Genomic DNA, 144179 nt, shown 5'->3' with positions numbered 1-144179 from the left:
ATCTCCCCCAACAGTACCCAAAACGGTAAACCTGTTTTGGAGGGAGATGACCGCAGGTGACTCCTGCACTACCTTCCTGCCTTTACCCTGCCTTTTGGTCACCCATTTACTGTCTGAGCTAGCCTTTACCTGCGGTGTGACCAACTCACTGAATGTGCTATCCACAACATCCTCAGCATCGCGTATGCTCCAGAGCTGCCCTTCCATGACTTAACCCTTACAATACCCTTTTATTTACTACGATTTAGCTTAATTATTGAATTCTACTTAGAATAATTTGTGAAAGTACTCACCAACCAGTCACCTACCTGTTTTCTGGTGTTGTATTTTCACTGCCGCCTCCTGTCCTGGAACCTTTTCCACCTAGGTTAGGCTCCTGAAATAAAATAAATTGAACCTACCTTTTCAACTTCCCCTAACCCCTAAAAGGTTAGAGGAGGTGGAAGGGTGGGAGACACTACACTGTAGTGTTTTGGGTTTAGCAACAGCTCCACCTATATAAGAGTTACTGGCCTCCTGCTCTCCCGACTGCCCCAGCTGTGAAAGAAAAAGCCCCCGAAAGGTGAGCTTTTAAACTCACCAGTTACTGGCCTCCTGCTCTCCCGACTGCCCCAGCTGTGAAAGAAAAAGCCCGCGAAAGGTGAGCTTTTAAACTCACCAGTTACTGGCCTCCTGCTCTCCCGATGGAGAAGCATCACAAGCTAAACGAATAGGCAGCGTTGGGTTAAAGTGAGCCAACACTTCCTTAGAGGTGATCAGTGCCTTGCTTTTTTGAAAAGCCCGCTTACAGTCCTCGCTCCACTTCCATGGTACTCCCATTTGCAAAAGAGTGTTCAGCGGGTGTAACACCGTGGATAAATTGGGAAGAAACTTGTGGTAATAGTTAATCAACCCAAGGAACGACCTCAACTGGGATACATTTTCCGGAGCGGGAGCTTTCACAACAGCTTCGATCTTGTCAGGTGACTTATGAAGCCCCTCCTGGTCAATGACGTGACCGCAGTACGAGATTCGCTTCTGAAAGAACTCACATTTCTGGTGATTAACTCTGAGTCCATATTCTTTCAATCTGGTGAGCACCTGCTCCAAATTCACGAGGTGTTCCTTATCATCATCTCCTGTAATCAGAATATCACCCAGGTAGCATTGTGTGCCTGGAATTCCCTGTAATACCTGCTCCATGGCCCTTTGCCAAATCGCTGGAGCCGATGCCACTCCAAAAACCAGTCTATTATACCGATATAAGCCCTTATATGTGTTGATCGTGAGATACTGGCGTGACGCTCCATCAACTTCCATCTGTAAGTATGCCTGCGCCAGGTCTATCTTGGTGAAGTGTTTCCCGCCAGACAGCGAAGCGAAGATATCCTCAATCCGCGGAAGCGGATATTGCACCGTGTGAAGAACCGGATTAACAGTGATCTTGAAATCGCCACAGATGCGAACCTTCCCAGGTTCCCCCGGCTTGTTGCTCAACGAACGCTTCATGACGGGAACAATGGGTGTGGCCCATTCGCTCCAGTCCACCTTTGACAGTACTCCTGAACGTTCTAGCCCTTCCAGCTCTGCTTCCACAGCAGGTCGTATCGCATAAGGTACCGGTCTGGCTTTAAAAATTTTTGGGTTTGCATGTTCTTCAACCTTGATGTTTGCCGTAATTCCTTTCAGTGTTCCCAGTCCCTGTTGGAACACCTCCTTAGCATCGTCCAATATTTTGGACAGTCGTTTAGGTTTGACGTCGTCCTCTTTACAGGAATCTACAGTTAGTGCTTGTAAGGAATGCCAGTCCATATTTATTCTCCGGATCCATTCCTGTTCCAGTAGTGGTGGACCTCCCTCAGGTAACACATACAAGTCCATTCCCTGACTTTCTTTACCATTGTAGACCACCTTTACCTTTATCTTTCCGATGGGGTATACTCTTTGCCCCGTGTATGTTTTCAATACAATCTCCGTATCCCTCAGGGGAATGTGTGAGAATAACCTTTTGTACTCTTGCTTATTCATGACCGTCAATGCCGATCCAGTGTCCAATTCCATCTTCACTTGGACTCCTGCTATCCGAAGCATGACCCAGATAGTTTGGTGGTCTGCTGTGTTACCCACATTATGTATTTTTAGACAACCCAGTTCCTTACTGCTGGAGTCTGAATCCGTCTTCTGTTCATCCGAACTGTTCTCTGTCACCTTGTGTACTTTTTTGTACTTCTCCTGCGGCGACTTTTTGTTGCTGGTCTTCTTTCCTGACCAGCATACTTTCGCTATGTGACCAAGTCTGCCACATTTCCTGCATTCTTTATCTTTGAACCAGCACTGGTTCTGATCATGCGTTGTCCTTCCGCAACGATAGCACTTTACTGCACCCAATGCCATTTCATTGGTGCTGAATTCCGATGGCCTTTGCTGCATTTCCGCAGTGCCTCGTGCTGCTGCCTCGTGCGATGCTGCAATGCTGAAAGCTTTGTCCAGCGTAAGATCCTTTTCCTCTAGCAGTCGCTTCTGGGTTCCTTCCTTTAGTAGCCCACACACGAACTTATCTCTCAGAGCGTCTGCTAGTCCTGTACCGAACTGACAGTACTTTGATAACTTGCGCAGTTCGATTAAGAATTCAGCGTTGCTTTCCTCTTTAAGCTGAATTCTTTTGTAAAATTTAAATCGTTCCGCTATCAGCAGCAGCGTGGGGTTTAAATGCTCTTGCAGGATAGTAACAATCTCCGCGAAACTCTTTCCTACCGGTTTATCTGGTGTTACAAGGTGCCTTAATAACCCGTACGTCTTCGCACCCATCGAGTTTAATATGGTTAGTGCTTTCTTATCTGCCGGTACCTCATTCGCTGTACAGTAAACTTCAACGCATTCCACATAAGTGGCCCAATTTTCTACATCGCTATCAAAAGCAGTGATGTTACCCGTTTTTGGCATCTTGTTGAGTTTCCTTTACTTAATTTATTTTCCAAAATGGCGGCTTCCCACGCTTGGCGGCTTTTCCCGCACTTGTCTTCTTCCCCCGCCGACTAAAATGGCGATTACCGCGCTGTTGCCGTTCTCGCCTCCCAGCGGTCCTTTATTTCCCCCGACGCTGCTGCTCTTGTTCCCCGCCGCTCCCGCGTTCCTCGTGGACATTAACGCTGTTCTGGCTGCTGCGCGTCTCTGCCCCGATTGCAGTCCGGCCCCTTACACCGGCTGCGGTCATGTTCTCCGCCCTTTTCTTCAGTTTCCCTCCCCTTCTCCCACTGACAACTCGGCCGACTTTCTCCCCGTGTCGCTAGATCGGGCTTACCCACCACTGTCGTAGAAGGGATGATCACTGCCTGTTGCTGATGGTGGACTTCGTGGCCAGCAAATCGAAACCGGGTTCTCGATGCCTCCCGTGCGATGCGGTGCTCAGCAGGATGATGAGGGCGGATGCCCCTTTTCGACGCCCGTTCTGAGGACGAAGCTTCCTTGGATGCAAAACTGCCGCTAGGTACGATCAGACTCGTCGCCACTGTTGAGTCTGTGTTTTCCCAAATGTAGTTATGCTGAATAACTGGACACAGACAACAGAATACTTAAACAGGTCTTTAGTAGTTGAGGGTCAGGGCTGAACTGAAATACAAACTGCTCCACAGTGTTTATATACCGGTGTGGTCACCACCGGTACTACAATATACAGGAGCCATCAGAAAGTAGTTCATCACCTTAGGGTAGTCTCTTAAGGTGGTACAGGTTACATACACTACAAGTGGGGTCATGAGGACCCATTTCTGTGCTGACATTCCTCATAACAAGGACGTCCATGAGCCTCTGGTTTCTCTCCTCAATAGATGTCCATCCATCCTCCATAGATGACCATCTATATAGAAGTGTTACCATGTTCTCCTGAGTCTGGTGATTTAGGTCCTCCATGGAGGTTGCCATCCTTTCCATGGTGGTACCTATATTCATAATCATAATCATAATCAACTTTATTGTCATTGTTAGTGCACAAGTGCAGTACAACGAAATGTAGGCTTGCGGCTCCCGAGAGTGTACATTTAGATTAAGACATTTAAACATTCAACATACATTTGGCTTGTGATACATTAACATAAACATAACCATAATAAAGTGCATTGGCAGCTGTGCAGGCTTTAGAGTTTATTTGTGGAGTTCAGTTGGATGACAGCCCTGGGAAAGAAGCTGTTCCTAAATCTGGTCGTACGGGTCACCAATGCATGTGCTACGGCATTGCTCATGTTTGATATGGACTCCTCTATTCTCTGCACACTCGCAGTTACCGTGGATGCAAACCTAGTCAGAGCCCCCTGCACTTGTTCCTGAAGCTCCAGCACTGCTCTCTTTCTGAATGGCCCCACAGGCTCAGTGTCTACATGCAGCTGAGCAGAGCTAGGAGCATCCTGCGCCCTCCGACGAGGACTCTCCACTTCTGTCCCTGTCTCCACCATCTGCTGATGCTCACTTGTGAGCTGTGATACACCAGGTGACAACATAACTCTAGCTCGCAAAGGACCCACCGAGATGTGCGTCTCTACACTGGTGCTGGGTGTGCTCATTTCTGCTGACGCTGCTCCCTCAGAGGCTGCAGGTTCCTCTGAGGAGTCCTCCGGCTCTTCTTCATGGACAGTGGGGAGGGGGGCTCTCAATGGTCCTGTGGGAGAGTAAAGGCATGAGTTGGACATGTGATATTTAGGTAGCAGACATATTCCATTGTGCAGATGATCAGAACTCAATTTCTATGAGCATCAGATGCCATATCAGTCACGCCTGAAAGCAAAATCACAGAGTTGCAAATCAATTCTGTCACCAGCTTGCTGTACTGTGCCCGTCTCTACGTCCCCCACTTCCAGCTCCTCTGCGCCTCTGATGATCTCCAGAGCTGCCTCCTCAGCATTCGTTAGATGAGCCATGGATCATGGACCTCCTCCTGTCCTCCCCCTCTCCCTCTTATTGAGGGCTCTCTTTTCCTGCAATGAGGGACACAAGTGGAGTTTCAGTGAGATTGATGGAGTGAGTGTAAAGAATGTTTAGAGGGAGACAAAGATGTAGTGAGGTGCCAATACCAAGGTCCCTCCCTGTGCGTTGTTAGTTGTTGTCATTGCATAACAGTGATAGTGAGTGTGAGGGGTGCGTAGTAGGATGGTGAAGTGATTCTGTACATAGAGAGAGAGGGATGGCTGAGTGTGCAAGGGATGTTAGGGTAAAGTGGGATGTGCAGGAATAGGTTGACAATGCAGAGTGATGGGGATGAGAAGAGATGGGATGCAGATTGAAGGAAAGTGTAATGTTATACTCACTTTTGCTGAGCGCATCAGATCATTAACCTTTTTCTACACTGCACCCAGGTGCGTGTACACACCAACCTTGCTCTGACCTCCTCAGCAATTTGCAGCCAGGCTGCCTTTGAGTGCTGAGGAGGCTTCCTCCGTCCATCAGAAGGGAAGAGGATCTCTTTTCATCCTCCTACTCCCTCCACAAGAGCATGGAGGGAGTCATCATCAAAATGGGGAGCAGCCTTGGACCGTTGAGCTGCCATGCCTGCAGCAACCAGCATTCGGAAGCAGAAGAAAGCAAGTGAAAATCAAAGGGGACCTGGCCCCCTTAAACATCCAGGCTCCTAGCGCATCATCAAGCGCGGGCAGCCGACCCGCATCCACCGATTGGGTCGGCCTTAATGAGGCCAATCTAGGGAAAAACATTAATAGAGGACGGCTGCAACCGGGAGCGGGGCCGGAACCTGCTGAACAGCGAACCCGCCATCATCCCGTCTCCGGGCGGAAAATCTAGCCCATGGTGTTTGGATCATTTGAGAGGGGGGAGAAATTACAGGAGTTCAGAGAAATTTGGATAAACCTGGAGAAAAGTTCACAAGGTTAAATAAAGGATAAGCATGTGATACGGAAGTCTAAGCTGAGAAAGTTAAGATTGAGAGTTTAAGTTTAGTAAGTCTAGCAAGATACAGATCATCATTTAAAGTGTGTCACCTGTTATATACTTCAGTTTAGCTTCCTTGAGCACAAGGAAACAGTAATTGGAACTAGCTATAGTCAAGATATAATAACAGGTGTGCAAAGTTGGATTTGCCCAGAAAAGAAACAACTGACCCAGGAGAGATCAGATACCACATGTACAGACGGAGATTCATCACACTGATGTCCCCAGAGTGAATACGAGTGAACAGTGAGAGGCCAGACAGCCAACTCTACCAAGCCAACTTGGATCATATCTTTACAGCCAAGAGCTTATCAGCAATGTGCTGAACTGGATATTAAACAAATACGGTACACTTATTGTTCAAGTCTGTTAACGTTAGCTAAACAAGGAGTTTAACCTTCCCAACAATGGCCCAGAAATTCGTGTCGGGGGCTTCCCGCGGGTGCAAGCCCCCGACCTACACTTACCTAGCGCGCCAGCAGTTGAGGCCTGGGCCTGCGTGCATTTCCTCTTTGTGGCCCGGTCCAGCTCCCGGCGCGCTGTGCTTGCGTGATCCAGCGGCGTACTTAGTGCGATGCGTCCGCTGGGATCACGTGAGCACTGGGCAACCAATCGGAGGAGGGAAAAGCCCATTCATGAGATTGACAGAAAGAACTGTCAAAACTAATGAAAACTCCAGCCCCCGAAACAGTACTTACCCTTCAAATAAATATTTTTTAAAAATCACACTTTTTAAATAAACTGTAAATAATATTAAATAACTATTTTAAACAATAATTTAAATTTTTGAAAAAAATAATTTTATAAAAAAAAGGACTAAAAATACACTTACCTTACTGTAAAGTATTTAAAAATAATAAACCTGTGGAAAAAAAATTCTAATTTTAATTAATTGACCACTTACCTTTTAAAATGAAGTCCTTACGCCTGGTTTTTAAATGTGTAAAATGTAGAGGCCTTCACGCACGAAAAAACCTGTAAAAAAAAAAGGAAGTTCAACGCGCACGCGCAGACTCCCGCGCGCACGTGTTCGACCTCTGAACCCCTTCGTTCAGAGGATCGGAAATGCCGGTTTCCCGCGCATGCGTAGTGCATGCAAGAAACCGGCACTTCCATCGGGTCCACGCGTGAGTACTCCGTGCTTACTCACGCGTTGGGACCCGAATTTCTGGGCCATTATATCAAACTTGGACATTGAGCAGAACTTTATTTTCTTCGAAGGAAAGCCCAGATGATGCTGAGTTATTGTGATACACTTAAACTGCCGTTGTTCTCAAAAAAAATACTAGTTAACAACAGATGCTCAAATACCTGGTGCATTTTTTAATGTTTATTTTTCTGATGCTGTTACTTGTGCTATCCTAAGTGTGTTAATAAAGAAACGTTAGTTCATGATTTCGATACCTGACTTCTTCTTTGATGACTTTGGCAAGGAACGGTTGGCTCATTCAGTCACTAAAAGGGGTATTTGGTCTGTGTAATCTATCTTCTATCTATATAAAAGGATCGATCTGTCTGTCTGTCTGTCTGTCCGGCTATACACTCTCAAGTTTTAGAGCGTACCTACACGTGCGTTACATCAAAAGAAAGCTTACGATTCCAGAATGGTCATAAGCGTATTTACGTTTTGGTGAGACAAAAATTGTGCCCACGGTATCCAAAAAACGTTCAAAATTCCGCTCATTATCCGCTCATTAGCATCGAGTGACATCAAGGTTGACCAATCGGACAGCCGAGCGACCCGACGGTCGACCAATCGCTGCGTCGCAGGGGCGGGTTCGTAGCGTGTGCGGGCGGGCCATCCTAGAGTCGAGTGACAGGACGATTGACCAATCCTACACTTCAGTGACCTGACGGTTGACCAATCGGTGCGTGTGTGGGAGGGCCTTATTGTTCTGAAATGAGGTGAGTGTCAGCCATCTTGATTCCTAACTACCAACTATTGATTTATTTTTCCCACTTTCTGTGTGTGTGTGGAGGGGATTTTATCCAGCACAAATTTGTTACTTAGGACCCCAACTAGCTCATTATATAATTTGCATGTAATAAATGAGTCCAGTATGTGATTTATTTCTCTGGGCCATGTCAGTGCGGGGGCCCGGGGCCTAGGCTTCTCCAACCGCCAGCAGCGCAACTCCAGTCCCAGGCTCCCGGCCTAGACAGGGACCAACACTGGCAGTGGGGAGAGGGTCTGCTGCCTTGGCTCCATTCCTGGGGTCGGTAGGTGGGGAGGTTTCATAAGCAACTGGGGTAGGTCGCAAGCCCTGAATAATTATCTGAAGGTCCCGTGTTTGCAACTGAGGGGATTTCTTCTGCTGACAGTCCTAGGTTAATGGCAGCCATCTTTGTCAAAGAGGGCGAAAAGTTTCAGTGCGACGCCATTTTGATTCAGTGTGTAACAGAGTGCATGTGCGGCCATCTTAGTACAGGAACATAGAGTGGGTGGGGCTTCAGTGCTCCCAATCGGGTCCTGGTGACCGGGACAGACAATCCACTGTGTGGGCGGGGCCTAATCTTTCCAACTGAAAAGCAAGCAGCGGCCATTGTTTGTGATACAACACACTGACAGGTGAGGACCCCTTTTTTAATAAAAAGATTGGTGAGGTTGTAAAGTGTATGTTATAGAAAGATTTACCAAAAATGTTTTATAAGTACTTTAAGTTTCATGTTTCAAGGTATTAAAAGGTAGGCTGGGCCATGTCAGTGCAGGGGCCCGAGGCCGAGACCGAGGCCTAGGCTTCTCCAACGGCCAGCAGCGCAACTCCAGTCCCAGGCTTCCGGCCCAGACAGGGACCAACACTGGCAGAGGGGAGAGGGTCTGCTGGCTCCCCCCTCCCTTTCCCCCCCTCCCTTTTCCCCCCTCCTTCCCCCCCAACCCCCCCTCCCTTTCCCCACACCCCCTTCCCCCCACACCGCCCCACCACCTCCCCCTTCTCCCCCCACCCCTTCACTTACCCCCCACCCCCCTTCCCCCACCCCTTCACTTCACCCCACCCCCTTCCCCCACCACTTCCACTACCCCCACCCCCCTTCCCCCCTTCGCCTACCCCCCTTCCCCTTCCCCCCTTCCGTTACCCCCCTTCCTTCCCTTCCCGCCACCCCCCCTTCCCCCCCCACCCACCCACCCACCCCTTTCTCCCCCACCCCTTTCTCCAACCCCACCCACCCACCCCTTTCTCCCACCACACCCTCCCACCCCACCCCACCCACCCCTTTCTCCCCCACCCACCCCACCCACCCTTCTCCCCCACCCACCCACCCTTCTCCCCCACCCACCCCACCCACCCCTTGCTCCCCCACCCCCCTTCTCCCCTTGCTCCCCCACCCCTTGCTCCCCCACCCCTTTCTCCCCCACCCCTTTCTCTCCTTCCCTCTCTGTCTCTCTCTCTCCCTCCCTCTGTCTCTGTCTCTCTCTCCCTCTCTCTCATTCCCTCTCTCCCTCCTTTGCTCTGTCTCTCTCCTTCCCTCTCTCCCTCCTTCCCTCTCTCTCTCTCCTTCCCTCTCTCTCTCTCCATCCCCCTCTGTCTCTCTCTCTCCTTCTCTCTCTCTCTCTCCTTCACTCTCTCTCTCTCTCTCCTTCTCTCTCCCTCTCTCCTTCTCTCTCTCTCTCTCTCTTTCGCTCTCTCTCTCTCCTTCGCTCTCTCTCTCTCCTTCCCTCCCTCTCTCCTTCCCTCCCTCTCCCTTTCCTTCCCTCTCTCTCTCTCTCTTTCCTTCCCTCTCTCCTTCCCTCTCTCTCCCTTTCCTTCCCTCTCTCTCCCTTTCCTTCCCTCTCTCCTTCCCTCTCTCTCTCTCTCTTCCCCGTCTCTCTCTTCCCCGTCTCTCTCTTCCCCCCATCTCTCTCTTCCCCCCGTCTCTCTCTCCCCCCGTCGCTCTCTCTCCTCCCCCCATCGCTCTCTCTCCTCCCCCCATCGCACTCTCTCTTCCCCCCAGTCGCTCTCTCTCTTCCCCCCAGTCGCTCTCTCTCTTCCCCCCAGTCGCTCTCTCTCTTCCCCCCAGTCGCTCTCTCTCTTCCCCCCAGTCGCTCTCTCTCTTCCCCCTAGTCGCTCTCTCTCTTCCCCCTAGTCGCTCTCTCTCTTCCCCCCAGTCGCTCTCTCTCTTCCCCCAGTTGCTCTCTCTCTCTCTTCCAACAAGAACATGCCCTCGAAAAAGCCTCAGCACCGCCGGGCACTCCAGCTAGTATATATAAAAAGCAGTTGGTTTGTCTGTCTGTCCGCTATACACTCAAAAGTTATAGAGCGTACCTACACATATGTTATATCAAAAGAAAGGTTATGATCAGGGGAGTGTCATAGGTGTATTTACTGTTTGGTCAGACAAAAATTGTTCGGACAGTATACAAAAAACGTTCAAAAATCCGCTCATTAGCGGTTGACCAATCCTACCGCTCATTAGCGTTGAGTGACGTGATGGTTGACCAATCCTACAGTTCAGTGACCTGATGGTTGACCAATCGGTGCATCACGGGGGGCGTTTCATTCCGTGTGTGGGCGGGCCTAATCCTGCAGCCTCCCAAAACGTCGCCGCCATTTTTTTTATACCGACAGCGACAGCACCAGCACAACAAACCCCCACATTGTGGCTCCGGCACAGTATCCCGCTCCCGGCCCACCGGAGCGGGAGGTGAGTTGACCTCACTCGGGCCAGGCCGGCCCTGACAACCGCTCGGCCCGAGAAACAGAGCGGGGGAGCGGCAGCGGCCGGCCGTCAACCGCACGGCCCTGTAAACTGCCGTTCCACAAAAAAGCCTAGGCAACGCCGGGCCCCCCCAGCTAGTGTAATATATTTTGGACTGATTAATGTAAAACAGTTCAAGCAAGCTAAATTTTAAACATCATATGAACCCTACACATGCACATTAAATCTCCAGACGATTCTTTAAGGACGAGTTAGGGTAAAGGGGTTAAAGAATTGTCTGGTGCACTTCGATTAATGTTCCTTACTAGGTTTATGTATTACGGATCACAGTGTTCTTGCTGGACCCATTCAACCAGAGGGCCAGGAATGTGGCCCTGAGCATTGTCAGTGGCAGTCTGATGCATCAAGTATAGGTTGACTGGACTTTCAGTTAAAAGCAGCCCTTGAGTCCTTACATAAACAGTCCTATGGTGCTCCCTGTATGACACTCACCCCATATCAACATGCTGGGCAGAATCCCCTGCATTCACTACCAGTCCTAAATGCCTACCCCCAACATTCATATGTTCCTTCTGACAAAAAATACATACGAAAGATTCGAAAGAAGGTGCAATCTGTTTATTTGCCTACTCCACATGTGGTCCCTTCATCAAAGTTTGCTTCCCCAGTGCTTGCCCTTGGTGAGAGTATAGGGTGCATGTTGTCTACTTCTTAATATCCTCCTCCTTCTAACTGCTACCTCAGTGGGAAGAGCAAATGTGATGTTACACTGATGTTCTTCAATAGAGACCTTATGACTTAACCAAGGGCTCAATAGCAGAAAACACAATGTTGGTGAGTAAAACTGCATCCGTGCTTGCAGTATTTGTCCTTGGGGGCTCCTCAACAGGCCACCCTCTATGCTGCACTGCAGGTTTTCCAAACCCCCTTTGCATGCCCTCGCAGATGTCAGAGCATCTGTCATATGTTCTCTGTCATTCTTTGCAAGGAGCTCTGACAATTCTCAGAGGACTGCACAAAAAGTTTCTGCTGATTAATCAGTTTAATTTGGTATGTGACCTCTGTAAGGTACGAATCTCTGTGTCCCATAGCAGTTGATAGGGAACTGGCCCTGAAAGTGCCCCTGAAAATGAAATGATTGGTGGCTTCTTGGTGGATGTGGTCAATCAGGCTCTTGCCCACCCTTTACGTATCTACAACCTGCTGTATGCAGGTGATGTCATGGATGTAGACGGATGTCATGGATGTGGGAGGAGGGAGCACAATTGCATGAATTGTACTTCAGTTTACCTCTGAGCAACTTACTTTGTTTTTGGAGCGAGGGGAGGAGGATGGGGGAGAATTGCAAATGTTTTCTCTGTACTTTAAACTATGAATTCAGTTCCAGGTGCATATGGTTCTGAGGAGGAAAGGCCAGACAGCTCTCAGAATATTTTCAATGCAGGTCCTTTGCCTGATAAGTAAGTTAATGAAAGGACTTTGATCTGGCACCAATCTTTTTGGGGGGGGCATCCCGATCACAGTTAGTCAGGCAGTCATCTTTCTCAGTGATGCCTTCGAGACTGCTGTCCCAGCTTCCTTTGAGAATAGGGGCCTTTGTGTGCACTAATTGACTATCGGCTATGCTCACCTCCGTCTGCAGATGCAAATGTCTGGATACTAGCAATCTGACCTGCCTGACATCCCTCCCTAGTGTAATGTATATACCTTTAAGGGGGGGAACTATCTTTTACAGCTCATGTATACTGCAGTACCGGCAGTGACCACACCTGTATATAGCACTGAGTAGTAATCTGTACAGATCAGTTCCCGTGTGAGCCACGTTGAGTAAACACCTGTTGTACCGTTCTCCTGCAGTCTGTGTCTTATTATACACAGACACAACATTGGCGACAAGGCAAGTTCGAACCTACCTGCAACTCTGCATCACCTCCCGGGGATTCGTTCCTGGAGATCAGTGGATTGGAGGTCAAGGCCAGAGACTCGGGCGTCGACCACGGGCAACCGCCCAGTCATCCAGCAGAGACTCGAGAATTGCGGGGGAGGCTGTCGAGAGCCAGGCTTGGCTTTCCAGTCGAGGTGGTCCAGCGAAACGGGCTGGCAACAGGTAGTGCGCAGACCCTTCCCGGACAGCGGCGGGCTAGAGCCCAACCGAGTGGCACAGCAAAGGGCCGAGCAGCGTCTACGGGGGAGAGAGAGAGAGAGAGAGAGAGGGCAGAGCGCACAGGGCGCAGCCGGTGTTCAGGGGCCGAGCAGCGTCGAAGAGAGGGAGAGAGAGATGCGCAGAAACCCGCGAGGCGCCGCCATTGCCACGAGGACCGCCGAGATTGGCATTGGCAGCAGCGCAGGAGAAGCGCATGAAACCTACAGGGTGCCGCCACTGCCACGAGAACCACCGGGAGCGGCGTTGGCAGCAGCGGGGGAGGAAGGAAAGCGCGGGAGACGCCATTTTAAACCACACCCAAAATGCCAAAGAGTGGCAGTGTCACCGCGTTTGATAATGAAGTCGAGGATTGGACTACATATGTCGAATGAATAGAGGTATACTGCAAGGCAAATGAGGTGTCAGATTACAAGAAAGCGTCGGTATTGTTAAATTTAATGGGTGCAAAGACGTATGGTTTATTACGAAATCTAGTAACCCCAACAAAGCCAATGGAAAAGAGTTTTGAAGACATAGTAACGATACTACAGGAACATTTAAACCCCACACCGCTGCTGATAGCAGAAAGATTCAAGTTTCACAAACGGAACCAGCATAAGGATGAAAGCAATGCTGATTATTTAACAGAACTGCGCAAACTATCGAAACACTGCCAGTTTGGAGTGGGACTGGCAGATACCTTAAGGGACAAGTTTGTGTGTGGGCTTCAAAGTGAAGGAACCCAGAAACGGCTTTTATCTGAAAAGGACCTTACGCTGGAAAAGGCTTTCAGCATTGCAGTATCATATGAAGCAGCAGCACGGGGCACTGCAGAGATACAACAGAGACCGCAAGAATATGGCACAAACGAAATGTCATATAGAACAGAGAAGTGCTATCGCTGCGGCAGAACAACACACGACCAGAATGATTGCTGGTTCAAAGACAAAGTATGCAGGCAGTGTGGAAAAGTAGGACACATAGCACGAGTCTGCAGGTCGGGAAAGAAAACCAGCAATAAGAAACCTACCAAAGAAAAGTACAAGAAGGTACATAAGATGACGGAGAATAGTTCAGACGAACAAAAGAGTGATAACGACTCCGAAAGCAGGGAACTGAGTTGTCTGAAACTACATAATGTGATCACAATGGAGGATCACCGAACCATTTGGGTCACTCTCAAGATAGCAGGAGTCCAGGTAACGATGGAATTGGACACAGGATCAGCCCTAACAGTCATAAACCGACGGGACTATGAGCGGCTATTCTCACACATACCCTTGAGAGACACAAAAATTATTTTGAAGACGTACACGGGGCAAAAAGTCTACCCCAAAGGAAAAATAAGGGTGACCGTTATATATAACGGTAAGGAAACACCAAAACTAGACCTGTATGTATTGCAAGATGGAGGACCACCATTACTGGGACGTGAATGGATCCGGAAAATACAACTGGATTGGCATTCCATACAGGCACTGACTATGACTGACAAAAAGGATGACGACGTCACACCTGGGCCACTGTCAAAGATACTAACTGACGCGAAAGAAGTGTTCCAGCAAGGACTCAGAACACTAAAAGGCATGACAGCGATGATTAAAATTGAAGAAAACGCAAGCCCAAAATTTTTAAGGCCAGACCGGTACCTTATGTGATCCGCCCAGCCGTCGAAGCAGAGCTGGAGAGTCTGGAACGTTCAGGTGTACTGTCCAAGGTAGACTGGAGCGAGTGGGCTACACCCATCGTCCCCGTGATGAAAAAGTTGTTGAGCAGCACGCCTGGGGAACCAAGGAAGGTTCGCATCTGTGGGGACTTTAAGGTAACAGTGAACCCAGTCCTTCACACCGTACAATATCCACTTCCGCGGATTGAAGATATTTTCGCTTCGCTATCTGGAGGGAAACGCTTCACTAAGATTGATCTGGCCAGGCGTATCTGCAAATGGAGGTAGAAGAAGCATCAAAAAAATACCTCACAATCAACACCCATAAAGGTCTCTACCAATACAACCGGCTGGTATTCGGGGTAGCATCAGCTCCGGCTATTTGGCAGAGGGCAATGGAACAAGTCCTGCAAGGGATCCCAGGGACCCAGTGTTATTTGGACGACATCCTGGTCACGGGCGAAAATGACAGTGATCACCTTGCCAACCTGGAGCAGGTGCTCACTAGATTGCAGGAATATGGGCTCCGAGCTAACTGCCCCAAATGCGAGTTTTTTAGAAAACAGATCTCGTATTGTGGCCACGTTATCGATAAAGAGGGGTTACATAAGTCCCCAGAGAAGATTGAGGCAGTAGTCAAGGCTCCAGCACCGGAAAATGTGTCACAACTGAGGTCGTTCCTCGGGCTGGTAAACTACTACCATAAGTTCTTGCCAAATCTGTCTACAATACTACACCCACTGAACACCCTATTGCAAACTGGGGTGCCATGGAAGTGGAGTGACGAATGTAGACGAGCTTTCCAGAAGAGCAAAACACTAATCACGTCGAAAGAGGTATTGGCCTATTACAACCCGGCATTACCAATTCGGTTGGCATGTGATGCGTCACCCTACGGCATTGGAGCGGTGCTGTCCCACAAATTCTCGGACGGCTCAGAGAGGCCAATAGCCTTTGCATCACAATCACTAACCTCAGCCGAGCATAACTACGCCTAGATTGACAGGGAGGCCCTCAGCCTAGTGTGGGGAGTAAAAAAGTTCAATCATTATCTGCACGGGCAGAAATTCACCTTGCTGACTGATCACCAGCCTCTTGTCTCCATTTTTAATCCGAAGAAGGGCGTTCCGGTGATGACTGCGCAACGACTACAAAGATGGTCACTTTTTCTAGGGGCGCACCACTATGAGATTGAATATAAGGGCACGAAACAGCATGGAAATGCTGATGGGCTATCACGCCTGCCACTGCCTACTGCGGAGGAAGCACCAGCAGTGGATCCTGTCGAAATATTCCATTCGACTATAGTTGAATACCTACCGGTAACTAACGCTTGTATCGAAAAGGAAACCCAAAATGACCCGACACTGTCTCGGGTATATAATTTGACGGTGAAGGGATGGCCAGCACATGGCAACTCACTGTTGCCAGCATTCTCGACAAGGAGAGAGCAGCTGTCAGCGTGCCGGGGGACCTTGATGTGTGGATCCCGAGTGGTAATTCCACCCAAGTTAAGGGATAGAGTGCTAAATGAGCTTCATGAGGGTCATCTGGGAGGGGTAAAAATGAAAAGCCTAGCCAGAGCTTATGTGTGGTGGCCGGGAATCGATAAACAAATCGAGGACCTGACCAAGAGCTGCTCAGGATGCCAGAAAGTCCAAAATGCACCACCACAGGCCCCTCTACACCCATGGGAGTGGCCCTCATCTCCATGGCAATGGGTGCATATTGATTTTGCTGGTCCATTCATGGACTCAATGTTTTTAATAGCCGTGGATGTGCACTCGAAATGGCCTGAGGTCATCAAAATGTCCTCCACCACCACGGAGAAAACTATTGCAGTCCTACGGACCATTTTTGCCAGGAATGGCTTGCCAGAACAGATTTGCTCCGACAATGGACCACAGTTTGTGTCCGAAGAATTCCGGAGATTCTTGAAAAAGAATGGGGTAAGGCATTACACATCTGCCCCGTATCATCCAGCCACAAATGGATTGGCTGAGAGGTTCGTACAAACCTTTAAGAAGGCAATAAAGGCTATGTACAATGACAACATTCCGCTGCAGCACAAGGTGGACAATTTCCTGTTCGCCTACCAGAATGCAACACATGCAGTCACCAACCAGGCCCCAGCCATGATGTTCTTTAACCGAAGGTTAAGATCTCGCCTGGATTTGCTCAGACCAAACGTACGAAGAGATGTTGAGAGTAAGCAATTCCAGCACATCCATGAGAAGCCAACAAGGAGCTTCAATGTAGGGCAACCAGTCTTGGCCCGCGACTACCGAACAGAAAAATGGCAGCCAGGAACGATATGCACACGGCAGGGCCCACTCATGTACACAGTGGACATTGAGGAGAGCATCGTGAGACGCCATGCTGACCAGATCCTAGAGTCACAGGAACAAGTCAACCCCATGCCTCGCCCATACGTACCTGGTGATGAACCCGACGTACAGGTCGCATCTACCCCAGAAACAGTAGCATCGGAAGCTGATGAACCAACCGACGACAGGGGGCCAGAATCGCCTCCGCACCAAGAGCAAGACACTCGGGAAAGGTGCTATCCAGAAAGGATCAGGAAGCCTCCCCAAAGACTGAATATATAAATAGACTATTTTCAGCTAATGTTGCATGTTAAAAGTGTTAATTGTAATTAGTTTGATATTTAATTGTTAAATGAGTATTATGGTACCGTTAATCTAAAAGGGGAGGAATTGTAATGTATATACCTTTAAGGGGGGAACCAGCACGGTGGCATAGTGGTTAGCACTGTTGCCTCACAGCGCCAGGGACCCGGGTTCAAATCCGGCCTCGGGCGACTGTCTGTGTGGAGTTTGCACATTCTCCCCGTGTTTGCGTGGGTTTCCTCCGGGTGCTCCAGTTTCCTCCCACAGTCCAAAGATGTGCGGGTTAGGTTGATTGGCTATGATAAATTGACCCTTAGTGTTAGGGGGATTAAATACGTGGGGTTACGGGGATAGGGTGGGATATGTGTTGGTGTAGGAGTTACGGGGATCGGGTGGGATATGTGTCGGTGCAGGCTCGATGGGCCGAAATGGCCTCTATCTGCACTGTGGGGTTTCTGTGATTCTTTCTGTGATCTTTTACAGCTCATGTATACTGCAGTACCGGCAGTGACCACACCTGTTTATAGCACTGAGTAGTAATCTGTACAGATCAGTTCCCGTGTGAGCCACGTTGAGTAAACACCTGTTGTACTGTTCTCCTGCAGTCTGTGTCTTATACACAGACACGACACCTAGCTCCTTCACTTTTCCAAGCAGGACAGATAGAGGGATTCCCATTGGGAAACCGGTTAGTGTCGGTAATGGTGCTGGGGGAGGCAAAAAAGAATAATGTACAATTGGCACAGAGGCTCATAGAAACCTGAAGCTGGGGAAAAACTGAAGGCGGCAATTTGGGAAATGGCTAAAACAAACTTACCTTCATATTACTGTGTCCTTTCCATGATCTCCACCAAACCTACCACTGCAAAACAAATCTGGACACTCATTTCAAATGGGTATCATTTATTTCAGACATCTTACACACTGCAATAGCAAGAAATGCATGCAGGAATGGATATACCTTCAACCCTCCTGCTCCCTTTGGGCGTGCTGGAAGTGCAGGATGAGCGTAAGAGCCAAACTTTCCGGCCATATGAGTGACACTCTCAACAGGTGCAACCCCCTCCCACCACTACTGACACAGAGCTGAAGCTTACTGATCAGTCAAACATTACGGTTGGAATTTTCTGCATCAGCACTCCTGACACACAAGAGGAACACATACGGGGAAATTCCACACCCCCAGCCCTAGCTTTTCCACCACTAATTCTAATGGTCAGAAAGTCACAGGCGGGGGTGTGGAATTTCCCCATACGTGCTTCCAGTGTGTGTCAGGAGCACTGAAGTGGAAAATCCCAGCCTACTTCTTAATCCAAGTAAGTGGATTTTTAAAAGGTTCTGGACCTGTTAGCTTTCCTCTAAGATTGTTTGATTCCTAATTGATACAGCAAAGGCTTTGGGTCCCGACAACATCCCGGCTAACGTGCTGAAGACTTGTGCTCCAGAACTAGCCGCGCCTCTAGCCAAGCTGTTCCAGTACAGCTACAACACTGGCATCTATCCGACAATGTGGAAAACTGCCCAGGTATATACTGTCCACAAATTACAGGACAAATCCAACCCGACCAATTACCGCTCCATCAGTCTACTCTCAATCATCAGCAAAGTGATGGAAGGTGTCATCGACAATGCTATCAAGCGGCACTTACTCACCAATAACCTGCTCACTGATGCCCAGTTTGGGTTCCGCCAAGACCACTCGGCTCCAGACCTCATTACAGCCTTGGTCCAAACATGGACAAAGGAGCTGGATTCCAGAGGTGAGGTGAGAGTGACTGCCCTTGACATCAAAGCAGCATTTGACCGAGTCTGGCAAAAAGGAGCCCTAGTAAAACTGAAGTCAATGGGAATCAGGGGGGAAACGCTCCACTGGCTGGAGTCATACCTAGCACAAAGGAAGATGGTTGTGGTGGCTGAAGGTCAATCATCACAGCCTTACGACATCGCTGCAGGAGTTCCTCAGGGCTGTGTCCTAGACCCAACCATTTTCAGCTGCTTCATCAATGACCTTCCCTCCAACATAAGGTCAGAAATGGGGATGTTCGCTGATGACTGCACAGTGTTCAGCGCCATTCACAACTCCACAGATAATGAAGCAGTCCATGCCCGCATGCAACGAGACCTGGACAACGTTCAGGCTTGGGCTGATAAGTGGCAGGTAACATTCGCGCCATAGAAGTGCCAGGCAATGGCTATCTCCAACAAACGAGAGTCTAACCACCTCCCCTTGACATTCAATGGCATTACCATCGCCAAATCCCCCACTATCAACATCCTGGGGGTCACCATTGACAAGAAACTTAACTGGACCAGCCACATAAATACTGTGGCAACAAAAGCAGGTCAGAGGCTAGGTATTCTGTGGTGAGTGTCTCACTCCCTGACTCCCCAAAGCCTTTCCACCATCTACAAGGCACAAGTAAGGAGTGTGATGGAATACTCTCCACTTGCCTGGATGAGTGTAGCTCCAACAACACTCAAGAAGCTTGACACCATCCAGGACTAAGCAGCCCGCTTGATTGGCACCCCATCCACCACCTTAAACATTCACTCCCTCCACCACCGGCATACCGTGGCTGCAATGTGTACCATCTACAAGATGCACTGCAGCAACTTGCCAAGGCTTCTTCGGAGCACCTCCCAAACCTGCGCCCTCTTCCACCTAGAAGGGCAAGGGCAGCAGGTGCATGGGAACACCACCACCTCTAAGTTCCCCTCCAAATCACACACCATCCAAACTTAGAAGTATATTGCCGATCCTTCATCATCGCTGGGTCAAAATCCTGGAACTCCCTACCTAACAGCACTGTGGGAGTACCATCACCACACTGACTGCTGCGGTTCAAGAAAGCAGCTCACCACCACCTTCTCAAGGGCAATTAGGGATGGGCAATAAATGCTGGCCATGCCAGCGACGCCCAGATCCCATAAACAAATTTTAAAAAATTAACTAGATGTTGAATTATAGTTAAAGGAATATCAGTGTCACATCTCCATCTCTATTTTACCTTTCGCACTTGTTTTATGGTTTACAGACTCTAAAGGGATAAAATCCCTCTAACAAACTAATGGGAGACATCTTGTAATTCTGTAATTCGCAACCCTGGTGTCATATTTGACCCTGAAATGAGCTTCCAACCACATATCTGCAGCATAACAAAGACCGCCTACTTCCACCTCCGTAACATTGCCGGTCTCTGCCCTTGCCTCAGCTCATCTGCTGCTGAAACCCTCATCCATGCCTTTGTTACCTCTAGACTCGACTATTTCAATGCACTACTGGCTGGCCTCCCACATTCCACCCTACGTAAAATTGAGGTCATCCAAAACTCGGCTGCCCGTGTCCTAACTCGCACCAAGTCCCGTTTGCCCATCTCCCCTGTGCTCGCTGACCTACATTGGCTCCCGGTTAAGCAGCGCCGCGATTTCAAAATTGTCATCCTTGTTTTCAAATCCCTCCATGGCCTCACCCCTTCCTATCTCTGTAATCTCCTTCAGCCCCACAACCCCCCAAGATATCTGCACTCCTCTAATTCTGCCCACTTGAGCATCCCTGATTATAAATCGCTCAACCTTTGGTGGCCGTGCCTTCTGTTGTCTCGGCCCTAAGCTCTGGAATTCCCTGCCTAAACCTGTACACCTCTCTACCTCTCTTTCCTCCTTTAAGACGCTCCTTAAAACCTACCTCTTTGACCAAGCTTTTGGTCACCTGCCCTAATTTACCCTTATGTGGCTCGGTGTCAAATCATTTTGTCTTAAAATACTCCTGTGCAGCGCCTTGGGACGTTTTACTACTTTAAAGGCGCTATATAAATAAGAGTTGTTGTGGTTGTTGCTGTAATTAATGGCCCACTAATTGGAATGAGTTCTTTGGAAGAGGTAAGACCAAATTCTTCCCCCCACCCCACATCTGCTTTCCTCATGGGCACAAGTCAGGGCTCCACCTGCTCTGACCTGATCTGAACCCTCCTGTATTTATGTGGCTTTGAAACGTGTCATTTCTGGAAATGCAAGTTATTTGGCGGGTCATTAATTATGGAGGAAAATGGGCTCTTTTCTGCTTCTTGCTTAAAGAGGAATTTCACCCCTTAAGTTCACTCTGTCTATATAACGTAACTGAGCCTCTTGAGTTTTTGATGTTACCATAAATAAATTGAATCTCACTTCCCTTACAAGTATGCTCACTCTGTACTATTCGACTCTTTGTAGATGGTAAGAGCTGAAGGAACTTGTCACCATACTGGCATCTGTCCAAAGAGAAAAATCACAAAACAGAGTAAGCAGAGGATTGGAGATTCCATTCAGAGTGGGAGGCAGTGCACGTGGACTGTCCCGATACCATTAATAAGCTCAATATAAAAGTGAGCTGATAGAACTTGTAGCACAAAAGCAAAATACTGTGGATGCTGGAAATCTGAAATAAAAACAGAAAATGCTGGAAATACTCAGCAGGTCAGGCAGCATCTGTGAAGATAGAAACAGAGTTAACGTTTCAGGTCGTTGACCTTCCGTCAGAACTTGTAGCATGTCACTGGTATGTTTAAGAATTAAGTTAACAATGTTACTGCCGGCTTCTTATACTTACAAATAGAGCTCCGGCTGGTCAGTTTGCTCCTAATTGCTGCACTTCATCCCTCACCTGAGCAGCTCGATGGGGTCCTGCACTGAGTTCTGGGGACTGTGATCTTCACTCTGGCAATTAGACTTGACATAAGAATCCAGCAGCTGTAAATAAGGGTCTTACTACTGGGTAAGATCGGAGCAAACTCAGCCCATATTATTAAGTGTAGCAGGAGATTCATTAATATTTGTTAAATAATTGGATCAATTAATATTCATTAAATAATTAGGTGTAAAAAAAAGGTTCAGCACAAAAGCTCGGTGAATGCATTTAAAAGAACAAAAAACAGCCCCCGTTTGATCTGATACCTAACCAGCTGAAAATTGAAATGAGTCAATGAATATTGACAGTGGATGTGCTTGATGGCAGGTACAATGGATCAAAATAAGGCTGTGAAACATGCCCAAGTACTGGCAATCAAAAGCACTGACTGCGCCAATCACCTTCTCCTTGTATTGTGCATCGACAGCACCAAATGCTCCAATCGGCTTCTTGTACTGTTCATCGAAAATACAGACTGGTCCAATCACCTCTTCCTTATATTGTCCATTGAAACAGCTGCTCCAATCACCTCCTTGAACTGTTCATCAAAAGTACCGACTGGTCCAATCACCTTCTCCTTGTACTGTGCAGCCAATGCACTGACGACTCCAATCATCTCTTTCATGTATTACATAGAATGTGCAGAACAGAAACAGGCCACTCGGCCCAACTGGGCTATGCCGGTGTTTATGCTCCACACAAGCCTCCTCCCACCCCTCCATCTAACTATTAGCATAATTTTCTATTCCTTTCTCCCTCATGTCTTTATCTAGGTTCCCCTTAAATGCATCTATGTTAATCGCCTCAACTACTCCATGTGGTAGCTAGTTCCACATTCTAACCAACTGGGTAAAGAAGTTTATCCTGAATTACCTATTGGATTTATTAGTGACTATCTTATATTTATGGCCCCTAGTTTTGATCTCCCCCCTAAGTGGAAATATCTTCTCTATGTCTACCCTATTGAACGCTTTCATAGTCTTAAAGACCTCTATCAGGTCACTCCTTATCCTTCTCTTTTCTAGAGAACTGTTCAATCTTTTCTGTTAGGTGTAACATTTCAGTTCTGGTATTATCCTTGCCAATCTTTTTTGCACCTTCGCCAGTGCCTCTAATCCTTTTTTATAGTACGGAGACCAGAACTGTGCTCAGTGCTCCAAGTGTGGTCTAACCAAGGTTCAAGTTTAACATAACTTCTCTGCTATCCCTCTAGAAATGAACCCCGTGCTCAGAGTCATACAGCACAGAAAGAGGCCCTTCGGCCCATCGTGTCTGCGCCGGCCATCAAGCCCTATCTATTCTAATCACATTTCCCAGCACTTGGTCTGTAGCCTAGTATGCTATGGTGTTTCAAGTGCTCATCTAAATGCTTCTTGAATATTGTGAGGGTTCCTACCTCTACCACCCTTTCAGGCAGTGAGTTCCAGATTCCAACCACCCTCGGTGAAAAAGTTTTTCCTCAAATCCACTCTAAACCTCCTACCCCTTACCTTGAAACTATACCCCCTGGTTATTGACCCCTCTACAAAGGGGAAAAATTCCTTTCTATCTACCCTATCTATGCCCCTCATAATTGTGTACACCTCAATCAGGTCCCCCCTCAGCTTTCTCTGCTCTAAGGAAAACAACCCCAGCCTGGCAAGTCTCTTCATAGCTGAAACGCTCTAGCCCAGGTAACATCCTGGTGAATCTCCTCTGCACCCTCTCTAATACAATCACATCCTTCTTATAGTGTGGTGACCAAAACTGCACACAGCATTCCAGCTGTGGCCTAACTAGCGTTTTGTACAGCTCCATCATAACCTCCCTGCTCTTATATTCTATGCCTCAGCTAATGAAGGCAAGTATTCCATATGTGCGGTGTTTGCTTTTTTTATGGCCTTACGAACCTGTGTTGCTACTTTTAGTGATTTGTGTATTTGTACCCCTAGATCCCTTTGTTCTTCTACCCCATTTAGACTCTAATTTTCCAAGGAGTACATGGCCTCCTTATCAATGTTGCCATTAAGCTGCACGGCCGCACAGTGGGCTGAAGGTCCCGCGCAGGCCACTCAGCAGCTCTTAAATGGAAAAACCGCGCATGCACGGACATTTGAATGGGCCGCACAGCACATTAAAGGGACCGTGCACCCAAAAAAAATTAGCGAGTGTTGCTCCTTATTCTTCCTCACCACCTCGCACTTAACTATATTGAAATTTATTTGCCAATTGCACACCCATTCTGCAAGTTTATTAATGGCTTTTGTCACAGTCCTCCTCAGTATTAACTGCACCCTTCAATTTGGTATCACTTGCAAATTTTAAAATTGTACTTATGATTCCCGAGTCTAAATCATTTATGTAAATAGTGAACAACAGTGGTCCCAGTACCGATCCTTGTGGAATACCACTTCCCACCTTCTGCCTCTTTTTTTCTAAGCCAGCTTACTACCCATTCCGTTACTTGTCCCCTGACTCCATATGCTTTGACCTTTGCATGAGTTTATTATTGAAGGTCTTTTGAAAATCCAAATATATTACATGTACAGTACTGCATTATCCTGGCCTACGCTTTGTTACTTCTTCAAATAATTCTATAAGGTTGGCCAAGATGACTACTCTATATTTTTGGCTTCTAGATGTTTTTCTATTATATCTTTGAGTAAAGATTCCATTAATTTTCCTACCACCAACATTAAGCTAACTAGTCTATAGTTCCCTGGACTTGTTTTATCTCCCTTTTTAAATATAGGAATCACATTAGCTGTCCACCAGTCATCTGGCACTATTCCCTTTTCTAATTAATTTTTATATACATGTAATAGTACCTCAGCTAACTTCTTTTATCTCCCCCTTACTATCTCAAATGTCTCTATCTTTTATGTCTCAATATCTTTTTTGATCTCCTCTTCTAACGTCATGTGCTGATGCCATTTTTTTGTCACAAGTCCAGTTTGGAGTTGGCTGGCCTGTAATTTCGAGATGTGAAATCAATCAGAAGGACCAAGTTTTCCATAGCAAAATGTAGAAGGGTGAAACAGGATTCATTTTGAGCATACTTGATCTGTGCATCCTGAGCATGACCAAATCCATTTGTTTTTAGTTGCCTAGGCCAACTCAGTTTTACACTAGGCAGATAGTGGTCACTCTAGGTATAACAGGGTAAATTTTAAACCCACCCCCAGCCAAGTGGGAGTTGGTCGGGAATGGGGTGTCTTGAAAGGGGGGGGGGGGGCGGTGGTGGGCGCAGGGAGGTTAAATTGTTAAAAATGTGAACCCCAACCCTCCGCAAACGTGCCTACTTCTGGTTTTACTGCGACTGGTTGGGGAGCAGCCGAGGTACCCGCTCTGGAGAGGCAGGTGAGTAATTTAAATATGCTAATGAGGCTGCGTTCCTCAGATTTTGGCAGCCATTTAAACTTAATGTCTGCGGGCCGGGTTTCCCAAGGCTCAGGAAACCCGGCAGCTGAAGGGAGGTGGGAGCTGCCAGATCCAGCAGGCACGTGCTTTCCCAGCACATCTTGTGGCCCAGGAGGAGCAGGAGAGGATCCCCATGGCATCTCAAGCAAACCTGCTGCGATTGGCCAACCCACCTCGGGATCACTTCTTCCCGCGATCAGATCCCTCCCAATGCTGCCCTGCCATCCACCTTCCTGGCGTTTACTGGCCGCTGACACGCACCCAAGCTCCCTCCCCATAAATAAATCGGGGCCAACATGTCTATGGAGTTGTTATACAGACTGAAACCAATGGGCATTCCAGCATTGTCTGAAATTCAGAGCAACCTTACACATGCCAATACGGAAAAGTTGATATAAAAAAAGACAAATCAAATAACAGCTAACAATTTATTGTTCCTTTTTTAGTTTACAAAAGGCCATTTCACAGAAATGGGACGTAAATTAGTATAGATTTCATACAATAATTACAACACATTCTTTATAAACCTATACAAGTGCATATTCTTAAATCAAAAAATAGCATTATTATTCAATATTGTATTTAAATTTGGACACAGTTCACTGTGATATCATAAAAACATAAATATAATAGGGGCAGTTTCACTTTGGGAAAACAGCCAGTTTTCCAAAGTGCAAATTACCCCCAACATCTCGAGTCAGCTCATGGTAGTATTTATTTCTTCTCACTAAAAGTAATGCTGAAGCACTTCCAAAAGCTATCTGTCTACATAATATTTTTTTTCTTGCTTCTCGTTAATCCGTGGAAGGACGTAGAAAGATTAAATGTTATGTGGGAGTAAGTTACATGGCTATAAAACACCAGAGGTTTAGATGACATCACCTCTGATTGGAATGAAAACAATCTACAGCATCCTTTGTTACATCTACAGCACCGCATTACTCCCCTAAACAACATCTCAGGTTTAGTTTCATTTTGCTAAAATGAAAACTTTGAATGCAGAAAATCTGTAATGAAAACGGAAAGTGTACAAGTCAGCCTGCATCTTGAGAAAGTTAGGTTAAAGTCATCATCAGACGCCGAGTCCCTACTAAAATGTGAACCGATCCTTTTCTCTCAGATAAAGATTAACCTGCTGTATATTTCCACTAATTCCTGTTTTTATACCTTTGCTTTGCACTACTTTGCAGCTTTCTGCTTGGGTTCTACTACAGATTTAGATCTTAGATTGTCAAAATGTTTTGATCACCATGATTGTGGGCACTCGTGCGTCCTTGGTGTGACATGGACTACTTCGACTCGGGGCGGAGTGTTCAACTTCTACGGGCGTGTAAAGCAGATGGTTGCGGCTCAGCTTTACTCTCCAGCTGAAGCTGTAGGTTCGTCCCTATGGCTATCATTATATTGTCAATTCACAAGAAGAGAGGACCTATCCTGAACCCATTTTACAGTGTTATTAACTGAGTAACGGCCCGGAATTTGCTGTCAGCGGCGAAGTAAAGGCATTCGCCGCTGGCCCGAAGTAAGCTTCACACAAAGATCTCATCATCTCGGTGTTGAGAGGTTCGGGTTTTCAGACGTGTAATTCAAATCAACGGAATTTAATGGGAATCCCAGAGTGCGAGCTGCTGCAATGTCAACAGCTGTCTAAGCAGCCAATCAAAACACAGAATTTTCACAGACAATGAAGCAAGTAAGCTCCTAAAATTCTATCTTAAAAAAAATGTTAGAGAACAAAACAAAGATTAGGGCTGTCACATGGGGAAAAGGCAAACCTGAAATAAAGATGAACACACTTTGAAAAACATTAAGGCCTAGAAATTCGGTGGGCTGCGCCACCAGTTAGTGCCTAAAGAGGGCACTCAGTGGCTTTAGCGATATTTAGCAGGGCGCTAATGGCGGCGTTAGCCTGTAGCGCTGCGCCACCACCGCTGACCGCCCCAATCGCAATATTTGGTCGCGCCCGCCTCCAACGCCGGCCGCAAATCGCGCCCGGTTCACGGGGCCTACCTGTGACGGTAGTGGCGCAAATTAAGGTGGAGGTGCGGGGCGGCCATTTTTTTCGGTGTCCGCCTGCCAGCACCTCCGTCCCCGGCCTCCTGATCCGCCCCCCCCCCCCGGCAGTGCCGGCTGTGTCCCGAGGGCCCGGTACTTCTCCTCGGTGCCGGGCTCTTTTGCCGGCACTCGATCGGTCATCGTGCTGGTGCAAGCCCCTCCCCCTTAAGGGGAGGAAGGCCTGCAGTACCGCAGCGCGCCGTGCCGCAGCGTGGCGCTGCGGCACGTTGCGCTGCGATATTCAGTTTGAGCACCCTAAGATGGACGCGGGGCGCCTCGAGCAGCGCCCCGCGTCCCTCTTGGGGCGCTCAAACTGAATTTCCGGTGGGCGCAACGTTTCCGTTCGCAGCGGTAATTCCGGCGCCCAGGCGAGCTTGGCGCCCCGAATTTCTAGGCCTAAGAGTCTTAAAAATGTTAATTCTTATTAAAATGGATACATTTGACACTGCACAAAATGAAAATTAGATTTCCAGGCCCATAACTTTTGTTTAACAGTCAATACGCTGTTAAAACCCCAGTTACACCTAATCCCTTTGGGTCTAACTTTTAGTGGGGAATTTAACTGCATAATTACTGCAGAAGAGCCGAAGTTATGGTCAGTTTCCATGATTTGAGAGATTTCACGGATTGCCGGCTCTATGGTGGGGTGGGGGAAAGGGGCACAACACAGCCTGTGGAGGGGCAGTGAATGACAGACCGCAACTTCAGGATTGCCACATACGCCTGCGCATGCGCCAAAAATCCCAAAGTTGCGATCAGTTGCAAAGGCGGAATGACGGCAAACGCTGCCAGTTCGCCGTCATCCGTACCGCAAATTCTGGCCCATTTACTTCAGATTCATAGCTAGTGAATCTCCAGTGGCTTTGCCCAAGGAAAGTCAGAATAAAGCAAACCTCCCTCAAGAGTGCATTAATAATGCCACAGATACTTGGAACTTTTAAACACTCCCGAAGCTGCATCTAGTGGTAGCAGTACAGAGCCACTGGCGTGACTGCTCCAAGATGGTGATGCCTAAATAAGGAGTATGCATTGAAAAATAGCAAATTTACTGTAGTATAGATATATGGTGCAACATAATGCACCTTAAAGATAAATTAAAAAATGCTGAACGGTGCTCTTAACTCATAAAAATGTTACATTATTTGCGATCAGATTCCTGATTAAATACATTACTGCATATAAACTCACTCATGCAGGGAGTGTTGGAAAAAAGTAACAGTTTTTTGTATACATCTTTGCTGCACAGTCGTTTGCTTCCAGTTATCACAGCTATTCACCTTTTTTCTACTTCATTCTATTTTCGTCAGGAAAAACACTGCAAAGAAACTGTCAAAACACGTCATCACTTCATATTGGAATAAAACTGATCCAGCTCTCATTACTGCCAACTGACTCCACCTACCCTTCGGCAGTCATTTATTTTAAGTTTCACGACCAACTTACAGAATGCCTAGTGCTTAAATATAAAAAGTAAACGGAGAATTTTAGCGCAGTAGGCTTGAGTTTAAATAAAAGCTCGGAATGCTATCCCCGTACTGCACCATGACCAATCGTGCGAGGCGTAGGTCTGTCCTCAACTGCACTAATTCGCATTGCGTATAATTATTATACAACATTACATCTAAATGTTTTTCACAGCATGAAATTTTTCAAGGTTGTTGTGATTGGGAACTTCCCCACCTCGAAAAGGTTCACGGTTATATTCAGTAGTTCACAGATGATCATCTTACAGTTAGTTAGCAGCTGGCCATCAGAGCAGCAAAAACATGCTGACATCAGCCACAAATCCGGTCAGGCAAGCTGGCATATCTGAAACACATCACACCTTTCCTATTGTGCTTGAACCAGTGAGTGGCATTTGCCTCAAAATAAATCGACAATTTCTGACAAGTGCCCCCTTTTTACAAGGAGGACACCACTAAAAACACTTGGCTTATTACAGAAGACAAATGTGTGCAGGTTTAGAATATTATTCTTTTTTCACAGTCAACGCAAACCAGCATGTCCAGCGGTGCCCACCGGTCACGAAACGCTTGATGTGAACTGCTCCGGGGTCAGCCGGGCATGTACAGGTGGACGGCACCGTTCACAGTTATTGTTCCATCTTCACGTTTTTTTGTATCTACATGAAACACAAAGAAAGATACATGATAGTGGCCACTAAATATGGCATCCAAAACTGGACCTCTTTAACCCTTTGATAAGCGCAATAAGCTGTACATAGAAACATAACATGCGCAGTGCACCCTCCTGTATACTTCAGAGACATGGACCGTGTACAGCAGGCACCTCAAAGCACTGGCGAGGTACCACCAACGCTGCCTCCGCAAGATCTTGCAAATCCATTGGCAGGATAGGCGCACCGTCAGTGTTGTCGCTCAGGCCAACATCCCCAGCATCGAAGCTCTGACCACGCTCGATCAGCTCCGATGGACGGGCCACATCGTCCGCATGCCCGATGCAAGACTCCCAAAACAAGCGTTGTACTCAAAGCTCCGACACGACAAGAGAGCCCCCGGTGGGCAGAGGAAATGCTTCAAGGACACCCTCAAAGCCTCCTTGAAAAAGTGCAACATCCCCTCCGACACCTGGGAATCCCTGGCCCAAGAGCAGGCATTAGACGTAACATTTTTTAATATAATATATTGATAAATTGATTGATGTGCCCAGAGAACTCAACTCCTCTTGCTAAACTTCAAGGACATTTGTGCCTTTGTTTTCCCACCCCCTAGATCATGAGGTGTTGATCACAGTTCAGGTTCTGAGACCAATAATAAGACAAGGAATGGGATGGGATTGGGGGGGGTGGGGGGCAGGCGGTGGAGGAGAAAAAGCAAATATGGGTCTACATTGCCGCCATATAGCATGGAGTACTTTTGGAGCAGGAGTGGAGGAATGAGGTAGGGGAAATATCCACAGGGCCCCTCAGTTAGTGAGGATTGTCTGTGTATGCAAGGGCAGGTTTTTAAAAAAAACTAAAGGTATTAGAGAGGTGGCAAGGTATTCATTACCCGAATAGTTAACACCTGCGGCAACAAAGTGTTTTATTCACATTATAGTGTGGGAAAGCGAGCAGCTCATTTTTACAGTGTAGGTTTTGTCCTGAAGATTAGTAGCCAACTACACAGGGAACATTACACTGGAAGAGCCTCAGTCTGATGGGTTAATAGTTGAAAGGATAGAAACCAATTTGCACTCCATGTAGATACAGAATTCACACAAAAAAACATCACAATGGATGGGAGAGAGAGAGAGAGAGAGAGAGAGAGAGTGTGCGCGCACACACACATATGTTGGTGTGTGCAGTGTGTGTGTGCGTCCCTTAACCTTTATGTAGCAGTCAATACACTGTTAAAACCCCAGTTACACCTAATCCCTTTGGATCTAACTTTTAGTGGGGAATTTAACAGCGTACTTCTGCGGAAGAGCCGAAGTTTTCGTCAGTTTCAATGATTTGAGAGATTTCACTGTCTGCTGGTTGTGTGTGGAGGGGGGCGGCACAGAGCAGCCTGTTCCGGAGTGATCATTGACAGACCGCAACTTTGGGATTTTTGGATGCACTTGCGCCAAATCCCGAGGTTGCGGTCAGTTTCAAAAGGTGGTATGACGGCGTACACTGTCATACTGCCTATGAAACTGACCAAATTCAGGGCCTATATCGTAAAATCAAATATGGAATTACACAAACAGATTTCTGGGAGAGGTGTTGGTTAGGATCAATATAACTGGATATAAAAGATTTCAATCTGCTCTGGATAGGGTGTTTAAAATTAACATAGCGAAGTGAAAGGGGGAGGAGAAAGGATGATTTCTATTACTAGGCTTCTAGTTATGTGATGTTATATATTCTCAGAACACTATTGGGACAGAATTGGCTGTAGCAGGGCATCTAATGGCATCTACCATTAGTTAGACTTGGCCCTGCAACCTTCAAGTCAAAACATGTTTGTCCACAAAAGTTGCTGAAAGTGCGAGCTGATAACAGCGCAGTGAGGGAAACAGAGCATTTGGGACCCGAGGGAACAGGGCAAGCAACAGGGTATCTCCTTAACCGATGAGAGTTAACAATTGGGATATAAACACAGGAAGGACCGAGAAGGAGGGTGAATTAAAGGGGGTGAATTCAATGTCGAATCAGAAAGAGAAAAAGATTGGATTGAGAGGAAAAAAAAGATGTAAATTTAAAAAGATTGGATTAAGAAGGAAAAAAATGTAAATTTAAAATGACATTTTTTAAATCGCCCTGAAATTCAAAAACTGAAAGAATGGGATGCTACACTTGTAATAGTTCATTTTCAGTGCCAGAGAGGTTGTTTGGCAGTAATTAGCAATTGTTAAAAGGGTACTTAGGCTACCAATTACTAGCCCTAAATATCTGTGGCGGGTTTAGTTCGTAACTACCACACGAATACAGCAACTTCATGACATTCAATGAATGGCAATGGTGAACTAGACAGCAAAATGGCGTTTTCACAAAGCCAACGGCAGAGAGGTGCAACTCGGACAGCAACGTTTATATTCACATTTAACCAAACATCTGCTCCTCGCCTGAAGATGCTGTACCACTTGCACATTAAAAAATGGCGAGTGCCATTAGCCTCACCGTTCCCTTGACTGCAAATTCCGGCCCGGCCCATTACCTTTACACCTGCATCACGCCACCATTCCCAAAAGAAAATTTAAAATCTACTCCACACACCTCAAGGGTGTCAGCCTCAGCTCAGTGGTAGCACTCCCACCTCGGAGTCAAATGGTTGTGGTTTCAAGCCCTACTCCAGAGACTTAAGAAAAAAACAAACTTGTATTTATATAGCGCCTTTCATGACCTCCGGACATCTCAAAGCACTTTACAGCCAATGAAGTACTTTTGAAGTGTAGTCACTGTTGTAATGTGAGAAACGCAGCAGCCAATTTGTGCACAGCAAGCTCCCACAAACAGCAATGTGATAATGACCAGATAATCTGCTTTTGTTATGTTGGTTGAGGAATAAATATTGGCCAGGACAGCGGGGATAACTTTCCTGTTCTTCTTCGAAATAGTGCCATGGGATCTTTTGTGTCCACCCGAGAGAGCAGACGGGACCTCGGTTTAATGTCTCATCCAAAAGACGGCACCTCCGACAGTGCAGCATTCCCTCAGCACTGCACTGGAGTGTCAGCCTAGATTTTTGTGCTCAAGTCCCTGGAGTGGGACTTGAACCCACAACCTTCTGACTCAGCGGCGAGAGTGTTACCCACTGAGCCACAGCTGACACACACAAGCACATAACCTAGGCCGACACTTCCGTGCAGCACCGAGGGAGTGCAGCACTGTTGGAGGTGGCGTCTTTTGAATGAGGCATTAAACCGAGGCCCTGGCTGCCCTTTCAGGTGGATGTGAAAGATTCCATGGTACTATTTGAAGAGCGGAGAGGAGGGAGGTGTGTCCTGGCCAACGTTTACTCCCCAACCAACACCACTAAAACAGGTCATCTATTCATTAATCGAATTGTTGTTTTCCAGGATCAGTGCACAAATTGACTGCCATTTTTCCCTACATAACGACAGTGGCTACACAGCCCCCAAAAAAGTACTTCATTGGCTGTGATGCACTTTGACATAAGAAATAGGAGCAGGAGTCAGCCATTTGGCCCCTTGAGCCTGCTCCGCCATTCAATGAGATAATGGCTGATCTTCTACCTCATCTCCACTTTCCTGAACTATCCCCATATCCCTTGATTCCATTTATAGTCAAAAATCTATCGATCTCTCTTGAATATACTCAACAACTGAGCCTCCACAGCCCTCTGGGGTAAAGAATTCCAAAGATTCACTACCCTCAGTGAAGAAATTTCTCCTCATCTCAGTCCTAAATGGCCGACCCCTTATTCTGAGACTTTGACCCCTGGTTCTAGACTCCCCAGCCAGGGGAAACATCCTCCCTGCATCTACCCTGTCAAGCCCTGTAAGAATTTTGTATGTTTCAATGAGATCACCTGTCATTCTTCTAAACTCTAGAGAATGTCCTGAGGTAATGAAAGGTGCTATAAAGATGCAACTTCTTTCTTATTTAAAGTTATTTCATTCAACTTATTTGATAATTCAACTTTTTTTTTTATATAAAAGAACTAAATTCCTACTTTCCTATGTTATCTACACAGCCTATTTCAGATAACTGGATAATTCCAAAAGAATTAGAGCAAGATACATCTTTGGATTAAGAGTAGATTTATGAATTATACTTCGAGTGGACTAACCTGATAACTCATGAGTGACAAAGTTACAAGTGAGGTTAATCAATACAATGACTGGGATAAAATCATACCCCACACATATTCTGTCTGATTCAGTTAGTGTGGTTTGGATGCAATGCAATTAACAATTAAAAAGGAACTCTCGTGTGTTGTGGGCTTAAACCACTTATATTTTGAATACAATATTAATATTCCAAGGAAAAAAGTTCCTGTAATTGTCAGATGGTTGTGGGTTCAAGCCCCACTCCGAAGACTTAAGCACAAAACCTTGGCTTACACTTAAGTGCAGTACTGAGGGAGTGCAGCACTGTTGGAGGTGCCATCTTTTGGATAAGGCGATAAACACTCAAGAAGCTCGACACCATCCAGGACAAAGCAGCCCGCTTGATTGGCACCCCATCCACCACCTAAAACATTCACTCCCTCCACCACCGGCGCACCGTGGCTGCAGTGTGTACCATCTACACGATGCACTGCAGCAACTTGCCAAGGCTTCTTCGGCAGCACCTCCCAAACCCGCAACCTCTTCCACCTAGAAGGACAAGGGCAGCAGGCGCATGGGAACACCACCACCTCCAAGTTCCCCTCCAGGTCACACACCATCTTGACTTAGAAGTATATCACCGATCCTTCATCATCGCTGGGTCAAAATCCTGGAACTCCCTACCTAACAGCACTGTGGGAGTACCTTCACCACACAGACTGCAGCGGTTCAAGAAAGCAGCTCAACACCACCTTCTCAAGGGCAACTAGGAATGGGTAATAAATGCTGGCCTTGCCAGCGACGCCCACATCCCGTAAACAATTTTTTTTTTTTTTAAATCAGAGGCCCTGTCTGCCCTTTCAGGTGGATGCAAAAGATTCCATGGTACTAAACTAAATTTTTACATAGTTACACCATATATGGTGTGAATTCTATCAGAAAGTTTTGAAGTAGCGATACATTCTTTGGTTATGCCAGCTTGGACTTTGCTCTTTTGGAATGAGGCCATCAGAACCATTCAACTGAATTGCTGTTTTCTGAAGGTGCCAATTACAGGAAAATGAAACTGATGTTTGATCTGGCAATGGGAGCTTATTTAACCTGTCTGTGTAAAGAGGAATAATGACATCAAAGCCTCAAACCTAATTACCTTAGCTTTTGCAATGAGAGATTTCCATTGCTTTATTATCTGTACCGCGGGCACTGTTAATGTTTAATGTATAGACCTCAAGACACACTCAAGTATTTTATTAGCCTTTTATCCTGTATGCTGATTTCTTTCAGCTAGAAGAGAAAGGATAGAGAGAGAGAGAGGAGAGATAGAGAGAGAGATAGATAGAGAGATATCTCAGCTAAAGTGACATTGACCTCATAAGATAATCATGGATGATTCACCCATCCAGAAAGACGGTGAAGTAACCTCCTTGCAGAATGCAATTAGTTTTGAAATGGTTCATCGTTTTTACCTCTATCTGAAAGTCCATTCCAGACATTGATCACTCTTTTTCTGAAGAAGTTCATGACATCAGTCCTGAATTTACCTTTTACTAGTTTGTCTCCTTGTCCTACTCCTACAATTTAATAATCCACATTTACCTTTCCCATATCCTTAGCTATCTTATATAACTCTATAAGATCACCTCTCAGATGCTTCCTTTTCTGGCTGAAAAGCCCAAGTTTCTCTAGACTTGCTTCATAACTCAGACTTTTAACACTATGCATCAGCCTCACTACTCTTATCTGGACTGCCTCCAGTGCTTGGTGACCAGAAATGGACACAGTACTTTGATGCAGTCTGTTCAGAGTACTGTACAGTTTGATCACAACTTCTTCGGACTTATTGTTTTGCTTATTGTAGCTCAACATTCTATTGGCTTGGTTGCTGCTCCGCATTGGTTGGACACGTCGAGTGTCAAGTCTACTAAAATTCTTAAATCTCTGTGAACTTCATCCTAAAGTTATTTCAACACCATTCATGTAGTATGTGTGCTGCCTATTTTTCCTTCCTGCATGTAGTACTTCACATTTGTCCGTATTAAATTTCAGCTCCCATTGTTCTGCCCAAATTTCAGCTCCCACTGTTCTGCCCTCTTACATATTTTGTCCAACTCATTCTGTAAATTCCCAGCTACTTCCTCTAGTTTGGCATCATCTGCAAATTGAACCAGTTTGCATCACGTTTCTGTGTAAATTAGAAACAGTAGTGGTCCCAACACGGAGCTCTGGAGCACTCACTCAGTACTCCCGCCATTCCCCCCCCCCCCCACCCGGACATAACTTTATATAGTCAACTTTTTAATCCATTCCCAAGTTTAACTCTGAATCCCCACAGCTTCGAGGTTAACAAATAGCCTTTTGCGTGGCCTTTCTCCTCATGTAATTAACAAAATGGCATCAAGAATTCTGAAATTATGCAATTGTAATGGACTAGAATGGAGAGTGATTATCACATGAAAATTGGGAAAATGTGGGAAGGGTATTTGTGCACCAACCTTCCCTGCTTGGGCACTCCACAAATCAATATCTGGCTTGGTCTTTGATATCAATTAATCGGATTCCTTATGGAGCTTCTGCCTGACATGCTGTATCAGTGTGATGAGAGTCCAAGGGAGTGCCCAAAGAATAATTCTCCACAGGGCTAAAGTTAAAGGAGGATATTTCCTAACAGATAGACATTTTTTAATGCAAATAAATTAAAGTACTTAATGGCCCATAATTTGTGGTCAGCGGCGAAGCAAAGGCGTTCCCCCAAAGATCCCACGATCTCTGTGGCGAAAAGTTCGGCTGCTCCGACATGCAGTTGAAATCAGCGTAGTTTAGTGGGAATCCCATAACGCGAGCTGCTGTGACGCCAACAAGCTGTCTAGTCAGCCAATCACATTGCAGAATTCTCACCGACAGGGAACCAGGAAATAGAAAGTAGTAATAATGATGGTTATGGTAGCATAGTGGTCATGTTACTGAACTAGTAATCCAGAGGGCTGGACTAATGATCCGGAGACATGGGTTCAAATCCCACCATGGCAGCTGGGGAATTTAAATTCACTTAAAATAAAGCTGGAATAAGCAGCTAGTATTGGACAGTCCGCCAATATAAAATTATTTTTTCAGGGCCAGAATGGCTGTTTATCAGTAGTTATTACTCAGATCGCCGTTAAAAAGCCAGTTACACCTCATTTGAATGGGTCTAACTCTTTATGGGGTTTCTAACGGTGATATTTGTTCAGAAAAGGGGACTTTTCGTCAGATTTCAGTGATTTCACGGATTGCCGGCTGTTGGGGTGGGGGGGGGGTCCACAGCGCAGCCTGTGGAGGAGCAGTGAACGGCAGACCGCAACTTGAGGATTTCCCCGCGAGGGTCCACGTGCACTGAATCCTGAAGTTGCGGTCAGTTTCAAAGGTCTTCAGGACCGCAATTTCCAGGGGCCTACATCTTTCTTCTTTTAGCACTATGGGGGGGGGGGGGGGGGGGGCGGTAAGTACTCTCGACACTCTGCAGTACGACACGAGGATGGTAAACAGTCGGATACGAAGGGATTACTTTTGCTTCTTCTGAATGCGCAGGCTCTTTTGCTGTACTACATTGGGCAGCATTTCCTTCAAGGAGCAATCGTGGAGACTGTTTCAGCCGCACAAACGCTTCATGCAGCTGGCAAGATGGCACAGAGACTTTTTAAAAGACCATCAATTTTATTTGGCCAGTTAGTGCACTTACTAGTTGTGCGTATGGCGATCTGGCCAGGCTCCCATGGACATCAGCTGCTCCTCGAGAGCCACGATTCTGAGACCAAGGTAACCGGAAGAAATCAGCAACAGTAGCACTCTGCAATTGTAAAGTAAAACAGATTAAAGGATCGACATTGAAACTGGACAGAATCCTGATATTTTTGCTGAACAAGTTATCACAAATCATTAATCCTCTTTTGCAAGTGTCATCCCACATCAGAAACATTGACCACATTGCTTTTTGCACAGTACATTCTGTAGTAATAGTAACAGTTACCATGTAATGATTTCCTGTACATAGCTTGATCTCACAGTTTAGATAGTGGTCATGAAACACTTGGTGTGTCTATGCTCTATCACATCACCTGTACCTATAAATTACTTACACACATTCAGTCTTAATTTATTACCCCCTGAAACAATGTTATGGCAATTTAGAAATAGGAGGATAGCTTCTGTCTATAGGGCAGTCAACTGGCCACCCGTCCAATATTGCCAACGGAGGGCCTGGTCCATTTTAAGAGCTGAGCTTCATTTCCATACTCCCGATGCGCTGTAGACCTCAGTAGTCTACCTGCTGAAGGACAGCACAATATTGGGCAGCCCAGTCTGCAAAAGGTAGGTTTGGTGCAGGGGCGAGGGGAAGAGGAGGAGGGGAGGAGAATCCAGGGTAATTTTTGTACAGATCGGAGGAACACTCCTGCTCCTCCTGACCACACAGAAATTTTTTTTTAAACTTGCCTTTGGGTCCTCCATTGACGGAACTGCCAGTTCCATCTTAAAATGAAAATTGGGGTCCTATGTCATAGGACCCCAATTTGCAAACTAAAAAGGGCCTACAGACTGAAACAGGCGGGCGCTTCGGCCGCCCAGTGGTAGGCCCCTTTAGAAGATGGCAGCGGCTGGAACATCGGTCATTTTGGGGCAGCTCCTCTGTTTATGCTGGGAAGCCGGAGCTAAAATCTAAACCATAGATTCTACTGGTTTTTATCTCTGATAATTACCCTTAAAAAAAGCTGTAGGTTCCTTTAAACTTTACAAAGCTTATCAAGTGGCTCTAGTTACTAAAATGCACAATACGTACAGCAGGACATAGATGATGATGAGTGTGTTAAAGGTGGTTGATTCATGAAATGCAGCAAATGATTTCACCTTCTTAGTCATTTTCCTGAACCAGGAGTCATCTACAAGCGGGAAAAAAAAGATACAAAATGAAGGTTACTGCAAGCAAGGGCACCTAAATTAACATCAATTTACCTCATGTATTTTTTTTTAGAAAAATCTCCATTACAACAGTTTTGGTTGGAAACGGTTTTAGTTTGAAAATAGGGGTTCTTCCTAAAAATAAAACGACTGCTTACGGGAAACCAATTTAATTCTCTTGATGCTCAAAGGCACGGTACGTTTTAAAATGATTCAAAATACAAAACATCCTCATGGCAATTCTTTCACATATAGCGAGAGCTTGTTTATAATGTATTGAGCGCCGTATTTCTCCTCTTCTGCAGTGCGAGAGATGCAGCCCTGGAACAGTACCCAATGGCTTCATACACTGAAGAGTCACCATTTTGATTTGGAGCCCGATCAGAGTTTCGATTTTACTAACATAGCTTGCTTAGCCCGCATGCAAACATGAGCTGTCGAAGGCTCCCAAACAAAGGCATGCAAATGAGAATCTACTATGTTTAGCTGTATGTTTCAGAATGATGATAGACAACATAGTGTTAAGTGTTGTATCTGGGGGGCTCTTTCATGAGGGTCATTCTTCAAACCCAGCGAGTTATTGGAGTTTTTCCACACACATTTTTTCGTTGCTCAAAATGCAAGTTTTTTAACCCCTCGTTATGCTCTCTCTTGCACTCGATTAGGATTTCCTCACAGAGAAACACAACCTGCTCCCAATCCTTTGCAACTTCAAGCAGAAAAAAAAGTGAAAGTGCACTCAGCTGAATTTGCTCTCCTGGTTTTTTCTTTATCAATATGCAAAAATGCCCCTTTTGTTTGGTAACTTCGTTTGCCGTGTGAGGAAGTTTCAACGTGAGGTTGCATGCTACTAATCTGTGATTTGGCACAGCGGGACATCAATGTGTGGTGCCACCTAGTTTATATATAACAGAGCCAATGTACAGCAGAGAAGTACGGGCAGTTCGAGGATTAAACTTGTATTTTTTTTTTGTTTCTTTAAAACAGCTTCTATGGCGAGGTTCACAAATAGAAATTGTAGTGTCCGCGCCTTAATAATACACGGACTGCAGGAGAACAATAAAACAGGTATTTACTGAACAGAGGGTAACTTAAGACTGAAGTACAGAAGCCTGCTATGGCTTTATAGATAGTGGTGGTCACTGCCGGTACTGCAGTATAGAATCAGTTCTTCTCTTAAAGGTACATACACAATAGAAATGATACCACCTTTGGGTTAAAAATGTTAGACAGGATTAACTAAAAGAATTTCCCACCAACGTGAACTTAGCAGCAGCAGAGAGCGCAGCGTCACTGAAGAAAAAAAAGCTAGACTCTCAAACAGAGTGTGGTAAACCACTGTATTGTATATTGCCACCTCTGGGTGGCGCTGTGTATGGAGGCATGCCTCAGCTGACTCCACCCACCACTGTGTGGGTTTCGTTCAGACTTGTTCAGTCACTCACGAAGAAGCATGGTCTCTTCTTAGCTAATAAAAGCCTTATTCATCTCTTCTTTCGACTCGTCATCTCTTCTTCGACTCATCACCTTTTATGAAGTAATTGATAAGCGTATCAATTTTATTAGCTAAAAGTTAAATGGCGACACCTGAGGAGCAACAACAGCAACGGATACAGCAGACATTGCCGAGAGCCCTCAGACCACCACGCCTGGACCTCGACCCTCAAGAGGTGGGTGCATCAGCCAAGTTTGAACACTGGCTGAGCTGCTTTGAATCCTTCCTCGCAATCTCACAGGTTACAGAGGAGGATCACAAACTGAAAATTTTGACCGCCCAGGTGAGCCATCAAGTATATATGCTAATCCGGGACTCTAATACGTACGTGGCGGCCCTCGAGCTACTAAAAGGGCAATATACGCGCCCAGTGAACACAATTTACGCCCGACACCTCTTGGGATCCCGCAGGCAGCAACCGGGAGAATCGGTAGGGGCATTTGCACGGGCGCTACTGGCACTCTGCAGAGACTGCGATTGTAAAGCGGTAACGGCTGTGGAGCACGCGCAGGGACTCGCCTGTGATGCCTTCGTCAGGGGCCTCCAGTCAGACCACACCCGGCAGAGACTGCTAGAAAGCAAGGAACCCGACCTGAAGACGGCCATTGCCCTTGCGCTCTCGTTAGAGGCCCACCGAAACCTCGAGGCATACCCCCGTAACGGCGCCGAGACATGGCAATCGAAACCGTGGGACACGGGACCGCCGCCCCCGGCACCAACCGCTGCAGCGACCCAACCGAGACAGCAGCCTCCGGTAAGAACTGCTTCGATGCCCAGTAACCAGGCCCAAAAATGCTATTTCTGTGGCCAGTTAAAACATCCCAGAGCGCACTGCCCAGCTAAGACAGCTACCTGCTCGGGCTGCGGGAAGAAAGGCCATTACGCTAACGCCTGCAAGGGGAAGCCAGCCAGCAGCGCAGCGTGCGGGCCGTGGGAGCAGCCATCTTATCCGCCATTTTGTGTACCCCCGGCCGCATGGCATCCGCCGCCATCGTATCCAACGCACTCAACCGCCATTTCGTCACCGGAACCGACCACCGTCTCGGCGGATGACTATAGTGACTCACTAAGCCACATACTGGCCTCCGTGACGCTGGATCAAGCCCTCCCTCACCATCTATCCAGCTCCATGATGGATATCGCGGTAAACGGCCGCGCCACCAGTTGCCTGATCGACAGCGGGAGCACAGAGAGTTTCGTCCACCCCGACACGGTACGTAGCCACTCCCTCACGATTCTGCCAACGCACCATCGCATTTCTATGGCGTCCAAGTCCCAGTCAATGGACATCAGCGGCTACTGTGTGGTGACCCTGTCAGTAGGGGGCACTGAATATAAAAAATTTAAACTGCTAGTCCTGCCCCGTCTTTGCGCTGCCGTCCTGCTAGGGTTGGATTTTCAGTGCCACCTTAAGAGTGTCACACTAGCATACGGTGGACCCCTCCCCCCACTCACAGTCTGCAACCAACAACTTTTAAATCGCCCGCTGCAAACCACCTGCAGCCTTTCCACATTAAAAGTCCCCCCCCCTCCCCTGTTCGCTAACCTCACCCGCGACTGTAAACCCATCGCTACCAAAAGCAGGCGGTACAGTGCCGGGGACAGAGCTTTTATCAGCTCTGAGGTGGAGCGGCTATTGAAGGAGGGCATTATCGAAGGTAGCACTAGCCCCTGGCGAGCCCAGGTTGTAGTCGTTAAAACCACTGCAAAACGCCGCATGGTAATCGACTACAGCCAAACCATAAACCGGTACACCCAGCTGGACGCGTACCCCCTCCCTCGCATATCTGATATGGTCAATCAGATTGCGCAATACAAAGTATTCTCCACCATCGACCTTAAGTCAGCGTACCACCAGCTGCCCATCCGCCATGAGGACCGCCAGTATACTGCCTTCGAGGCAAACGGCCGCCTCTACCACTTCCTTAGGGTCCCCTTCGGCGTCACCAACGGGGTTTCGGTCTTCCAAAGGGAGATGGACCGAATGGTTGACCAGAACGCGCTGCGGGCAACCTTCCCCTATTTGGATAACGTCACCATCTGCGGCCACGACCAGCAGGACCACGACGTTAATCTAGCAAATTTCCTCCGTACGGCCCAACGGCTGAACCTAACGTACAATAAGGAAAAATGTATGTTTCACACCAAGCGCCTGGCCATCCTCGGCTGCGTGGTGGAGAACGGAGTCATCGGGCCCGACCCCGACAGAATGCGCCCCCTAATGGAGCTACCCCTTCCCCACTGCCAAAAAGCACTGAAGAGATGCCTGGGGTTTTTCTCCTACTACGCCCAGTGGGTGCCCCTCTATGCAGACAAAGCCAGGCCCCTCATCAAAGCCACCTCCTTCCCCCTGACACCAGAGGCGTGTGCAGCCTTCACTCTTATCAAGAACGATATCGCGAAGGCCGCAATGCACGCGGTGGATGAGTCCATCCCCTTCCAAGTGGAGAGCGATGCCTCCGACTTCGCCCTAGCCGCGACCCTTAACCAGGCGGGCAGACCCGTGGCCTTTTTCTCAAGGACCCTCCAGGGCCCCGAGACGAGACACTCCTCCGTCGAAAAGGAGGCCCAGGCTATTGTAGAAGCGGTGCGTCACTGGAGGCATTACCTGGCCGGGAAACGATTTACCCTGCTCACTGACCAGCGTTCAGTAGCTTTTATGTTTAATAATAAGCAGAGGGGTAAAATCAAGAACGACAAGATCTTGAGGTGGAGAATCGAACTCTCCACCTACAATTATGATATCTTGTATCGGCCAGGGAAACTCAATGAGCCCCCAGATGCCCTATCACGTGGTACATGCGCCAACGCGCAGAGTGATAGGCTGCAGTCCCTCCACAATGACCTCTGCCACCCGGGGGTCACCAGGTTTTTCCATTTTATCAAATCCCGTAACCTGCCCTACTCCATCGAGGAGGTCAGGACCATGACCAAGAGCTGCCAAATCTGCGCCGAGTGCAAACCGCACTTCTATAGGCCGGACAGAGCAAGCCTGATCAAGGCCACCCGCCCCTTCGAACGCCTGAGCGTCGATTTTAAAGGGCCCCTCCCCTCCGCTGACCGCAATGTGTACTTCCTCAACATAGTTGATGAGTACTCCCGTTTCCCCTTTGCCATCCCTTGCCCAGACATGACCAGTACCACGGTCATCAAGTGTCTGAATGACATCTTCGCTCTGTTCGGGTTCCCCAGCTATATACATAGCGACAGGGGCTCATCGTTCATGAGCGACGAACTTCGGCAGTACCTGCTAACAAGAGGTATCGCCACGAGCAGGACCACCAGTTACAACCCCCGGGGGAACGGCCAGGTGGAAAGGGAGAACGCGACGGTTTGGAAGGCAGTCCTCTTAGCACTAAAATCTAAGGGCCTTCCGACCTCCCGCTGGCAGGAGGTCCTCCCTGCAGCGCTCCACTCCATTCGGTCACTGCTTTGTACTGCCACTAATGCGACCCCTCATGAGAAAATGTTCGTTTTCCCCCGGAAGTCTACATCGGGAACCTCGCTACCGGCATGGTTGACTTCTCCTGGGCCCGTCCTACTGCGGAGGCACGTGAGGACGCATAAAACGGACCCCCTGGTCGAGCGGGTGCACCTCCTACACGCCAACCCCCAGTATGCCTGGGTGACATACCCAGACGGGCGGGAGGACACGGTCTCCATACGAGATCTCGCACCCTCGGGTACCCCTGAATTACCACCGTTATCCCCCTTACCACCGTTATCCCCCTTACCACTGTTATCCCCCACCACCCCTCCCAACCCAACCCCTGCAGACGGCATGCCAAAGCCCCAGGAATCTTCGCCAACCACCCAGACACCAGACCCGACGTCGGATGCTGCAACACCACCGCCGCCACCACGACGATCAGGACGTCAGACAAGGCCTCCTGATAGACTTAACTTGTAGTACCCTTCACCCCGCCGGACTTCACATTAAACAAGGGGTGAATGTGGTAAACCACTGTATTGTATATTGCCACCTCTGGGTGGCGCTGTGTATGGAGGCATGCCTCAGCTGACTCCACCCACCACTGTGTGGGTTTCGTTCAGACTTGTTCAGTCACTCACGAAGAAGCATGGTCTCTTCTTAGCTAATAAAAGCCTTATTCATCTCTTCTTTCGACTCGTCATCTCTTCTTCGACTCATCACCTTTTATGAAGTAATTGATAAGCGTATCACAGAGATGGGATGTCATTTATCCGTGAACTGCCCAACATCCCAGTCTACCTCGTGTTTTCATTCACTCTTAATGCCAGCTCATTTTATAGCAGTTTCTGTGCTGAAGTAATGCAGTACCATACATGAACCACTTATCCAAGCTCTTGAATTTATCAGAATTGAGGGGATGGGGTTGTTTGGATCAGCAGTACCCCACTGCAGGTGAAAATCAATTGACTTTAGCAGACTTTTCATGAATTTCAAAATGCAAGGACATTTGTATTGCACAGTTATTTCTCTCCATTAGCTGTTAAAGCGGTTTGGAAATCAACTGGTTCATTCAGTTACTGCATTTAACTATTTTCCCATTCTCCTTAGATTTCCACAGCTTATGCATCACTATGACTAAAACTATGGTTAAAAGAGTGGGTAGGTGGGCTCGCTGCCAAGCTTCTGCCTACACCCACACATCACTGAGTGCGCTCACTTCCTCCTGAATGTATTACATCAAGCGGGAGTGTCATTTTTCTACCATTGTGCCAGGTATGCAGTAAATGATCCTTACCACTGTCGCGTGAAGTTCCCTCATCGGGCTGATCTTCCTGTTCCTTGTTCTCTTTCCACAGAAGAGTCCCATTACTGGCTGCATCTGCAGCACCTGTGGGAGGCACATAATGAAAAGCAACACGGTCAGGGAGCGCTGATGCACAAGAGGCACTTCGCTATAAAACCAGATAAGCAAAGTTACCGGAGATTAATCTAAATGTCTTAATCTAAATGTACACTCTCGGGAGCCGCAAGCCTACATTTTGTTGTACTGCACTTGTGCACTAACAATGACAATAAAGTTGATTATTAAAAAAACACTGCGCAGAAAATGCTGGAAACTCTCAGCAAGTCAGGCAGCGTCTGTAAAGAAAAGAAAATATGAAAGTTTCAGTCACTGCCCTTCATCAGAAGATGTTACAGATGAGCAGCTTATCAGAAGGAAGAGAGCAAGGGAAAGAGAAGGAAAAATATACAGAGAGAAGGAATGAAATAAAAAGGAATGAAATAAAAACAGAAAATGCTGGAAATACTCAGCAGGTCAGGCAGCAGCTATGGAGAGGAACAGGGTCAATATTTCAAGTCACTGACCCTTCATCAGAACTGGAAAAACTCTGCTTTAACACGGTTTCTCTCTCCACAGATGCTGCCTGACCTGCCGAGTATTTCCAGCATTTTCTGTTTTTATTTCAGATTTCCAGCATCTGCAGAAGTTTTGCTTTTGTAAGAGAAGGAACGAGCTGCACGGTGGTTAGGTGGAGAGCAGGAGTCGACTGGTCCGAGTGTGCCTTTGTCGTGTCCATAGTAATCACAAGCGGTTTTGTGAATCGGTTTCCACAAACAATGACAATGCTTTGCCTAGTTTAAATAATAACCTTGTGTGGAAAGGCATCACCAATGAGACACACTCAACTCGAGTCTCCCACAGAGTTTTATCGTTAAGGGATAATTTAACGTAAAAGCCTCTCAAGTGTAAGATTCCGCTAAAGAGCTAACGAGCCTGACATTTCATCACATGAAGGGAAACCAGACGTGTTCCATGAACATCAGTTAGAGGAATTGTGAAATTCAGTTTCATCCCCTCATTTTATTGTCATTTCCTGCCTTACTTTAAGTCTCTGGCGTCAATCATTAACCTTAAACAGGAAGGCAGAGGTAAAACACGGGTAAACCTTTTGACTTCACTGTATGGGGGGGTTTTCTGGCGGAGTGGATTGGCCGCCCATTATAGAATTCGTCCAATTTTCATTCCATTGGATTACCAGGTGGTGAAGGCAAGAATTTAGCCCACTGTATCTGCAATATTCTCTCAACTGTCTTGGAATGAAAATAAAACCGCCAATATATAAATGATGGTGTGACCAGATTTGAAGTTTGTTCTACAGCATCCAAAATGTATCAGGCACAGATCTCATAGGATGAAGACAACAAGGGACTGGGTTTCCCCTATCTGGTGCAAGTCATATCTAAAAGGTTAAGAACTGGTGCCAATTCTGCCCGAGTGGTAATGTGCAAATAGCCCTCAAATTTCCTGGGTCAGGTCATTTGATTCATTATTTACAGATCCAGGTGCAGAGCAGATCGACTGTAAATGGCACATTTAGAAGTGGGAGAGAAAATTTGTAAATAAAATATAAAAAGGGACAGAGGCAAAGGGAAATGTCACAATTGGAGGTGGGGGGAATAAATATTCTGAAAGCGTTTAGAAAAAAAACTCAAACAACATCTTTTGCCAATGCTTAAAAGGCAGGAGATTAAGAAGCGACAGCCAAAAATGAAGTGAAAGGAACCCCCACATGCAGCTGACAAGATCCGTTACTGTCTGTGCCCATCCAATGGTCCAGGTTAGGACCAGATGCCCTTCCAGCAGATGGCACAGCTTTGCATGTGACTGCTGACCAAGGCTCCGAAGGCAGTTTTGCCAATGGGGCCAGGCAGCTGGAACAATGTCTGCAAATACCGTTGGAATCTTGGCGAATGCAGCCAATCATGTTTTGCTGTCTGATAATCACCCCGCCACGCCTTCATTCATACAGTACCATGTAAAGTATGGCGTGCTAGGCTTAGAGTGCTGCCAAAGAACTGATTAGTCAAGTCTTCACGCTTATCTGTGCCATTTTGCCTGCTACCACCACCAAACCTGGAGTTGGAACCCCTGCATGCACTAATTGTTTGGCAACGAGAGGTGCATGACCACCTGTTTGCAGATGCAGGTGGGCTGGTATCAGCAGGTGGACACAGGGCACCTCTTGTACATCCCAAACTGTCTGCCTTCCTTTCGGTGGTCCTCCTTTCCAGCACCTCACGCCTCAGGGGAGTCCTATTAGGATACCCATTGATGGCTGTAACCGCGCTGCAGAAAAGAAACACAATTGGCACAAAGGATCATGATAACCCTTGTACACCAATAACAACTTGCATTTATATAGTGCCTTTAACGTAGTAAAACGTCCCATGGCGCTTCACTGAAGCGATTATCAAACAAAATTTGACACCGAGCCACATAAAGATATATTACGACAGGTGAGGTCAAAAAAGTAGGATTTAATGAGTGTCTTAAAGGAGGCAGAGTGTCAGAGAGGGTTAGGGAGGGAATGGCAGAGCTTAGGGTCTTGGCAGCTAAACATTAAACAAAGACCGCGTTATAGCAAGCATACTGATTGAATAGTATAATCTTTCTAGATTATGAATGTAGTAAACAATTTATTGCACCTCTATGATAGTTGTGTTTATTCTAAGAGCCAATGTTACAAATGCATGCACCTACCGGGAAGCCTCACCCACTGGAACTAGATTTTGGGAAACGATGGGCATGCTGCCATTAAAATGAATGGACGAAAAATTACGGGAAGCGTGTGCAATTTCCTGATTTGCATTCGCAGCGGGCAAGGCTCCCCCCCACTGAGAGCACGCACTCTCAATTTATCAAAAGCAGATGTTTAACACCTACACGTGATGCCATTTCTGAAACCATGCTTAGAAGCTCAAGCCATCTTTCCTGTTTCCATACAAGTGCCCTCAACGCTTTGCCCCGAAGTGAAGTGTTAAGTTCAGAGACCTTTGAACTGGAAGCTGGCTAGCTCACGCAATGGAAGGACTGGGCTTCTGATCAGATGGTCATGTGTTCCAGTTCTAGTGTCGCCATTCGCCAGTAACTTCAACTGGTTTGCTTCAGTAGCTGGACTGTGATGACTATTGCACAGATAACTGTCATTCAGGGAGGGAGAGGCAGGAATAAGAACGTTATTGACATGAACATTTCCCGCCACTCTGACTGTAGCCGAAGCATGCTGCCCATTCTGGTTGAAGGAGGGTGGATGGTGATAATTGGTATATATAAATATGTAAAATGCAATTGCATAAAAGCATTGGTGGAAAAATTCGGTTGCTTTGCGCCTCCCGTTAGCGCCATAAGAGGGCGCCCGGGCGCGACGCTGCCAGCGAAATTCAGCGGGAGGTTAGCGGCGGCGGTAACCGTTAGTGCCCCATGGTGCTGCGCCACAAGCCGCGATCTTCGGAAGCACCCTGACTTACCACCGGACACCCTGTCCGACGGGGTCAGGGGGGCCTACCTGCGGCCGGGGCGCCGGGCGGCCATTTTTGTTGCTGGCCGCCTGCCAGCACCTGCCCCCGTTGCCATCCCCGGCCTCCTCTGCAGCCCCCCCCCACCACCGCGGACTGCCAGCTCCGCTCTGAGCCCAGCTGGGCCCCGGGTCGCGCTGCACAAGGCCCCTCCCCTTTAAGAAGGGAAGGCCTGCAGTACTGCGGCACGTAGCACCGCGATATTCCCTCACAGCGCCCCAAGAGGGAGGCGGGGCGCTTCCAGTAGCACCCCGCCTCATTCTTGGGCACTACCATTCAATTTTGGCCGCGGGGGTGCTAATTTTTTTTTTTTTTTTTTTGGGACGTGACTCAATTTTCCCCCCATTATATCCCACAAGGAAGCACTCTAGCTACAGCTGCCAAGCTCTCCAGATCATAACAGTGCTTTACAGAGACATCTCCAAATCCAATCTACTTCACAAAATCTTCATCCTTTTTAGATAAATAGTTATTTGGTCGTTACATTACAAATACATTTTAAAGGTTGCTAACCTGTGCTTGGTACTGGCGCTGGGGAAGCTTGATGGCAATCGGTGGTGTCCAGATCTTGGCTTTGTTGTTCAAAGCTGGAATGACTCAACTCCTGGAAAAAAAAATGCCTTCATTATAGGTAATATAGAGAGTATCTCTAGTGATCAGCCTATAATTATTAATTGGACTTTATTACTGAATCTGGTTTTACTGTCGATCTCAAAATAGCAGTACGAGATTGCAAAATAGCAAAACAAAGCAAATAATTGCATTTGGGTACTTTACATCATACATTCGAGCTAGGACTGGGAACCATTTTAATTAAGTAGCTGCACTAAAGTTTCTTACCAGTGATTTTTTGGATTCGGCACTGAAACTGCTTTCAAGTGATGAAACCCGAGGACTATTATTGGGACTTCCATTCTGGAAAACACATTTCATTATTAACATAAATATATAAAATACAAGTGCAATTCAATAGTTAGTTCTTGCTGCAGTGCTCACATGATAATGGAAATTACAAAGTGTAAACACATGCACTGAGAGTTTTATACAATAGGTCTCCGAAACAAAAGCTTGATTTTTAATATAATAAATCAGTGGTGATTGGAAAAACTACCTCTAGATGGACACAAACGGTCTTCAGAACTTTAAAAGTCATGTCCCTTGACCGTAATGATACAAACAGATGCTGCAAAAAGAAAAGTCAAAACAAAATTAGTTTTCAGGAAACAATTGTTTGCTGTACCAACTTTAACTTGGATTTAAATGAAACCGCTTGAATGATGTAAGCTGCAGCTTGAAACAGATTTCAGTCACAAAATGTTCTAAATAAACAAGGCAATGATGAAAATATGGTTACTCTCTCCCATTCTACAGATGGGGGTTGTTAATTCTGTATCAGAGATCATTTTGAGAATTTGAATTCCATTTACATAAAAGGCTGGTATGAGTAAATATAACCATGAAGCTGTCGGATTATCATAAAAACTCAATTGGTTCACGAATGACCTTTAGAGAAGGAAACCTGCTGTCCTTACCTGGTCTGGCCTTTATGTGACTGCAGTGCCACAACAGCATTTTTAAAAATTTGTTAATGGGATGCAAGGTAAGGCCAGCATTTATTGCCCATCCCTAATTGCCCTGGAGAAGGTGGTGGTGAGCCGCCTTCTTGAACCGCTGCAGTCCGTGTGGTGAAGGTACTCCCAACAGTGCTGTTTGGTAGGGAGTTTCAGGATTTTGACCCAGCGACGATGAAGGATCGGCGATATACTTCTAAGTCAGGATGGTGTGTGACTTGGAGGGGAACTTGGAGGTGGTGGTGTTCCCATGCGCCTGCCGCCCTTGTCCTTCTAGGTGGAAGAGGTCACGGGTTTGGGAGGTGCTGCTGAAGAAACCTTGGCGAGTTGCTGCAGTGCATCTTGTAGATGGTACACACTGCAGCCACGGTACACTTGTTAACTACCCTCTGAAGTGGCCAAGCAAGCCACTCAGTTGTAACAAACTGCTGACTCCCTACCTAACAGCATTGTGGGAGCACCTTCACCACACGGACTGTAGCGGTTCAAGAAGATGATCTACCACCACATTCTCAGGGCAACTACAAATGGACCAGACCCAGAGTTCAGATTCAGGCTGCAGTATTGGTGTGCAGCAAACCATTTCTCACTGATGCTACTGTTGTAGTGTAAATGTACCTCCAAAATGTTAGAAATGCACAATGGATAAATCTATATCCAAATCAGAAAGACAGGTTCATATTTCAGCCTGTACTTTTCATCAGAACCGGAAACATTTTGTGGTCTTTCCCTTTCAGATGTAGACGGTTTTTAATTCAGAGGTCTAGCACTTGCAGATTTTTTTTTATATATATCTCAAACAACAAACTTCTGAGCTCGGAAAAATGACAAAGAAACTAATTTAAAGCCTACCTTTCTATAAGAATAAAATTTGATATTTAAAAATAATTTTCAAAGGAGAGTCTGTAGAGAGCTGGGAAATTTCTTGCAAACTTTGCTCTTTTCAACATTATTCCCTCTGCTCAAAAAGTATGAATGAATGGATGGAATCAGAGAAATGAAACTTGCCTTCTCTCCTTCTGTGGTCTTGATACACAGGGCATTGGGGACAAGGAGGGCAGTGTTCTGCTTCTTCAACATAGCCACTGTTGTGACAGGAACAACAAGCTGAACATAGAGACGGAAGGAAAAATTAATGAATCTTATTCTGCGGCTTTACCCACTTTATGCCAGTCTCCATCAAAAGCAATTCTTCTTTATTATAACGTCTTGCTTCTATATATCCTTCCTTCCAATGAGGAGTAAACAAAGGGATCAGGATACATCATTTACTAATTCAGCAAATGCTCATGGAGTAGAAACTACCCCTTCTCCCAAAGAAGTTGAATGCTCTTGCTCCACAAGGCATCTCTCTTAAAGGCTAACCAAGGATGGGGAATTGCATTACACAAATAGATATCCGATCCAACTAGTGCTGCAACCACGATCAAGATATTTGTTCCCCATTGCTGTGGCCAGAATTTATTTCAGGGCACTGTATAATAAAACTTATGGCTTTTAAAAACAGAAATACCTTGGTTTCTTTTAAAATGCTGCTGTAGAAACAGATATAGTTATCCGACACATACATCTTGCCATGGTATGGGACTTCCTTATGCAAGGCACATTTGAAACCTATTGGGAAACAGGGCTGGTTACATAACTAAACCACATAAAGACCTTCAGAATCTAGAGTGCAAAGGTCATAGATGCTGCATCCAAATTTGAGATTATCATTAATTTCATCTCAATGTTAATGAAGTCCATACTAGTACAATTCAAATACAAACAGTTCACGAAAAATCTTTCCATTCCCCATTATCGGAAATTTTCTACAAAGCTGGGACACGGATATTACAGAACATTAACAACAGCATGCAGACACATATTAGCCTTGGGATCCCCTGCCCCTATCCACCCCCGATATAGAAACTTACTGTCAATCACATGCTCATTCTCAGCAATGTCTTTAAACTGTTTGTGGAAAGTGGCGTTTGGCTTGATAATCTAAAAAAAAAAAAAAAAAAATTTTGCAAAAACACAATCTTAGTTAGATCAGATATATTATTTTATTTGATGTGTCCCAGAACCAGATGTTTAGAAGTACTAGGCATAACTATTGTAAATTGTAGATAAAACATTCAGAGTGTGTGTAAAGTAGTTGGCCCCGAATTTGGTGTAAAAACTGTAATCTGGGTGGGCAGGGGCAGAAATTGGGATGAAACCATGCTCTTTTCCCCATTTCTGCCAGTCAGGATTTTCATGGCATTTAGGGGCAGCCACATAATATTCCAGTCCACATATTCGCAGATGTATTACAAGGCCAAGCAAATAATAAATACAGCTAATTTTTTTTTTTTTTTTTTTTTTTTTTTTAAATTGATCGTGTGGATCAGCCACAGTCTTGCACCATGACAAGATACCTCAGAGTTCCCAATGCCTTCCAGAGGTGGGTGCCCCAGTTGCACGGTAAATGGTGCTGGCACCCACCTCAAATATGTTTCATCCCATGAAAGTGGGACACATCCAAGGTGCATCCATGGAGCGGGCAGAGATTCCAGCTTCAAACAGCCCCCAATTTCTGCCCCTTGAATTTAAAATGGTAAACTGCAAAATGTTGACAAAGTTGCAATAAATCATGTTTAACACCTGGGCTCTGGAGATGCTGCTGGACACCCAAACAGAGATTCATGATTTTTTTGTAACTCTACAGACGCTACATTATATGTGTGCGACAGACATGATGGGCTGAATGAATCATACAGCACAGAAAGCGGCCAAAGATCAGGTGAGTGAAACTAACTTATGAAGAGAACTTCAGATACCATCAAAGATGCAGCCATAACTAACATTTTCTTAGATGAGAAATACACACAGAAATCCCATGCAAGGTTTCCAGATATTTAATTTATATACTATTAGATTCCACTTAGAATGTGACACTGGCATTTTTCAACAGGCCCGTCACCCAGAAGGAGGTTTGATGTCTTCATTAACAGAGGTGGATATGCCTGAAGTTCTTGGAGCAAAATGATTTTATGTTGATATCTCGCACTTACAAGTCAATTTTTGACTGTAAATAACCAAGGGCATTTTCTATCCTTCTATGCATTTGTGGTTTTCTCGCTCTCTGGGGGCAGGTTTGGAGATGAGACTGCTGGCAAAATCAAAAAGATTGGCAGCGGGTCCCGAACCCGCTTCCAACCCGCCTGCAATCAATCTTCCCGGGAGTCAGGTCCCTGATTTGCGCAGGGACCCAACTCCTAGCGGCGGGAAAAGGATTATAGCCACGTAACTCCTTGTTAACAGGCAGTTAAGAGGCTTTTTCCAATTTTGACACTTCTACTGTGGGCTTCCTGACATCGGGAAACCCCGCCAGGTAAGTGTGGTGTGCCGTGGGTCTACTGTAATATTTGTGTATAGATGACAGCTGCAGAAGTGGTGTGAAGGATCCAATGGGACACTGGTGAGTTGCAGAGGTAAAAAAATGTGGGGAAAGTCATTTTTAATGGGTTTAGAATTTTCTGTACATGACAAGCTTTGAAGTGTTTCTGTTGTCCCATCTCATTGGGAGAACCTTTCTCACTAGTGACAGATCACTTCTGTAACCTTACCTGCAGATGCCTTCTTTTTTTAGCCTAAGGAGAGTGTCACTGGAGAGCCTGGGTGCAAGGGCTCACCTTTGTACAGTGATCGTCAGTGTTTGCAGCACCTCAATGCTGTCAAACACTGAAAAAAAATCATCTGTCAAAAAGAAATGGCGGTGGCCCCTTTAAGAAAACCGGTAGATGATGCATCATCAACTGATGTCATCTGACACCGGCTTTCTCTTAATTGGCCGCCAAGCCCGCAAGGCGGGCTTAACAAGGCCAACTGACGCAAAATCACGTCTCTGCGTCGGACGTCGCTGGGGGCAGGACTAGAACCCAAAAGGCAATATTCCCACCCCCAACATGCCTCTTCAGGTAAGATCCCGGCCTCTAACTCTGAATCTGTGACTAGTCACTTGTGTGCCATTATTTTAACAGAAGTACACTATGTGATAGTATGGAACACGGTTTAATATAAATTAGTTCCTTACAGAAGTAGAGGAGGATCTTTTTCTTCCAATGTATGGCTCGTCTTCATTTTTTAAACCAGGTAAATCGAAGGCCTGTGACCTGAATAAAGCAATAATCACATCAGCAGACGGTCTTCATTTCTGTTACAGCTAAATTCAACATCCCCACACTGCTAGCACTGAGCTATGCTTAAAAGGAAGCGTGGATTAGAGACAGGGTTAGGACACTGTAACCCTTAATCCTTTGCCCTGGGCTCCTCTAGAGATTGGCCAGCGCTGAGAGTGCAGAATTTACCCCCCCAGCATCAGCTTAACTTCTAGAGAGACTCCGAAGTATTGACCAGATTCCTTAAAAAGCAAATATAATGGTAGGAATCGGAGGGGGGAGGAAAGAGACTCATAACTATGGAAGGTACAGTCATCTGGAGAATTTGAATGTACCCATGTGTGCTATAGATCAACTTCATTAGGCAACTGTTCTTGTGCAAAAATCAGAAGAAAAAATATTGCTGTTAACTAGATTGATATGCAAGTCTTTATCTCTCAACACAGTGCAGACAATTAAAATATTCTCTCATTACAGCATTGTATTCGAATAGTGCTTTGCCACCAAAAATAAAATTTGCCACCAAAGTCACATATTAGCACTTTGCTCAGTGTACACTGCAGACCAACTTGGTGGCTTTATTTAAAGTTAAAATGCTCAGAATTAAAAGGCTTTTGCTGCCACTTGAGGGGGTTTTGGAATCGGCTTAGTTCCTGGAGAGAGAGTTCAATTCTGAAATCTTCATTCAAATCGAATCATACAGCACAGAAGACCATTCGGCCCATCGTGCCTGTGCCGGTTCTTTGAAAGCGCCATCCAATTAGTCCCACAGCTCTGCAATTTTTTTTCCCCCTTTTCAAGTATATATCCAATTCCCTTTTGAGCTGCTTTCACCACCCTTTTAGGCAGTGCATTCCAGATCATAACAGCTTGCTGCCATGTTGGCTCCAGTGCGCACTATTGTATACATTTGCAATATGATTTTTCAAACTAGTTTGTAGAACTTAGTGACATATACGTTCGTTAATACAATGGAATGACTACATCTCCAATCATGTTGCGGCAAACTATAAAATGGTCAAATGTCCTGCAATGTGTCTAACTTGTTCACAAAGAAGTCTTGCATATTTCTACTGAATCAGTTAAAAGCATTAAAACCATTTTGCAGACAAAACTTATATTTATATAGCACTTTTAATGTAATAAAACATGCCAAGGCGCTTCACAGGAGCGTTATCAAAAAAATTGACACCAAGCCATAGAAGATGTTAGGCCAGGTGACCAAAAGCTTGGTCAAAGAGGTAGGTTTTAAGGAGCATCTTAAAAAGGAGGAAAAAGTGGAGAGGTGGAGAAATGTATTATTAATTAATTAAAAAGACACATTATTAGTCTTTTATTTCTTACAAAAGTTCATAAAGGTGCAACATAAGCAATATTCAATTTGAAATGTTTTTTAAAAAAAAATATGCACAGAGGCAATTGAAACTGTGCACGTCACCTTATGAGGGGCGGCACTTTCTCCTTCTGCTGGATCTCAGGCAATGTGGAATCATTTTCCAAGTTGTATGTCTTTAATTGTGCCTGCAACAACTTTTTGCTCTTCTTCTGTTTATCAGCCATCAGTGCAATCTCATTCGGACAGCCGCTGCAAAAATGACAAAACCTCAAATCAATAAATACTGACAACCGTCTCGAGGGTTACCAACATTACCCGCAGTCCACGGCAGGTTTGTAAAACAAATATGCAACAAATAAGCAAGAGCAATTAGTTGGTTACATAATGGTGCAGCAGTGTAGTCATTTTGATCTTTGCCTTCGTTGCTCCATGGGCCCTTTCCTAGAGCCACCATAAAGTTTGCTCACTAACAAACCTCACTGGAATGGAAAGACAATCGTTATCTTTACAGAAGGAGGCCGTGACGTAAGAAAGCTATTAGGCACTTGGTCTAAGCATTAAACAAAGCTTTAATCAACTGTTTTACAACATGGAGGTCTAGTTGTGTCCTTCACTAATTCCTGTTAAGAATGTCCTGCGCAAGCTGGGTCCATGCCCGATTATTTATACTTTCCCTGGACAGCGCCACCCGTAGGCCGCTCAGTATTATTTCATAAGTCTTCCTTTCATGAATGACTGATTCATGTCAGGCCGTGTCTTTGTGAATTAATCCTTAAGGTCCCGAACCGGAGTTCATATCAGAAACATGAAGTAGCCTAGGTCAAATAACCTGTTCATTCATATCACTTTCATAGTAAGACATGTCAGCAACAGGCAGAATCTTCATGAAGAGGCATTTAGAATGAAGACGGCATCGTTATATGTAAAGACACAGTTCTGCCTCCCTGAGAAAAAGGCTAGCACCCAGTATGGTACGTCATTTATCATTCTGATCACCTCACTACTTCCCACAGTCGTCAGTCAAGAATGGGAAACGTAAAAAAAGTAAAACATCGATCGCCATTCCTCTAAATCAGGGAAAGCAGACCTCTAACCATGCGTACTTAAACTGCCAGGGAAATAGTTAGAAAGGGCTAGTGTGTCAGTTCTTTCCCATCTCTACAAGCTTAAAATTGTAAAGAATTTCAGGCAGCCTGCTGTACCACCTTCATCATTAATTGTTCAAAATTGAGCTTTGCACCAGCTGCAATTACAGTTATATTGCTCCTCTTATACTGCGTACAATTGCAGTGTAACTATCCCCTATGTTACAGCGAAAATGCAAGCCTTTGTCTTCCTCCAGTTAGCAGGAATGTAAAGCAGGTTTTGTTTTTAAGTATATTTGACTGCAGCAGTTAGGAGGTTAATGCTAATGTTTTATAAACCACTGAGGTTTTCATATAATTGTACGCAACCATTTGTAGCAACTTTTAAGTGAACAGGTTTTAAAACACAGACACGTTAAAAAGTTACAGGTTTGATGCAGACATTACACATGCTAACCAAGAGAGTTAACCACCTCCTGATAAAGTTTGTCCAAATAGATGAGGATTTGAAGAGTGACATTGCGATTCATCCTTCACTTTGTTTGTGGTAGATTAGAACACAGTGGCCAGGAAATTCGATAACGACAAAACAACGGGAGTGGGCACAGCGATGCAAAAAAATGCCCGCGCCTGTTCAAAATATGCAAGCAGGACGTCAACTTCGTGCTGCCCGCTAATTATCAGGATTGTAGCACACAGCCTAGCACGGAACGTGCTGCTGACAGGCTGTGCGCTCAGCAGGGGGCCAAAGTTCACGTTGCAGGAGCGAGGCGAGCCTGCTCCTCTTAAAGTCAGTCAGCACCTCTTAAAGAGGAGTTGACTGCTGCGGATAAAAACATTTTTTTTTTTTTTGATTGCTTCAGCACTAGGCAGTCGGCTCCAAGGTCAGCTGATTTCTGCTAATCAAAAATGGCAAAAGTGCTTCAGCACCAACACAAGTGACTCTGCAGACGAGGAAAATGGCACCCAGGGTCTCAGATGCAGCACTCGAGCTTTGTGCAGGGGGTCAACATTGGAAGTGAGGTCCTCTACCACAGGAATCTAGGAGGCCCTCCAGAAAGGTGGTGTGGGACCAGATCGCTGAGGTGGTCACTGCCAACACTGTCGACCCCAGGACCTGGCTCCAGTGCCCAAAGAAGTTTCATGACCTCAGGCGAGTGGTCAAGATCAGTGAATGCATCTTCAAAAGCTGTCTCCTACCAACTGCACCACTAGCCTCACACACTGCTCATTGCACGACTGCTCATCCCCCATCACTCACCTACCGACAATCTCTACTAAAGACGAGGCACACCTCACATTCCTAGCTTCACTCCATCCCCTTGGAGGAGATGGTGCTGGCCATTCTTGGCAGGGGCATGGTTGAGCCCTTGGCCAGCAGCGGTGTTGGCATATGGAACTCTGTTAATTCAGCTTCTGAAAGGTGTTCATGTTTAGTTCATTCGATATAGGGGGAAAAAATGTGGCTGATATCATTGGATGGAGACACACACAGATTTCAACAGGCGGGGTTGAAAGAATACAAGATGCTGGTATCCTCTTACGTTATCCTTTTCACATCCCATTTCCCCCTCATCCTACAATCTCTTCTGATTTACAAGCTGCATATGCTGTAAGCATGCACCTCTTGGTTTCTCCCCCCCTCCCCTCATCACAACCCTACCCTTGTGCCTTCCTTATTTCAGACACCCAAGAAATCCAGCCTGCCCAGTCAGTGGGTCATAGAGTCATAGAGTTTTAGAGTCATAGAGTTTTACAGCACAGAAAGAGGCCCTTCGGCCCATCGTGTCTGCGCCACCCATCCATCCCTGTCCAGTCTAATCCCATTTTCCAGCATTTGGTCCATAGCCTTGTATGCAATGGCATTTCAAGTGCTCATCCAAATGCTTCTTGAATGTTGTGAGGGTTCCTGCCTCCACCACCCTTTCAGGCATTGAGTTCCACATTCCAACCACCCTCTGGGTGAAAAAGTTCCTCCTCAAATCCCCTCTAAATCTCCTGCCCCTTACCCTGAATCTATGCCCCCTTGTTATTGACCCCCCCACTAAGGGGAAAAGTTCCTCTTTATCTACCCTATCTATGCCCCTCATTATTTTGTACACCTCAATCAGGTCCCCCCTCAGCCTTCTCTGCTCCAAGGAAAACAACTCCAGCCTGTCCAGCCTCTCTTCATAGCTGAGGCGCTCCATCCCAGGTAACATCCTGGTGAATCTTCTCTGCACCCTCTCCAAAGCAATCACATCCTTCCTATAGTGAGGCGACCAGAACTGCACACAGTACTCCAGCTGTGGCCTCACCAGCGTTTTGTACAGCTCCATCATAACCTCCCTGCTCTTATATTCTATGCCTCGGCTAATGAAGGCAAGTATCCCATATGCCTTTTTAACCACCTTATCTACCTGCTCCGCTGCCTTCAGGGATCTATGTACATGTACACCAAGGTCCCTCTGACCCTCTGTACTTCCTAGGGTCCTACCACTCATTGTGTATTCCCTTGCCTTATTTGTCCGTCCAAAATGCATCACCTCGCACTTTTCAGGGTTAAATTCCATTTGCCACTTTTCCGCCCATCTGACCAACCCGTTTATATCGTCCTGTAGCCGGAGGCTTTCCTCCTCGCAATTTACCACCCCACCAATTTTCGTGTCATCTGCGAACTTACTGATCATACCTTTTACATTTTCATCCAAATCATTTATGTAGATCACAAACAATAAGGGACCCAGCACCGATCCCCGAGGTACCCCACTGGACACAGGCTTCCAGTCACAAAAGCAACCTTCGACCATCACCCTCTGCCTCCTGCCACTCAGCCAGTTTAGGATCCAACGCGCCAAGGCACCCTGGATCCCATGGGCTCTTACCTTCTTGACCAGTCTCCTATGCGGGACTTTGTCAAAAGCTTTACTGAAGTCCATGTACACCACATCCACAGCATTTCCCTCATCCACCCCACTAGTCACCCCCTCGAAAAATTCGATCAGATTTGTTAGACATGATTTACCCTTAACAAAGCCATGCTGACTATCCCCGATTAATCCTTGCCTCTCGAAGTGGAGATTAATTTTGTCCCTCAGAATTTTTTCCAATAATTTCCCCACCACAGATGTTAGACTCACTGGCCTGTAATTCCCTGGTTTATCCCTGCTACCCTTCTTGAATAATGGTACTACGTTAGCTGTTCTCCAGTCCTCTGGTACATCCCCTGTGGCCAGAGAGGTTCTGAAAATTAGTGTCAGAGCCCCTACAATCTCCTCCCTTGCCTCCCACAGCAGCCTGGGATACATCTCGTCCGGGCCTGGGGATTTATCCACTTTTTGGCCCGCTAAAACCGCTAGCACCTCCTCCCTCTCGATGCTAATATGTTCAAGTATGTCACAGTCCCCTTGCCCGATTTCTATGTCTGCATCGTCTTTCTCCATAGTGAACACAGATGCAAAAAATTCATTTAAAACCCCGCCTACATCCTCTGGCTCTACACACAGATTGCCACTTTGGTCCCTAATGGGCCCTACCCTTTCCCTGGTTATCCTCTTGCCCTTAATATACTTATAAAACATCTTAGGATTTTCCTTTATTTTGCTTGCCAGTGTTATTTCATGGCCCCTCCTCGCCCTCCTAATTTCTTTTTTAAGTATGCCCCTGCACTTTTTATACTCCTCTAGGGCTTCTTCTGTCTTTAGTCTTTTGTAACTGCCAAAAGCCCCCCTCTTATTTCTAATGCATTTTTGTATATCCCTTGTCATCCAAGGTTCCCTTTGCTTGTTGGTCCCACCCTTGACCTTTACAGAAACATGTTGGCGTTGTACTCTCTCTATTTCCCTTCTGAAAGTCTCCCACTGTTTTGATGTGGATTTTCCTATAAGCAGCTGCTCCCAGTCCACTTTGGCCAGATCCTGCCTTATCATATTAAAATCGGCCTTCCCCCAATTTAGAACCCTTATTTCCGGGCCGTCTTTGTCTTTTTCCATGACCACCTTAAATCTCACCGAATTATGGTCACTGTCGCCAAAATGCTCTCCTACTGACACTTCCACCACTTGCCCGGCTACATTCCCCAGAATTAGGTCCAGTACCGCCCCCTCTCTTGTAGGACTTTCTACATGTTGGCTCAAAAAGCTCTCCTGGATGCACTTTAAGAATTCTGCACCCTCTAAGCCTTTCACACTCTGACTGTCCCAATTTATATTGGGGAAGTTGAAATCCCCCACTATTATTACCCTATTATTTTCGCACTTCTCGGAGATTTGCCTACATATCTGTTCCTCTATCTCCCCCTGTTTGGGGGCCTATAGTACACTCCCAGCAAAGTGCTTGCCCCCTTTTTGTTTTTAAGTTCTACCCATATGGCCTCATTAGAGGAACCCGCTAATATATCATCCCTCCTTACAGCAGTAATTGACTCCTTAATTAATATTGCAACACCCCCTCCCCTTTTACACCCCCCTCTGTCTCGCCTGAAGATTCTATACCCCGGAATATTGAGCTGCCAGTCCTGACCCTCCCTCAACCATGTCTCCGTGATAGCAACAATATCGTACTCCCATGTGTTCAACAACAACTTCAGTTCATCCACCTTATTTGCAAGACTCCTTGCATTAAAATAAATGCCTTCCAGCCCTGCCATATTCTCTTTTGCCTTCACATATTTGCTCTGCCTTCCCAGCTGACTTGTTTTTCCCTCTGTATTTGGCCGTAAATCACCCCCTACTATAGCTCCACTCTGTACCCCAACCCCCTGCCAAGTTAGTTTAAACCCTCCCCAGCAGTGCTAGCAAACCTCCCCGCAAGGATATTGGTTCCCCCCTGGTTCAGGTGTAAACCGTCCGACTTGTACAAGTCCCACCTTTCCCAGAAGCAGACCCAGTGATCCAGGAAACTAAAGCCCTCCCCCCTGCACCATCCCTTTAGCCACGCATTCATCTGTTCTATCTTCCTATTCCTATACTTACTAGCACGTGGCACCGGGAGTAATCCAGAGATTACAACCTTTGAGGTCCTGCTCCTTAATCCTTCACCTAGCTCCCTAAATTCTTGCTGCAGGACCTCATCCCTCTTTTTACCTATGTCGTTGGTACCAATGTGGACCACGACCACTGGCTGTTCTCCCTCCCCCTCCAGAATGCCCTGCAGCCGCTCAGTGACATCCTTGACCCTGGCACCAGGGAGGCAACAAACCATCCTGGATTCACGTCTACGGCCACAGAAACGCCTATCTGTTCCCCTTACTATAGAATCCCCTACCACTATTGCTCTCCCACTCTTTTTCCCCCCTTCCTGGGCAGCAGGAGCACCCCCAGTGCCAGGAAGTTGGCCGCTGCTGCCTTCCCCTGGTGAGTCATCCCCCTCAACAGTATCCAAAGCGGTATACTTGTTTGAAAGGGGGATGTCCGCAGGGGTTCCCTGCACTACCTGCCTGCTTTGTTGCTCCGCCTGATGGTCACCCCCTGTGCTGCCCTACCCTGAGGCGTGCACAACTCGCTAAACGTGTTATCCACGAGCCTTTCAGCATCGCGCATGCTCCAAAATTCATCCACCCGCAGCTCGAGCGCCGCAATGCGGTCTACAAGTAGCTGCAGCTGGATGCATTTCCTGCACACATGGTCATCAGGGACACTGGCAGCATCCCTGACTTCCCACATAGAGCAGGAGGAGCAGAGCACGGGTCTGAACTCTCCTGCCATGACTTACCCCTTTAATTTCTTTAAAAATTTATTCAATACCCCAGTTACAGGTATGCTCTAGGGCGCTTTATTTACCAACTATCCCCACTACACCACAGAAATTTAACACCACAGAATTCAAGCTTGTATTGAAAAAAGAGAAATACTCACCAACCAATCACCTACCTGCTCCCTGGTGACGTCACACACTGATTACTTTTTACCTCTCTCCCCGCTGCTGAGTTGGTATGCCTCGCTGCTCTCCGGTTTTTATACCGGTCTCACCACACTGCTCCCGACTGGTCTCGGGCCTCGCTGGTCGCCGGGTTTTCTCCCGAGCTCCTCCTCGCTGCTCCCGCTGGTCCCGACTGGTCTCGGGCCTCGCTGCTCTCCGGTTTTTATACCGGTCTCACCACACTGCTCCCGACTGGTCTCGGGCCTCGCTGGTCGCCGGGTTTTCTCCCGAGCTCCTCCTCGCTGCTCCCGACTGGTCTCGGGCCTCGCTGCTCTCCGGTTTTTATACCGGTCTCACCACACTGCTCCCGACTGGTCTCGGGCCTCGCTGGTCGCCGGGTTTTCTCCCGAGCTCCTCCTCGCTGCTCCCGCTGGTCCCGACTGGTCTCGGGCCTCGCTGCTCTCCGGTTTTTATACCGGTCTCACCACACTGCTCCCGACTGGTCTCGGGCCTCGCTGGTCGCCGGGTTTTCTCCCGAGCTCCTCCTCGCTGCTCCCGCTGGTCCCGACTGGTCTCGGGCCTCGCTGCTCTCCGGTTTTTATACCGGTCTCACCACACTGCTCCCGACTGGTCTCGGGCCTCGCTGGTCACCGGGTTTTCTCCCGAGCTCCTCCTCGCTGCTCCCGCTGGTCCCGACTGGTCAACAAAAAGAGGGAGAGGAGAGTGAAGAAGAATGAGAAATACCGTCACACTCCCAGCCACCAGCTCCTTGGGGTCGTCCTGCAAGACCACCTGCAGTGTCCCCCACTGAAAGTCAGCAGTCTTCCGCCAGCCATGCTGCAGCCAGTGGAGTAGCACAGCATGACATCACTAGGATAGGCAAAGGCACATGCAAGACAGTCACTAAAGAAATGCACAAGGGTGATTAGTTGATTTTTTGATGTAATATTGGATGCATAAAGTTGGATTGGAAAGTTTGCTTTGTGGTGGCTTTTATTTCAGCATTGCGGCCAAGAGGACACTGTGATGGTCAGTAACAGAGGGAAGGTAAGGTGTAGGACAAATGTTGAAAGGCTAATTAGGGTGGTGTTCACTGGTACCACAGGCAGATGATTCGATCCTGGATATCCTGGCCAGAAAGGGGCTGTCTGGGTTGGCTCCTTCCTTCCATTTCCTTCTGCGAGTAGCTTGTCCCCTTTGCTGCCTCTGCTCCATCTCCATGTCATGCTGCAGCCCAAAGGGGACTGCAACTAAAGCCCCAGGACTGGAAGCAAGTGTTCTCAGAGGCCTTCATTTAAGACTCAAAACCTTACAAACGTCCAGCTGCACTCCCTGCACACTAACAACTTTTTAAATGTATTACACCAAGCCAATACATCACTAAAATGTAAATAAACCAGTACAAAAGCAAAACTTACTCGAAAGGTTTGTGTGTTCCCTTAAGCAGTGCCGGCAGTGACTTCGTTGTACTGTTGCACGCACGTTCTGCCGTGCGCAGTTTGGAGAGGGCGTTATCAAGAGTAGCGACGCCCAAATCCCAGATCGTGCGACAATTCAGCGTTGCACGCCGATTTGACGTCACAATCTGAAATCATTTAAATATGTGAAACAAGCACAGGCAACAGCAGCGCTGCCAACCTGCCCAAAACGGCAGCAGACGCGTTCTACGCCAGAAGCGGGCGGAAGCGAGGGGACTGCCGCTTTTTCTTCCAAACCAGCCTTAACGGCCGGAGCCAACAGATCCAATTTCACAGCCAGTATATTTTCCTTTAATGGTATATGCCAACCTATGGTCGCTTAATCACCAGCATTGCGTATGGGGTGCATGCATCAATGCCCGATATGGATTCTGATTTCCACTATGCAAAATGATGCTACGTACTAGGCGGAAAAATCATCTCTTTGGCATAAGACATATTTTCTTGATAAAAGATAAAGCTGCTGCCAAAAAAATTCAGATGGAGAACTGCAATCTTATGGCAAACACTGGTCTGAAAAGATTATTTCTAAACAAATAAATCAGGAGTGGTTATTCAGAGTGATTTGACTGCTTGATCACCTCCTTTGATAAAGTTGGCTGCACCCTGTGACCTCTAAGAGGAGAAAATGAAACTCTAAGAATGTCCCAGTTTTGTTACTAACAAATCGACCACATTGGAGCAGGTCACAGATATTAGTCTGCATTCAGGAACAATCAATATCTCACTGTAGAAGGCAATCAAATAATTCACAAGTGATGAAGGTTCCTCCACAACACTATCACCTCATGACCTGAGATATTGCCTCACTTCTGGCCAGGATATATTATCACACATTTAAACAGAGAGAGATTTCTTTTAAAAATAACTTTCTACCCATGGCTACATGAAATATACCTCCAGAATTCCCAACACATGAACCAGCAATCATTTACACTGTACATGCACACTCTTGTTGCAGTTCCATGATGTCAATTGCTAAATGTAAACAATCCAACGTTCGGGCAATCAACAGCATCGTAGACCCATGAATCCATCATTGGATTATGGACAACTACAAAAGCAAAATAAATGCAGGGAGCTGGTCCAGTATGTTTGCCCTCTTATTTTCCAGAAATGCAACTTTTTAAAGATTTGGATCAGAAATTCTAGATAAAGCTTACATGGCACAGTTTGAGGCAGTGTGAAAAATGTTCCTGTCGACAAATCAGGTTCGTAAACCCAGAAAGCTGACATGATTATAATGGGAAGCCTGGCCCTGCTGGCTGCACAGGGAAAAGCCGGTTGCACCGCCCACTGAATCATGGGCTGCATTCCCGCAATTTTCCTAATATGTGTGAGACCAATGGGCCAAGCTTCCTGCCGCCAATGCAAATTCAGGACATCGGTGTTGTAATCTTCGCCACCTTGCTGTGTAGTTTGCCCATTTTAGTTTATTTTCTTAATATGAGCAACACTTTACTCTTTTATTTCACTGGGCAGTTACAGCAGTTTCCCGGTTGAAAACTCTGGCTGTCATATTTTTGTCCCAGGCAGTGAACAATTATTTATGGAACAATGTAAATTTAACCCGAGAAATTACTGTTGGCAATATTAGCACGCAAACACTCAAATGTGCTACTGTGACATTCCTTTCTCTGAAAGGAATGTCGTGGAACCTGTTAAGCATTTATACACAAGAACCACAAACAGAAATTTCTTGGCTTCAAATTGCCAAAATGGCAAGATTTCATTTTATCTGCTTGAAGTCACTTTTGGTATCATATTTACCAGTAGGGAATCAATCAATCAATCAATCAAATCAGGCTACACTGAATAGGACTCTTCAAAATGCACAAGAGAACAAATTTGGAAATCCCCGAAATTCAAAATGTATCCACAAACCTAACTTATGTTGAAAAATACTGCCAAAAAATACTGCCAATTTATTTTTCAACTCAAAACTTTTCAGTAAATCATCGACTGCATGAAAACAACTTTCTCCTGCATTGTTCACAAGTGAAAGACTTGTTGACAAAAAAAATCTGGCAGCTCCGTACAAACAGCACTGCTTATTCAGAGCAGGATTCAAAATCATTTAAAAAAAAAAAAATTTAAGTCAATTTTTGAGATAATGAACAATAACTAGCCTCTTCGTTATTGCAAGTGCCTCATGCCTACTTTCAACTAATCATTTGGAAATGGTGTTGGCACAAAGAAGCAAAGCACAAGATCAACCAAGGGTGCTTTTACATACAAAAAGAAAATACTGCAGATGCTGGAAATCTGAAATAAAAACAGAAAATGCTGCAGATACTCAGGTCAGGCAGCATCTGTGAAGAGAGAAACAGAGTTAATGTTTCAAGTCAATGACCTTTCGTCAGAACTGGAAAAAAAGCAGGAAATGGAACAGATTTTTAAGCAAGTGAAGGGGCTGGGAAAGAGTTGGCGGGGGAATGAAAGGGCAAAAGGGAAGGTCTGAGATAGGATGGAAGGCGGGAGAGATTAAGAGACATTAAGAGATATTCAAGGCAAAAGGAGATGGTAATGGGACAGGTTAAGAAACAAAGGATGGCTCTAGATGAAGTGTAAATTGCGCTGGCAGAATGAAAGACAGCTGCTATGTGGGAGAGAAGAAAAAAAGACAGACAAAAAGTGTGGATAAAAAATATATATGATGGGGCCGGGATTATGATCTGCATTTACATATCTATGTTCGCTAAACAGGGCAATATCCCCAAAAAACGTTCTGACAGGGTATTTAAAAAGGGAGCTTAAAAAGTTAAACCAACAAAAGTTATCACGGGGCAGGAAAGATCTCAGTGGAGCAAGTCGATGGAGACCAGTACCGCAGGCAATAAATGTAAAAGGGCAAGACTCAGTTGGCGTCCCAAGATAGAAGTTTAAAAAATGAAGAGTGCGCGCATTTATATAGTGCCTGTTATGACCGAGATGTTCCCAAAGCACTTTACAGCCAATGCAATACTTCCCCCAGCCCCCCTTTGTAATGAAGGAAATGCGGCAGCCAATTTGCGCACAGCAAGGTCCCACAAACAGCTGTGTGATCATGACCAGACAATCTGGGTTTTTTTTTAAAGTGTTGATTGAGGGATAAATATTGGCAAGGACACAGGGCAAAACTCGTCTTTTTTTTTTTCCCCCCGAAAAGTAACATAGAAGAAAGTAACATAAATTAGATAAGGAGGGAAGTAACAAGGCGACAGCCATGGAGGGATTAAAGTTTTTGTCGTAAACTGCAAGAGCAGTGTGTAAACCTACTTGCACATGTACTTCAAGCAGGTGTCACTGGTCAGCGGTCAAGAACAAGAATCCTGGCTGATTTTTCCCCCCCACATTAACCTGGGACGCTAGGCCAACTGTAGCACCCCTATTGCTGCCCTGGGTGAGGACCTGACTCACCACAGACCGAGGACTGTACCGGCATCCTTCCTGGTCTGCAGGTTAAAATTGCTGAGCCACCACAGGGTCACTGGGAAGCAGCCAAGGACTGAGACAGTAATAGCATAACCAAGTACAGTACATGCAACACAGTTTACTGCGCTGCGAATATCTGGTTTACATTAGCCACGTGGGAAAATGGTCTTGCTTACATTATAGGGGGAAAAAAGTGTTACAATCCCGTTAAATACATCTATAACAATAAACATTGATACTGCTAGAACACACTACAGCACTTTGTGAACATCTCAATATCTTTATAAACAGGTGGGTTTTACCTTAGAAGCACTGGTAGATGGACTTTTTTCCCAATTAACTTCATACACTTGCCTGCTGAAGGGAAGCTGTCTTTTAGCATAGCTGCAGAAATTCTTTGGAATGCCTTTGATCAGGGTAGGCAGAGTGAATTGGAGTGTTCTGTTCATCAGCCAGAGAAGAGCTTAAATAAGAACCTACTGTCACAAGTCACGCAACGTCAACCTGCTTTATGCTAGTCCAATCGGGTTAGAGGCAGAATGCAACAAAGGCCCGTCAAACTGTACCCTCCTTCCCACCTGAAAACTGGCCAGACAGGATTCGCTCAACAAAATTATATACAGTAAACTCCTTGCTGAAAAGTGTCTCGGGCTACATGAACTTTGAGACCTGTTCACAAAGTACAACTAAAGTCCCATCAAAGCAGAAAGCATGCAAACCATTTTACTTTTAAAAAAAAAAAAAAAATCCACTTTGATAAATGAAGTTCAGTTAAAATAGTTCTAACAGAAGCTATTAAGAAAGGAAAATACATCTCAACACTAAATTCATTACTCTACAGACTCATGTCAAATTCTGAAAGCCTGAAAGATTAATTGTGTGGAAGGGGTAAGAACTTGTTCCGTTTTTAAAGTAAGTGAAATAATGTTCTGTGCTTTCATGTTTGAAAGGGATTCTTCGCATAGTAGTCACGCTGCCAGTTTACGAGAAGGCGGCTTGTAAGGGACTAGGTCTGATGAACTTCTAAATGGAGGATGCACACCCGGAACATCAAAACTACTCTTTTCTCTATACAGATGCTGACTAACCTACTGTGCAATTCCAGCAGTTTCGTTTTTTATTTATAGGAATAACTATTGGGGTATCACTTAAATGAGACGAGTGGATTTCCCATGCCGCTGCTGGCAGTGAGTCAGGAATAACATAGAAACAGAAGTCAGCCATTCAGGCCCTCGAGCCTGTTCCACCATTCTATTAGGTCATGGTTGATCCGCATCTCAACTCTATTCACCCGCCTTTCCTCCATATCCTCTTGGTGTTTTACACGCGGGGGCCCCCAAATAGCAACTGGAAGTCACAATTACGCTCAGCATTCATCTAGAGAAAAGCCACCAGACTAATCAACTGATTTGCTGATCAGGAAGAAAGTACACAGTCTTCTGTTGGCCTTCGCGCGTCCTACTTCCAACAACTCATCTAATCAGGGCCCGTAGCTTGAATAAGTTGTGTTAACTTACATAAAAGATCCCATAGCACTATCAGAAGGTAGGTAGGTAATGCTCCCGATGTCCTGGTCAACATTTCTCTCTCAATCAATACCACTAAAACAGTTTAATTCATCATTAATCTCATTGCTTTTTGTGGGGCCTTGCAGTGCACAAATTGGCTGCCCCATTTCCTACATTACAACAGTGACAGCATTTCAAAAGTACTTCATTGGCTGTGAAGTGCTTTGGAATGGCCCAAGTTCATGAAAGGCATTATATAAATGCAAGTTTGTTCTTTTTATTTGTAACTTGATTTAGAGCTGATAAGTGTAAGGGCTCCTTTTTGCTGTGTTTGTTTGAACTGAGTTGATATCACATGGTTTTCCGATCATTAAAAAAAAAGTTCTGCTTGATTTTAAGCAAGATTAATTATTGACATGTGCGTGCCGCTAGCAAGGCTGGCATTTATTGCCCATCCTTAGTTACTCTTAGTAGCTGATGGTGGGCCAGTTGACCGAGAGTAGATGATGGCGAGCTTTCGTCTTGAACCGCTGCAGTCCATGCGCTGAAGGTGCTCCCACAGTGCTGTTAGGTAAGGAGCTCCAAGATTTTGACCCAGCGACGACAAAGGAACAGCAATATATGTCCAAGTCAGGGTGATTGGGAAGGAAACTTGGAGGCGATGGTGTGCTCATGTACCTGCTGCCTATACTTCTAGGTGATGGAGGTCAATAAGGCGGTACTTTCAATAATACTAGCTGATCTGCTGTGATGTTGCTTATAGGGAGTCTGGAGCATGACGGCCAAGATCGATCTGTGCTTAGCCTCGTTAGTTATTTTGACACCAGAGGAGCCACACAAGAAATTGTGTTTCCTTTACTATCAAAATAATGAACATTAGGCCGGTTATTAAGTGCAGCAGACAGAGGTAGAACTGCCTATCTGTGATGCAAACTAATTTTTATTTCAATATGCAGATAAAGTTGTTAAACTAGAGGCACAGGCAATAACCAATCATTGTGATGTTCAGTGATTCACAAAGTCACGCCTATTCCAGAATGATGGAAATATATCTAAAACCTGCAGGATTCTGCACGTGGAAAAGGCAGTTGCCGAAAAAGTGCAGGAGTTCGGGGCTGGGCGGGCGGGGAAAAAGTGTCCCAGATTTCCACTAGCCTTTGGGTGAAGAAGTGCTTCCTGACATTACCCCTGAACAGCTTAGCTCTAATAGAGGAAATAGTTTCTCTTTATCTACCCTATCAAATCCTTTAATCATCTTAAACACCTCAATTAGACCTTCCCTTAATCTTCTATACTCCAGGGAGTAGAAGCATAGACTGCAACCTGTCCTCATAATTTAACCCTTTCAGCTGCCGCTTTCTGCTGTTAAGGTCGGGCAGCTGACTGGCGGCATGTATACAAAGCCCAAAAGTTAAAAACTCTGCACTGTGTCAGCTTATTAGTTTTCGGTATGTTAGGGAATCAATGGAAGGCGGTTCTTCCCTAGATATATACACACTGAACAAGTAAGAGCACTAACTGACAAGAGACCACTGGGCTTCAGAATTAGGTCAGCAAGTGAAATCCATTCGATTGGTGATTTGCTACAGACCACCAGACCAAAATAAGACTGACTTGTCACTTTTATGATGTGATTGACAGGATAAGCACGAAAAGGTAAGGCAGTGCTGATGGGTGACTTCCATCAGGCAACATCAATTAGGAGTGATGAAGTGGGCAAAGACTCTGCACCGTGTCAGCTTATTACACGAATGCCTCCTAATTCAGTAAGTCAATAGAAGGCGGTTCTTCCCTAGATATACACACTGACCGAGAAAGAGCACTAACTGACAGAGACCACTGTACACCGACCAAGGAAGGGAGCAATAACTGAGCAAGAGAGAGCGCGCTACAACAGAGAGAGAGAGTTAAATTTCAACTGAGACAGCGCTAAATGCCTTTACCCAATGAATCCACAGGAGGCCAGACTCACTAAATAAAAGGACATCTGAACTTGTGGGCATTGTTTTGTGGAGTGCTTAGTACATAAGAACATAAGAAATAGGAGCAGGAGTAGGCCAATCGGCCCCTCGAGCCTGCTCCACCATTCAATAAGATCATGGCTGATCTGATCCTAACCTCAAATCTACTATCACTACATCCCTCCCCAACCCATGTGATCTTCTGGGAGAGGTGAAAAACCAGATAAAAAACCCAATGGCCAATTTGGGAGAAAAAAATCTGGGAAATTCCTCTCCGACCCATCGAGGTGATCGAAACTCGTCCAGGAGATCACTGTCCCTATATTTTCTACAGTACTTACCTTCTGTAAAAAGTGATCTCCACCCCAGCCAGGAACAGGAATAGAACCATCTCCTGAAATCTAACACATAATTAGAACACAAGAAGTAGGAGCAGAACCAGGCTACACGGCCCCTGGGCCCGCTCCGTTACCCACAGGGCCATGACCGTTCCGAACATAGACTCATGTCCAATTTCCTGCCCGCTCCCCGTAACCCCTAATTCCCCTTACTTCCAAGAAACTGTCTATTTCTGTTTTAAATTTATTTAATGATGTAGCTTCCACAGCTTGCTGGGGCAGCAAATTCCACAGACCTACTACCCTCTGAGTAAAGAAGTTTCTCCTCATCTCAGTTTTGAAAGAGCAGCCCCTTATTCTAAGATTATGCCCCCTAGTTCTAGTTTCACCCATCATTGGGAACATCTTCACCACATCCACCCGATCAAGCCCCTTCACAATCTTCTATGTTTCAATAAGATCGCCTCTCATTCTTCTGAACTCCAATGAGTAGAGTCCCAATCTACTCAACCTCTCCTCATATGTCAACCCCCTCATCCCTGGGATTAACCGAGTGAACCTTCTTTGTACTGACTCGAGAGCAAGTATGTCTTTTCTTAAGTAAGGACACCAAAACTGTATGCAGTATTCCAGGTGCGGTCTCACCAATACCTTGTACAACTGCAACAATATCTCCCTGTTTTTATATTCTATCCCCCTAGCAATAAAAGCCAACATTCCATTGGCCTTCTTGATCACTTGCTGCACCTGCATACTAACTTTTTGAGTTTCACGCACCAGGACCCCCAGATCCCTTGTACTACAGTACTTTCCAGTTTCTTGCCATTAAGCTAATAACTTGCTCTATGATTTTTCCTGCCAAAGTGCATAACCTCACACTTTCCAGTATTGTATTCCATCTGCCAAATCTCTGCCCACTTACTTAGCCTGTCTATGTCCCCTTGCAGGTTTTTTATGTCCTCCTCACTCACTACTTTCCCTCCCATCTTAGTATCATCTGCAAACTTTGATATGTTACACTCCGTCCCCTCCTCCAAATCATTAATATAGATTGTAAAGAGTTGGGGACCCAGCACTGACCCCTGCGGAACACCACTAGTTACTGATTGCCAGTCTGAGAACGAACCATTTATCCCAACTCTCTTGGTGAGGTTGTTGATCCAGTGAGGTTTTGCACCTGCGGTCTGACAGTTGGTTAATTAGACATAGTACCTTAATGTTGCAATAAAATGTTAGAGTGTAATGATTTTTGACCCATTCGATACAAGGCACCTGGAGTAAGGGGGAAGGTCCTCGATTTACAACCAGGACGTGTCTCTTCGAACCTCTGCCACGCCTAAGTAACTATAATTCCCTGTGTCCATTCACGTGCGCCTTTTGCGTGATTAGGACATGATCCCCTCCCCTTCCTGTTGCCCAGTCATGCCACCTTTCATTTCTCCTCTCTTGGGTACTTTGCCTCCTCCCCCGCCCCAATCTTCAGCTCATTTGCCGCCGAAACCCTCACGAGGGCCTTTTGTCACCTGCAGGCTTGACTAGTTCAATGTTCTCCTGGCTGGCTTCCCATCCTACTCCCTACATAAACTACAACTCATCAAAATTGCAGCTCGTATCCTATCCCACATCAGATCCCATTCACTCGTCACCCCCGGTCCTTGATGACCCACACTAACTCCCAGTCCCCCAATTTAAAATCATCATCCTAGTGTTTAAATCCCTTCAAGGCCTAACACTTCGCTATTTCTATAACTGCCCCTAGTCCTAAAATGCACCCCCCCCCCCCCCCAACCCTCCAAACTCTTCCTTCCTCAGATTCTGGTCTTTTATCCATCCTCCCCCCTACCTACACGCCAATATTACACCTCTGTAAAGCGCCTTGGGGCGTTTGTCTATGTTAAAGCACAGTATAAATGCCAAGTTGTTGTTGTGTATGGTCATTTTAATCTAACCAGCCCAGTTGGAAACCGACGGGATGGGATTCGCCGCCCATTTTCCACTTAATTTCAATGGAAAGTTAAATTAGGGCGGAGGGCAAAATCGCGGCTGATCTGATCCCGTTGGGTGGATTAGGTTAAAATTCCCCCCCGTTGTAGTTGTTGTTTTTGAGAGTAACCCAGATACTATTCTGGATTAGAAATAGTTGAAGTGCGTGATGATAATGAAAATTAGCAGATTAGGAAAATTGTGAGCGCAAACAGGAAAGTAGGAGTAAATTAGGAGGCTCATGGAGAAAAAAAACACGGGCATAGATTTGACGGTACTGTTTTTGTACTGGAATATTCTATCATACAATGCACAGGCCTGTAAGAGCACACGATTTGCTATAACTTTTGCTGTAACTTGACCAAACTTAAAAGTTGACCACATTTTATGTACCATCATGCTTTGCGAGGACAAAAGACTGGTTGCTGGGAGAACTTTGCAAAAATAAGATGCTGTGGTTGTAAACTGCCAATTGTCTTTCAACAGATAAGGAAAACAGACTTTGAAAGTTCTGTGGGCACAGACTATTGAGCTGTGGAATCAGTGCAAAAACAGAAACATCTTCAGACTATGGAATGTAATCGGCCTTGAAGCCCATAGATGCTTAATGGACTATTGAGGATTATCTGAAAAACAACTAATGCCGTATAGTTTGTGACATGTACGCAGTTGGAGGGTTGCCAAGTTTTGGGGTATAAAAAGGTGCTGTAAATTAACCACTCGCTGCTGCAGCCGGGCAACCTGGTCAGTTGCCAGAAATCATACGTCTAGTCACTGCCGGATTGTCCACTTGCTGGTGTTAGAAACATAGAAGATAGGAGCAGGAGTAGGCCATTCGGCCCCTCGAGCCTGTGCCGCAATTTAATGAGATCATGGCTGATCATCCAAATTCAGTACCCTGTCCCTGCTTTCTCCCCATATCCCTTTAGCCTTAAGAAATATATCTAACTCCTTCTTGAATATATTTAATGAATTGGCCTCAACTGCCTTCTGTGGTAGAAAATTCCACAGGTTCACCACTCTCTGGGTGAAGAAATTCCTCCTCATCTCAGTCCTAAATGGCTTACCCCTTATCTTAGACTGTGACCCCTCGTTCTGGACTCCCCCGCCATCGGGAACATCTTTCCTACATCTAGTCTGTCTAGTCCTGTTAGAATTTTATAAGTTTCAATGAGATCCCCTCTCATTCTTCTAAACTCCAGCGAATATAAGCCCAATCGACCCAATCTCTCCTCATACGTACTAACTGGGATGGCAGGAATGACGTATGTGGTGTTTTGCTTGAGCTTAAAGTGAAGGGATATCTGTGTATGCTGAGGTATAATTGGGAATTATTATATGCTACATAACTGTTCGATGCTTACTTGTAAACTCTTGTTGATTTTTAAGTAGAAGTAGTTTTTCAGACTCATTGGTTTTTGTGTTGCCGGTTCGGCGGGTCTGAACTTTAGAAACTGTTGGACAGGACGAGGGGCAATTTCCGCACATCTTACAGAACCAAACCCTAGAATACCACTTTAGGAGTATGTAGGCCGAGCATGATCATTTAGACTGAGAGCAGCAGTTGTGGATACATTTTTTTTGAAAAGGAACATCCTTCAAAAAGATTATGTGGGTATTTACAGCTAACAAGAACTGGAAGTAACACAGCAGCTTCAGTGTAAAAAACAGACCCTAGATACTTCACAAGTCAGAGAGTTAAGGAAAATGACTGTAAATGTGGTCAAAGTGGGGATTTTTGAAGATCAGGGAAGAGATGAAGAAGAAAGAACTTGCATTTATATAGCACCAGTCATATCAAGAACAATGTTCCCTCTAAGTTTTGTGTGTGTGTGGGCGGTGACGTAAGAAAACTACTAGGCACTTGGTCTAAGCGTTAAACAAGGCTTTAATCAACTGTTTTACAACATGGAGATCTAGTTGTGTCCTTCACTAGTTCCTGTAAAAGAATGTCCTGAGCAAGCTGGGCCCATGCCAGAGTATTTATACTTTCCCTGGACAGCGCCACCAGAAGGCCGCCCACTATTATTTCATAAGTCATTTCCACATGAATGACAAGACTCACGTCAGGCGGTACCTTTAAATTTGCGGCGTGGCTGAGCGCGCGCGGCATCTTAGAGAGAACAGCTCGCAAGTGGCCTGTGGGGTACCTTCCAGATTGCTGCTCTGCTGCCCATGCGCGCAGCTTAGAGGGAACATTACTCAAGGCATCCCAAAGCGCTTCACAGCCAATGAAGTACTTTTGGAGTGTAGTCATTGTTGTAATGTGGGAATGAGGCAATATAGCACGAGTTAGGAGGTGACTATTTGGCATGTCACATATCAAACAGCTGTTAACTCACCTTTTTTGTTAATGGCTGTAACAGAATGGAAACCATTTTGTTGGACCAGAGAATGGGGGAAATCCAAAACAAGGGGGCGGGGGGGGGGGGGGGGGGGGCGGGGGCATAATCTTAAAATTAGAGCTCGGCCACGTAGGAGTGAAATCAGGAAGCACTTTTTCCACACAAAGGGTAGTGGAAATCTGGAATTCTCTCCCCCAAAAGGCTGTAGATGTTGGTTCAATTGAAATTTCAATACCGAGATCAATAGATGTTTGTTAGGCAAGGGTATCAAGGGATTATGGTGCAAAGGTGGGAACATGGAGTTGAGGTACAAATCAGCCACAATCTCGTTGAATGGCAGAACAGACCTGAAGGGCTAAATGGCCTACTGCTGTTCCTATGATCAGATAATGTGTTGTTTTTTTTTTTAAGATATTGGCTGAGGGATAAAGGTTAGCCAGGAACCGGGAGAACTCGCCTGCTCTTTTTCCAAAAGCGCAATTGGATCTTTTACATATACCTGAAAAGGGCAGACAGGGCCTCAGCTGAACGTCTCATCCGAAAGACGGCACCTCTGACAGTGCAGCACTCCCTCAGTACTGCAGTGGAGTGTCAGCCTAGATTATATGTTCAAGTCTGTGAAGTGGTGCCAGAGGCGAGGGTTCTATTATTGAGCCAAGGCTGACACTTAAATGTAAATGTAACAAGGCAGTGTGATTTGGTAAAAATTCCAACATGCAGGATCATCTTGTTGACAACTCTGCCATGAATGGTGCAGCAGGAACTTGGTATCTATATGAGATGCACAGTCGATCAGAAGCATTGATGATGTGAGCGGAGTTCTAGGGTAGGAGGAAGTTACCTAGATAAAGTGGAACGAGGACATGGAAACTTTTGTAAACAATAACTATAACATTTTAAAATCAATCAATCAATGCGCTGGGAGATAGGGAGCCATTGGGGGAAAATCAGGAAGGACAGGAGTGATGGGCGAAAAAGACTTCGTACTGGATAGGATCTAATTAACCACATTCTGGATAAGTTGGAGTTTGTGTAGGGCGGAGTTCAAAGAGCTCGTGAGGAAAATGTTGGAAAAGATCAGTCTGGTGCTGACAAAAGAATGGACAAGGGTTTCAGCACTGATTGGGATGGAGGTGGAAATAAGCAGTCTTGATGATGGGACAGATGTGGGGTTTGAAGCTCAGTTCAGAGTTAAACAGGACATTGAGGTTGCACACAAGCCAGGAGGAGAAATGGAATTGGGGCTATTTAATTGCAGCAGATGCAAAGAAAATAAAAGTGCTTCAAAATGGATCAACAGAAATATTCAAATAGACATTAAAGAAAATAAAAGATTTACCAAGTTTGCACGATGAGGATGTCCGCTGTGCCAAGATGGGACTATATGAAGGTAGGTTAAAAATAGATTCCATTTACCAAGAAACTACAATACATAATACCAAAAGTCCTTCCAATACTTTAATCAGCAAGAGATGGTCAGGAAGGAACGTGAAACCAAGGGAACCAGATGAGTTGAAAATGAGGATGAATAGGAGATAGTAAAAGATGCTTAATTACTATGAGTTGGAGGTTTTTAAAACCAGGGAGGACACTGAATTTACCATCCAACATTAAAAAAGAGGCCCCAAAATTCCTCGGTTCTGGGTGGGGGTGAATCAATTGCACAATCTGAGCAGGCAGGGGAGGAATTGGTGGGAGGGCCCAATTATACCCGTTGCCCCACCCATCACAAATTCTTGTGGATTTGGGTTAGGCACATAATAAACCCACTCACAAATGATGCCATTCCCATGCATACCCAGCATCCAGTGTTGCTCAGGGGCTGAGAGAGGAGATTTAAACTTTAAAGACCACTTTCCCAAAAGTTCCACTTAAATTCCGTCCCACACCTCCTGCAGTTTGCAAATGCTTCTAATCCTGGTTGTAGAAATGTATGAAGTGGAAGTTCTATTTCCCCAGGCACTAATAATAGGAAATAAAAGGTGGAGGATCCATGACGGCAGGTCTCCACCCTCTGCATGTAGGCCCAATATTTCTACAACTTCCCTGGAGGAAAAAGGAAGGATCCATCTGTCTGTAATACAGGGGGATAGATACTGTTCTCTGCAGCCACGACCGAGAGTTCTGAAGGTTGTGTTGCCTGCCCGGTGCCAGAGTTAAAGACATCTCCTCGCGGCTGGAGAAGAACTTGGAGGGGAAGGATCCAGTTGTCATGGTCCACGTAGGAACCAATGACATAGGTAGAACTAGGAATGAGGTTCTGCTGAGGGAGTTTGAGGAGCTAGGCTCCAAATTAAAAAGCAAAACCTCAAAAAGGTAATAATCTCTGGATTGTTGCCCGAGCCACACGCAAATTGGCATAGGGACAAACAAATTAGAGTTTTGAATGCATGGCTCAAAAGAGTGGTGTGGGAGGGAGGAGTTTCAGTTTATGAGGCACTGGCACCAGTACTGGGGAAAAGAGGGAGCTGTTCCGTTGGAACGGGCTCCACTTAACCAGGCTGGGACAAGTGTCCTGGCAAACCGAATAACTAGACAGGGCTTTAAACTAATGCTGGGGGGGGGGGGGGGGGGAGGGAGGGGGAAGAGAGGAGGGGAGGAATCTGGAAAGAATAAATTTAAAAGCAGCGAAAGAAATGTCAAGGCTCCAGAGCAGAGTTTGGGGTAAAAATAAGCAAAGTGGGTCAGGAAGGGACAGAGAGTAACAAAAGGTAATAAGGCATCAGTGACTAAGGTGAAATCAGGGAAAAATAGAAATGTCAAAGCTAAGGCACTATATCTAAATGCGCGAGGCATTCACAACAAACTAGATGAATTAATAGCGCAGATAGAAATGAATATGTTTGATCGATTAGCCATAACGGAGACGTGGTTGCAAAGTGGCCAAGGTTGGGAACTAAATATTCCAGGATACTTAACTTTTAGAAGAGAGATAGGCAAAATGGAAAAGGAGGAGGGGTAGCCCGGATAAAGGATGGGATAAAGACAGTAGAGAGAAAGGGTCTTGTTGTGTCCCCTTGTGATCTTATTACTATGTAATACAGACACTTACTCATTTTAGTTTACAGCTTTTACTCAGTGCTTTCATGGTGTTGCTGCCGCATGGTGTGGAGTGATACAAGATGTCTGACCTTGCACTGTGCACTGCCTGACAGTGTGCCACATAGCAGTATAAATGCACTAACCAAAGTAGTTCCATATAACAATGTAACAAGTAGTTCCATTTAACGATGTGATAATATAACGATGTAACATCCCCCTCTCAAAAAACTAAAACATGAAATTTAATTTTAAAAATATCTAAACTATCAAATACAAAGAATCATGAGTTTTCTTTTCTTATTCGCGATATCGCTCAGGTGGTTGGATGTTGTCCCTCCATCTTGTGGATTTGGTGGTGACCACTCCTCTCTGCAGTGTTTTGGTGTGTTCCGCTCTTCTTGTTGTTGCTGTCGCACTTGGAGTTGGAATGTGCATGCTTGTGGTTGTTTGATTGGTGGCGCTTGTTTCTGGCATTGTACTGCTTGTAGTAGCTGGTGTTGTCAATGTTGCTGATGTTGTCTGCTGCCTAACCAGTTCAGGTGAAGGTCTGATGTGGAGTCTGTTCTGTCTGTATTGGTTACCAGGTTCGGTCTCTACGAAGTAGGATCTTGGAGTATCAGCTTTTCCAATGACCTTGGCTGGATTCCAGGTTTTCAACACTGGGTCTTGCATATGCATTGATTGCCCATTCAGCAATTCTGGTAGCATCTTTGCATGTTTGTCGTAATATTTGCTCCCTACGACTTGTGCTTCTGCCAGCTTCTGTCTGAAATCCTCCTGGTCCTGGGGAGGATGTATTTTTGCTGGTAGGGTAGTCTTAAACTTCCTCCCATTCAGCAATTTCACAGGTGATTTCATGTCTGCTTTCAGTGGTGTTGATCTGAGTGATGAGGGCAAGGTCTTGGTCTTCCCCCATCTCACTGCTTTTGATGAGAGTTCTCTTGACAGTCTGGATCTGTCTTTCAATGAACCCGTGTCCCCTTGGGAAATGTGGGGATGAGGTTACTATTTTGAACCCATACTTTTCTGCCAGAGCTCTGAATTCACTCGATGTGAACTGGGTTCCATTGTCACAGATTACCTTTTCCGGGATTCCTTGTTCAGCAAACAAGCTCTTTGCAATTCTGGTGGTAGTTGTGGCTCTCGGATCTTAACTTGGAATAGTAATGTCACTGAGAGATACCATTCTTGATTGCACATGAAGAGGTCTGCCCCAACAGTGTGCCATGGTCTTGATGGTATTTCACTAGGTATCATCTCTTTCTGTTGTGCATTTTTATATTTCTGGCATATACCACATGCAGAAACCATCTATTCGATATTTTTGTACATGCCTATCCAGTATACAGCTGATCTGGCTCTCAGCTTGCATTTCTCCATTCCCATGTGACCTTCATGTATTAGATGGAGGAGAAGTTCTGTCTGCATCGTCTTTGGCACGACGATTCTCGGTCCAGCAAGGAGAATACCGTCTTCTATTGCGATGTCATCTCTAATCGTCCAGTATTGACGAATTGTTGCCTGTACCTGCTGGATTCTCTCCGGCCACCCCTGTATCACTTGTTGCATGAGTAGTTGCAATTCCTCATCTTTGCTAGTCTCATCTCTGATTTGACTGAGCTTTGTAGGGGTAACACTCACTAGGTGGTGGATTTTTACTGTTAGACCCTCCACCTCGTGTTTCTCATATGGTGACAATCGAGACAACGCATCTGCTAGCACCATTTCCTTTCCTGGCTTATATTTAAGCGTGAAGTCGTAGCTTTGGAGCCTTAAGTAGTCTTTGCAGTCTTGCAGGTGCTTTGCACAGATTCTTCTTGTAGATCTGTTCTAGTGGACGATGGTCACTATTATAAACTGCCTTCCATACAGGTATGTATGGAATTTCTCGCATCCATACACTACTGCTAATTAGCTCTCTTTCTATGTTGGCGTATCTCATCTCAGCTGACGTCAAGGCCTTTGATGCGAAAGCTATTGGCTTTCCTTCCTGCACAAGAGCTGCCCCTAATCCTCTGGTAGAAGTGTCTACTTGTAGAGTGACTGGTTTTCTTCTGTCATAATATGACAGACTTGTTTCTTTGCACAACAATTCTTTAAGTTGTTTGAAATTCCTTTCATGTGATTCAGACCATTGGTATTCGGCGTCTTCTTTCATGAGCTCTGAGATTTGTTGTATGTTCTGACATGTTTGGGATGAAAGAACTCATGTACTGGATCAAGCCGAGGTAACTCCTCAGCTCTTTCTTATCTTCAGGTGGTTTCATTTGAGCAATCACCGCAATCTTCAGGATTTGGCTAGACTCCCTCTAGTGTGTAAATCATACCGAAGAATTGGCATTCCTTGACTTTAACTATGCACTTCTCGGCATTTAACTTGATGCCAGCCTTCCTGGTACACTCCATGGCCTCATCTAGGTGCATATCATGGTCTCTCATCTGCTCCATAGATCTGGATATCATCAGCTATTCCTATAGCTCCTCCACAGCCTCTATGTCTCGTCTACTTTCTGTTGAAAGATATCTTGACTGACCTTTAACCCGAATGGTAACCGCAGGAATTTGCAACGCCCAAATGGTGTGTTGAATGTTGTCAGTGTTGTCAATTCCTCATCCATCTTCACGTTCCAATATCCATTTCTGGCATCTAGTTTTGAGAAAACCTTGGCTCCTGCCAGTGATGGCGTAATCTCCTCTAGCGTTGGGGTGGGATAGTGGTCCCTCTATCACCTGGTTTAGATCTTTGGGGTCCAAACATATTCTGAGACGCCCGTTTAGCTTTTCTCGTATCACAATTGAGTTTACCCAGTCTGTGGGTTCAGTGACCTTTACGATCACTCCCTTTTCTTCCATCTCCTTTAGCTCTCTCTCAGGCTTTGTCTTCAGCTTGATGGGTACTTTTCGTGGAGCATGGATAATGGGCTTGACCTCTGGATCGATGGTGATGTGGTATTGGAAATCTCCAAAACATCCCACTGTATCATCGAAACATTCCGGATACATGTCTATCAAGTCTTTTTTACTCTTGATTTGTGGGCGATTCTCCAGCGGGGTGTTGCTGTCTATCCTCAGTGACATTTTCATCAGCTCGTGATTCACTGAGATCAATCTCAACTTCTCGCAGCTGTTTAATCCCAGGATCGCTGGCCCCTCCGTGTCGGTGACATAGAACATGCAGTTGATGTTCTTTCTTTTATGTGTCCCTTTGACAAAGGTTATTCCGAGTTGTTTAATCTCACTCCCCCCATATGCTGTCAGTGTGACATTACTTGCCTTTAAACAACCGTTTTTCAGGTAGCCATCTTCTCTCAAGTTTTCGGGAAAGATCTGCTGGTACAGTCTCAATGGGAGAATGTTGCTCTGAGCCCATGTCCAGCTTCAACTTTAAGTTGATGGTTGTGGGCTGACCTTTGACCCTCTTTGATTTGGATGGTGGTGTGCAATTCTCTCCTCGGAGTATTTTCCACTCTGGACATCTCGTGAAGCTATACTTTTATGGTTTCGATGTTTAGTGTATTGTCATGACCATAATCATCATCATCCTGCTTATCCATGGCATGGATATTGTGTTTCTTTCTCTGGTTCTGCTGTCTGCCTTTGTTTTTGATGTATGTTCCTTCTTTCTTCGTTCTACACCTCTTTTCCCAGTGGTTTAGTTTGCCACATGCATTGCAGCTTGTTCCATATGCTGGACATTTCCTCCTGTCTGTATAATCGTGTGGTCTTCCACAGTTTCTTCCATTGTCATGTGCATATCTTTGTGTGTTGTACTTTTCTCTCACTGTATCCACTCTGTTGTCCGTCTCAGATGCCGTTTGAGAAATCAGCGTTCTCATTTGCTGCTTCATGAGCTCTCGCAGTATCTATAGCCTCTGTTATTTCGAGCTTTTCCTTCCCTATCGGGGCTTTTTGTACCTCCATGCGCTGACCCCCATATCAGCTGGTCCACAAGCCTTTCCTCCATTTCCTTAAATGCACACTTGCTGGCTTCATTTCTCAGCCTAGTCATGAAATTGTCAGCTGTTTCACCGGGTTCCTGTCTTAGACTCTGGAATTTGTATCTGTGTATACGGTGATTGGATTTAGGCTCTAGATGGTTGCTGAATTTCTCAAAGATTGTCACAGGGTTTTCCTTTTCCTCTTCAGTCAAACTCCAGCTATTATACAAATCTAGACCTTTTTCTCCTGTCCACAACAGAATGTAACTAACCTTTTCCTCGTTGGCAGTACCCTTCAGGAAGCTTTTGAATGTAAGGTCACATTTCTGTTTGAACTTGCGGAATGCCTCTACTATATCGTCAGCTTCCCAGTTCATGAGGGGTTGCATTTGCGCAGTCAGTGCAGCAGCAGCCGCCGCCATCTTAGTTGCCCGTACGATTCACACTCAATCACCGCAGACACCAGCACTCACGATCAGCTCATATATTCACTTTTCGTCTTATTCGTAGTTCGTATAGCACAAGTTGTACTCACTTATACCGCTGCCACCATGTTGTGTCCCCTTGTGTTCTTATTACTATGTAATACAGACACTTATAACTCATGGTTTACAGCTTTTACTCAGTGCTTTCATGATGTTGCTGCCGCATGGTGCGGAGTGATACAAGATGTCCGACCTTGCACTGTCTGACAGTGTGCCACATAGCAGTATAAACGCACTAACCAAAGTAGTTCTATATAACAATGTAACAAGTAGTTCCATTTAACGATGTGATAATATAACGATGTAACAGGTCTTATTTCCGAAAATCAAGAAGTAGAATCCGTTTGGGTGGAGCTCAGAAATATCATGGGGCAGAAAACATTGGTGGGAGTTGGTTATAGGTCCCCAAATAGTAGTTGTAATGTAGGGCAGAGTATAAATCAGGAAATTAAAATTAAAATCCTGCCCTCAGCCCTTTGTGACCTTTTTATTTTAGTGACATCAGGCATCAGCTGGAGGCCATCTAACTGTTTTTGAACGGCAGTCATTACCACCCCAGGAGGCCCCTCAGGCCCACAGCAGTGGCCAACTTTCTTACCTCACTTCCAGGTGAACGTGGAAACAGCACGTCATCGAAGATGAGGTAAAACAGTTTGTTCCACATAGATTACAAAATGAAATCCCATAACTGATGCAATAACAATATCTATTGATTGTGACTCACTAGGAGTGGCAGTCATTTATTTTGACATCCATCATTCTTTGTAGCAAATAGATACACATTTTCAGATGGGTTTTGCAATATGTAATTGTTGAACATAAATATTACTATTTCCTCTCCATCAAGAGCTCTTGAATATTTATATGTAAAACGGAATAGCGCACAAGTGATGATTGGCACGCATATTCCATTTATTTGGGCTCCATAGGTAGTATGTCATACCAACAACTATCAAGTCTATGAAAGCAATGAAAAGCACCAAGCAATATTAGCAACAGCATTGTATAACATGAAGACGACTTTAACTGGGTTTCAAAACAGATGCATATTTCCATATGGACAGAGTGTTCTTTAACGGTCCATACATGTGCTTATGGTACATTGTTGAGGTTCTTTGTGGCCTTATACAATATGGTGCATCACTCATAACGGAATACGCGTTCTAACATTTGTTTAGTATTTTGATCGAAATACTTTTATTGCCCAAGTTATGGAAGTAACATACCCTCCCACTCAATCTAAACTCAGGAGAGGAAAAGATGAGACACGTCAGGGGAGACAGTCCACAGGCCCGACGTGTGCCTCCCTTTCACTTAGGGCTTGCAGAGCATTCAAGGTCAGTTGTAAAATCGCTAATACCACAATTCCAATCTGCCAATTAAGATAAGCAAGTTACAGAAGTTGTAATTTTGCCTTTGTGCACTCCAGCCTTCCCTGCCTCCATGTCTCTTTCAGTCACCATTGCTCCTTTACACAACCGCTCCAATTTTCAGCCTTGGTGTATTCAGTATTTGATTTTTTGCATCAGATCAAGTAATTGGCAATCTAAGGCCGCGAATTTCCTGAGGGTTTTTGGCGAACTGGGGAAGTTATTCGGTTGGGCGAGGGCAGAATCCAGTAATGCCCAAGCTCCATCTGTTTGACCTGCACCAGGGACCTCTCTCGGCAGTGCAGAAACCAGATGACGTCAAAAGGAGACAAGACTGACGGGGTAGCATCGCCCATCAGAATTGCCGCCAGTCCCGCCTCCGATGCCCCCAGTGCACCGTATGCCTGTATGAAGCATGTCTACAGTACTATAATCTGGTGAAAGGGAGACCCAGCAAAGTGGGAAAAGCAAAGCTCCCTTACAGCAGCTGGTCTCATGGCAAGAGCTGCTGCAAGGAAATGGGCCCATCTTTAAAAAAGGCCCATTTTTTGGTCCAAGCATTATTCTTCAGCTAGACTTGCTGACGAGACACAGCAGCTGGAAAACACCATAGGTGACCCAACTGCGCCAATACTGCCATGAGCGTCCATCCGCTTTATTCTAATTATATTACGTGCCCATAGAAATCCAACAAGGTCAGGCGTGCAAGTGCCCAGTGTAGTCCCGATCTGACATTGCTAGAGAGCGGAATGGGATTGCGGATTTTAGGCTGCCAGCAGACGCGGACTGGCTATCGGGAAATTCCGCCCGCCCCCAAGTGCCCCCCCGAAGAGTGTGAGCGAGAAGTGGTAAATTAACAGCTTAAGCTTTTAGCAGAAGCATTCCACCCGCCCCAAACCTTGACCACTCCAGTGCAGGTGTTTTACAGTATTTTGTTTTCGGGATGTCTGGGAATTTCCTGCTCACAGCTAGTACCTCTCTGCCGCCGGAACTTTGCCGGGAGTGCGGTGGAAACCCCATGGCGAAAGCGGGAGCCTTACCGAGTCCATCAGCCCAAGAATGGCAGAGAGGAAACAAACGTACCGCACCTCTTCACTGGAGGCTATGCGACAGACTCTGGCCCATAGATTATCAGTCAAAGATGGTGGGGGGGGTTGGGGTATTTTTAATTCAGTTTTCAATTCATAGGGGTGACATGAGCCTAGCTCCTCGCATCGTCGGTTGGTTACCGCTGGAGTGATGGGCTGTGCTTAATGTGTGATATTATATAAGGACATTCGCGAAGGCATGTGCATTACCCAATGTTTTCCTGGGGTTGTAACTCTGGGCCTGGTCACAAGGCTGCTTGCGTGGGAGGCTCAGGCCCAGTTCCTGACGCTAAAACCGTAAAAATAAAAGATTTCAGTTTAATTTCCAAAAGCCAGATTTAAGAAATTGGAAGCCAGACTGCCGTGAAACACTCCCTCTTCTCTTTCTACGCAACCTGTAAGACAACAATCCAGAACCAATTGTCGGCAATCAGTTAACTATGAAGGGGAAACGTTTATTTCAGCCGTTCGTGTTATGATTTGCTTTCTGTGCAGTTTGCTGACCTGGGAACTTGGCTGAACTGACGGTGAACCATGGACGATACAACCTTAACCACGGTTCCCCACAATAGCACGAGCTGTATTTGAGTCAGTGCTACAAATGTGACCGTTGAACCAGGGAGAGATTTATGAGTTATACGTGACGAGATGTTTTAGCCCATAATTATATCCTTGCTCACTGGCCTAATCATTATGCAGTGAGTCGCTAGCCTGTTGAATTTGCTTTGTAAACCGCGCAACTTCCTTCTACAATTCTTGAGGTTGGGTCTACACTGATCAGCCCACAGGACTAATTTAACTGCAATTAAATTGCTTTCAATTTAATGAAAACATAATCTTAGTGATAACATATAAAAGGAAAGGGATTGCACAGTAAAGGACGTAACTTAAAGATATAGGGTTAGAAAGGAGAGAGAAATAGGCGCATCGGTCACCTGTTCAACGCCTCGCCAGATATTCAGTTCTGCTGAAGTCAACGGAACCAAATATCGGGCCGGGGGAGGAGTCTAACAGGCAGCCGATGCCATACCGCCAGTTGTGCACCAATACCCAAAGCCGAATTTCTACCCTTATATTTCTGGATTATCCTGACGGCTTAGGATTCGAGGGGAGGGGAATTGCTGTCCAGCTGACTCACGTGGTGGCTAAGCTTCTCATCAAGAGTGCCCCCATTTTTGATGTAGTCTCCCAGTGTGACTGGATCTATTTTTCTTTCTCTCCCCCCACCCCACCCCCCCACCCACCCCCACATACGATTGGTTCCCAGTTTTCCCTGCAAAGTAGTTTGTTTGGGAGGCAAGAACTATCCTCATTCAGTGCCCTGCCTGTCTCACATGTTGCTAGGATCAAAGATAGTTAAAAGGTGAAGATGCTGTAGTGATCCTCCCCAATCCCACTCCAATTTTCCCCTTCCCTCACCTAAAAGGCACAGATCTGCAGGGGGGTGGGGGGGGGGGGGGGGGGATGGATTGAAGTGATGGGTACCCTTGGGTACCTTGCCTAATTGGGTATTCTTACAGGAGTTTAAGAGATTGAATATCTGTTATCTGTATAGGTGCAGGTGCAGAACATGAATAGCGACCAAGAGCACAAGCCCAGATTCATTTTCCTCCCTCTTCCCCTGGTCGCTGGGACCTGTTTATGATGCCCTATAGCTCTAGCTGAGATGTCATCTGATTACCACAAACAGAATCAGACCTGAAATCTTGTCCATATGGCTAACGTTCTACCAGATGGTGCACTTACCCATTAAGCCAACAGGCAAGTGAGTAACTGTTTAAATTCCACTGGGAAAGTACCCTCAACAAATACCCTCACGTGCAGTCACATCTTTTGAAGTATTTCTTTGCTTGAAGTTTCAAATGACGTAACCCACTGAACCCCTGGACAAAAACTTTTTAAAGTTTATCTCAGCCATCAATTATGGATCAATAAATTAAGGTATTTCTGCTTTCTGGTGCTATGGCACCCCCACTTTACACACTACTGTATTGGCTGCCAGTATTTTTATTTGTAGCTTAATCGTCTTTCCAATTCCACAAAGTTGACTATTCACATACTTGTTTTATTGTTATTCCTTTCCAGACTAGAGTGGCTACTTTAAAATGTTTTCTTGTAAAATCATAATCCTCAAACGTGACAGCACATTGGATGCAATGAATACAGTGCCCAGAACTGTACTCAGAACAGGCTCAATATATCAGAGTTAAGAGGAAAGGGCCCCGTGCCCTTGAACTGCTCCTTCCAAATAATTAATACTGAAGACTTTCCTAGTACTTTTAGGTTTGGCATCAGTTTATTGCAGCCGCATTTTGAAACATGCTTATAATGGAGATCACATCAATATACATCTTTCTCAAATGTCCCACCTGATTGCCATACCACAATATTAAACAATGTTGCTGAGGAAAAAAAACAGCAAGTAAATGCAGAACTCCCAAACTACCAAAGAATTAAAAAAAGTCAATTTACCAGTTGTACAAAAGTCAGTCCAAATCACCGACTTGAATTCACCCTTTCATAACATTGCTGGTTGGGAGTCATGCACATTATACAGACTACACGTGGGAGAGAAAAGGATGTGAAAGTAAATGGCATTTCCTCAAACTCTTGACTGCTGTGATGAAATATTTCCATTCATCACTGCCTGTGACTGAGATCGGTTTCAGTGTCATTTCCCTTCCCCCAGACCTCATTGTATTGTGTACTGGAATGTGCTGTATTGTATACTGGAATGTGCTGTGTGTAGGGCTCCGCCCATACCTGGCCCCGTTTGTAAGCTAGCTTTCAGTCTAGCCCCAGTCTCCAGAAGGACGACATCTCTCTCGCTTACCTGTTTCGTTCTAAGTTAATAAAAGCCTTGTTTTGTTCTGCTACCTTCGAGTCTCGGAATTATTGAGGCACATCAATTTTATTAACTTATTTTTTCAACACTATGGATCAACTCCTGAAACCCGAACGTTTGGATTTGGATCAACATGCTCCGGACACATCAGCACGCTTCGGACACTGGTTTGAGTGTATGGAATTCTTCCTGGACAATTCCGCAGCCGTCAAAGACGCTACGGACGCTGCAAGGATGAGGCTCGGAATTCTGCGGAATTGGGTAAGCCACCGGGTTTACCCCCTCATCCAAGACGCCGAGACGTACCTGGCCGCCTGCGACATCTTAAAGGCGCATTACCAGCAGCCTACGAATGAGGTGTATGCTAGGCACCTGCTCGCCACCCGCGCACAGCGACCTGGGGAATCGGTGGAGGAGTTCCTAAGCACCCTGAAAATGCTTGGCAAAGACTGCAAGTGCCGAGATGTAAAAGCCGCGGTGTACACTGACGAGCTTGTTCGCGATGCCTTCATCACAGGCCTCAGCTCCACTTACATCCGGCAAAGACTGCTGGAAAAAACGGGGTTGGACCCGAAACAGGCTGCGGACACCGCGCGATCCCTGGATGTGGCCCAGAGAAACTCGGACGCCTACTCTTCAGCCCGCGCCGTCCACGCCGCCACGTGTGCACCGAGGGCGCCGCCATCTTGGAAGGCATCTTCCCCGCCCGACAGCCCGACACCGGCTGGGCCCCGCTCTCCCCCCAGAAGCCCTACGACAGCCGCGACGCGTCAGGGACGCAACTGCTACTTCTGCGGGCAGCCAAAGCACACCAGAAACCTGTGCCCGGCGAAAGGCACCACCTGCTTTAAGTGCGGTAAGAAGGGGCACTTCGGGAAGGTGTGCAGAGGGAACCCCGCCGGAAAACCAACCGCCGGAAAACCCGCCACCGCCGCGTGTGCGCCGTGGGAGCGGCCATCTTGGACGCCATCTTGCCCGACCTCGTGGGGTCCGCCATCTTGTGAGCAGACAGCGTGGACGCCATCTTGTATCGATCAGGGCCCTACAGTGGCATCGGTCACAGTGGACCAGACCAGGCCGCACCCGCTATCCAGATCAATGGTGGACATCGAGGTAAACGGGTGCCGGGTTAAATGCTTAATTGACAGTGGAAGCACGGAGAGCTTTATCCACCCAGAACTGGCACAACAACTCTCCCTAAAGGTGGTCCCTACTCAGGGTACCATCTCTATGGCTGACAAAACCCAGACATCGACCATTCTGGGTTACTGCACGGTACAATTGTGCGTTAACGGAACTGTATATGATAATTTTAAAGTATTAATCATGAAGAGCCTATGTGCGAGCGTGATCTTGGGCCTGGATTTCCAGTGCAACCACCAAAGCATCACGCTCAAGTACGGTGGGTCCCAGCCGCCCCTCACAGTGTGTGGTCTGGCTACCCTGAAGGTAAAGCCGCCTTCGCTATTCGCGAACCTTACCCCTAACTGCCGGCCAATAGCGACCAAAAGCAGGAGGTACAGCTGGGAGGACAGGCGGTTTATCGCGACCGAGGTAGACAGGCTCCTGAAAGAGCGCATTATTGAACGCAGCAACAGCCCGTGGCGCACCCAAGTGGTAGTGGTAAGGGGTAGCGAGAAGAAACGGATGGTGATCGACTATAGTCAAACGATCAACAGGTACACCCTACTAGACGCCTACCCGCTACCCCGCATATCAGAAATGGTGAACCAAATCGCCCAATACCGGGTGTTCTCCACCATCGACCTCAAGTCAGCGTACCACCAGCTCCCTATCAGACCAGAGGACCGCCCGTACACCGCCTTCGAGGCGAACGGACGCCTCTACCAATTCCTCAGAGTCCCCTTTGGGGTGACGAATGGGGTCTCGGTCTTCCAGAGGGAGATGGACCGCATGGTCGATGACCACCACTTGCAGGCAACCTTCCCCTACCTCGACAACATCACCATCTGCGGTCACAACCAGCAGGATCACGACTCGAACCTCGAGAGGTTCCTGAAAACCGCACAAAAACTCAACCTCACCTACAACGAGGACAAGTGCGTTTACAACACCACGCGCCTCTGCATACTAGGCAGCGTGGTGGAGAATGGGGAAATCGGACCAGACCCCGACCGGTTGCGCCCCCTACGGGAGCTGCCCCTGCCCAACACTCCCAAAGCCCTGAAAAGATGCCTGGGGTTATTTTCTTATTATTCCCAATGGGTCCCCAACTACTCCGACAAAGCCCGCCCCCTCTTGAAAGCATCCTCTTTCCCGCTCTCTGCTGAGGCCCACGCCGCCTTCAAAAGCATTAAGCAGGATATTGAGCGGGCCACGCTACAGGCAGTGGACGAGAACACTCCATTTCAAGTGGAAAGTGATGCGTCTGACTTCGCCTTGGCAGCCACCCTCAACCAGGCGGGGCGGCCCGTAGCTTTCTTCTCGAGGACCCTCCAAGGGCCCGAGATCAGACACTCCTCCGTGGAAAAGGAGGCCCAAGCCATCGTGGAGGCAGTGCGCCACTGGTGCCACTACCTAGCCGGCAAACGCATCACCCTACTTACCGACCAGCGGTCGGTAGCGTTTATGTTCAATAATAAAGAGGGGGAAGATTAAAAATGATAAGATTCTTAGGTGGCGGATTGAGCTCTCCACCTTCGAGTACGACATCATTTACCGGCCAGGGGCCCTTAACGAATCCCCTGACGCCCTCTCACGAGGGATGTGTGCCAGCGCCACCGGGGATCGGCTACAGACCCTCCACAACGACCTCTGCCACCCAGGGGTCACGCGGCTGTTCCACTTCATAAAGTCCCGTAACTTACCCTACTCGATTGAGGAAGTTCGGTCCCTGACCAGGAACTGCCGCACTTGCGCTGAGTGCAAGCCTCGGTTCTACCGCCCAGATAGAGCCCACTTAATCAAAGCTACACGGCCCTTTGAGCGGCTCAGCTTAGATTTCAAGGGCCCCCTCCCGTCCGTCGACCGCAATGTTTACTTCCTGAACATTGTGGACGAATACTCCCGGTTCCCATTCGCCTTCCCCTGCCCAGACATGACCAGCGCCACGGTCATTAAATGCCTCAACAGCCTGTTCGGTATGCCGAGCTACATCCATACGGATAGGGGGGCGTCCTTCATGAGTGAAGAGCTACGCCAGTACATGCTGTCCAGGGGGATCGCCACGAGCCGTACCACCAGCTACAACCCCCGGGGTAACGGCCAAGTGGAGCGAGAGAACGGGACAGTATGGAAAGCAGTCACTCTAGCTCTAAGGACCAAGGGCCTCCCTATCTCCCGCTGGCAGGAAGTCCTCTCGGATGTGCTCCATTCGATACGGTCGCTATTGTGTACGGCCACTAATACCACGCCTCATGAACGAATGTTTGTCTTTCCCCGGAAATCCACCTCAGGCGTATCCATGCCGTCATGGCTGTCCACCCCAGGTCCGGTACTCGTGCGAAGGCATGTGAGGGGCCACAAGACGGACCCTCTCGTGGAGCCAGTACACCTACTCCACGCCAACCCCCAATATGCATATGTCCGGCACGCCGACGGAAGGGAGGACACCGTGTCCATAAAAGACGTCGCCCCAGCCGGCATCGACAACAACCACGGCAATAGCGGCAACGACGATCACAGCAACTCTTACCCACCCACTACTCTTTCATCACCCCCGGAAGAACACCGACCAACGGCACCCCCCCCAACTACCCCTTCAACAACCCTGGCGGCACCCCCGGCAGAGACCCAGGAGGCTACCGGGGACACCCAGCCGACACCCGCGGCACCGCAACAGCCACGTCGGTCGCAGAGGACTATCAAACCCCCGAACAGACTAAATCTATAGAAGGGGTGAATGTGATGAAATATTTCCATTCATCACTGCCTGTGACGGAGATCGGTTTCAGTGTCATTTCCCTTCCCCCAGACCTCATTGTATTGTGTACTGGAATGTGCTGTATTGTATACTGGAATGTGCTGTGTGTAGGGCTCCGCCCATACCTGGCCCCGTTTGTAAGCTAGCTTCAGTCTAGCCCCAATCTCCAGAAGAACGACATCTCTCTCGCTTACATGTTTCGTTCTAAGTTAATAAAAGCCTCGTTTTGTTCTGCTACCTTCAAGTCTCGGAATTATTGAGGCACATCAACTGCTTCCCTTCTCATCTCAAACTGTAGTATTTTTCTCTCCAATGTGCAAAATGTTTCAAAATTAAAAATTCAACTTCATGAAATTTAAAGAAAAAAAAGAGTTCAGTAAACATTTGTATCACACGTTAATCATTTCTTCCCCCCCTCCCACCCCACCCCCTGCTAATTATCTTCCCCCATGGTGACATGGTTCAGATAGGAAACTCCAGGAATGCCTCCAACTAGAGTTGGCAACCCTATGTGGGACTGGAGTCACATATAGGCCCAATCGGGCATGGACAGCAGTTTTCCTTCCCTAAAAAAGATTAGTGAACCAGTTGAGTTTTTAAAGGACAATCAGACAGCTTCATGGTCACTTTTACTGATACCAGCTGCTTTTATTTTCAGATTTTTTTTTCCAGAAGACTAAAAATTCAAATTTTCAAACGGTCATGGTGGGATTTGAACTTTCATTTTTTGAATTATTAGTCTGGGTCACTGGATTACTAGTCCAGTAACATAACCACTATTTATGACTGCAGACAACACCAAACTAAAATCATAGACATTTACGGCACAAAAGGAGGCCATTCGGCCCATTGTGTCTGTGCCAACCTAACCCCACTTTCCAGCTCTTGGTCCGCAGCCTTACAGGTTACAGCACTTCAGGAGCATATCCAAGTACATTTTAAATGTGATGAGGGTTTCTGCCTCTACCACGCTTTCAGGCAGTGAGTTCTAGACTCCCACCGCCCTCTGGGTGAAAAAAAATTCTCAACTCCCCTCTAATCCTTTGACCAATTACTTTAAATCTATGCCCCCTGGTTATTGACCTCTGCTGAGGGAAATAGGATCTTCCTATCCACTCTAAATAGGCCCATTCATAATTTTATCCACCTCAATTAAATCTCCCCTTAGCCTCTTCTGTTCCAAAGAAAACAACCCCAGCCTATCCAATCTTTCTTCATAGCTAAAATTCGCCAGTCCTGGCAACATCCTCATAAATCTCCTCTGTACCCTCGGAATAAGAGAATTGACATTGAACCATGGTGTGAAAGTTAGAAGAGGTGATCAAAAGCTAGGTCAAAAAGATGGATTTTGAGAAGTGTTTTGAAGTTGGAGATAAGTGCACAGGCTTGTGGTTTGGGAGGGAATTTCAGAGAATAAGATTGAGGTGACTGATGACTGAAGACTAATGGCGAGATGAGAGGATGGGAAAGATGCAGCACAAAAGGCTAGGGTCGAAATACAGAAGCTTGTGGTGGGAGGTTGCAGAGGTAGGTTGGGATAAGGCCATGGAAGGGTTTGAAGACATGGATGAGGATTGTAAATTAATTGCGTTGAGGAACAGGGAGCCAATGTAAATCAGCTAGGATGGAAGGAATGAAGAGCAAATAGCACAGGATACAGGCAGCTGAGTTTTGAACAAGTTGGAATTTATGGAAGATGGTGGATGTGAAGCTGACAAGGGAGTACATCTAGAGATAATATAATTGTGGATGAGCGTTTCAGCAGCATTGTGGGTGAGGTGCAGGCAGAGGTTGGCACGATTGCAGAGGCAGAATTAAGCAATGTTGGGGATGGCTGGAATGTGGAGTTTGTGCTCATCTCTGCGTCAAGCAGTTTGCATTGTCTTTTCAACCTGAGCAAGTGGCTCCCAGAAACAAAAGCAGAACACACTCCCAAGTCAATAAACTTAGAAATGACTGAAAAAGTGCCTCTTCATTTTAAAGAAACACAATTCCTTTAGATGGTGAATAACCAGAATAGTCCCAGTCAGGAACAATATAGCATACAGTGCAAGTGATGAATCTACACACAGGCTGGTAATACAAAATATATGTGCAAGCACCACCTGAACTAGATGATCCTAGTTAGACCCCCAAAAGTATTACTAATTGTTGTTGGTCTGTAAGGGTACTTTTGTTATTTTTCCCAAGCTTGTTTTCTTGTCCACAGAGGATAAGACCTTCCATTTAGTTTGACCTAGACTTTACATCGAATATACTCAAGATTTTAAAAAGGAAGACAGAGGTACTCTGGTTAATTATAGCCCAGTTAGTCCAATATATGCAGTAAGGAAAATGGAAGAGTCTCGAATCAAGGATAAAATTACCACGTTTTTAGATAAAGAAAAAATTAGTAATTTCAAAAGAGATAATCGTCTTTAATGAAGGCGTAGGAGGTGATGGACATGGTAGAGGAGAGCAGAAATAGTGTATGGACGGACTTCAGGAAAACCTTCGACAAGGTGCCATGCAGAAGATTACTAGAGAACAGTAAGCAGTTAGGAGGTGGGGAATAGCAAACTGGAATAAAAATTGCTTAGAAAGAAGAAAATGCAAGAGTAGGAGCGAAGGAGAGTTTTCAAAGTGGTTGGAATTCAGTAGTGGTGTGGCACAGGGTTCAGTTCTGGAGCCACCTCTGTTTACTGTGTATGTTAATCATTTGGATATAAGTCTACAGGGAGTGATGCCAACATATGCAGAGGATAGAAACATAGAAAAATAGGAGCAGGAGTAGGCCATTCGGCCCTTCGAGCCTGCGCCACCATTCAATATGATCACGGCTGATCCTCTATCGCAATACCATCAACATTCAAGGTTTTCCTGCGTACAGGGTAAATACTGACATGGACTCATTGGGCCGAATATTTCTATGCTGTAACTTCTTTGTATTTCCAGTCTCATAACTAAGCCCATTTTACAGTAGGCTGGCATAATCCATTTAATGGAAATTTTGACTCCAAAAGTTTCTGGCCACTCCTTTCTGGCATGCTAGCCCAGTCTTGTGCAATATATTAGCCACTAACCATATTTGAATAATTGGGAATTCAGATATGGAAAATTGCACTTCTGATTGGTAACGATAAATTGAGTAATAGAAATTGAGTAATAGATGCCATCATTGGTCGGGTGATCGCAATACTCATTCACATGACATATGCATGACCTGGGGATGTATTTACACAAATGTTTCAAAGGTGGCAGGACAAGTTGAGAAGGCTGTTAAAAAAGTATATGGGATCCTTGGCTTTATTAATGGAGGAATATGGAGTACAAAAGAAAGGATGTTATGCTAAACCTTTATAAAACACTGGTTAAGCCTCAGCTGGAGTATTGTGTTCAATTCTGGGCACCACACTTTAGGAAGGAGGTCAAGGCCTTAGAGAGGGTGCAGAAGAGATTTACTAGAATGGTACCAGGGATGAGGGATTTCAGTTATGTGGAGAGACTGGAGACACTGGGGTCCTGCTTAGAGCAGGGAAGGTTAAGAGAAGATTTGTTCAAAATCATAAAGGGTTTTGATAGAGTAAATAAGGAGAAATTGTTTCAAGTGGCAGAAGGGTTGGTAACCAGAGAACACAGATTTAAAGGTGATAGGCTAAAGGAGGAAACTTTTTTTTTTATATAAACACAACGAGTTGTGATCTGGAATAAACATAAGAACATAAGTAGGAGCAGGAGTAGGTCATACGGCCCCTCGGGCCTGCTCCGCCATTCAATAGGATCATGGCTGATCCAAATCTAGACTCACGTCCACTTCCCTGCCCTTTCCCCGTAACCCCGAATTCCCTTGTCTGCTAGGAAACGGTCTCTCGGTTTTAAATTTATTTAATGTTGCAGCTTCCACAGCTCTCTGGGGTAGCAAATTCCATAGATTTACTACCCTCTGAGTGAAGAAGTTTCTCCTCATCTCAGTTTTGAAAGGGCAGCCCCTTATTCTAAGATTATGCCCCCTAGTTCTAGTCTCACCCATCAGTGGAAACATCCTCACCGCATCCACCTGATCAAGACTCCTCACAATCTTATATGTTTCGATAAGATTGCCTCTCATTCTTCTGAACTCCAATGAGTAGAGGCCCAACCTACTCAACCTTTCCTCATACGTCAACCCCCTCATCTCTGGAATCAACCGAGTGAACCTTCTCTGAACCGCCTCAAGAGCAAGGACATCTTTTCTTAAATATGGAAACCAAGACTGCATGCAGTGTTCCAGGTGTGGCCTCACCAATACCCTGTATAACTGCAGCAAGACCTCCCTGTTTTTATACTCCATCCCCCTTGCAATAAAAGCCAAGATTCCATTGGCCTTCCTAATCGCCTGCATACTAACTTTTTGTGTTTCATGCACCAGGACCCCCAGATCCCTTTGTAATGTAGCACTTTGCAGTTTCTCTCCATTTAGATAATAACTTGCTCTTTGATTTTTTCTGCCAAAGTGCATAACCTCACACTTTCCAATATTATATTCCATCTGCCAAATCTCTGCCCACTCACTTAGCCTGTCTATGTCCTTTTGCAGGTTTTTTTGTGTCCTCCTCACTCACTGCTTTCCCTCCCATCTTTGTATCGTCGGCAAACTTGGATACGTTGCACTTGGTCCCTTCCTCCAAATCGTTAATATAGATTGTAAAGAGTTGGGGTCCCAGCACTGACCCCTGCGGAACACCGCTAGTTACTGATTGCCATCCTGAGAATGAACCATTTATCCCAACTCTTTGTTTTCTGTTAGATAGCCAATCTTCCACCCATGCCAGTATATGACCCCCAATCCCGTGACTTTTTAATCTTGATCAGTAATCTTGTGTGTGGAACCTTGTCAAATGCCTTTTGGAAGTCCAGATAGACTACATCCACTGGTTCCTCTTTATCCACCCTGTATGTTACGTCCTCAAAGAATTTGAGCAAATTTGTCAAACATGACTTCCCCTTCATAAAACCATGCTGACTCTGTCCTATTAAATTATGTTTATCCAAATGCTCGGTTACTGTTTCCTTAATAATGGACTCCAACATTTTGCCAACCACAGATGTTAGGCTAACTGGTCTATAGTTTCCAGCTTTTTGTCTACTTCCCTTCTTAAATAAGGGTGTTACATTAGCAGTTTTCCAATCTGCCGGGACCTTTCCTGAGTCCAGGGAGTTTTGGAAAATAATCACCAATGCATCCACAATCCCTACCGCCACTTCCCTCAAGACCCTAGGATGTAGGCCATCAGGTCCAGGGGATTTATCCGCCTTAAGTCCCATTATTTTACCGAGTCCCATCTCCTTAGTGATTTTAAATCGTGTTTAACTCCTCTCTCCTCCCCCCATTGCCCCCTGTTTGTCCAGTGTTCGGATATTTTTAGTGTCCTCTACTGTAAAGAGTGATACAAAATATTTGTTCAGCGTCTTTGCCATCTCCATGTTCCCCACCACTAGTTTCCCGGTCTCATCCTCTAAGGGATCAACGTTCACTTTAGCCACCCTTTTTCTTTTTATATAGCTGTAGAAACACTTGTTATCTGTTTTTATATTTTTTGCTAGTTTACTTTCATAATCTATCTTCCCTTTCTTAATTAATCTTTTAGTTATTCTTTGCTGGCTTTTAAATGCTTCCTAATCTTCTATCCTCCCACTCGATTTGGCTACTTTATATGCCCTTGTTTTCAGTCGGATACTATCCTTTATTACTTTACTAAGCCACGGATGGCTGTCTTTTCTTTTACTCCCCTTTTTCCTCAGTGGAATATATTTATCTTGAAAGATGTGAAATATCTCCTTGAATGTAGACCACTGCTCTTGTACCGTCTTACACTTTAATCTGTTTTCCCAGTCCACTTTAGTCAATTCTACTCTCATACCTTCATAGTCTCCTTTATTTAAACTCAGTATGCTGGTTTGAGATCCAACTCTCTCACCCTCAAACTGAATTTGGAATTCAACCATATTATGGTCACTCATTCCAAGGGGATCCTTTACTAGGACATTTTTTATTAAACCTGTTTCATTACACAGGACCAGGTCTAAGATTGCCTGTCCCCTGGTTGGTTCAGTTACATACTGCTCAAGGAACCCGTCCCTAATACAGTCTATGAACTCTTCCTCAAGGTTGCCATGCCCAATTTGATTAGTCCAGTCAATATGAAAGTTAAAATCCCCCATGATTATAGCTGTTCCCTTATTACAAGCCCCAACTATTTCCTGATTTATACTCCGACCAACAGAGTTGCAACTGTTAGGAGGCCTATAGACTACGCCCACTAGTGACTTTTTCCCCTTATTATTCCTTATCTCCACCCAAACTGTTTCACTATCCTGATCCTTTGACCCAATATCATTTCTGACTATTGCAGTAATTCCATCCTTGACTAACATAGCAACCCCACCTCCCTTTCCTTCCTGTCTGTCCGCCCTAATTGTCAAATACCCCTGGATGTTTAGTTCCCAGTCATGGTCACCTTGCAGCCATGTTTCTGTAATGGCCACCAGATCATACCCATGTGTAGTTATTTGTACTATCAACTCGTCTATTTTGTTACGAATGCTGCGTGCATTCAGATAAAGAACTTTCAAATAGGTTTTCTGACAATTTATTCCTGCTTTTACCCCTTTTACTACTTTACCTTTATCATTATATACATTCTGTCCCTTCCTGACATGCTCTGGTTTTTAATTCCCCCACTGCTACCTTGCTCTATTGTCTTCTCCGCTGTCATTTTTATTTTTTGCTCTCTTAAAACCTCCCCCCCACTAATATTAGTTTAAAGCCCCCTCTACAGCCCTAGTTACTCAATTCGCCAGGATTCTAGTCCCAGCACTGGCCAAGTGAAGTCCGTCCCAACGGAACAGCTCTCTGTCCCAGTACTGATGCCAGTGTCCCAAGAAGCAAAACCCATTTCTCCCACACCAGGCTTTGAGCCACGCATTTAACTCTCTAATTTTATTTACCCTAGCCAAATTTGCACGTGGCTCAGGTAGTAATCCAGAGATTATTACCCTTGTGGTTCTGCTTTTTAATTTGACCCCTAGCTGCTCAAACACCCTCAGCAGAACCTCTTTCCTTGTCCTATCTATGTCGTTGGTACCAACATGGACCACGACAACTGGATCCTCCCCCTCCCACTCCAAGTTTCTCCCTAGCCCAGAGGAGATGTCCTTAACCCTGGCACCAGGCAGGCAACACGGCCTTCGGGACTCTCACTCTCGGCTGCAAAGAACCCTATCTATCCCCCTAATGATACTATTCCCCTACCACTACAACATTTCTTTTAACTCCCCCCACTTGAATGGCCCCCTGCTCCACGGTGCTGTGGCCAGGTTGCTCATCCTCCCCGCAGTCCCCGTTCCCATCCTCACAGGGAGTAAGAGCCTCAAACCTGTTGGACAAGAGCAAGGGCTGCTGCTCCTCCAACACTACCTCCTGGATCCCCATACCTGCCTCACTTCTAGTCACACCATCCTGTCCCTGGCCACGGATTACATCTGAATTAATTACTCTAATTGGTGTGACTACCTCCTGAAACACAGAGTCCAGGTAACTCTCCCCCTCCCTGATGTGTCTCAGTGTTTGAAGCTCGGATTCCAGCTCACCAACACGGAGCCGGAATTCCTCAAGCAGCCAGCACTTACTGCAAATGTGATCACCGTGAGCATCAATGGTGTCCTCCAGCTCCCACATATTGCAGCAGCAACACATCACCTGCTCTCCCATGTAATTAATTAAATTTATTATTTTTAAATACCCTCTGCCCCGATTTTAGATGATGAATATCACACCTTAAACTCTGTGGTTTATAGTTTCTAAGTTTAAAAAGAGAGAAATACTCACCAACCAATCACTTACCTGCTTTCTGGTGACGTCACACTTCGATTATTTTTTTACCTCTCTCCTTCCCTTTGAGTTCTGAGTTCGGAGATTAGTACACCTTACCTGGTCTCTGGAGCCTTTTATAGCCCCGCTCTGCCGCTCGAGTTTCCTGCCGACGCACTGTGAAAGTGTGGTGGAAGCCAATTCAATAGTAACACCCAAAGAGAATTGGATAGATACATGAGGGAAAAAGTTTACAGGGCTATGGGGAAGAGCAGGACTAATTGGATAGCTCTACCAAACAGCTGGCACAGGCACAATGGGCCGAACGGCCCCCTTCTGTGCTGTATCATTCTATGAGAACTTTAACCAGTTATGAGTTTGTTGGTAAAATGGTAAGGCAAAAAGCAGTGTGTGTGTGTTTGTTGATCATTGTTGAGTGCTTTACCTCCTTGGTTACTGAATGATGGTATAGGTTTGTTAAGTAAATGTACTTTTAGCTGTATTGTGCAAGTATATGCAAGGCATTTTCAACTAAAATTAGTGCACGCACCTAAAATGGTGTCACCGTGGCCATACCTGTGGTTAGTCAACAATTTCTATTGGGCAACACTGCGCTAGCCCAAAATGAACACTACTGTTAAAAGCAGTTTGTAGAAAATGTTTTACATTAATCAAGTTCCTGTAAAAATACCCTTCACAGTGTGAACTAGAATACTTTGTGGACTATGTACAACAAACAGTTGGTGCCATACCAAGGCTGGCACACCAGAGTTTGGATAAGCTTTTCAGAAGAAACAAACAAAGAAGTAAAAATTCCTTTCCACCTGAACATTCAGGTTGAGCAACATTCAAAAAAGTGATATGAGAAGTTCATTCATACCAGAGTTACCCAACCCTGGCAAAATATGTAAAATAGTCATGCTCTAAAAGAAAAAAGAAAGAGTCTACTTTGGTGACAAACAATTTATGAATAGTTTTTAAAACTTTTTGATGTTAGATTAACTATTGTAGGTCTTGCTCATTCTGCAAAAGGCAACCGTGGATGGATGGTTAAGCTGCAGCAGCAACTTTCTTTGGGTGGGACAACTGTTGAAGGCACTGGCCTTAATTGTTTGAAGTGGCTGAGGATCTCAGGATTTTTGCCAGACCTACTAAAAAACTGTTGCAGCTAGTCCTGCTTTTTTTTTTAAATAAAAAAAAGCTTAATGGAGACCAAGTCAAAGTGACCCTAGAGAATCTTTTTTTTTAAATTTTTTTTTTAATAAAAGCAGCAAATCCCAACAAGCCATTATTTACATGGCCTTGGCAGGTGTAATGCCAGACCAGGACTTCCGCAGCCAAGAAGCAAACTGCCTTTTTTGGAACAAAAGGAGGATTCACCGCAAGGATTAAACAACTCCGCCAATATGTTACAACAGCCACAGGAAAATACTCCCATGCTTCCTGCCTCCTCCTCTTTAGACTGTTGCAGCATTCGAAAAACACCTCAAAACCACTGTGTTGCTCTGCCTGTGAATAGCAAAGATAAAACAGAGACAGAATGCTGCGAATCAGTCAGTCAGGATGAGAGAAGGATTGGGTACAGTAGAGAAGTCAGAAATTATTTAAATTGTTTTAAAGTCAAGTAATGACAACATTGTGGGGAAGGTGGCATGTTCTTTATTTTGTATTATTACATAAAGATAAGTTGTACTGATTGAATTAATTAAGCATAACTGGTGTTCTGTATGTTCACTTTACTATGATATAAAGCAGCTCACCAATCAACCAGAGATTTAAATGTCTTGTCTGTACAGTTCTTGCTGCTTAGTACAAGGAAAATGATTGACAGGAGTTATCAATCATCCTCATCTTATCAAGTGTTTAGTTAGTCCACCTTCAGAGAGATTGAACAAGTATGTGTGAGAAAGACAAAAATATCCAGGTCAGATCTCAAAGGGATACTATTATTAATATGCCCTTGGGTTACACCATCGTACAAGTAGATATAGAGCAGCGGGAGCCAAGTCCTATCAAAGTAAGGTACTCAGGTCGCTTAAGGGAGCGATTAATGCTCCTGAACCAGAGAAGGTATCGCCAAAAGAACCAAATTTGTAACACCAACACTTCAAAGGGTTAACTTCCTGAAAACATGCAAAGCAAGCAAGGTTATATTTGAAGAATTATTGACATTAAAGTGTCAATATTTACAGCACCAATCAACCCAAATAGGACAGTTTGCTGATGTCAACCATTTTCCTTGTATTGAACAACACGAACTGTACAGACAAGATATCTGAATCTCTTGTAGACAATTAAAGTTGCTTCAAAATCCCTAATACGTCTACAGGGCACAACAACAATCAAACCACAAGAGAACCAATAGCAGGTGTACCATGAAAATAAGTGATAAATAAATTTGAACTTTGATTCCTGGTAGGTTCAAGACTTGCAAGTGGCTGTTTTTAATAGAGTGACTATTACTGAACTGTTAACACTTAGGGCATGGGACAAACTCCAAAAAATGACTGTTAAGAGTAAGCAGATACTATAGGTGTACATAGTTGATAGGGGTTGTTGGAAGAAGCAACGCAAAGACAATGAAAGATCAAAATTTAGGATCATTTTCACCTTCTTGCATAGCACAATGGAGTCCAAATTACCAACTGTTCAAAGCTACAAAACAAAAAGCATTACTTACATGCAAGTTGCTTGGCAAATAAGTTTACATTTATTGGTATTCAGCTTTAACAGAGTAAAGCTCTGTTGTGGCCATGATCCCTTTTATATGGGCACATGAGCCTGCACTTCAATTTGTCTGGTCATCAAATTCTCTCAAATGTGTTTACTTGCATGTTTGTCAGCACTTGGGGGAGAAAGACGATGGTGTCATTGAGAAAATGTAGCCTACAGCTGCAGGCTTGAAAAATACATTACCTGCAGTTTTAGAATGCTGCAATAGATTTCAATTTATACCACACAATAATCATCTCCATGATTTTTTTGTGGTTAACAAGCCACGACAATTGAAAATGCCCCACTCCAGGGCTTTAGCACATTTAGACCAATGTGCCAGTGGCGAGCCAAGAGAGGGCTGCTTTGTTGGACATTTTGCCCTTTGAATGACATGTTCTGTCTGCTTGTTCAGGGGCACAGTAAAGATCTCATGGGATTACTGCAAGAACAGCATGGAGTTCCGACCAGCATTCCTTCAACCAACACCACTAAAAATGCAATTAGCTGTTTTTTCATCTAATTGCTGTTATTAACAGCAAAACAGGTCCATGCCAGTGTTTATGTTTCACACGAGCCTCCTCCCACTCTTCTTCATTTAACCCCATCAATGTAGCCTTCTATTCCTTTCTCCCTCATGTGTTTATCGAGCTTCCCTTTAAATGCATCTGTGCTATTTGCCCCAACAAGTTCCACATTCTAACCACTCTCTGGGTAAACAAGTTTCTCCCGAATTCCTTACTGGATTTAGTGACGATATTGTATTTATGGCCAATTCTGGTCTCGCTCACAAGTGGAAACATCTTCTCTACCTCTACCCTATCAAAATATTTTCAGAATCTTAAAGACCTCTATCAGGTCACCCCTCAGTCATTCATAGAAGAGTCCTAGCCTGTTCAATCTTTCCGGATAGGTATAACCTCTCAGTTCCGGTATCAGTCGAGTAAATTTTTTTATGACCCTTCTCCAGTGCCTTCGTGTCCTTTTTATAATATGGAGACCAGAACTGTTCACAGTAAACTGCGGTCTAACCAAGGTTCTTTGCTGTATGTAGGATTTTGCCATGCGTAAAATGGATGTTTTTGCCTACATGATAACAGTCACTGCACTTCAAAGTATTTCATGGTTTGTGAAGCACGGCAACATTTCAGAAAAAGGTATTATACAGGGTAAATTTTCCTTTCCCCCCACCACCCCCCATATGAAAAAAATGGCTTGCAGATGACATCACTAAGCTACTCCGCAATCATCAATATAATCTGCACATAAATTAATACACAGCCCACATGGTGAAGGGCTAGGGGAGACAAACCATCACTACTAAATTATTAGGTCAGCCACTTAAGGGATCTAAACTTTATGCCACAGCTTCTCATAAAAATAGCAGGTGCACAATCATATACTTTTGTTTTAAGAAAAGAACATGGGAACACGAGTAAACCATCTCAGCCCCTTGAACCTGTTTCGCTATTGAATTAGATCATGGCTGATTAGCATCTTTATTCCACTTACCTGCCTTGGTTCCGTAACCCTCAATACCCATGTCTAACAAAAGTCTCAGTTTTGACATTTTCAATTGACCTAGCCTCAACAGCCTTTTGGGGAGAGACTGTTCCAGATTTCCACTACCCTTTGTGTGAAGAAGTGCTTTCTGACATCACCCCTGAATGGTCAAGCTCTAATTTTAAGGCAATGCCCCCTTGTTACACCAGAGGAAATCACTTCTCCCTATCTACCCTATCAAATCCTTTAATCATCTTAAACACCTAAATTAGATCACCTCAATCTTTTATATCCATCGGAATACAAGCATAGTCTATGACGCACCTTAAACTTTTTAAAAAACAAAGTCAGTGAAAATATTCTTAAAGATTGTTTTTCGATAGAAGTAGATTGGTAAAGGATATTGCCTTTTAATGTGGTTAGTTCTGAAGTAGTCTATTTAGGACAACAGAAGGGAAACTATTGCTTTGAGACTGCTCCCTTGCAATACGTATGCTTCTATGTTTAAAAAGTCTTAGGAACAAGTCTTACCTGTTTGTCACAGTCTCCTTTATTCTTCTCTTCAACAGTAAGAACCAAGAGCTCCGACGTGCTTTGTTCAGTGCTATAAAAAAACCTGTTGTAGAACAACAGCAGGCCCACACTCAGAGAGCTTGCGAGGCACGGAACAGCTATCAAACAGTACAGCAGCTAAGCAGTTCGAAAGTCACACCTGCTGTGCACATTACCTCAGCGATAGAAAACTTCAATAGTGCATTGCTCAGCAAAAGCTTATCAACTACGTTAGGTAATTTATTCCATCGTTATTTTTAAAAAGCCCTTTCGCCAAGACTTGCTATACCAAGGTCAGATATTCAGGAAGGATCATTAAATCATGATGGTTCTCACAACTCCATTGCAACCACCGGATTTTCTCTGCAATTTGTGACAAAGTTTATTGCCTCATTTACCATTAGAAATTAAAATTTGGCGAATCAGGCATCAGAACCCTGTAATCTAGCATGTAAATAAGTACATAAATATCTGATTTTGTATTTGAACACGCGTGCTTTATTAACATTGGGTGAGGAAATTTTTAATTCTGCAAAATTCATAATATTACAGGCAGTTTGGAAAATGTGCCTCACCACTTTCAACATTCTAAAGAAATTGTCAAGGTGGATACTAAAATAGAGTTGCAATCATTAATTGACACGTAGCGGTGTGAATATATTGTGTGCCAAAGTATACAGATAAGTATTCGCGAAGTTTTGGACTTTATACGAGTTCAAATGGTCACAATAAAACAAGATAATAAAATTATGCAAGCTCTTCAGACAAAAAACACCCTGTCATTTATGGAAATGTCTGCAGCCTGGAATGCCCAGCTCTCCCAATTGAAAATAGAGGGGGATTAATGGATGTAAAAACATTTTTAAGTTACATTTTCCCTCCCCAAATGTTCACCCAATGGTTTTACCATCAAGTCCATAAGTCAGTGGAAGCCTGAGTGAGCAAGCAAGTCGCGTTGTTGGAGGAAATAGATGACTTAAGTCAATCTTTCACCTTGCAGGTAACACTTTTGCCAATGTTACCTCTACCAACATCATATGGAGATGAATGCAAGTCTTTGTTTTTCACTTCAGCAAACCAAAGAAAGAAGGAATCCTGTAAGCATACAGAGCTGGCATTGGAATTTCCTGGCTAGGATGGTGTCCTGATCAGAAAGGTGTCACTCGCTAACATGAAGTCAACAGAGCTGCTTTATGCTGAGTGCAGGTCCTGAAATGGAAATTTCTGAATGAGGGCAGCAAAAACATTAAAAATAATTGTTTTTAATTGTATAAAAAGGGGAAGAGGGGAGGGGCTATCCTTCAACTGAATGTACTTTCTCCTCCCCTCTACCCTACCTTCTCCTTTAGAATACATTTAAAATTAAATACCCCAAGACCCATCTCGAGTTATCTTCCCCTTTAAAAATTCAGACAGACAAGATTATGAACATACACCAAAAACATGAACTGGTTTCTCCACTTTCTGGCAGTCCAGTTACAATAGAAATTGCCAAAGGCATATTCTTGGCATCGCAGATATAGTTGTTTATGTTAAAAAAAAACAAATATCATGTGATTATAAAGAAAGCTTTTGTCAGCAATTAGATTTGACTGCAGGAGAGCAGTCATAATCAACTCAGTCTCAATTGGGAGAACAGTAAAAAATTTAATGAGGTTTTAAAATACTATTAAATATATTCACACACCAAAATTTGTTCTACTGGGGAAGGGAGAGAAAAGAAAAACTAAAAATAACTATGCCTGGTCTTTCAGCTTAACTTCTCAGCACTAGAATTGTGGTAATGTGTATAGTTTCTGCAACACCACATCTGCAAATTGTATGTCCGGTGAAGTTTGAATACTGATTATTGAGCCATGTCCAATTTCCATATTTTTTGAAAACTCAGGATGCTCCTTAAACAAAAAAATATATACCCATTTACTAGACAAATGAAGCAACGTCCTCTGCATGTCAGCTGTCTCCTTGTGTGATATTAGGAGAGTGGGGAATACGGGAAGAATTTCTTTAAAGATTGCAGTTTCCATTTGGCTGCAACATCAAATGGAGTAGGCAGCCCTTCCTTGACATTTATTATAAGCCCAGGATACATGGAACATTTTAAAAACTGGGGCTTATCCCTAGCAACGGCTTCACCTGACGAAGGAGCAGCGCTCCGAAAGCTTGTGATTTCAAATAAAGCTGTTGGACTATAACCTGGTGTTGTGTGACTTCTTACATTTGCACAAGTACAGGTATTTGTTTCCAAGAATGACCATAGACCAGTCAGCCTTAAGAATTGAAATAAACAGTCCACAAATTGCAGAACCAAAGTACTACGAGCAAATCATATACAAATAAAAAATCCAATTAGTTGCACGCAAACAAGTCTGTGGCCAGAAAGCTAATCTATTGTTACTAATGAAAGAAAACTTCAAAGTTACAAGTGCAAAACCAGTTGGTACCAGGCAACACTCAAGTTGTACCTATAGCGGACGTGTCATTCTCAACCGTTTACCCGTATGAAGCAGATGTCCTGTGGCTGAAAACAAGGCTCAGAAACCACTATGGCAGCGGTTCTACAATATTGATTGAAGGACCTGTGGAAACTGGCTTGTTTAGATTGAGACACAGATTTCCTAGCACTGGAGCAAGAAAAGCAAAAGGCTCACACTAGCTTCTACATATTAAGCCACAGCTTGGAACTTGTTTTCTGGCTGCCAGACCTTGTCTAATGACAATGGCCCATAAGTATCAGCAAGAACTACACTTCCAGGCATATGGACAGCCTGGCAATCCTTACCCGATAAATATGGCCCATCAAGATCAGTAAGTCAAGAACTATACTTCCAGGCACATGGACAGCCTGAATCACTTAGCCGGTCAATGATCAGTTTGATGTGCCTCAATTATTCCGAGACTCGAAGTTAGCAGAACAAAAGTAAGGCTTTTATTAACTCAGAACATAACACGTAAAATAGAGAGATGTCTTCCTTCAGGAGGCTGATGCCCGACTGAACTTAGATTACAAAGGAGCCAGGTATGGGCGGAGCCCTGCACACAACCAGTTCCAGCACATTCCAATACATAATACATGAGGACTGGGGGGAAGGGAAAAGACACAGAAAGCAGGCAGTTACAAGACACAGAAAACAGGCAGTGATGAATGGAATATATTTCATCACACAGCTCATACTGCTGCCAGAGATACAGGCAAAAAATCTCTATAACTGGGCCTCAGAACTTCCAGAGGCACCAGTGATAGTTGCTGAAGTTGAGACATGGGAGCCACTGCTAACAATAGGCTTTTTTCCTGAACTCCCCCGCTCCACTACTAAGGTGAAGACCTTAGAGAAGTAGCAGGAGGTTACCAAGCTTTGGAAGAGCAGGCTTGATGAAGTTTTAATCTGGCAACTTGCAAAATAGTTTAGTTGGTATAATTAGACAGGAGCTTCTCTTTCTGGAATACTTGGGGATAAAGATTCCACAAATCTCAATCCTCTGTTGTATCCAAGATGGGAAATCAGTGGGAACCTCAGAGAAAGTATAAACAGGAGTTTAAATTGTTCCTCTGAGGTTTCTGCCAATCTTCCTCTGAAGTTACAGCGAGAGAATCCCATGGAAATTTTACACCCAGGCTCAAATGAAGCATGACTGTTACAAACTGTTATGTGCGTATCAATAAGTATTTGCTGGTGGTCTTGTAGTTAGGGTTCGCTGCTTTTACCATCACAACTCAAGTCGGATTCCTGGTCTGGGAATTGTTACTTGTGTCCTTGCACAGGCTGAATGGGGTGGGTGGAGTTGACAACAGTGCAACTTGAGACCTGCAGCGGGTTCATAGCCGGGGCAAGGAAAGACATCGGGTTTCTTAAAAACATAAAACTGCAACTGACAGAAATTGTGCAGGTCTCTCGTCATCTACTGCAGTTTGAAATACAACCAGCCTTACTTTGTTCTGGCAGCAGTAGAGACCCATTTCTTTTTGAAAGTCTTATGAGCTGCCAGATTCTGCCCAGTCCCAGCTGGAGAACAGCTGGGAATGTAAGCATGGCAGAGCTGTGCCAACAGGCCAGTGTTCTCTAAACCACCGCTGCAATTCTAAAACACCTTTTGATTTAGGGAGGTGTAGCATTTGGCTGGCAGTAACTTAATTTAAGTCACTGTGTATGAAACAGAAGGGTTTGTTTGATCCAAGTTGCTTTACTTAACAAATTGCTGAGTGCGGCCTGCAATTATGTTACGTGCATTGCGGAGAATTCTTCCAGGTGGCATGTTGCCCAGCTGTACTGATTAATAACCTGCAACTCAACGCCTTTATTTCATCCAACAGTGCCCTACATGCCATCTCAAATTGGTGCGGAGAGCCAGGATCTGCTGAATGGAGGCCAGCAATAGCCACCCCACTCTCCCACCCCCACCACCACCACATTAATGTAAAAGTTTCTGTAAGAATATCCCTTGTGAAACAGATTTTGGATGTACCGGTTAAGCTGGTTAGTTCGTCAAATGTATTGAAAAGGTATATTGATTAGATTTTAGTGTTTGACAGATGAATTGTTGGTTTAGTGCCAACCTAGGTTCAGTATTTACTGGTAAAGTCATCAAGAATTCTGTAAAACTGGCCTTAAGGTCTGTACAGTAAACTTCAAAATACCAACATCTTGGGATCCATGCTGATTCTTGAATCAATGAAGCCACTATTAACCAGCTTTGAAATTGTGTCAAAACATTTAATAATTTAAAAATAACCACTTGAATCATCAAAATCAAGCACAAGATGTTTACCTTCACAACCTATTCACAAGGTTTGTTAAATTGGTGCAACATATATATTCCACACCTTAACTACACTTCACAGCATTGTCAACTGATATAATGACATCGAAGGAGAGAAAGTAGTTTCTCCATTCGATTCAATATTGCAGCAAAAGCCAAAGGTGATTCATCAAGATCAAATTTTAATGCACTTATATGATGATCACAAGTTATGTAGCTAGGCAAATAGTGCAACAGAGGTTGACAGCACTTAAATAAATGGCCAAAATACCTACTCCATTAATGGTGTTGAAGTAGCTGAAGAAGTTGTAAGATACCTCGGAGTTTTAGTAGGCTCAACGCCCAACATGTCCAACTATTGCAGAGCAGCAAATCAACAAAACCAATAGAACATTGAAACTACATAGCCAATACAGCAAAATACAAGTCAGAAAGAGTCATAATCAAACTGTATAGTGCTCTGGTCAGGCCATACATTGAGTACTGCGTCCAGTTCTGGTCGACCCACACTGAGCTAGTGGACAGTAGGCCACAGGTTTTAATAGAGGCCGCCAAAAATTGAAAGCTGATTTTTTTTTAAATATAATTATAGTGGCCTCCTTCCCTTTCAGGATCACTGGTTAGGCCACTCAATGCCTGGTACAACTGGTCGGAGTTCACACAGCAGACTCTCTACCCAGTTGTATCTGAAAATTGCAATAGGGATCCTATAACTTGTGTAAATAAGCCTTAGGCATCAAGGGGCAGCCATGGCAGCTCCCCCCACCCCACCTCTCTGATTTTCCATTGTTGGTCGCCCATTTTTCAAGAAAAATGGGAGGCCAGCATTTGAAAATTGCCCCAATGTCTCAGAACACAAAAGAAATTTAGAGCAATGCACCTGGTGTTGGATAGGTAGAATGGTTCTATTTTGAGTTTATTTTTGGCCAAGTGGAAAAGGAAAAAGATTTGAGTGCAATCAATAACTCAAATGAAAGGATCCAGACAGTGTGATGCTACAAAAACAGTCTATTTTAACAATTCATTGGAAAGGCTATATGTGGAATAGTGTGTGCATTTTGGCTACCTTGCCTTCAAAAGGATATTAATGAATTGGAGAAATCTTTCTGAAGAACATTAAGAATTAATCTGGGATGAATCTTAAAAGAATGTAATTTGTTCTCATTGGAAGATTGAAAGGTTACATGGTCCAGGTTTTTTAAAATTGTAAAAAGACCCAAATAATGTAGATATAAGCAGGTTAGTTAATGTATATTGCAATCACAAAATTAGAGGGTGGAAATATGAGAGGGGGGAATTCTGTCACAATTCAAATGATAGTCTAATTTTTTTAGCATCTATTTTTTTTTAAGCATTTATTTGAGATGTGGCTGTTCACTTCAAATTTGGTTACTGCATGGTTGGAAAGAATATTTCCTTTGCTTGCGTCTCTCTGAACTTGTTTTCCATATATTAAAGAGGATACAAATTACTGTCTGCTATGCGTCATGCCACTTTAAATTATTCCTAAGCAAATACATTTTCATGGCAAAGCAACCACTTAACACACACTGCTTGCTGTGTCCTGAAAACAATCAATTGAAACTAATGGGTCCAATGTCTGGGCTGAGTGATGGAGGACATTGAGCTTACATTGTTGCGTTACTGTAGCCCTACAGAAATGGAGTTATTTTTAGTATCTTATGCTCAGGGCTCCCATCTTGTGAAATCATTTTTCCTTGTACATCCACTGCACACCAGTTTGAGACCAACTTGCAGGTGCAAACTGCAAAGGACCTGGTCACATCACACGCAGTTCAATGATGGTTTATACAATCCAAAGTCCAATACAAACTGTCCACATCACAATAAAACTATCAGTTTTGAAATGAGTAGCTTGCCCATCTTACTCCTATCACAATTGATCACAGGACATAAATTGATCCTACTCTTAAGCACAGACCTCAACCATAAACAGAAAACAAATTGAAAGCATTTAAGCATACAAGCTTGAATCTAACATTTTTGGAAAAGCATCAGCTTCTAAATATCAGCAAAAGGTTAGTAGTGTAAGTTAGAATGGGTCCTGCACTACTGTCAAGTGACAATGGGTGGTGTAGTTGGCAATTTATGAGGCATACTAAAGTCAGTTCATATTTACTTTCACAAAGCATATCGTGATATTTTCAAGGTCGGTTCTCAGCCCTTTGCACGCTATCAATGAACAAGACCAAGGTTAATGACAGGAACTTGGCAAACTGAACCAATTATTATAAGATTGATATAAAAAGATATGCTAGTTATTCATCCCTCCTGGATCCTGGAAAATGTGAAGTTGTCCATTTTGGCAGGAAGAATAAAAAAGCATATTATCTAAATGGTGAGAGATTGCAGAGCTCGGAGATGCAGAGGGATCTGGGTGTGCTAGTGCATGAATCGCAAAAGGCTACTATGGAGGTACAGCAAGTAATTAGGAAAGCTAATGGAATGTTATGTTATCGTTTATTGTGAGGGGAATTGAATACAAAAGTAGGGAGGTTACGCTTCAGTTATACAGGGCATTGGTGAGACCACATCTGGAGTACTGTGTACAGTATTGGTCTCCTTATTTAAGGAAGGATGTAAATGCGTTGGAAGCAGTTCAGAGAAGGTTTACTAGACTAATACCTGGAATGGGCGGGTTGTCTTATGAGGAAAGGTTGGACAGGCTAGGCTTGTATCCGCTGGAGTTTAGAAGAGTAAGAGGTGACTTGATTGAAACATAGAAGATCCTGAGGGGTCTGGACAGGGTGGATGTGGGGAGGATGTTTCCTCTTGTGGGAGAATCTAGAACTAGGGTTCACTGTTTAAAAATAAGGGGTCGCCCATTTAAGACAGAGATGAGGAGACATTTTTTCCTCAGAGGGTCGTGAGCCTTTGGAACTCTCTTCCTCAGAGGGTGGTGGAAGCAGAGTCTTTGACTATTTTTAAGGCAGAGGTAGATAGATTCTTGGTAAGCAAGGGGGTGAAAAGTTATCGGGGGTAGGCGGGAATGTGGAGTAATCAGATCAGCCATGATCTTATTGAATGGCAGAGCAGGCTCGAAGGGCCGAGTGGCCTACTCCTGCTCCGAATTCGTATGTTCTGCCTTTTGACAATTCCCAGTAGAATGATGCTTCATAATACTGGAAGTTCTAGGCGGAGTTCCCAGGCAAGCTGTTGAAGTTTTGTTTTTCCATGCTTACCACAAGGGGGTCTTGTCCATTTGAAATTTAATAAAATGCCAAAAAGTAACTTGGATTTAAATACATCAACCAAATGAAGTTAAATATCAAAACTAAAAAGTGCAAATTAGATTGGATTGGGCTTTTTTTTTTTTTTTTTTTAATATAAATAGTACAAATTTTAGCGTAGGTTGGTGGCTGGAGAAGCATGATGGTGAATCTATATTAATATATAGTAACACAGGAATAGAGCTGCAGGAAAGCAGGCAGGATAGCAATGCAATATACAAAGTGGAATGCAAAACACTGACATGACTTATAGGCTTTGCCAAAGGCAAGTTACTCTTTTGATGGTGAATCATTAAATGGAGGTGGAAATGTCTAGGGAGGAAATTCCTCAGTGCAGTAAAGTGCAGCTAAAGGCTCCGCCACCAATGGCAGGGCAAAGGGCAGGGACAAAAATGATTGTTGGAAAGACCAAAGCTCTCAGTTGAAGGAACTGGTGTCTCATTTCTTGACTTGGTCGTAACAGGCAGTCTGACAGCACAGAGGTGGCCATTGGATGGAAGGAAGTGGAGAGAGGTAGAGCATACATATGGATGCTCACTATGTGCCTGGGGATCATGTCACTGAAAACCAGCATGTAGATGAGAAAGAGGGTGAAGCACTTTCAAACTTGATTTATTTACTGGATTCTTTCGTGCTGGTCACAGCACACACAGGGTAACAGGGTAAAAGGCAGTTACTGAGAGGCATGTATTAGTACCCCTCAGGCAGAGACATGCTAGTTCAGAAGGTCCTAGCATGCATGCTGCGATTGATGTATTGTACTTGGATAGGGACTCATCTAACAGGTCATGCAGTGTTTGACACAGATTAATGCGTCAAGTCTTCCATTCAATTCAAACATCCTGTGTAACTCACAACCTGTGAAAACTTACCATCTAATGTAGTTATGAAAGATACATTGGTGCATCTTCAACAGGAATTTGAATGATACGGGGGCCAACTTTCTCCTAGTCCAGTCAGTCTGAAGCCAGCGCAGATACAAGGCTATTCAGAAGCTCCATGGTACTGTTTGCCATGTAAAAAGTGAACAATCCCATTTCAAGGATCAATTGTGTCAAGGGTTAGAATAGAAGCTAATTAAACATTGAGTGTAATAAAATTTATATATATTTTTTTATTCATTGATGGGATGTGGGCGTCGCTGGTTAGGCCTGCATTTAGTGCCCATCCCCAATTGCCCTGGAGAAGATGGTGGTGAGCCGCCTTCTTGAACCGCTGCAGTCCATATGGTGTAGGTACACCCACAATGCTGTTAGGAAGGGAGTTCCAGGATTTTGGCCCAGCGACAGTGAAGGAACGGCAATACAGGTCCAAGTCAGGATGGTGTGTGGCTTGGAGGGGAACTTGTAGGTGGTGATGTTCCCATGCGTCTGCTGCCCTTGTCCTTCTAGGTGGTAGAGGTCGCGGGTTTGGAAGGTGCTGTTGAAGGAGGTTTGGCGAGCTGCTGCAGTGCATCTTGTAGATGGTACACACTGCAGCCACAGTGCGCCGGTGGTGGAGGGAGTGAATGTTGAAGGTGGTGGATGGAGTGCCAATCAAGCGGGCTGCTTTATCCTGAATGGTGTCGAGCTTCTTGAGTATTGTTGGAGCTGCACTCATCCAGGCAAGTGGAGAGTATTCCATCACACTCCTGACTTGTGCCTTGTAGATGGTGAAAAGGCTTTGGGGAGTCAGGAGGTGAGACACTCGCCGCAGAATTCCCAGCCTCTGCCCTGCTCTTGTAGCCACAGTATTTATATGGCTGGTCCAGTTCAGTTTCTGATCAATGGTAACCCCCAGGATGTTGATAGTGGGGGACTCAGCGATGGTAATGCCATTGAATGTCATGGGGTGATGGTTAGAGTCTCGCTTGTTGGAGATGGTCATTGCCTGGCACTTGTGTGGTGCAAATGTTACTTGCCACTTGTCAGCCCAAGTCTGAATGTTGTCCAGGTCTTGCTGCATATGGACACGGACTGCGTCAGTATCTGACGAGTCTTGAATGGCGCTGAACAGTGTGCAATCATCAGCGAACATCCAATAAGTATACTGTTTATCTGCATAGTGTCCATTTACCTGTTTAATGTTAAATAAAATAGTCTGCTGATTCATAGTCTGAGCTACAGAGGATTCTTCCATCTATTGCATTTGAGGAAGTCATGTGGTTGCACATGATATATTCCAGTAAGTGGGGGAACAGCAAGTAGGGTTCACTGTTCAACCCCTGAATCTTGCTACATTTACCAAGATGTCAGTAAGGTAAAGCCATACGCTGGTTCACAGGGACACAAGATGTGCTTACAGGAGTGGACTGTGATGCTGAACCCAAGGAGAATATCTTGATTTAAAACCCAAAAACATAAATGGTATGTAGATGAGGAAGACAAAGATAGATCATGGAGTGTCTCCAGGAAGAGAAGCCATTGCTGGAGTTGCACTAGCTGTGTTTGGACAGAGGAATAGAACCATGTGAGGGAATTCCTATGGAGCTGGACAAGAGGTGAGATGTTGGCGAGAAGAGTGGAGGGGTTAGAGGAAAGAGGCTTGAGGATGAGGTTCATCATGGAGAAAGGTAAACAATGAGAAAAGTGTTACAGGGGGGTGGGTGGGTGGAAGGCCAAAGAGAGAGAGAGTTGAAAGTGAATCAGTGAGGGAGCAGGGAGAGAGTTTTTCACCAGAGTGGATGGTGAGGGTGCTAGGTTAGGAGCAGGAAGAGGGAGGAGGGAGATGCTTTCATTTTTGCTAAACAATTGTATAAACGTATCAAGGAACCACATCCAAAAGCAATATACCTTGCAAAAAGTTACATTTGTTAAGCAGGGAGAGAATAAAGCAGATATCTTTCATTGTGGTGCTGTCCGCATTTACTTCCATCTCAAGACTTGTAATGCAATTAATTGCATCACCACTTGTACTAGTGACCATCATCCACAGTGTACATTGTGAAATATTCACCAGAATGCAAGAACTAAAAAATCCTATAGGATCCAGACACCTTACCTGCTTCAGGCCAGTTGATGGCAAGCTAGTACCCTTCTATTTAATTTTGTTTCCCCACCGCATCCATGTCTGTCCTTCCGTCTGTAAGCTCCAGTAAGTTTGTAACAAATCCTTCTTGTTGACATCCACATGGAGTTCATACTTAACATTCTTTAAAAACTAGATATTAAACATATAGCTCAATGTTGGGTTCAGATAAGCAGTAGCGATTGCTTGAGCTTTGGATTTTTAAAAATTCGTTCCTGGGATGTGGGTATTGCTGGCAAGGCCAGCATTTATTGCTCATCCCTAATGGGTTTTCTGGGTTAAAAGATTATCTGAACCCTTATCAGCCTTTGCAATCCCTCAGTCATCATGCATTTGTATTCAGACAAGCTTAAAATAAATATCTCTGACTGCACAAGAAAAAAGTGTAACAAGTGTACAACCGTTTATTAGTCACGCTTCCTCTACACTTAACCAGCCCTATACAGAAATGGAGTAGAGAGAGAGTGTGGTTTTAACAATTCTATAGAGAACACACCAGCATTGGGATAAAGGATTTTGTTATTTGTTGCGGACATCTCATCTGGAGCATAAACACTGGCATGGACCTGTTCCTGTGTTGTAAATACTATGTAATCTCACCTGAACCAATTGTGTTCTTTGCAAAAACTGTTAGTTAACCTTAGCTAGAGGAAATTGTCCAAACATCTACAATTTTCAAATATCAGGGAACAGCACAACAGGACCAGATACATAAAGCAGAGAAATTAAAAATGGAGGAATAAATAGACCAGAGTTACTTGCAACCTGGTGAGTTTTAATTTTCCTTGCGATTACGTCAAAGCTTGAAAGTATCTCTGCTCTAACTAGCTGGCAGTTGAAAGATTCTACCCCATTGTATACATTTGATAGAATTCTAGTTAAAGAAGCAATAGCATCCATCAATGTAATATTTTGTTATTTCAGTTAATGAGAAAGTACAATGATCTGAAATCTCCTCCCCCTCTTACAGTTCACCCTCTGGGAAACGGTCACTCAGATGCAGCTATATAAACCACAGGAAGCCTAAAGATACGTCAATATTGGTGATTAGACCACATCCTTGCCTCGGAGTTTACTGAAATACCTTTAACCTTGAATCGTAGAAATTTACAGCACAGGAGGCGGCTATTCAGCCCATCGTGTCCGTGCTGGCCGATGAAGAGCTATCCAGCCTAATCCCACTTTCCAGCTCTTGGTCCATAACCTTGTAAGTTACGTCACTTCAAGTGCATATCCAAGTACTTTTTAAATGTGATGAGGGTCTCTGCCTCTACCACCCTTTCAGGCAGTGAGTTCCAGACTCCCACCACCCTCTGGGTGAAAAAAATTCTCCTCAAATCCCCTCTAAACCTCCGACCAATTACTTTAAAATCTATGCCCCCTGGTTATCGACCCCTCTGCTAAGGGAAATAGGTCCTTCCTATCCACTCTATCTCGGCCCCTCAATTTTATACACCTCAATAAAGGTCTCCTCTCAGCCTCCTCTGTTCCAAAGAAAACAACCCCAGCCTATCCAATCTTTCCTCATAGCTAAAATTCCCCAGCCCAGGCAATTTCCTTGTAGTGTGATTTAGGTGTTACTTTAAATAACTTCAAGAAATCTTGTTTCTAGCTCAATAAGACTGGATTTATGAAAGGCATAGACTATGGGTATAGCTCACTAGAGAAAATGAATTCTACAATGACTGTACAAGTCGAGTTCAGACTCAACCTGGAGGAGGGAATTTGATTTGGATTCACTCGAGTCAGGTTGGACCCTTACTCTGGATTTATACCCCAGGAACTTTAGCTTCAGTGCCAAGCAAAATTAGTTCACATCAACATTACTGCTGTCGTGTAATTATTCCCGTAGATCCTCACTACTTAACTGATAGACCCTGGGGATGTACAATACTAGGGGAAAGATAATTTCCTCTATCCATGAAGAGTCTCGATTTATTTCCCCTACTCCATGGTTTCGTTTGTTTGATTTGCTCTAATTTATACCGTTTCTCAATACGTTGTTTTCTTTATAGTATTGAACCAGCAGAGTATTACTAGTTCCATGATTAACTGTACACGGGATGAGCTTTGATGGGCCGAATGGCCTTTTCCCATATTTTTAAAAACTGAGCAATTTTTGTTTGAGTTTTTTTTTTAAATATACCGCAAAACTTAGAGGGAAGGTCAACGCAGGACAGAATAGAAGAATCGGCAAATCAAGAAATAGTGGTTCGGTGACACCAAGCTTGAATGTTAAAAACCAACAGAATGCATGACAAAGAAACAAAAATGACAAGAGGTGCGGTTTTGAAGCCTTGGGAAAGAGTAGGTTGGAGAAAATGAGTGTTGAAGGCGAGAGACCGCACGCTAAGAAGGAAGAGCTTGAAAGCGCATGAGAGGAAACACGAGGAGCGCCCAGAGGAGAACTGATCACAGTAGTATCTATGAAATAGAGCAACAAGGTTCTGATGGAGAGAAGGAGTGGAGGCTACAGATAAGGGTAGGAGCATCGGCCACTGATCACTTTTTTCCTTGAATCCTCTTCAGGCAACAAGAGCGTGTTCTGGAGGTACAATGATCAGACCAGCAGTGATAAAGCAGCATAAGACAAGAAAGGTTCTGATGGAGATAAAAATGTGAGGCTCGGGGTCAGTGAAGAATTACTTATCAGACAAAAAAAACCTCTCTTTTACTCATTATATTAAAGCGAAGTGCAACTTAATGACATTAACTGGACTGCGGCAGCCCGTCAGTGTTTGACAAGCAATACAGTTGGAAGGTGAGGGGGGCACTTCACTGAAAGTATAGTTCCCCACACCCCCAAAGTTAATGAAGGTAGACAAGTTGTATAAAGTTCGGCTGTGATGTTAAACAAGTGCACAATACACAGCACTAAGGCGCAAGTGAAATTACATAGTCTCAATTATTGGGTTAAAACTCGTCACCAGAACTTAATTGATAAATGGGAGAGGTGGGGAATCGTTCATCTGCGAGCATTGTGAACGATTCCCCACCTCTCCCATTTATCTGCGAGCATTGTAAACTCGGTTGAACCTCTGAATGACGTTAACCGGGTGAAACTATGAAAGATGTACTGCATCGTCATACACTGACACGTTTATCATTGGTAGTTTTAAATCACCAATAAAGTTGTCCAATCAATCATTTAAGACTAACCGAGCCTTTCACATCTTACCTCGGGTGTATAAAGGAAAGCTTCATCTTACCTTTTGCTTTGATACCGTTTCCAGAAGCCTGCTTTAGAGGAGCTTTTGCTGCTCTCTAACATCCTCATATATTTCATTTGAAGTCGGCTGTTTGATTTGTAAGCGGCTCTGTTTCCGGCTGGCTTCGCGTTTATTTGTGGGCGGGAAAGCCCAGTTTGACCAATGAGGGAATCGGGATTCTCATCACAAACCCGGACCATACACGTTTCAGGTCGGTTCCAGGTGCGGTCACTCACCTGGTCTGGCACAGCCCCAACCGGGAGGAAACGGATGGGAAAGATTGTGTGAAATGCCTTAACCAAATTAGCACTAAAACTAACAATGCAATCTCATCAGTTTTTTGCCAAAGTTGCGTGTACACCTTGTATTTACCGACAAAAGCAAAATAGCGTGTGGATGCTGGAAATCTGAAGGAAACACAGATATTGCTGGAAATAGCAGCTGTGGAGAGAGAAGAAAAAAAGGGTTAACATTTCATGTGGATGACCCCTTCATCAGGCCTGCTGAGTGTTTCCAGCATTTGCTGATCTTGGCTCTCCAGTAACGGTTTTAGTTGCAGATTTGCGCTGTTCAAACGAGTAAATGCAACAATTCCTTGAAACGCACAGGGAGGTGAATGGCGAGCTCCCGGAAACTAACGGCATAGCGGCTTGTATCTTCCAGCAATTTGCGGGATTCGCAACTCACTGGGTATCTCCTTACCACAAATTGCTGGGTTATTTACAAAATAACTGCATATGCCAAAAGCGAGCCTTTATTATCCCAAGTAAATTCTGGGCCATTATCACCATAGAACTGTAAAGAATACAGTACAGAAGGAAGCCATCGTGCTTGTGGGAGCTCTTTGCTGGAGCAAGGCTGACACTCCAGTGCAGTACTGAGGGAGTGCTGCACTGTCAGAGGTGCCATCTTTCAGATGAGACGTTAAAACGATACCTCGGTCTGCTCTCAGTTAAAAGATCCCATGGCACTATTTCGAAGAAGAGCAGGGGCGTTATCCCAGGTGACCTGACCAATATTTATCCCTCAATCAACATCAATAAAAACAGATGATCTGGTCATTGTCACATTGCTGTTTGTGGGAGCTTGCTATGCGCAAATTGGCTGCTGCGTTTCCTACATTACAACAGTGACTCCACTTCAAAAAGTACTTCATTGGCTGTAAAGTGTTTTGCGACGTCCGGTGGTCGTGAAAGGCGCTATATAAATGCAAGCCTTCATTTTTCAAACCAAACCCAAACTATTCCTGCTCTACACTCCCCATAGCCCTGCATCTTGTTCAGCTTCAAATATTTAGATAATCTGCCCTTAAAAGATGCAATGGTCCCTCCCTCAACCATTCTGTGGCAATGCACTCCATGATTTCAGCTGGCACCACTACCTTAAATCTCTCTTCTGAGCAAAAGCTTGTATTTATATAGTGTCTTTAATGGAGAAAAACCATTCCCAAAGTGTTTTGGAGGAATGTTCAAAACAAAATGGATGCCAAGTCAAAGGAGACATTAGGAGGGGTAACCAAAAGCTTAGGTGGGCTCAGGTGGCTGAAGACATGGCTGCCATTGATGGGCAAAGGCAGTGGCAGCGGCAGCGGGTGAATACGACACACAAGAGGCCAGAGTTGGTAAGGCTGACGGTTTGAGAGTTAGGGAAGGGGTGAGGCCATGAAGGAATTTAAATATAATTCAAATTTCCATCCTGATGAATCTCTGCTGCACACTCTACGGTTTTGAAGTCCTCTCTATAATGGAACATCCAACACTGGACACACTACTCCAATTACGGTATAACTAATGTTTTATCAGGACTTCTTTACTCTTGTACTCGATCTTGCTATTTAAAAAACCCAAAATGTCATTAACCTTTTTACCTGCACGCTCACTTTCAGGGAACAGTTTTCTCTGTTCAGATCTGTACCGTATCAACAACTTCAGTTACTAAGTCGATTTCCTTACTAATGGGCTCTTTCCATTGGGCAAATGAGATCAATATAACTCCCTATTGTTATCTTATCAAAACTTTATCTCTTGTTACATATAATTGACATTACATATAATTGACATTACAATGCAAGAATCATACTTCCCTATTTAACAAAAGCTAAAATCGAACATTACTACAATATATAAACAGATCAATAGTGTAGAGATTCATGTATCTCTGGTAAACAGGATCGAGTGCAAACCAGTATGGTGGGTATATTGTGTTTAATCAGAGTTTAAGACGGAATATAACACTAGTAATACAGCAAAAACATACGACCGTGACAAGCAGCTTGTACCGGACCCGATCAGACAGACGGCTGGCATGCATGAATAGTTCTCTGGCTTCTGGTCTCTCTTTCTCTCGGGCCTTCGATGGTGAGTATGGGATCACTCTCAAGAGTGTTCGACCAGCCCAACTTCTCTCTTTAACTTCTGTTCGGCTCTCCCTTCCACAGTCTGTGTGCAAGCCCTTGGGGTGTCACTTTTTATACTTTTTTTTAGGGGTGGGCCTGAGGCCAAGTTATTGACAAGACCATTTAACCTATAGAGGTTCCTCCAAAACTTCATCAACCAATGACAGCTTAAGTTCTTTGTCTTGGTGCTTGGATGAAAGCCCTCCCCAAAAGAGGGTCTCATTACTTCATCCTTGTTTTTATATTTTGAAGGTTCCTCCATTGGAATCCATCTCATCTCTTTTTACTCTCTCCACCTTAACCCAGCAAGTACAAGGCCCCAATCAGAGCTGTCGCACATTAACCAGTCGCTATCTCACCATTCTGACCTTCACAAGTAAGCTCTATGATTTACTCCCTTTTTCTGCTGTGAACTTTTCTCTCAGAACTTTTACATTCCCATGAATTATGGTTTTGCGCTGCTTTCAGTGTTCAATAGCTGTTGCTTTATACTTTTTTTTTCCACTTTCAAAAATACATAGCAACTTGCAGCTGCTTGGGCTATCTCACCTTCATCTAACAAGTCTGTGGAGATTATAATATGGTTATTAGTAATAATGGAAGAAACATAGGTTGGGCCTTTACTGGCCAAATTAAAAGATACATTAACAAAGTCAAAACCCTAACTTACAAGCAACAGATAACTAGCTTGGCAGGAACATCCTATGGGCCCCCATGTGGAATGTTTATGTTTCACCTAATCTAATCTAACTGATTAAAAAGACTGTGTCAAATTCTAATGCAAGCTTTCCAGGAAAACGAAACTTATTTAAAAACAGTATTATTCATGTAGCCATATACATTTTTAGGCACCCCTAGTTTCCAACAGTAGCTGTATTACATGAGCACACTTCAAGTCAGTCTGACTAGTCACTCTTTCCTTACACTTGAGTTTATGCAACAAGCTTTTGTGATTCACCTTATTGAAAGCCTCCTGAAAATTCATATACACTATATTTACTGCATTGCTTTTATATCTCCAAAAAAAAACTTGTAAACTTGTCAAACAGGTTTTTCCTATAACGCATCTATGCTGACCATCCTTGATGACTCCCATATATTTTGAAATGCTTAGTAATTTTCTCTCAAATTATGGATTCTAGAAGTCTGCCCACAACTGACATTTTAAAGAAAGTTTTCTTAAAAAAGAAACAAATGGTATGTTTTGATGGTTTTATTAATAAGCAGTATTAATATTGTAATTCTGCCATCAACTGCGCCAAAGTAAAAACCACAACATTTTAAAGTGTGTGAAAAGGCTTTTAGTCATTGACGAGCAGACTCGCAGTCAATTCTCACCCACTTGCAGGCTGATGCCCCACCTGTGACAGAGACTGTAGGTCCCGCATTGGACTCATCAGTCACCTGAGAACTCATTTTTAATGGGGAAGCAAGTCATCCTCGGTTCTGCCTAAAAGAGATGGAAGAAAAGGGCTTCTTGGGCCAAATATTATGAAAGAGCTCCTGAAGTCAGCTGAGCCACCTGGGAAAGGGAAGTAAAACAGAAAGCGAGCTATTGTAGCCTACTTTTGTTAAATCCCTGGCACCAGATTAAAAGATAAGTATACACAAAGAGGCTCTAGTAGCGAACAAAATTGGGAAAATGAAAGTGATCATTTTGGCTATCGACAGAAATGGATATGGGTATCAGAGATCCTTGCCCTGAATTGCCAGAAGTTCTACTGATCTCCTCCTGTATCTTCAGTGGAAGATCGGCAGAAACCATCCATGGCAACATCCATCTGATCTGGGACCTGATCCACCGTTGCCAGAGGACTGCCCTGGCGAAAGAGTTGGATATATTTCTTAAGGCTAAAGGGATCAAGGGATATGGGGAGAAGGCAGGGACAGGGTACTGAATTTGGATGATCAGCCATGATCTCATTGAATGGCGGAGCAGGCTCGAAGGGCCGAATGGCCTACTCCTGCTCCTATCTTCTATGTTTCTATGTTTCACTGGATCAGGCAAAGGCATTCAGCAGCGTGGACCACGAATATTTATTCGGGACCCTTTGGGCTTTGGGATTAGGGTCACTTTCCGTCGCACGGATCCAACTGCTGTACGCTGCTGCAGAGTGTCTAATTAAGGTCAATGGATCTTTGATGGAGCCCCTTCACTTTGGTAGAGGAGCGACAATGCCTTTAAGCCGTGCAGCGCTCTGGAGCTCCCGCGCATGCGTGGATGTTGAATGGGCCTCGCGGCCCAAAAATAATTAAAGGAAACATTGTAGAGGAGTGAGTAATGAATTCTCCATAACAAAAACAGAAAATGCTGGAGAAACTCAGCAGGTCAGGCAGCATCTGTGGAGAGAGAAACAGAGTTAACGTTTCAGGTCGATGACCTTTCATCAGAACTGGAAAAAAGCAGGAAATGGAACAGATTTTTAAGCAAGTGCAGAGGCTGGGAAAGGGGGGGGGGGGGAAATGAAAGAACAAAAGGGAAGGTCTGTGATAGGATGGAAGGCAGGAGAGGTTAAGTTTCTATTTTTCTTCTCCCCCACATGGCAGCTGTCTTTCATTCTGCCAGCACAATTTACACTTCATCTAGAGCCATCCTTTGTTTCTTAACCTGTTCCATTACCATCTCCTTTTGCCTTGAATATCTCTTAATCTCTCCTGTGAGGGACTGGGGGAGGGAGCGCGAGAGAGAGAGAGAGAGAGAGAGAGAGAGAGACACAGAGAGTCCACTCCATTATGTCCGTGTATGATTGAGGCACGGACAGCAGGAGTTGAACAAAACAAGTCTTTACCGAAAGGAGTCAATTGGGAAACTGGAAACAGAGGCTTAATAGCGCCTTTTATACAGGGGTGGTCACTGCCGGTACTGCAGTCTGAGACCAGTTATTCTCTTAAAAAGGTACATACACAACAATTCCTCCCCTTTTAGATACAGTACATAACATTCATTTAACAACTAAATGATAACTAATTACAATCACAATTACGGTTGCTAGATACATTGGTTGAGTTTAAGCAATTATAAGTTCAGTCTTTGAGGAGGCTTCCTGATTCTGTCTGGATAACGCCTCTTTGGGGTATCAGGTTCTTCTGGCAAGGTTGAGTCGGGATCAATGTCGTTGTTTGGTTCATCTGCTTCCAATATCACCGATTCTGCGGTAGCTGCAATTGGTACGTCGATTTCATTGCCAGGTGTATCAGATCGTGGTGTGGTGTTGACGTTTTCCAGTGACTCTAGAATCTGGTCAGCATGGCGTCTTACAATGCTCTCTCCAACGTCCACGGTATACATGAGAGGTCCTTGCCGTGTACAGATCGTTCCTGGCTGCCATTTCTCAGTGCGGTAGTCCCAAGCCAAAACTGGTTGACCTATCTTAAAACTCCTGGTCGGCCTTTCATTCATATTCTGAAATTGCCTGTTCTGCACATCTCTTCGGACGTTTGGCTTAACCAAATCCAAGCGGCATCGTAGTCTTCGATTGAAGAACATCATGGCTGGAGTTTGGTTGGTAACCGCATGTGTCGCATTCCGGTAGGCAAACAAGAAGTTGTCCACCTTGTGTTGTAGGGGTATATCTTCATTACACATTGCCTTGATAGCCTTCTTGAATGTTTGGACAAACCTCTCGGCCAATCCATTAGTGGCTGGATGAAATGGGGCAGATGTGTAATGCTCAACACCATTGTTCTTTAAGAACATCCGGAACTCTTCAGACACAAACTGTGGTCCATTGTCAGAGCAAATCTGTTCAGGCAGCCCATTCCTGGCGAATATGGTTCGTAAAACTGAGATAGTTTTTTCTGTGGTGGTTGAGGACATTTTTATTACCTCTGGCCACTTTGAATGTGCATCCACCACAATTAAAAACATCGAGTCCATGAAGGGACCAGCAAAATCAAGGTGCACCCTTTGCCATGGAGATGAGGGCCACTCCCATGGATGCAGAGGAGCTTGTGGTGGGGCGTTTTGGACCTTCTGGCATCCTGCACAGCTCTTGGTCATCTCTTCGATTTCTCTATCGATTCCCGGCCACCACACAAACGCTCTGGCTAAGTTATTCATCTTTACCCCACCCAGATGACCCTCATGAAGCACTCTATCCGTCAACTTAGGTGGAATTACTACTCTGGATCCACACATCAAGGTTCCTCTGCACACTGACAGCTGTTCTCTTCTCGGCGAGAAGGCTGGCAGCAGTGGTTCGCCACGTGCTGGCATCCCTTCACCGTTAAATCATAGACCCGCGATAGTGTCGGGTCATTTCGTGTTTCCTTTTCTATGTTTGCATTCGTCACAGGGAGACATTCGACTATGGTCGAGTGGAATATCTCCATTGGATCCCCTGCAAGGTCGTCTTCTTCCACCGTCGGCAATGGTAGGCGCGACAATCCATCAGCATTCCTATGCTGTTTAGTTCTTTGTACTCGATGTCATATTGCTGTGCCCCTAGGAAAAGAGACCACTTCTGCAGCCGCTGCACTGTCATTATCGGTATGCCCTTCTGAGGGTTGAAAATGGAGACAAGAGGTTGATGATCGGTTAGTAGAGTAAATTTTTGACCGTGCAGGTAGTGATTGAACTTCACCCCCCACGCTAAGCTGAGGGCCTCTGTCAATCTGGGCGTAGTTACGCTCGGCAGAAGTTAACGAGCGTGACGCAAAAGCTATCGGCCTCTCTAAACCATCAAGGAATTTACGTGACAGTACAGCCCCAATGCCGTAGGGAGACGCATCACACGCCAGTCTGATCAGCAGTGCTGGGTTGTAGTGAGCCAATACTTCTCTTGAAGTGATTAAGTCCTTACTCTTCTGAAAGGCCCGCTTACAGTCATTGCTCCATTTCTACGCTACTCCCGTTCGTAGTAGGGCGTTCAGTGGGTGCAGAATTGTCGACAAATTCGGCAAAAACTTATGGTAGTAATTCACCAATCCGAGGAATGACCTCAGTTGCGACACATTTTCAGGCGCTGGGGCCTTAACAACTGCTTCAATTTTGTCAGGGGACTTATGTAACCCCTCTTCATCAATCACGTGGCCACAATACGATATCTGTTTCTTAAAAAACTCGCACTTGGGGCGGTTGGCTCGTAGCCCATGTTCCCGTAGTCTAGTGAGCACCTGTTCTAGGTTGTTAAGATGTTCACTGTCATCTTCACCTGTCACAAGGATGTCGTCCAAGTAACACTGAGTCCCCGGAATCCCTTGCAAGACTTGTTCCATCGCTCTTTGCCATATCGTCGGAGCCGATGCTACTCCGAATACCAATCGATTATACTGGTAAAGACCTTTGTGAGTGTTTATCATGAGATACTTCCTAGAGGATTCTTCAACCTCCATCTGCAAATATGCTTGTGCTAGGTCAATTTTTGTAAAACGCTTCCCTCCAGATAGTGAGGTGAAGATGTCTTCTATCCTTGGAAGAGGATATTGTACTGTGTGAAGGACTGGGTTCACCGTCACCTTGAAGTCCCCACAGATGCGAGCCTTCCTTGGCTCCTCAGACTTATTGCTTAACGTTTTCTTCATGACAGGAACGATGGGTGTCGCCCACTCGCTCCAGTCGACCTTAGACAACATGCCTGCCTTCTCCAGATTCTCCAGCTCTGCCTCGACGGCTGGGCGAATTGCATATGGTACCGGTCTTGTTTTGAAAAACTTGGGAATTGCATTCTCTTCTATTTTTATCAAGGCGGTTACGCCTTTAAGCGTGCCCAGTTCTTGTTGAAATACCTCTTTGGCGTTAGCTAAGATTGTTGACAATCGTCCAGGAGTGACGTCTTCATCTTTTTTACCATCCACCGTCATTGCATGAATGGAGTGCCAATCTAAGCTTATCTTCCTGATCCATGCACGTCCCAAAAATGGTGGTCCACCATTTGGCAGTATGTAGAGATACAATTTCCGTATTTTCTTGCCATTGTATTCGACAGGCACCCTTATTTTTCCTCTGGGGTATACTTTTTGTCCCGTATACGCCATCAAGACAATGGATGTCTCTCTCAAGGGTATGTGTGAGAATAGCTGCTCGTAGTCTCGTCGATTCATGACGGTTAGCGCTGATCCTGTATCCAATTCCATTTTAACTTGGGACCCTGCTATCGTGAGGGTGACCCAAATGGTTCGGTGATCCTCTTTTGCGATTACATTGTGAAGTTTGAGATAGCTTATTCTCCTGTTCCCAGATTCACTATCGCTCATCTGGTCTGCGGAACTACTGTCCATCATCTTTTGTACTTTCTTGTACGGTTCCTTAGTAGCCTTTTTGTTGTCGCTGGTCTTCTTCCCATACCTGCAAACTCGTGCAATGTGTCCCATCTTTCCGCATTACCTGCATATTTTGTCCTTGGACCAGCAGTCCTTCTGGTCATGGTTAGTTCTGCCGCAGCGATAAGATTTTGCAAATCCCCGTGTCATTTCGTGGGTGCCGTATTCCTGTGGCTTTTGTTGTATTTCCGCAGCTCCCCTTCACTCAGGAGTCCACAGACAAATTTGTCCCATAGGGTATCTGCCAGTCCAGCTCCGAGCTGGCAGTGCTTTGATAGCTTGCGTAATTCCGTAAGATACTCAGCATTGCTCTCATCTTTGTGCTGAGTTCTCCTGTGGAATTTAAATCTTTCTGCTATCAACAGTGGTGCAGGGTTTAGGTGTTCCTGTAGGACAGCAACAATTTCGTTAAAACTCTTCACCTTCGATTTGGCTGGAGTAATCAAGTTCCGCAATAGGCCGTACGTTCTAGCGCCCATTAAGTTTAGCAATACCGATGCCTTTTTCTCATCGGCTATTTTGTTTGCCTCGCAATATACCTCGACTCTTTCCACATACGTGGTCCAGTCCTCTATTGTATTATCAAAGGCAGTGATACAGCCAGTCTTCGGCATCTTGAAATTCTAAAATGGCGCCTCCCGCGCTTTGCCTTCTTCCCCCGATTTAACAAAATGGCGCCTCCCGCGCTTTGACTTCTTCCCCGCTGTTGCTAGCGCTGCTTTCCGCGGTTTCCTGCGCGTTTAATATTCTTAAAATTATTTTCCCGTCGTGGAACAACCCTGTGGGACTCTTACCTACTTCTTCTCGGGTCTATACGCAGCCCGGCTTCGTAGCACCGGCCGCGCCCTGTGTGCTCCACCCCCTCTCTCTCTCCTCTTCCCGACAACACTGCTCGGCCCCATTGCAAGCCACCCGCTCGAGTTCGCGACCGCCGCAGCCCAGGAAGGATCAGTGTACTACCTGCCACCAGCCCGATTAGCTGAAGCACCGTCGACAGGAACCAGGCCCCGCTTTCGACAGCTTCTCCAGCAATCTTCAACTCCGCTAACTCAGGGGCGGATCCCCACGGTCAACACCCGTTTCTACTGCTTCTTTCTTCCTTCTGGCCTCGACCTCTGCTCACTTCACTTCAGGAATGGATCCCAGGAGGTGGTGCAGACTGTAAGTAAGTTCGTATCTGCTCGTCGCCAGTATTATGTCCGTGTATGATTGAGACACGGACAGCAGGAGTTGAACAAAACAAGTCTTTACTGAAAGGAGTCAATTGGGAAACTGGAAACACAGAGGCTTACCAGCGCCTTTTATACAGGGGTGGTCACTGCCGGTACTGCAGTCTGAGACCAGTTATTCTCTTAAAGGTACATACACAACACACTCCAGGCACATGTAGTCCATTCGTGGGGACTGAGCAGCGGCCGCACTTTGGAACGACACAGATGGAGGCGCAGCACATGTACAATGGCCGCTGGAAGGAGGCTAAAGCAAACAATTTTTAGGCACACAGAGAAATGTTTGTTTTGTTTTTTTAAATTGGAAAATTGTTTGCGTCTTGTTTTGCACACTTTGTACAAAAATAATAAATTGCAGGGCAACGGAGCATTACAGTTTAACTCTTTTATTAAGCTTTAGGTCTGATGATCTTACTCAGAGCAGCACAGTGGGGAAAAGCCTGGCATTAAGACTCCTAGCCTGAGTCTGCCAAACAATAGTAGTTCTTACAGATGCCTGCAGGCCAATGACAACTCAGCATGTGATCACATGAATATAATAGGTATTCCTTACAGATGCCTGCGGGCCAATGATAATTCAATATGCAAATGTAACATCCCCTTTCTTTTAAAAGAAAAATGTTATGCATTACTTTTAAACCTTTCATCTACATAATGTTCTCGGTAGCATAAACATACAAGTAAACTCAGCATTTAACTAGCACTGAAAACATCTCAACGTTTCAATAACGATGTACAGTTTTTTTTAGGGCAGCGATCCGCCTACACCCTTTGACGGTTCACAAGTCAGGGATAACTCTAGGCTTGACCTCTCGTCCCAACCTTGTGTGGTATGAAACTGAGCATGCTCCTGAATCGGTCAACAATTCAGGTTCAGGTAAGTATGATATGTTTTGTGTATTGCTCTGTTCATCACACTCTGTTGAACTGATCCTCTCGTCGGAATGATGGTGTTGTTCCTTGGTGTTCAGGAGGTGCCTGCGATTGCGGCGGTACACCTGTCCTTCTGGGGTGCGGACTTAATACGATCGCTCAGTGTCAACTGGCTGGATGATGACTGATGGCTTCCGGTAGTCATGCTCCTGGATTCTGACGGATTCTCCATTGTGCAGCAACGGCAGTAGTCTAGCTGACCTGTCATAGTATCTCTTTTGGTGTTGCTGTCTCTGTACACGTTTTGCATGCACTTGCTTGCAGCTGACAACCTCTGGCTGCAGCTGCTGGTTGGCGCTTGGAAGGATTGAGCGAAGTCTGCGGCTCATCAACAGCTGTGCTGGTGACTTGAAGTTGTCAACCGGAGTGTTGCGGTACTCAAGGAGACTGATGTAGGGGTCTCTTTTGTCTGCTTTGGCTTTGTCCATGAGTGTTTTTGCAATCTGGACAGCTTTTTCAGCAAGGCCATTACTTTGAGGATAATGTGGGCTTGATGCGACATGTGTGAAATCCCATGCCTTGGCAAACGACTCGAACTCTTGATTTGTATTGGGGGCCATTGTCTGAGACTAAAGTCTCTACCATGCCATGCCTGGCAAAGGCTGCCTTTAGCTTGTGGATCACAGCTGCAGATGTGGTGCGGTGAAGCTTGTCTAGTTCAAAAAATCTGCTGTAGTAATCAACAGTCACTATGTAGTCCTTGTTGTTCCATGTGAACAGATCCATTGCCACGACCTGCCAGGGCCTGTCTGGGATACGGCGAGGTATCATGGGCTCTTTGACATTTGATGGGCGGCGTTCTAGACAAATAGAACATTTTCCGACAATGTCCTCAATGTGTTTGCACATTCCGGGCCAAAACATAATGTCACGTGCTCTTTGTTTGCATTTTTCCATGCCCATATGTCCAGCATGAATTTTTGTCAACATCTCTTCTCGGAGACTAGTAAGAATGATGATTTTCTCCCCTTTGAAGACGATTCTGTTGATTTGTGACAATTCGTCTCTGTGGTTCCAGAATTCAGATATGCCCTGAGGGCATTTCCTCCTTTCCTCAGGCCATCCTTCATGTATGACTTTGCTCAGCAGTGTGAGTTGTGCATCTTTCTCTGTTCCTGCTCGGATCTCCTTCAGTTTTGAGTCACTCACAGGTAAGTTGTTGTGCACCATGTGCACCTGCACATCCATGCCTTCACTGAGACTGCTGTCCTGGTAGCTAAGAGACTTTCTGGAGAGCGTGTCTGCGACAGGAATGTCTTTGCCTGGATGGTGAATGAGTGTGAAGTCGTACTTCTGTAGCTGAAGGATCATTCTCTGTAGCCTTGGTGGGGCTGTGGCTAATGGTTTCCTCATGATTGACTCGAGGGGCTTGTGGTCGGATTCCACAATGACTTGTCGACCATAGACGTGCTGGTGGAAATGCTCATGTCCAAACAGAATTGCATATAGCTCTTTCTCGATTTGAGCATAGTTGATTTCACTGTCTGAGAGATCTGGAAGCGTAGCCGATGGGCTTTCCTTCTTGCAGTAATACTGCGCCTAGTTCGTACTTTGACGCGTCCACTTGTAGTCTGAGCTCTTTGTTGGGGTCGAAGTAGGCAAGAACTGGTCCTGGTTCTCTGGTGATTAGGTCTTTCATTTTCTGAAATGCTGTGTGTCATGTTGTTTGTCCCACAGGAACTCATTGGATTATTTGAGCAGCTGACGCATGGGTGCGTTGATTTCGGAGAGGCTCGGGGCAAACTTGGCTAAGTAGTTAACCATGCCTAGTACTGTCTCTAGCTCTGCGCGGTTCTTCGGCGGCTCCATCTTCTTGATGGCGGAGATTTTCTCTGGATCCGGCTTAATGCCATCAGTCGAGAGGCGATGCCCGAAATAACTGATCTCAGTGGATCCGATTATGCTTTTCTCGGGGTTGAGCTGGATACCTTTCTCCTGTGATCTTTGTAGCATCGCACGGAGGTTCCTGTCATGTTCCTCTCTATTCCTGCCATAGATGAGGATGTAATCTACGATTGCGACTACTCTGTCGAGGCCTTCATAGGTTTCGTCGATCTTCCGCTGGAATTCATCCTGAGCAGAGAGAAGATCAAATGGTAAATGCAGAAATCGGTAGCGTCCAAATGGTGTGTTGAACGTTGTTAGCTTAGATGACTCTTCCGTGAGCATGATAGTCCAGTATCCTGATCATGCATCCATTACACTGAAGTAACGTGCTCCCACTAGCTTGGGTGTGATGTCATCTAGCATTGGTACAGGGTAGTGAGGGTGTTTGATAGCCTTGTTCAAATCTCTGGGGTTGAGACAGACTCTGAGCTTGCCTGTACGTGGTTTCTCAGCCACTACTAACGCGTTGACCCACTTTGTCGGTTCTGTTTCCCGGACAATGATTTCTGTATACTCCATGCTCTGCAGCTCCTCCTTCAGGTGACTACGTAGAGCAAGGGGTATCCTTCTCGGTGGGCAAACCACAGGGGTTGCTGCTGGGTCAAGGTGAATAGTGCATTCACCTGGGAATAGTCCGATTCCTTTGAAAACGTCAGCAAACTCCTCCATGACTGTCTGCTTCTCAACTGGTGCTGTCAATGATAGCACTAGCTTGACGAGGTCCATGTCTAAACATGCCTTTAGACCTAGCACTGGAGGTGCGCGAGTGTCAACAATGTAAAAGTCCAACATCATGTCGCTTTCTTTGTATTTGCATTTCATCATGCATGTGCCTTTTACAATGAGCTGCTCACCCCATAGCTGGTCAGTCTGCATGAGGTGGGCTGTAGCTCACACTCATCCTTCAAGCTGTGATACTCACTCAGAGGAATTACATTAACCTGAGCTCCAGTGTCTAGTTTAAACTTAAGCTCTTTGCCCTGTTTTCCTATCAATATCTGCAAAGGCTTGCTCAGTCTCTGAAATCTGTTTTTTCTGTGACACAGAATCAATAAACAGTTCCTCTGCATTTGGCTCTATCTGACATTTGGCTGTCACTCACTGTGTTGTACTGCCAATCCAAAAACAGTCCTGCAAACTTTAGCAAAGTGGTTCCATTTAGCACATTGCCTTCCTTTGGCAGGGCATTGCACCTTTTCTCCATGCATCTTGTTTCCACAATATCCACAGTTTTTGAAGCATTTTATGTCTGTGTCGCTCATTTTTAGAACTCTGAAACACGCTCTCTGGGCGGTGTTCTTTGGTGTGTGTCTATTAACTGCGTGCACTGTCTGTTCACACGAGCTGCTCGTGACGCCGGTTATGGTTTTCAACTGTGCTTGGGCTATCTCGTGCGATCTAGCTATGTCCATAGCTTTGTCCAGCGTTAGCCCGGACCCAACATTCAAGTTTCTCTCACTTTAGCTGAATGTATTCCAAACACGATGCGGTCTCTGACCATCTCATCTTTATCTGCATATTCAGTCTTTTACCAGCAGTTTTAACTCAGTCACGAACTGTTCAAATGACTCACTAGCTCCTTGTACTTTCTCCTGAAACTTGTACCTAGCGAATATCGTATTTGTCTTGGGCATCACATATGATTCAAAACGGTCAAAATAACTTCAGTACCTTTGCTTCATCTGCGGTGAGAGACCATGTGTTAAAAATGTCTCTCCCTTTTTCTCCAATCCACAGGAGTAGGTAGCTGCATCTTTCTTCCTCCCCTTTGCTTTTCAGCAGACCCGAGAACATCAACTCCACGTGTTGCTTGAACTTGCGCCATTCTCCACATAAGTTCAAAGATCCCCAATCCATTCGAGGCAAGGGAGCTCCAATGATGTCCATTTCAAATCCCTGTTCTGACACCATGTCTTGTTTTGCACACTTTGTACAAAAATAATAAATTGCAGGACAACGGAGTATTACAGTTTAACTCTTTTATTAAGCATTAGGTCTGATGATCTTACTCAGAGCAACACAGTGGGGAAAGGCCTGGCATTAGGACCCCTAGCCTGGGTCTTCCAAACAATAGTAGTCCTTACAGATGCCTGCAGGCCAATGACAACTCAGCATGTGATCACATGAATATAATAGGTATTCCTTACAGATGCCTGCGGGCCAATGATAATTCAATATGCAAATGTTACAGTTTGTAGCCGGGAAAGTGATGTTGAATGTCCAGTATAAGTTCCAGTTAAATTTTGCCAGTTGTTGTCCCCTTTTTGAAAGAGTTTATCAGGGTTCGCAACCTTGGTGTCATATTTGACCCTGAAATGAGCTTCCGACCACATACGCAGCATAACTAAGATCGCCTATTTCCAACTCAGCAACAATCGCCCGTCTCCACCCTTGCCTCAGCTCATCTGCTGCTGAAACCCTCATCCATACCTTTGTTACCTCTAGACTTGACTATTCCAACACACTCCTGGCTGGCCTCCCACATTCTACGCTACATTAACTTACGGTGATCCAAAGCTCAGCTGCCCATGTCCTAACTCGCACCAAGTCCTGTTCACCCATCACCCCCTGTGCTCACTGGCCTACATTGGCTTCCAGTTAAGCAACGCTGCGATTTCAAAATTTTCATCCTTGTTTTCAAATCCCTCCATGGCCTCACCCCTCCCCATCGCTAATCTCCTTCAGCCCCACAAGAGATATCTGCGCTCCTCTAATTTTGCCCTCGAGCATCCCTGATTATAATTGCTCAACCATTGGTGGCCGTGCCTTGTGTTGTCTCGGCCCTAAGCTTTGGAATTCCCTGCCTAAACCTCTCCACCTTGCTACCTCTCTTTCCTCCTTTAAGACGCTCCTTAAAACCTACCTCTTTGACCAAGCTTTTGGTCACCTGCCCTAATCTCTCCTTATGTGGCTCGGTGTCAATTTTTTTGTCTTTTAATACTCCTGTGAAGCGCCTTGGGACGTTTAACTATGTTAAAGGCGCTATATAAATACAAGTTGTTGTTGGTGGTTATTTAAATCATGTTATGAGAGAGGAGAAAAAGCGTGTGTCCCCTTTTGTACCTTAGAGTCTGTAAGACTGAGGGAACGGCAGCAGAAAGAGAGGAAACAACTTCTCCAAAACTGATCTCAACTCATCGCCAAGGCTTGGGATAGATAACCTCACAGCCTTCTCAGGAAGTTAAACCACTTTATTCACTTTCTTATTTGAGCTTCATTTATAGTTTTTTTTTTGTTTGCTTTATGTTTAACAGCAGCATTGAAGAGGGAAGGAAAAACTTGGAGCAACATCTTCCGTCAGAGCTGCAATGAGACTTGAAAGAATGTAAAGGTTTTTAATGAACCTTTCACAAAAAAATTAGCGTTAAAACACTTTTTTCCCCCCGCTAAGTTTCGAATAAGATTTTGGAAGAAACAAGCAAAAAATAAAACAATTTTCCCCTCGTCAAGCCGAGGTTGAAACTTGTTTAGAAGTCCAAATGCTTTTAAAGAGGCTCTTAATTGCTTAAGACAATTTTAAAATTGAAATTTCTCAATATTTGATTTTGGAACAATCGACTGCCGTGAGTAGCTTTACACAAACATGCAACTATGCTGTTGAGGGGGGAAAAGGCGTGGAGGATTTGTAGGAGTTACATGTTCATTTTTATTGACTTAAAAAAATTAAGACATTTAGGAAGAGAACCAAAAAAGGGGAAAAACACAAACCATTTTTTGTCCGTCATTCTACAGTATGAACAAGTCCCAGGAATAATGTAAATATAGATTTCCTCTTAAAACGTTCAGTGGAATGTTTATAGAAACAAGTTATGTAATGATGTACAAAAATCACAAGAAACTACTTTAGAAGAAAACAACTTTGTTTTTGAGAAAGACAGAAAATACTACGATTAAACTGGTAATGACAATTTCAATTTGGTATGTTTGAAATAGGAGATTCAAAATGGAGTACAATGAAGTGTGTTTCCCGCTATTTAATTGCAAAATACCTAAAACACTGATAAGAGCAGGGATTAATATTAAATGTAAGAAATTCATAAATTAATCTCTTTATGTAAACATTTCCAAGTCAGTCTGAGAACCAAAGACGAATGCTTATTTCAGTTAAAACATAGCTTTTCCTGCTTTTTGTTTGGGGACGCAAATTGGGTTTGTGTTTTTCTGCACTTGTGAATAAGTGCTGCATTTCTGACATGTTACATGGGGGGTGTGCTGGTTCAAGAAGACAACATTTATTAATGGAAGTGATTGTATTGATACCTGTTTTTGTTCAATTCTTTTTAATACTGTGAACTAAAGAACTACAGCTCTTTATATTTGTTGGTTGTCTGGTTGCATTGTGATTAACATTCTAATTACTTATGTGGATGTACAGCATGTCAACGCCATAGGAAAGCCGCTGCTCCTGCTGCTTGTACAGCCGATGCTATAGTGACATGAGGGATGGGCTAATACATTGAAAACTTTAAAATTAATACAAATTGCACGGATAGATAGATATGCCTCTTTCAGCTCACCTTAGGCTTTTGGATGGTTTTTCAATGCATAACCGTGTGACGTTTCCGAAGTGTTAATGCATTATTATACAGTTCTTTTATATCCCAGTCATATATATATATATATATATATATATATAAAAAAAAAAAATATTGTACAATAAGATTGTACAGGACGAGATAAAAGCTTTTCATTAATTATACCATAAAACAAACTTGCAGAATGGGCATGTAAATGACAAATTAATTTCAATATTGATAAATGTGAGGTGGTGCATTTTGGTAGGAGGAATAAGGAGGCTACCTACTCCTTGGAAAATAAGGGGGTGATTTTGCCAATGGGGGCGCGTTGGAGGCAGGACTGCTGCTTGGCGGGCATGTCCCGCCTCCATTGATTTGTGGCCAACCCACGCTATTTTCCCTTGTTTGACCTCGTTAAGTCCGCCCAGCAGGTTTAGCAGGCCAATTAAAGGAAAGCCGGTTACAGAGAACGTCAACGTATGACGTGACAGATGAACTGTCATCGTTTGACAGCTGTGAAGCTGTCAAACACTGATATTCTCTGTAGTTTGATGAGTTCTTGAATTCAAGACCTCATCAAACCTCTTTCTTTTGCAGAAATTAGATGGTTGTTGCATTGGAGAATGCAACGTCCATCTGTCATTTCTGCCATGGAGGTGCGAGTCTCTCCGCATCCCCAACGATTGAAGCCTGCAGGAAGAAACAAAGGTGAGTAAACTTTTTCTAACACTTTTCACTTACCTCAGATACTCACCTCTCCACACTTGCACCCATCACTCACCTCCACAGCATACTTTTGGACCCCTCCGACCCCTGCAGACCCACTAAATCGCCTCGGTGACCCAGACGGGGTTCGGAGCCTTCGGGAAGCCCGCACTTTTGTGGGTAAAATGGGGATAATCCTCTTATCTGACTGTTAACTACCTGTTAGCAGGCAGATAAGAGGCACCAATCCCCTTCCCGCCTCCAAGGAGACGGGACCCGGCGCAAGACGGCTACCCGCCTCCTGGCAAGATGGCACGGAGGCGGGATGGGCATCCGCCCCCAAATTCTGCCATTTTCCCGGCAGTCCCACCTCCCCAGGGCTGGTAAGATCGCGCCCCAAGAGTCTAAATGGGGCAGAGGTACAAAGGGACCTAGGGGTATAGATTCACAAACCATTAAAAGTAGCAATGCAGGTTAAAAAAAAGCCATAAAAGTAGAAATAAAGCACTGGGGTTCATTTCGAGAGGAGTATAATTAAAAAGCAGAGAAGTTATATAGAACCTTGTCTGATTATCTCATGATTTGAAATAGTGGGGTGGCATTACTGTATATATGCTTTTCAGTGGTTGCTGTTGTAAAAGTTGTTGTTGTTGCAAAGTTTGCCCACGAACGAAAAGGCCACGCTCAAAAGGCGTTAGTGGCCGCTCAGTACAAAAAAAAATTAGAGGGAACATTGGTGATGAGTAACTGGGATTTGATGCAGGACAGCATATGGTCCAAGTTTTGGATGAGCTGGGGTTTATGGAGGATGGTGGATGGGAGGTCAGTCAGGAGAACTGGAAGAGTCAAGTCTGGAGGTGACAAAGGCATTAATGAGGGTTTCAGTGGCAGATGCACCGAGGAGGAGGTGGGTAACGTTATGGAGGTAAATGTAGGCGGTCTGGGAGATGATTTCAGGATATGCCTAATTAGACTACATCCCCCGAGGGAATAGTTGAGCACTGGTCTTAAAAGGCAGAGTTCAGTTAAAACAGTACCATTTTGGTAGAAAAATATTACAACTGCACACCATCATCCAGTCTACCTTCGACTAATACCACAGGATATTAAATATATTACATATACTTCGAGAATATCCCCCCTCCCCAAGTTTTCTGCCCTGAAATATAAGACAGGGTCAGTAGCTTTCTGTGAACAAGGGAACTTCCAGATTTAGTTTGGTTTCAAGATGATTTTATAAAAGAAAAAACTGTTGAATGTGTTTCTCCAAATGCATAAAAGGGGGCTGTACAAGATCAAAGTGCAAATTTCAAAAATATTCTGCAATACATGGACAGCTGTCACCAGGAGGCAGGGTGGAATGATAATGGTGATGGCAGAAGCATAGTGGTCAGGAGGCAGGCATGTGAACGAAGGGCTAATCCCTACATTGGAGACAGGCCTGGGAGGGTTTGAAAAAGTACGTAGGCAACGGTACCACCTATCTTGGAGAATAGCTGTAGAGGGCTTAAATCCAAAGTAAAAATCAAAAGAAAAACCATGACGGAAATAGCACGACAGATACAACGATACAAGTGCAACTGAAAAAAATGCGTGAAGTGTTACAGGAAGTGCGTGGAGATGCAAGGCTTTTAATACATTAGTAGTGGATCCCCTGTTGTGTTGCTGATGGAAAGTCTGAAGTGTTTCATAAAAATTCACGTATGGCATGGTGGTGGCGACAGAAAGCAAGTGTATTTCATAGAAATTTATGGCACAGGAGGCCGCCATTTGGTCCATCGTGTCTGTGCTGGCCGAAAGAGCTATCCAGCTTAATCCCACTTTCAAATCAATCCAATCAAATCAACTTTTATTGTCATTGTTAGTGCACAAGTGCAGTACAACGAAATGTAGGCTTGCGGCTCCCGAGAGTGTACAATTTGGATTAGGACACTTAAACATTCAACATACATTTGTACATATATATTAGCATAAATATGACCATAGTAAAGTGCATCGGCAGATGTGCAGGCTTTAGTGTTTATTTGTGGAGTTCAGTAGGATGACAGCCCTGGGAAAGAAGCTGTTCCCAAATCTGGTCGTACGGGTGCGAATGCATCTGTAGCGTCTTCCAGATGGTAGGAGGGCGAACAGACTGTGGCTGGGGTGGGTAGGGTCTTTGATGATGGACCGTGCCCTCCGTAGGCAGCGTTTCTGATATATATGCTCTATGGTCGGTAGCCGGGTGCCGGTAATGCGTTGGGCAGTTTTGACTACCCGCTGCAGGGCTTTCCGGTCATGGGAGCTACAGCTGCCATACCATACCGTGATACAGCTTGTCAGGATGGTCTCTATAGTGCAGCGGTAGAAGTTAGAGAGGATCAGGGGTGACAGATTACATCCCTTCAGCCTCAAGAAATATAGGCGCTGCTGGGCCTTCTTCACCAGAGAGGAGGTGTTGAGGGACCAGAAGAGGTCTTCCGTGATGTGGACTCCGAGGAACTTGGCCACCCTTTCCACCTCCGCCCCATTGATGTGGATGGGGGTGCGACTTCCGCCTTTGGACTTCCTGAAGTCCACGATTATTTCCTTTGTTTTCTTGGTGTTAAGGGCCACCTCTTGGTCCATAGCCTTGTAGGTTACGGCACTTCAAGTGCATATCCAAGTACTTTTTAAATGCGATGAGGGTTTCTGCCTCTACCACCCTTTCAGGCAATGTGTTCCAGACCCCCCCATCAACCTTTGGGTGAAAACATTTCCCAACTCCTTCTACCAATTACTTTAAATCTATGCCCCCTGGTTATTGACCTCTCTGCTAAGAGAAATAGGTCCTTCCCATTCACTCTATCTAGGTCCCTCATAATTTTATACACCTCAATTAAATCTCCCCTCAGCCTCCTGTATTCCAAAGGAAACAACCCCAGTCTATCCAATCTTTCCTCATAGCTAAAATTCTTCATGCTTAGCAACATCCTCGTAAATCTCCTCTGTACCCTCTCTTGTGCAAGCACATCTTTCTTGTAATGTGGCGACCAGAACTGTACGCAGTACTCTAGCTGTGGCCTAGTGTTTTATACAGTTCTAACATAACCTCCCTGCTTTTAAAAATTCTCAAACCCACCTCCAGGTTTCCCACCCACCAGCCAGCCATACCGATAGGCTGGATGCCTGTCGGCCGATTGCGGAGGTCCAATCGCGTGGAGGTAAGCTGGTTAAGCCTGTAGAAGAAATACTTGTTGCTCACAAGCAGTGCAATTAAAAGACAATTGCCTCATGGGCCCAGCTCTTCTCGCCTCCTTTTACCTGCCGGGATTCCCAAGAATCCCGGCCTTCATGAGCTAAAAATAAGAATGCTGTTGAAACTGAGGCACACCGCCTCCTTAAAAGATTTCAGTGACCGACTCGCCTCCCCAGAGCAGGATGGTCGCCCGCCCTCTTAAAAATTCTCAAACCCACCTCCGCTTTTAAATTTTTACCTTCCCGCCCCCAACCGACTAGTCCTTGGGGGTTAAAATTCCCCCCAATATGTTTCATGAATTTCTTGTTCATCACTCTTCCCAAAATAAAGACAGCCATTTAACACAGGAGCCAGAATGTCTGGAACCTTGGAATGACCATACAAGTCATATTTTAAAAAGAAAACAAGCCAGGGTTACGATCATTGGCTTCAACAGCAATTAAAACGCTCAGCTCACCGTGTTTACTTAAAAGCAATTAAACTATATCAAAACTTGGGTCTAAGCATATGTTTGTCACATTTATTTTTAAAAAGATGTAAAGCAATCCTTGTTTTAAAATGAAATATTTCATTCATTTTAGGTTCTGATCAGAGGCTTTAAACTTACAAGCAATTTAATGATTTGAATTCATAAGTAGCTACCATTACCTGGATTCCAACAGAGAGTACTTGAACAGTGGGTTTAAGGAGAGAGACAGTCAAGTTAGCAGCTAAACACCACAGTGATAGTCTAGATCATCAGTTGGCAATGCTATGGGAAACCTGCTAGTACATTAAAAACGGCACTAGTGATTTACTTCCAATGGCACGGTTACAAATCCCACCCTTGTAGTTGTAATAATCCTTGCTGTTTATATGAAAACATTTCAAATTAAAAAAAGATGGATTGAAGCACTATAAAAAAAAAGCAAAATACGGCAGATTCTCAAAATTTGAAACAGAGACAGAAAATTCTGGCAATCTCCGGTTCAGACCCAGTCAAAAATGGAAAATATTAACAGCATTTAAAAAAAGACAGAACAAAAATAGAATGACCTGTAAAGTGCTCAATACAGGCAATAGGAGAGAAATTAAAAAGGTCATACAAGAGAGAGTATGTGAATAGCTTAAATGAGTTGCGAAATTGAGGCAGGTAGAAAGAGAATCATGAAAACCTGGCAGAAGTGGTGAAAGTAAAAGGCAGGTGTCTACCAAGGATGCAAATGATCTCGTCAGCATATATTCCGATAAAGGGACTCGCCCCAAGCACCAATCCCGGAAATACCACCACACCCATCCTGCATTGTCTACACTAAAGCCAGGTAACACTTAACGGGATATTGTTTAACTCTGCTCGCCTACCCACTGCACTTCAACTAAATCTACAAGCTTTCTGCCAATTCTCCTAAATGTGCCAAGCTTGGTATTTATCAAGTGTAAGCCACGAGTGTCCCAGTGCAATAAAAATAGTAAAGCAATGATCAAAAACAGGTGGGACTGTTTACCACTGTGAGCGTAGTGTCTGCTTTCCTAAGTCACTCGTTTTCAGAAACAGATCGATGCCTGTTGAGTCTGTGTGTCCCAGTTATGCTTATTATAAATCACTGGACACAGACAAGAAAAATAACTTTAACAGGTCTTTACTATTCGGAGGTCAGGGCTGAACTGCCCAGCAAATCACTACACAACGTTTATATACCGGTGTGGTCACCACCGGTATTACAGTATACAGCAGCCAAGAGAAAGTAGTACATCTCTTAAGGTAGTTCTCTTAAGGTGGAACAGGTTACATACACCACAATCCTCCCTTTTTAGCTTAACAGTTATATCCCCATTTAACTATATATATATATATATATATACACACAGAACTTCATGCAAAACAGTTCAAAGATTCAGTCTCGGAGGAGGCCTCCTGATCCGATAACGCCTTTCAGGGGTCTCTGATTCTCGTTGCTGGGGTGACTCATCTAGTTGATCTCTTATGGATTGGACATCATCATCAGGTACATTCACTTCTGAGGTAGATGCTTCAGGTTCACTAACTTCTTCCACGGTTGTCTCTGCCGTAACCATGGGTTCGACCCTTGTTCTCGATTCTACCAATTGGTCAGCATGACGTCGTATTACATTTTCACCCATATCTACCATGTACATCAGGGGTCCTTGTCTGGCCCGAATTGTTCCAGATTGCCATCTCTCATTTTTATAGTCCCGGGCTAACACTGGTTGTCCTATTTCGAAACTCCGAGTGGTCTTGTTATTTATATGCTGGAACTGTTTGTTTTCGACTTCCCTCCGCACATTTGGTTTTAACAAGTCCAACCTGGACCGCAACCTCCTGTTATAGAACATCATGGCAGGACTTTAGTTTGTCACTGCACGAGTGGCGTTTCGATATGCCAGTAGGAAATTGCCCACCTTGTGTTGTAGTGGAATCTGATCTTCGCTCATGGCCTTTATTGCTTTTTTGAACGTTTGTACAAATCTCTCGGCCAACCCGTTTGTAGCCGGATGATATGGGGCAGAGGTATAATGTTTCACCCCATTCTTCATGAATTTCTGGAATTCTTCTGACACGAACTGCGGTCCGTTGTCTGAACATATTTGTTCTGGCAATCCATTTCTCGCAAATATCGTTCTTAGCACCGCGATCGTCTTTTCCGAGGTAGTGGTAGTCATCTTAATCACTTCTGGCCATTTAGAATGTGCGTCCACCGCAATTAAAAACATGGAGTCCATGAATGGACCAGCAAAGTCAATATGTACACGTTGCCATGGGGTTGAAGGCCATTCCCATGGATGCAGCGGTGCAATCGGAGGTGCATTTTGAACTTTTTGGCACCCTGAGCAGCTTTGTCAGATCCTCTATCTGTTGGTCGATACCCGGCCACCACACAAGCCCTAGCAAGGCTTTTCATCTTGACTCCCCCCAGATGACCTTCATGCAGTTCCTTTAGAACTCTCTCTCTTAACTTAGGAGGAATAATCACCCTTGTTCCATACATCAATGTTCCTTGACAGACGGACAGCTGTTCTCGTCTTGCTGAGAATGCCGGTAACAGTGGATCACCATGTGCTGGCCATCCCTTCACTGTCACTTCGTAGACCCGGGACAGTGTCGGGTCGTTCCTGGATTCTCTTTCAATACTTGCATTGGTGACTGGTAAACATTCGATGATGGTCGAGTGAAATAACTCAACAGGGTCAACCGTCGGTGCCTCCTCCGCTGTAGGTAGTGGCAGGCGCAACAGCCCATCAGCATTACCATGCTGCTTTGTACCTTTGAATTCAATCTGATATTGATGTGCTCCTAGGAAAAGGGACCATCTCTGGAGCCTCTGTGCTGTCATCACCGAAACACCCTTCTTAGGGTTAAAAATGGATACCAACGGCTGGTGGTCTGTCAGTAGCGTAAACTTTTGGCCCTGCAGGTAATGATTAAACTTCTTTACTCCCCACACAAAGCTGAGAGCCTCCCTATCTATCTGAGCATAGTTGCGCTCAGCGGAGGTCAATGATCTGGATGCGAACGCGACTGGCCTCTCCAAGCCATTTGGCAACTTGTGAGAGAGTACTGCCCCAATACCATATGGAGAAGCATCACAAGCCAAACGAATAGGCAGTGTTGGGTTGAAGTGAGCCAACACTTCCTCTGAGGTGATCAATGCCTTGCTTTTGCGAAAGGCCCTCTTACAGTCCTCGCTCCACTTCCATGGTACTCCCTTCTGCAAAAGAGCGTTCAGCGGGTGCAGCACCGTGGATAAATTTGGCAGAAACTTATGGTAATAGTTAATCAACCCTAGGAACGACCTCAACTGGGATACATTATCCCGAGCGGGAGCCTTCACAACAGCTTCGATCTTGTCAGGAGACTTATGAAGCCCCTCCTGGTCAATGACATGACCACAGTACGAGATCCACTTCTGAAAGAACTCACATTTCTGGCGATTAACTCGAAGTCCATATTCTTTCAATCTGGTGAGCACCAGTTCCAAATTTGCAAGGTGTTCCTCGTCATCATCGCCTGTAATCAGAATATCGTCCAGGTAACATTGTGTGCCTGGAATTCCCTGTAATACCTGCTCCATGACCCTCTGCCAAATTGCTGGAGCCGATGCCACTCCAAAAACCAGTCTATTATACCGATACAAGCCTCTATGCGTGTTGATCGTGAGATACTGGCGTGACTCTTCCTCAACTTCCATCTGTAAGTACGCCTGCGCCAGGTCTATCTTGGTGAAGTGTTTCCCGCCAGACAACGAAGCGAAGATATCCTCAATCCGCGGAAGCGGATATTGCACCATGTGAAGCACCGGATTAACAGTGATCTTGAAATCTCCACAGATGCGACCCTTCCCCGGTTCCCCCGGCTTGTTGCTCGATGAACGCTTCATGACGGGAACAATGGGCGTGGCCCACTCACTCCAGTCTACCTTAGACAGTACTCCTGAACATTCTAGCCCTTCCAGCTCAGCTTCCACAGCAGGTCGTATTGCATAAGGTACCGGTCTGGCTTTGAAAAATTTTGGGTTTGCATGTTCTTCAAC

At 45.1% G+C, this 144179-nt stretch overlaps 1 protein-coding gene across 2 annotated transcripts; it reads right to left on the bottom strand.

Moving 5' to 3' along the window:
- Positions 1-37032: 37032 nt before the first annotated feature.
- On the bottom strand, positions 37033-118637 carry LOC147108144 (uncharacterized). Of its 2 annotated transcripts, none has more exons than XM_086004651.1 (12): positions 118507-118637; positions 55189-55335; positions 53666-53744; positions 51522-51591; positions 51119-51219; positions 50614-50712; positions 49146-49217; positions 48875-48949; positions 48548-48638; positions 44472-44564; positions 38131-38230; positions 37033-37143 (listed from the first exon to the last, which is right to left on the bottom strand). In XM_086004651.1, exons 1-12 carry the CDS (start codon positions 118581-118583, stop codon positions 37035-37037), a joined length of 1113 nt encoding a protein of 370 aa, XP_085860777.1. In that variant the 5' UTR covers positions 118584-118637; the 3' UTR covers positions 37033-37034. The 2 variants fall into 2 exon arrangements, with proteins under 2 accessions (XP_085860777.1, XP_085860778.1); XM_086004652.1 differs by lacking the exon at positions 118507-118637 and adding an exon at positions 104262-104509.
- Between the last annotated feature and the right edge of the window lie 25542 nt (positions 118638-144179).

Source organism: Somniosus microcephalus, chromosome 13, assembly GCF_052327205.1.
Source record: "Somniosus microcephalus isolate GS21.2 chromosome 13, FLI_Smic_1.0, whole genome shotgun sequence".
Taxonomy (NCBI): domain Eukaryota; kingdom Metazoa; phylum Chordata; class Chondrichthyes; order Squaliformes; family Somniosidae; genus Somniosus; species Somniosus microcephalus.
The sequence above is the reverse complement of the archived record's forward strand: the minus strand, read 5'-3'. Positions and strand labels throughout refer to the sequence as shown.

What these genes read in the sequence shown, in the direction of transcription:
- LOC147108144 (XM_086004651.1), bottom strand. Translation starts at nt 118,583, where the DNA reads ATGAAATATATGAGGATGTTAGAGAGCAGCAAAAGCTCCTCTAAAGCA. An exon ending in AAAGATCCTCCTCTACTTCT is followed by an intron (nt 51,592 to 53,665) that starts GTAAGGAACTAA and finishes TTTTTTTTTTAG; the next exon opens with ATTATCAAGCCAAACGCCAC. An exon ending in GAATGAGCATGTGATTGACA is followed by an intron (nt 51,220 to 51,521) that starts GTAAGTTTCTAT and finishes GTTTCCCAATAG; the next exon opens with GTTTCAAATGTGCCTTGCAT.